Source organism: Protopterus annectens, chromosome 8.part0 (genome assembly GCF_019279795.1).
Source record: "Protopterus annectens isolate FY-2018-M chromosome 8.part0, PAN1.0, whole genome shotgun sequence".
Lineage (NCBI taxonomy): Eukaryota > Metazoa > Chordata > Ceratodontiformes > Protopteridae > Protopterus > Protopterus annectens.
Genome location: NC_056741.1, coordinates 1,158,084,459 through 1,158,228,637, shown reverse-complemented (window position 1 = coordinate 1,158,228,637; position 144,179 = coordinate 1,158,084,459).

The window sequence follows — 144,179 nt, the reverse complement described above, 5'->3', positions numbered from 1 at the left end:
TTGTCAGACACACTCTAATGGAACTCCTACATATCTGAAAGCAAACAACACCAGAATTACCTGTTGTAAAGACTTAAACCTTTCCTTTGATATATATATAGGACCTGCTGGAGAGACAAGTATGTATCCCAGAGATTACGCAGTGTCTGGAACAGACTCCCCATCCATGGGAAACAGAGTTCCTCTCTAACCCAATTCAAGTGTTACTTGGACAAATGGATGTGGAACAGGAAATTCATCCCTAATTTGGCACCTATATCTCTAATTGACACAGGCAGCCTGTACATGGTTAATCTCCTAGGCCCCTGCTTGTAAATGTTTCATCTCCCAAGCCCCTGCTTATACTTATCAAGGGTACCAGAAATTGTCAGAGATTTGGGATGCATGGCTAGGCTTAAAAAGGTCCATGTGGTCATTTAGACTAGTAAACACCTATGAGCCTATGAACTTGTGAAGAGGGATAAAAAGCCTTTCCTTCTTAATGCTGAATGGAATTAAGGGTGTTTCCCATCCAAGCCCCCCCCCCCCAAAAAAAAGCATCCTTTGCCAATGATTATTACATTTTGTTCAGTCCACCATAAATGACATAACAATAGTTTTCCTACCTAGTTTCAATCCACATGGACACAGGATGACCCATCCTTACTTTGTACCCTCTAGCCTTATATGCATCAGCCTTTCACTTTTCCCACCTTAGAGTCAGTTAGACTAAATCTTTACTACTTAAACTTAGCAATACAAGTACCAAATTCTCCAAACATAATCTTTCTATCTCAAAGACTGCAGCTGAAAAAAATGCAAACCCCTGACTCATATCTTTCACCTTTTACTTATATCAGCATCTGTCTCATCAATATGTAAACCTGTATGCATAATACCTCTTGCAAAAATATCAACATTCACAGTTCTGAAGGATTACAGGCCCATAATCTGTGCTCTTTAACAAAAAACATGTGAAAAGCTCTATACAAACAGCTGCAAAATCAAAATAACAGTTATGGCCTTGTTGTGAGATGCTCAGCATGGCTTTCCTAATGCTTTTAGCACCTTTAGAGTCCATTTAAAGGTACAGATACTATTTAGTGCAATATGAATAAAGGCTATATCGCAGCAGGGCTCTCTCTAGACACAACTAGAACTTACAAAAATAAACTTTGGGGAAATTAGTGGCTTCAGTAGTTTAGAGAGATGAAGCCTTGACAACAGCCCAGTCGACCCAGGTTTGATTAGCAGTTCGGCCGCAGATATAGTGGCAGGGAAAATGGATGTGCCTACCCTGGGGTGGTGGACTCAAGGATGTCCTCTGTTATCAGCCCTGGTGGAGGCTTGTAGATGGGATCTAAAGGGGAAAAGGATGGTGGGCATACCTGAGCATGCCTGAGCCTCCACAGTGGTGGGGTGATACACTGCACACCTTCATTTCCCACCTGCCCTGACCCAGACCATGAAGCTGTGTATGAAAGGGGGATAGGAAATGGGGTAGAACATAAAGGAAACCCCTCACAGATCAATGCAGGAGGGAGCACCCCCTTCAGGATGTCCTTACGATCGTCTCCGTCCCAGCAAAAATTGTCCGCATTGGACAATGAGTGTTTGGAGAGCCAGTAGCCGCACTGAAACATGTGGAGCACTGGGACATCAGTTAAGTACAGCAGAAGAGGAGAAAAAAAGATACACAAAAAAAAATCCTGGGGAAAACACCATAAGCTAATTCCAGAATTATCTTTAAAAGAGATTTCTCTGAGTCTATTACAACAAATCCCTCTCCTCTGTGGACTTATTTAATGCAGGAGTGCCACAAGTACTAAGTCCTCCACTATTCTTCTTTGTCAATGACCTGTCCATAGAATATCCAAATCTCAAATTGGTTATGGATGCAAATGATATATTTCTCTGACAAGACAGGAGAAACCACTAAATTATGCAGCTGATCATCCTCAAAGATACATAGATCAGAGCACATGTATGTAACTTTAAGAAGCATTTCCAGATGTAGCACGTGCATATAAATAGTTAGCATGTGCAGGCAGCAGTGCCATTTTGAGAGAACAGCCAGAGTGTTAACATGTATGAGTGCAGTAGTCAGTCTGTTTATAAGATTATTTAAGTTTAAGTTATAAAGCCTCATTTCTGATGTGCTTGTGTGTAATAAAGCTACTTAAAAAGAACCCACAAATTTTCGTCTGTTTTATCCTGACCAGACAAGTGACACATACCATGCAAACATGCCAAGAAAACTGATACGGTCTTCACTGTCACAAGGAAACTATTCACTACTTCCCCCATCAACATAAAGGATCTCAAAGATAATACTGCCCCCAGTGTCATTGACCAGAGATGCCTAGGCCTAATTCTTGATCCAGCTCTTTCCTCTGCAACACATACTATCAGCAAATAAAGTCCTAGCTCAACTGAAACTTTGCTGTAAACGTATCATCTTCTGTCTCCAAAAGGTTGCTTAGCCATTGCCAAAAATGTATTACTACCTAAAATAAAATATCAGCTCCATTTTCTCATAATTCACACTGCAAATAATACCTATATGATTAATATGGCAGAGAAAAAAGATGAGCAGATTTATTCTTATAATAGACTTCTTACTCCATCACTGTAAATTGCTGGAAAACACGTGTTTTATATCTGTGACTAAAAGGACCACCTTTCCTCTAAGCACTCTAACGTTCACGGTTTTGAAACAATGCCACTGCTCCCCAATAAAAGTTAAGTTACCTATTCAAGACAACCCATATGGCCTTTGTAGCTCATAAGACAACTACTTCTTTATCACCCATGACTCAAAAATGCATGAGAAAAAAACGCTTCCTCAAGAATGGCTCGTGTAACTTAGAACCATCTGCTTGCTGAAATCAAAAAACATAAAACTACTAAAGACTTTAAAGACAAGTTTAAGACACACCTCATTTCAGAATCTATTTGCAGCTGCTACAGTGACAATGGTTAATGCCTGTTGTCATTGCCTATTTTCAAATACTATATATTATTGTTGGGATCCAGCATCAAGTCTCCGAGACATTTCCTTGTAAGAAACACCACCAAAACAAGGAGGTCCCAGCACTAGTTTGCTGTGGATAAGCACAGTCTTAAAATTTATTCATGGTGGTCACAAATGCTTCCTAGAAAGGTGTCATATAGCTCTGCTATGCTCCAAAAGGAAGCTGTCTGGCTGCACGTTAAAAGCATAGTCATTCCTGTCTGACAAAGTACAATAACTGCAAGTAAAGAACAGCACAGTACAGAGAAACATTTGTCATGGAGCTGCAGCTGTGAATGACTGGGTATAATGCATAACAATGAATAAATAATGCAGGGGACATTTTGCGGATTGAGTGCTCCATGTAAAAGTTGTATTAGTATTATTATTGCCATTAGGAAGCACATTATATATGTGCAGTTATAAAAAACTAATATTAATGTGCAGTAATGTATAACTTTGCAAGAGAAGACTTCTTTTAAATATGAAGTAAACATATGGATGTTTTGTGAAATCGAGGACAGATAACAGGTGTGAGATACTGAACCGCAACCACAGAAAGTCGAAGTAAGCAACATTTATACAAGTAAGCATTAACAGCAGCATGCCATTATAGCAATATGCATGTTCTACCCAATTTACAGTATCAATCTAAAGGTTCAAGTTAAAATACATAATTAAATAAATCTGTCTGCTTCCCTGTACCTAAAGAAGCACTGTACTGTGTCTCACAAGAAAATGTGATATAAGCTGTTCCAACAAAGGCAAAAAAGACAAAAATAGTATTGGATACAAAGATATGCCAAAGGGAGCATAACAGGGAGGTTTAACTAAGTAAAGCATACAGGACAAGTAAATGTGATAAGTCATGCATTTAAAGGGTAAATGTATTCTAAGGGTACACTCCATGGAAAACAACATCAATTGCATAGCACATCAAAAGCCATCTCAAGCACATTGAATGACTGTCCTAAAACAGTACCTCACTGCAAATAAACCAGTACTGACAAGGCAACTATTAGAAACACATCACCAGTCAGGAGTACACAGACCAACAGAGTCCACCATTAAGGATAATGTCTGAAGTTCACTGTACATAACAGGGTATTACAGTTCCTCAGTGCCTCAGAGTGGCCCTCCTGGGCACCATTACATAGTTTCCACGGGCACACAAAGGACCACAGGCAGCCAGTTGCCCTGAATGCATAACAGTAAGATCATAGATGATGAGCAACCCAGCCCAAGTAAAGTAGCCATGCTGAATATTGTATATCAGTGCAGACCAGGACAATGTAGCAGGAAGTATTTCACAGTAGCCAGCCAATGTGGAAAGCCAGTACTAGTGCATATAATTCAGGGGACTCCTACTTTGGTATCATCAGCATAGTTAGTCTAAATGCTCTTAATAGATGGAAAGATTTATTGTTTATTATTTATTTATTTATTTTACATTTGGTTACCGGGAAAGTCCAACTGGACATGAATTCTTTTTCATCGGAGACCCAGGGAGAAACGCTCTACAAATCACATTTACATAAACAATAATGGTTTACAATTTTGTTCACACAGTCAAATAAATACAAATGATGAGTAGCATTATTTATCATGTAACAAAATGTATATAACAGGAGCAACAATTAGCAATCTTAGTTTCACTATAAAGTATCTTTTACATTTTAGCAGCTGCCAAAGGGTAAGCAAGGATAAGACATGGATAGATGTAATTATATAAGAAATGTAAGGAGAGAAGTGGGATGAAAGTGTAATTGATGGTCACATGAAAGGAGATAGAGAGTAGGAAGACAGAGTCTTAGTTTTAGCCTGTACTTTCACATTTGCATTTTTAAATTCAAGTATAGAAGCTGTGGCTGTGATGGGGGGGGGGGGGAGATTGTTCCAGGGTATTGTTATAGTGCTGGAGCAGAGGGATGAACTGCTGTATTATTATCTTTAGTTACTGTGAGGAGAAATTTCTTATTGGAGCGTAGTTGTCTGGTACAAGATTATGGAAGTATCAGGTCTTGTAGTGAGGGGGTTTTCTCGGGATGATATAGAATTTTGTGTGTCAGGGTAAGTTGATTATATAGCAGTAGATGGGGAAGTTCAAGCCATTTGAGCTTTTTGAGAGCTAGACACTGTTGTGATCTGTAGGAACTGTTGGTAGCGAATTTGGCAATTTTGTTGTAGCAGGCTTTTAGCTTGGTTAGGTCAGATTTTCAAAGGTTGGTTAGGATTGGAGAAGCATATAATAATGTGGAGGTAAGATGTGTGCATGCAATAGTGGCCCTAGTAGTGTCTGTTAAAAACACTTTATTTCTATATAGAGTACCTATTTTTTGTGGACTTTCTTTATGGTAAGAGAGATATGGATATCAAATTTCATGTTCAAGTCAATCGCAACACCGAGAAGCTTTGTGTGGGTAACAGGAGATATGATAGTCTTGTTATTGGATATGATGTTGAATAAGAGGTCAGGATTGGCATGTTGCATGGGTTGGAAGATGATAAGCTGTGTTTTGTTTGGGTTCAGTGGTGGTCAGTAAGCCAAGATTCAACACAGAGAAAGGAGGCTTAGTTTGTTGGTGTAATTCCTGGAGTGAAGAGGAGGCACAGACTAATGTAGAATCATCTGCATACTGGATGACTGAGGAGTGGAGAATATAGGTGTAGAGGTTATTGGTAAATATAGTAAACAATAGAGGTCCAAGGATGGAGCCTTGTGGAACCCCTATTGTTACTGGAAGCAGAGGAGATAGTTCCTAGTGCCATTTAACTGCCTGCTGTCTACCTGTTAGGTAACTGTGAAACCATGCTATAGTGTTTTGGCTAAGACTGAGTTCTGATAGAGCTTTTAAAAGTTTGTTATGATTAACCACATCAAAGGCCTTGGAAAAGTCCAGGAAGATGGCTGATACATATTTACCATCCTTTCTGTGTTCATTAACTGAGTGAATGACATGAGTGCAGTGGCAGTGCTATGGGAAGGCCTGAAACCATGTTGAGTGTTAGTGAGCAGTTTCTTGTGCTGAGGTGTTCCACAATGTGTATGTGAACACACCTTTCTAGTATTTTAGAAAGGGGAGACAGTATGGCTATGGGGCTAATTAGTTCTTTTGAGTTGCCCCTTTATGAAGGGGGATAATATGGGAGATTTTCCAGAGATCAGGAACTAGCTTTTTGGAGATAGAGTGGTTGATAAGGATGCCTACTGGATATGCTATTAAATCAGCAGCTATTTTTAGGAATTCAGCTGGGAATCCATCTGTAGCATGTGTAGTTGCTTTTAGCTTTTTGAGTAGTTTTTTAATCAGGTTTATAGGGACGAGTTGAAAGGTAAAGCTATTTTCATTATTAAGGTATATGTGTGTCTTATTGTGGTTGCAGGAGTTTTGAGAGTTTGCTAGTGTGAGAATGGATTTAGTAAAAAGTTTGTTAAATTGGGTAGCAATATTATTTGAGGTGTCTATAGTAGTAGGGAGAGGGTTTTAGATATTCCTGGCTGAAGAACCTTATTAATAGCTGTCCAGAATTTTCTTGGATTATGTTGCTATTTCATTTGTATGCTGTGATGGATATTACATGTTGTGAAAGACAGACATAAATATGCCAACTAGAAATGGTCCCAACAGCAACACACATGGAATATCCACAACAACTATCCTTTCTTTCTGATAATCTAATTCTAAGGCAGACTTTACATTTTCTGTGTGACTATGTATTGCTCAACCCATATGATTATATATTTACTAATATTAAGGTTCTCATAAACTGGAGGATCTTATCATGTGGAACTGCATCAAAGCCTCTTGAGAGATGCAAATAAACCACAACCACTAGTACCCCTAGGAGTACATAATGCAGTCATAAAACTTCACCAAATTGATCTGACAGGAATGTCAGAGCTAAAACTATGTTAAGACATCTACCAGCGCATGTATGACTGTTAAATTAAGGAAAGTGTCATTGTTTCTAAGACCTTACTGACATGATTTGTAAGACATATATGTCTACAATTCCTAACATTCCCAGACTCATCACTGTTTGGAACAGGAACGACCAGAGACTCCTTTTATATTTAGCTTGGAGAGCTAGAATCAGGAAGACTGTGTCTCATCTGAAGGAATGCCAAGAGGTGAGCATGAGGTCCTGGATGTGTGGAGTGGGGTAGCTGACTCCGAGCTATTTATGAAGCTGGAATTATGGCTAGAGTACAGCCTACATCCTAGACTTATGTTCAAATTATTAAATGTCTATATGAATGGTAAATATTTATGCTGGTGAGAAATCCTAAAGTACTTTTTTTTTACTTTAAAAGCCAAATGAGCTATACTTTTTCATTTATCTTTGTAAATTGGAAGAATAAAAAAATGTGTATTTATATACGTTGCCCCTAGTGTTTCCTTGGATATACTAATCCTTGCAGTTCATCTGTTGCCATGTGCAAACCATATTGGAGCTACCAGTTCCATGCAGCACTGTACAATTTTATTCTGCCCCTGAAGTATTTATGTTACTGTCCCTGGTATGTTATCCTGGTGACCCCAACAATGGAAGACTCACAACTGACCAGAGGCCAGTGCAACTATAGCAACAGCTAGTTGAGCTGGTGAGTGTAGCTGACAACCCAGTGCTGTGTCTGCTAGGAAGAAACTAATCAAGTAGGGGGACCTGGAATCATGCCTGGTCACATTTGAGTGTTGTGCATCCTTAGAAAACTGGTGCCAAGCAGACTGCTGAAAGAGCTGTCCTATGAGTTAAGAGGAGAGACAATTTATATAGCTTTGGAGGGAAATGGCTACAAACTGAAAAAAAAGAAGCTTTAACTATGGCTGGAGTTACCTCTGAAATAAAAACAAATAAAAACAATAAAATAAGAGCACAGATGCATAACAGAAGACATATTTTAATATCTGGCTAGAACCTGATAGCAATAGTAAACTGAAAATGCTAGATAGTTTAGCAGTAGACAGTTTTAAAATAGATATGTCTAATAAGCTAGTAACTTCAAAATAATGCTTATAATCAGTGGCACAATGTTTAAACTGAGCTGACAGCTTCTAAGTATAAGACTGCAGTAACAAAAGCACCATCTCCTATAAAGCAAACTAATGTCAGTATTGTGTTAATTTGTTTGAAATGTGGGGTGGGGTTCACATTGCTAAGTTCTGTGATACTCATTCTGGAGAGCATGTTAGCAGTGTGAAAACTGAAATGCATGCTACAAGTCAGACCATCTTTATAGCTGGAATAACTGGTTCAGTTTTATGTCAAGGTGTTATAACTAAGCTGGTAGACAGTATTGTACTTCAAATGGAAGTAAAGCTCAAGCCTTGTTAGACTTTGGAAGCATGGCTACCCTTGTCAATTATCCACTGGTATATAAACACTAGATTAGTAACAACCAATGAGTAGCGATAATATGCATTCATGTTCATAGAAAAGAATACTTACAGATTTAGAAATACAAAGAGTTCTAGGAGAACTGTTACTTCATGTGTCTGTAAACTATCATTTCTTTCATGGTGTAATACTAAAAAGAAAAATCTAGCAAAGCTAGACTTTCCACTTGTATCAGAGGCAACACGGGACATATGCAAATTACCCTTTAAGGATATCCAGTGTTTCAGCTAAATGGCAATTCTGAATGTCCATGACTTTTTCTTTTATTTTAAGTCCATTTATGGACAATTTCAGGCCAATAAAGCCAACCCTCTAGCTGTGGACATGCATGTTTCTGCCTTCTTATGGCATCATCAGCACAGCATAAGAGGAATGTTTGACTTTTGGAAACACAGCCCTGTGTGACCTTTTTACTCATTGTTTTAGTTCATGGTGTAATATTGGGAACAGATTTCTCCCTATTAAAGTACTATGGAGAATATGAAAGGAGACATAATTCAGGAGACACAATATGGCAAAGTGTTACACTTATCAAGAAAAAATAGAGCTACCCATTCAGAATAAGAATGAAATAAGGAACAAGGCAATATCACTTCTATAGAGATCCAGAATCATTACCAGGAAAAGGGAGTTAGCATGGAAGCTGCAAAAGTAGCTAGCATTTCGTAGTGGTTATGTATTAAAAAGGATCCTATCTGTTATCAGAAATGTTCCCTATAGATAGAGCAGCTGAAACCAAAAGTGCAAGATATGTCAGAATAGAAACAATGTAAACTCGTAGAGAATCCTGAAATAACAATCAGTACTAGACTTGATTGTGCAGAGTTAAAAGAATCATTGGCACAGAAACAAAATTAAAAACAGAGGAGGAAGAAAAGCACTTCAAAGATGACCCTGAAAACAAAGTGAATACTGAGACTGTGATAGGAATCTGTTATGTTTATGTAAAGCAGAAAATACAAATAGAGGCTGTCTGCAACAAGTATCTATAAGAAAAGGAGAAGCAAACCTGCAAATTAAAATAGTTCTGAAATACCCTTAATGGATGACGTGCAACACAGAGAAGGAAAACAAACTGAGAGGGTAGCATCCACACCCATTATCTCAGTGGGAGTAGGTCACCAAAAAAAATATATCACTCAAGAGGCTTGCACTAACAGCAAAGGCAATAAAGCAGTAGATTATTTTTTTCTAGAATTACCCTTTGCAGGGGAACTCTTTGAAGAAGCTGCAGTGCTAGTGTTTTTTTGTTTTGTTTTTGGGAGGGTGGTAAAGTTATGTTTTTCACCTCAAAGTATGTGGAAGAAAGTAAGCATGAGTTAGTGGACTTTAAAACAGCACAATGGGAAAGAAAGAAGGAATATAACGCAGATTGTAGAACAGGATAGTGAACAGAATGAAACCAACAGAGCCATAAACAGGTTGGGGTAAAAGGGGAAATTGCTCAGGAGCAAACTGCAAGAGGGTGAGACCACCAGGTGCTAAAGGGAAGAAACTGCATTGCCAGAATGTATTTATGAAGCCACAAGAATATCAAGGCTTCATAAACGAATGCCAATACTGCATCCACACTTGCAACAATCTTAGTGTGAGACAATAACTGTAGCAAGTTGCTTCTTATAGTTGTAGCAAGCATCTTGCTACAGTTACAGAAGTACTAAAGTCTTTTTTTTTATCCTCAACTTTAAGTTGAGGGGGTACAGTCTTTGGAACTGCATTTATTTTGTTCTTGATTTGAAGAGCTAAGGGTGTTATGTTACACTGATGATTGACAGCGGGTGTGGAATGAGCCAGCTATGGTTTTATTTTTAACAATTATCATTCACTAACATTATATCATTTATTTACTTCCTGCCTTTCCTTAAACCTCACTCCTCCTGAGCATTACTCTGTATGTATTTTTCCCACAATTTCCATTTATTTGTATGTAATTTGCTCATTCTAAAGATCTCACCACCAGTTCTTGTATCTCATTGTCAACATTCAGTACTTTGCTTACAGTTGAATCTGTCTTGCATCAAAAAGTACAATAATTTGAATCCAGGGAGATGCACTAAGTCTGAAATGAGAATTAGCTTTCATGTGTATTTTTCTGTTAGAAAGGATTTAGAAAAGAAAGCAAGAGCAGATACATTCTCTGGGTTAAGGATTTGCAGACAAATAAAATGAACTGTAAAAATTGTCCTACATTCTACATTAAAAGACAGGTGTGGGCTTTTCATGGACTAGCTGGGTATTACACAAATGTTGTACTTAAATGAGCAATTGTTGCCTGTATTTTGAAAGACCTTGCAACAGAAAGCTCTTGTCAAGGTGCATTGGTCCATTGAGGTAGACTTAACATTTAACAAAACCAAAAAGGATCATATGTGCCCTGTGTTGGTGACTCCTGCGTTTAGTAAAGAATGTACCTTCTATACTTATTTATCAGGGGTAAACTTAGGGCAGTGCTATCCCAACATATTCAAGTAGAGGAACATCCTGTGTGCTGAATCATGAAGAAGTTGAGCAATGCTGAAAGGAGATAATCAGCCACTGAAAGAGCATACCAAACTACAAAATGGGCCTTTTCTGCCTGGAAGTACTATTTGTTAGGTAGGCATTTCAGTTTCATAAGTGATCATACCCCACTGTAATGGCTGAGCTGGCAAACTAAGGGCAATACCACATTACCCCAGTGGGCACTGCCCCTACAACTATTTCTATATATAGTGACCCACAAGCCCAGCCCAGCTGATAAAAAAACCCAATGGATTATTGAGGGCCTACAACTCCTCATTATGTGTCTAAAACATCTGGTTTTGTGCTTGTAACATGTTCTTTGGAAAAATTGTATTGGGCCTTTAAATGTGTTGCAGGATGATATGTGAAAATATTCTCACAAACCAGAGGCTGGGCCATACTGTGTACTATCCAGTTAACAAAGTGGTGATTACCAATTACTGTGATATAAAAGCAAGCATTAAAGGAGAGAGATAAAAATATAACAAGATTAAGGGACTTGAAAGCAGGTAGGCTTCATAATTATCTAGATTCAATACCACAAGCACTTAACTGATTTTTTAAGGAGTTATATATCACACAAAAGAGAGTTAGGGACTGGTACAATACGGCAGAGAGATTCTTGCATAGCTTGGAGCTGCTAAAAATAAGGGTGGAAGAAGGAGACTATTTAATGAAGCCACTAACAAGAGAAGGAATGGAAGAGCAGTTAAAAATTCAAGCAACTGGCAAGTCTCCAGGGAAAGAATGGCAACCACTAGACTTATGGAGAGAAGTTAGAAACAAAAAATCCTAATAATATGACAGACTATTCAGCAAGACTAAGAAGCATAGAAAGATACAAAAGTTTTAAAGAAAGGCAGTTACTGTGATACTGAAGGAGGGGAAAGACCTAATTAACCTAGCATCATATTGCACTGCCTCAGTGTTAAACAGCAACTATAAAACTTTTACAGCCATTCTTGTTAAACAAGTGGCAAGAATTTTAATAAAAATAATAAATTTCCTCCTTTGCAGATCAATCCATAACAGAGACATTTGACAATGTATTAAAGACTCATTTGATAGCTCAAGATGTAGAAAATGGGTGAATCACTGTTGTTAGTAAGCCCAGCTGTAGAAAAGGTATTTGATAGTTTACAGTGGGATTATATATATGGATGGCAGTTGGGCGGCTGGGATTCCCCCCAAAATATTCAATTACTACAGGAGATTTGTACTGATTCAGTAGCAATAATTAAAGTAAATGGTCAGACAATAATAGAGTTCAAGATTGGGAGATGAGCTAGAAAGAGGTGCTCTCCTTCTCCCCTACTATATGCAATTTATTTAGAACTCTTAGCCCAAAAATAGGACAAGGCGACATTCATCTATTGAACTCATATAGTACAGAGAAAAGACTAGAAATGCTTGAGCCTTGGAAAAATTAATTATTAAAACTCAAAAGACTTCAGTGAGACAATTTGTTTTCTTTGACCATAGCCTTAAAATGAAAAGTATTCCCCGTGTGCCCCTCATCATGAACCTTCACACTTACACTAATGATCTAGCTAATTTTGTTGAAGGATGGAAGGCTATAAACCTGAAAACCTGCTCAGTCTATATCAAAATGTTGATGAATTATACCAAAGGAAAAATATAAAGATATTTGCACACCCTCAGAAATTATTACTTAACCCAGAAACTTCAGAATGTTTGCAAGGAAGTATCCTCACATATATCTATACTCCAGACAGATGAAACAAAATGTTCCTAGAAGCTAGTCAAATATAGGTTCATAGGTGGTTACTGGGCTATTGACCTGAAGGTCTTTATAAGCCTAGCCGTGTGTGCACAATATAAAACTAGAGAAACCCAATATAAAGGATCTTGCCTAAACTCAAGATCTTTGTTAGCAATGACTGCCCATATCTAGGAGGGTCATAGGTGAAATCTCCAGCAGGAATTTATGGTTTCCCATCTAGCCTTCAGGCTATGCTTAAAAAGGTTCATAGAGGGGCTCTGTTTAATGTGAATTGGTAGCCTATTCCAGAGGAGCATCAACCTCTGAGAGACATATCTGTCTCTCCAGCAGGTCCTATTTATGTCACAGGCCAGGTTAAGGTCCCTGGAGTGGGTGACCCTTGTCCCATTTGACTTGCGGATGTGCAGCATTTCCATTATGTTTGGATTCGATAAGGCTCTGTAGGCCAGGCACAAGTCTCCTCTCAGTAGTCTGTACACTACTGAGTTCAGTGACAGTGACTTCCGTCTGTCAATGTATGATATGTGTTGGAGAACCTGAATTTTCTTAGTTAGAAATCTCTGAGGTCTCTCAAGTTGCTGCAGGTGCCTGGTAAGGTACATACCAAAGGGAGCATTGTACTCAATTGCTGGCCTGATGAGAGTCAAGTACAGGGGTGTTATGACCTCTTCCACTCTTGAGGCAATGCCTTTGCTAATGAGGTGTGCGATGAAGAATTCCTTCGATAGCACAGCAGACACATGGCGGTCAAAGTTTATACTACAGTCAACTTGCATTCCCAAGTCTCTCATTTCTGAGCTGTTACTTAGGGTATTATTATTTATACAATAGTCTGCAGGGATATCATTTTTACCATAGGAGATGACAATGTATTTTTTTACATTGAGTTCGAGTTCAGGCCTTTGGCACCAATCATCGGTTTGTGTAAGTCCATCTTAAAGTATATTGACATTGTTTGTGGATTCAGTTATTGCACCTAATTTGCAGTCATCAGCAAACTTAGTCAGCCACATCCCCTCTGTCTTTGCTTGAACTTCTGAGAAGTATGTTCCAAACAACAGGGAGCCCAGCACTTAACCCTGTAGAACCCCACTGGTGACAGGTCTGCTGGTTGAGGTAAAGTCCCCAACTTTGACTGAGTGTGATCTGCCAGTGAGCCAGTTAGCAACTCACCTGATGACATAAGAGTTGATATTCAACTGTGAGAGTTTATCAGTGATGCCCGAGTGTGGCTAAGTCAAGGTAAGCTGTATGCACAGATTTGTCTTCATCTATGCCTCTGGTGACATTTTTGAAGAAGTCCACCAGGTTTAACAGGCATGACCTGCTTTGGCAAAACCAAACTTTGTCAGATCAAGGGTTTGGAGATCACTTATATCCTTATTTATAAGGTCCATGATGATTCATTCCATGGTATTACAGATAAGGCGGGTTAAACTGGTCTGTAGTTCCTAGGGTCTGTTGCTGTACCCTATTTATGAAGGGGGATGATGGTTGCTGTTTTCCATTCAGCAGGGACAAAACCAGTACTCAGGCTGTGGTTGAAGAGAGTACCTAATGGAGTTGCTAACTCATGTTTTAGACTGGTTTACTATCAAAATGTTGATTGCAGTTTGGCTTTCTGTCATATTATCAAACAAACACCATGAAAAATGGAATGCTGAGTTTTCATATCTCCAAAAAATACCAAACTTTGACATTCACTTCTGGTTTTGGACCTAGCAAAATTTAGCATTTCGAAATATTGGTGTTCAGAGTTCAGACATTCCACATTGTTGCTTCAGCAATCTGCAATCAATGTTTTGATTGTAAATCTTTTAAACCATTTAAAATGTAAACTGGGATGCCATCCAGTCCCATAGAGGCTGTGTTTTTGGCCTTGGAGATGACGTTAATGACTTGCTCTTTTGGAGATGTAATGTGGGGGAGATATAGAGGGAATGCCTTGTGGAATGTTTGGAGGGGACAGGGTGGTGAAATTTTGGCCAAACCTGTCAGCTAGGCTATTTTTGCAGGATCAGTGTCTGTGATGCCATCCACAGCTAGTTTGGCACATGTGTGGGTCCTACCTTTTATGTTACAGATATAGCTGAAGAATTTATTTATTTTACATTTGTTTACCAGGGATGTCCGACTGGACCGAGCTGTCAGTTTTCAGTGGAGGTCTGGGGAGAAAAGCTCCAGAACAATTGCTAATGTACTCTACATAAGATATTTATATGAGCATTGTGGTTTACACATATAGTTATAAAATATAGCAGATAATAACATATGATTACATAAGATATTTAAATAAGCATAGTAATTTAGACATACAATTAAAGGTATAGCAGGTAGTAACATATGAGTGTTGTCCATACAGTATGTTTAGTAGAGATAATCTTGAAGATGTACTGAAGATAAAGCAAGAAAGGAAAAACTAAAAAAAATACCGGTCAGATAATTTTGAAGATGTAATGAAGATAAGAGAAGAAAGGAAAAATTAAAAATACTAGCCAGTTTGTAAGAATGCCTTATGGTTATCGTTAGATATAGTTGCTAATTTTTTTTTTCAAAGTTGTCCTTAGAGGATTTTACAAGTTGTATTATTTGTTTGTTCAAGCATTGGACGGTGTTCTTCCAGTGCTGGGACCTCTCTTTTTCATTCTTAGACAACAACTTCTTCTTCTTCCAAGAACAACAAACGTCTAGGTATAAGCCAGAATTTAATAAAACAGCAAAAATCTTACAGTTACACAAAAAAAGCACTCTAGCGCCTTGGCTTCACATAAACCTTCAAGGAGTACTCAATTACAAAAAACACTGTCTTAAAAACTCACAGTTGCCACTTCCATCACTCATCAATCAATTAGTATACACTTATTAAAACTTTTAAAGATACATTTCCACATAATTAAATAACACATTTCCAACAGCAGTCTGTATTCAGACCCTGTGGGATTAAAGTGCCATATTTTAAAATAAATAGTGTTTCTTTATATAATAACATATTCTTAACTTGTTCACTATCTCTATTTCCTTTTATCTGTTCTAATGCAAATTTAATTTTCTATGCAAATTTATTTATGGGGAGGTTTGAGACAGAATATATATATACACAAACCCATTCTATAAAAAGTATGTAAAATCCTACTTTAGATACACAGGTTTAGGAGGGTGGCCTAATGGGTAGGTGTTTACCTTACAAACACAAAGTGCAGGGTTTGAGTCTCACAAGGGATAAGTGGCTAGGCTTAAAATGGCTTGCAACTGCAGTTAGCCTAATACTAATCTATAAATCTATAGATGATTTGATATTCCTTTGCGATGGTGGTGTAGAAATGGTTCAAGGATTTGTAGCACAATTACAAAGAAAAAGATTTTCTATGCAGTTTGATGGGTTTAGTTATGGAAATAAAATTTCATTTCTTGATATCTTTTTAGAAGGTGTAGTTGGTGAAGAAATAAGCACGAGTTTACATGGAAAATTTGGGTTGTTAATCAAGTTATGATGGGCAATAGTTGCCATCCAAAACATACCCTGAATTCCTTGCCATATGGAGAATTTTTAAGGATTTCGAGAATTTGTAATAATAATAATTATAATTTTGAAGAAGAGCTACAATGTACTGTGAACATATTTGTAGAAAGGAAATATGATAGACTAATAATTGAGAATAGTGTGAAGAGAATTAAAAAGGTAAGATATGGCAGAAGGGATGTAAACCATGGGGTTTTACCCCATGGGGAGAAGAGAGATGTAATAGATTTAACTGATAATAATAGTTTTTATATTCATGACCTATAATATTTTGAGTGAGAATGTTAGAGAGGTAATTAGACATTACTGGACATTTTTGTCCAGATTTTATTATCTTAATGGACTAGTACAACAAAATTTAGTTTTTTCATATCAGAAAGGAGAGAACTTGAGAGATATGCTAGTACACAGTAAATTTAAAAAATCTGAAGATAGTTTGTCATTGCAAATTTATTTGAAAGGGATGAGATCATGTAGGAGTTGAACAGGATGTGAATTCATTGTGCATACATTCCCTAGAATTAATAATATTAATTTTCAAACAATAGGAGAATATCAGTGCACTACTGAGAAGGTGGTTTATGCCATCAAGTGCAACTGTGAAAAATATTATATAGGTCAGATGAAATGGATGTTTAAAAATAGACAATCAGAACATTTGAGAGACATAAGGCAAGGTAAAATGGAAAGTCCTTTGGCACAACATTTTAAATAGTACCATAACAGTAGTCCTGTAGGCTTAAAGGCCACTATTTTAGAACAGATAAAAAGTGATAGAGATAGTGAACAAGTTAGGAATATGTTATTATATAAAGAAACACTATTTATTTTAAAATATGGCACTTTAATCCCACAGGGTCTGAATACAGACTGCTGTTGGAAATGTGTTATTTAATTATGTGGAAATGTATCATTAAAAGTTTTAATAAGTGTATACTAATTGATTGATGAGTGATGGAAGTGGCAACTGTGAGTATTTAAGACAGTGTTTTTTGTAATTGAGTACTCCTTGAAGGCTTATGTAAAGCTGAGGCACTAGAGTGCTTTTTTATGTTGCTGTAAGATTTTTGCTGTTTTATTAAATTCTGGCTTATACCTAGACATTTGTTATTCTTGGAAAATTGGTTCAAAGTGTTGTCTAGAGAACTTCTCCTTCTTGTTGTATAACTTATTAGTAATAGATGTCAACCAGGGAGGTTTGTGTTTTCTTGAGGATCTTGTTTTGATCCTATCAGGTACAGCTGTGTTAATACATTTGTATAAGTGTTTGTACAGGGCATTTGTGTATACCTTAGTATAGCTGTCAATGCCATCTGTGGGAACAGGAGCTTGGAAACTATTTTTGCCATCCCTTAGGAGGGTATAATTAGCTTTGGTGAAATTTTTTAGCCTGAGTTCGTCTAAGAGGGGTTCAGGTATTATAGCTACTTCAAATGTGATTTGTAATCAGATTTAACCAGTGAGGGTCCTATACTTGTGGTGGTGCAGTGGTGACCCATTTTGGTGAGGACCATTTTCAGAATAGTTGAGCCCCTTGCGGAGTTGCATACTATTTGTTCCAGGGCATTAGTGTTAATAAAGTCCAGGAACCTTTATGCAAGCATACTGGTACTCTTAAAAGTTTCCCAGTCAATGGAGGGATAGTTAAAATTGCCCATGACTAGAATGTTTGGTTGTAATTTGGTTGACTCAAGTAGGTCGACATAAGCAGTGTGGGTATCTTGGCTCATTGAAGGGGACATATAGCTAATGATGACTTGAAGGGAGTCTTACCCACAGTTAGTTGAACTTGGAGTAACTCCATGGACTTTTCCTGTCTAACCAGTCTACAGGTGTATTTATTTTTGATGAAGGTAAATACTCCTCCTCCCCCTTTGGTTCTCACCATACCTTTCAACTGTCCAGATTTTCACAAAATGTCCAGATTTTAGCCTCATATTTTCAGTCTGTTTCTCATAAAATTTTGTTTTTTTCTGGCCAATCCGTGGCAAGTTGGTGAGGATTAAATTCAGAAACATACATTTGACATACATTTGAGCTTCAGATTTCATATTCTTCTAAAATTTAATTTAATGCAAAACCTGTTATTCTATCAACTTTCTACAATAGTAAAAGCAATAATTAAAAATTGTCCCTATTTTTGGGCCTTTGTCACCCCATTATTTACGTCTTTGTCCAAATTTGTTGTGCTAAGAGGTTGAGAGGTATGGTTCTCACATATTCATTTTGCATCTGAAAGTATGGAAGGCATTGTAGCCTTGCAAGGCAGGGGTACCCTCTGCAGTCCTGAACCAAGTTTCTGTGACTGTACAGATGTCAGTATCCTTCAGGGAGCCCAGTGCTTCCAGAGAATGCAGTTCCTGATTTAAACTCCTAGCATTTCGCTGCATGACCTTTAATTTATTTGTGAGTAATATTTTCACATTGGAAATTTTGTTCTTGAGACCTTGCCTAAAAAAGCCTCTATTAGGGGAGGCAAGTGCCTTAGCCAGTAACAGAAAGCCTAGAGTTGACAGGTGAAGACCATCTCTGGCTAATCAGCTTGGTCTATCAACCATGTCATCCCAGGCTAACAGGAACTGGAGTCCCCTAGAAAGACATGAGATAACTAAGCCAATTGTTGAAGTCAATCATTTTTTGTTTATATTATGGCATCATCCTAGGTGAGGTTAGAATGCTGCTCATAGCTATGGACATACCTGCCTGGGACACATATTCATAGAACTCAATCATGTATCTCTTCATATAGTCCAATGACGTAAGTCTCAAGTCATTCACACCAACATGAACTATGATGTTGTCATAATGGTACTTCTTGTTGAGAGACTTCAGTGCATGTGTGATCTGATGGATCCTGGCACCCCAATAGACAGCTGACCATAACCTTCTCCTTGTCCAGCCTGGTGATTGTGACATCTGTGTGTCACACAATGGAGACACCTGTGGCTAAAACATTTGGTTTATATATGCTTTGCTTTAGGGGCTTATTTGGTGAGACACTGGTGCTTGTGTTTTTATGTGTCTTGAGTCCTGTAGGTACTGTATTAGGTGTAGCATGTTTAGGTTTGGAAAGTCTCTGGTGTTTAGGTAGGTTTCTGGTGAGTACCTCCATGTATGATGGTTTATGTGTTGAGTGCATGATTTACGTAGGAGGTGTAGTATGTGAGATGACAACCTGTTCAGTGTTACTGTTCTCTGCATGAGAGAGCAAGGATTTCAGATTATTAGAGTAGATGCATCAATTACAAATTGTACTTGGACGATTTAGGAGTAGAGAGTTGTCAGTGTACATGAAGCAGTTGCTACACTGCCTCAGGATACCCATGTCAGTCAGGCTGGTAGGAGAAATGGAGGGGAACTGACCATCCTTAATGCTAGGTTCAATCCTGTTTTCATAGTGGGGAGAGAAAATGGAGGTGTGTGGTATAACTGGTGCTCTAAACAGGGTCTATACTAATGGGGTGCTCTATAAAGGGTCTATACTAGGGAGGTTCTATGAATGGTATGAGACTATTGTAGATTTGGTGGCTTTGGGACTGTTTAAGGGACAGAAGTGCAACTCTTGTGCTCTCTGAGCAGCTAAGTGCAATTTAAGGACTTCTCAGCTGGATCACGGGCAGCTACTAAGGGAAAATGTATCTGCTGAAGTTTTTCCATCTATAACTGCCAATGGTTTCTCCCACTGCATAGAAGTGCACAAGGGTGCATGGAGGTGCACTATGCATGAACAGATGAATACAGCAGAGCAGTGGCTGGTCATCTAACTCTGTGGAGCGGTGTTAAAACAAGCACAAGCCTGTGGAAATGAGAGGCTTATGTAGCAACAGTGAGCAAACTAAATTACACAATTTAACCAATAAAAAAGCTGAAACATAAGCCCTGTGCTAGCAACCTTCAGACAGATGAGTCATAACAGTAGTCTCCTGCCACATGGGTGCTGGGGGCCGTCTCGAACTAAAGCTAACCTATTTTAGTGCTCAGTTTAACAAATATTTTTTTTATTTTTTTATTTTTTATTTTACATTTGTTGAACGGGCTAGTCTAGCTGGATACATGTCCATTTTCAGTAGAGGCCCGGGGAGAAAAGCTCCACAAACACAAAAATATAGAACAAAACTAGTTATACAAAAAATAAATATTTTACAAATGGAAAGTAGTACATAAACAATGCCAGAAGCATTTACTTCAAAACGAAAACTGGCAAAAAACAAAAAGTAGTAACTCCCACGGCAGAATAAACAGACACGGACCTTTATTGTTGTAAGCGCTTTCGGTCAAGGTATTACCTCAACCTTCATCAGACATAGACAATTATAACAACCACACAACTTCCCTTAAATACCCCATACTTAATTAATAAATTACTCTCATAATTAATGCATTAAATGTCTTAATCTTTTAAAGCAACATGAAGCTTATATTATTCAGTATAGCTACACATTAATTAAATTGGAAGTAAAAATAAAAATAAAAATAATAACATAATAAAAGAAATAAATTCATATGTGTATACAAAATGTATGTGCATATGATATGTAAACTTACTTAAATCTTGACAATTACACTTTCTTTTGAAAAAATATTAACCTAAAGTAATTCTGACCCATTGTCACAGTGCAACACACTCAAATTCTATCACATTTGAGTGTGTTGTGCATAACATTGTGACAATTGGGTCAGTTAATTTACTTTAGGTTAATATTTTTTCAAAAGAAAGTGTAATTGTCAAGATTTAAGTAAGTTTACATATCATATGCACATACATTTTGTATACACATATGAATTTATTTCTTTTATTATGTTATTATTTTTATTTTTACTTCCAATTTAATTAATGTGTAGCTATACTGAATAATATAAGCTTCATGTTGCTTTAAAAGATTAAGACATTTAATGCATTAATTATGAGAGTAATTTATTAATTAAGTATGGGGTATTTAAGGGAAGTTGTGTGGTTGTTATAATTGTCTATGTCTGATGAAGGTTGAGGTAATACCTTGACCGAAAGCGCTTACAACAATAAAGGTCCGTGTCTGTTTATTCTGCCGTGGGAGTTACTACTTTTTGTTTAATGCCAGAAGCATAGCCAACAAAATACATCAGGTGATAAAATTGCTAATGCAAGAAGGGATAGAAATCTTATGTATTACATGACAGACCATGTTGATTGACCTGCATAGAGGAATTACATTGCAGGTTTTTTTTTTTTTTTTTTTTTGTAGTTCAGTGGAAATGGTAAAGTGAAAGTAGAAAAATAGTACTGTAGAAGCCTAGTAAAGTATTTGAAGTGACCAAGAACAGGTAGAGGCAATAAAAGGTTCAGTCAGGGTTAGTACAAGGACAGAGCCACTGGGAATTAAGCAAAGTTTTTAGATGCTTCTTGAAAGTGGGTAAAGAAGTAAGTGCAGTAAGTTCACTTGGAAGCTTGTTCCAGATAGGTCCAGTAGAGTTGGAGAACAAACAGTCCCCAGCTTTGTTGTAGGATTTATGGGAGGCTGCTAGGAGCTTGGTGGCAGAGCACAAGAAAGAGAGATTTCTATAAGGAGTAATTAGAGTACAAAGGATCATAGTATCTGAAGGATGATAGATTTTGTGGGTGATAGTTAGTTGCTGTAGTCGTATTTGATTTTGTAATTCCAGCCAGCCCAGTTGTTTAAGATTTGAGCAATGATGGGTACAAAAAGGGGCTCCTGTCGCAAATCTGGCGATGTTGTTGTATGAAGTTGCTAGTTTATTGAAATTAGATTTAGGTAAGTTTGTAAAAATCGGTGAGGCATAGAGAAGGGTAGAGAGCAGGTGGGTTTGTGCGATGGTACTTCTGGCTGAAGCAGTAAGGAAGGGTTTCAGCCTAAATAGAGATCCAAGTTTTCTATTGACTGACTTGATGGTTAAGTTAATATGCAAATCAAAGTTGAGATTATGGTCTATTGCGACACCTAGAAGTTTGGTAGTAGGGTCAGGGGTTATTATTGTGCCATTGTTAGATGTTATATTAAAGGTAAAAGTAGATGACTTCTGTGTAGGCGTGAACAGTAATAATTTAGTTTTTTTGGGCTTCAGTAAGAGACAATATTGATAGAACCAGTTTTCAGCTGCTGTGAAAACTTTTTGTGTAGTAGTCTGAAGCTCAACCGGGGAGGATGCTGAACATATCAGTGTTGAGTCATCGGCATATTGAATACAGATGGATTTTGGAAGGGACTTATTTAGATCATTAATAAAAATAGAAAAGAGGAGAGGTCCCAGTATGGAGCCTTGTGGCACTCCTATTTTGATGGGAAGCAGAGATGATATGTGATTGTCCCAAAGAACTGCTTGCTGTCTATTTTCTAAGTAGGAATTAAACCACTGGATAGCCTGAGTGTCCAAAGCAAGAGATTTAAGGATGTTTAGTAAGAGAACAGGGCTGACCATATCAAAGGCCTTAGAGAGGTCTAAAAAGAGAGCTGAGGACAGCAAGTTGTTATTCCAATTTTTATTAATATGGTCTGTGAATGACAAGAGTGCAGTAGTAGTGCTGTGATAAGGTCTAAAACCATGTTGGCAGTCTGCTAGAAGATTGTTTTGGAGAAGATGGTCGAGTAATTGCCGATGTACACATCTTTCCATGATTTTAGCTAACGGTGAAAGTAAAGCTATGGGACGGAAGTTGGAGAGTTCGTTAGAGTTACCACCCTTATGAAGAGGAATGATATGAGAGACTTTCCAAAGGGATGGGATAAAGCCTTCAGTTATGGTTCGATTTATTAAAATGGAGACAGGAAAGGCAAGTACTTTGGCTACAATTTGAAGGCACTCAGCTGGGAGGAGGTCAGCTGAGGGAGTACAAGGTTTAAGTTTCATAAGTAGGGTGTGGATGAAATCTGTCGAGACTGGTTGCAGTTTGAAAGTGGGGGGATTATTGTTAAGGGAGTAAGGTGCTTGTGTGGAATGAGGTGACAAGGTTGAGGCTAGGGAAGTAACAGTGTCAGAGAAAAATTTGTTGAAAGTATCAGCAATTTGGTTAGGTGTACTCTGAGTGAGGTTAGAAGGAGTGGGTGTTTTAGAATTACCTGGATGTAGTAGTTTGTTGATACCTGACCAGAATTTCTGAGGGTTTTGGCGTTGTGTGTGTTGGAATTTCCAGTGATAATTTTTTTTATCAAGGAGTATTAATTTCTTTGTTTCGTTTCTAAGTTGATTAAAGGTTTGGTGGTCAGATGGGTTTTTAGTACTACGCCATTTGGCCCAAGTTCTATTTCTATGTAACATTTTTTGTTTGGTCTCTTTGGTTAGCCAAGGAGCAGGCTTTGCTTTGGTTTTAATTAATCTAGTGGGGGCATGGTGGTTGAGAATTTAAAGGAATTTGTTGTTAAAGTAGGAAACTGCCTCATCAAGAGGTAAGTATTTTAGAGGAGACCAATTGCAAGCTTTGAGCTCTATTTGGAAGTTTGTTTGGTTGAACTTTGTTTTGTTCCTGGTTGTTCTGAATTGTGTATGGTTGGAGATAGGGCTTTTTTGTCTGGTAATAAAAGTGGTTAAATGGTCACTGATATTATCAGGTAGTGTGCCCGTGGTATAAGCCATACGGTTACTATTGACTAGAATCCAGTCAAGGGTGCCCTGTTTGGAGCTGGTTTTGTTTATTCTAGTGGGGACGGTAATGGTTTGATTAAAGCCATAGAGGTTTATGTGAAAAGTTGTTTTTTGGGAAATGCAACAATTCCAATCAATATTAAAGTCTCATAGTAGTATAGTTTCCTGAGGGAAGGAGGTGGAGAGCCAGCTCAGTATATTTTCAAGGGTATTAATATTATTGCCTGGGGGGATGTAACAGCAAATGATATAAATGGATTTGGTTGTATTCATTTGTAGTTTGGTGATTAAGATTTCACTATTACTTTGTGAGGGTGGTTTGGCATCTAGTAGGGTAACCAGTAATTCAGTTTTATAGAGTATTGCTACACCTACACCCTTTTTGAAATGATGGTCAAGTCTGATGATGTTATATCCTGGTGGTATTATGTCATTATCCTTAGTTTCTGACTTAAGCCAGGTTTCAATTAGGCATAAGATATCAAAGGAATATAGATCAAGAAGGGCATGCAGTTGGGTTATTTTATTGTTTAGGCTACAAATATTTAGGTGGGCTATCTGGAGAGAACTGGGATTGGTGGTAGGATTTATAGAATTTGCTTTGTTTAGTGAGGGGATAGTAGGGTGGTAGTTGTTTGGGCCTGGGTTAGGATGAATGTCACCATAAAGGAGTAGTAGCTGCTGGTGACTATGTAAATATTTGGAAAGTTTGGAAGAAATTGGAAAAGGTTTCTTGTTTTGGAAAAAACTTGATATGTGTAGTTCTATGGTAATGAGGTAGGAGGTAGGAAGATGATGAAGTTATATTGCTGTGTGTTTGTGGGGTGTAATCATAGTGAGGAGTAGTTTGTTTTACTGTTAGTTGAGATTCAGTTAACTTTTTGTTTTCATAGAAAGTGAGGGAGTAAGAAATGAGAAGAGTGTTAAGGAGTAAGAAGCAGGAGAGTAGGAGGTTATATTTAGTAATGTTTGGGTTATGCATAGCAAACGGAGGTGTGTTCTAAGAGGTAGGTAATAGTTAGATATGAAGATAGGGGGTTAACAAGGTGGAGTTGTTTTTATAGAGGAACAGATTGAAATATTAACAAGTGGGTGGGACATGTTAAATGTGTTAATAGAAGGAGAGGGTTATTGGTGGATGAAGTAGGGGGTTGGGTTATTGTGCTATAAGTTTAGGATCACTGGAGGTGGGTGAAATTTGGGGGTAGTGTAGGGGAGCGGAGTGAGCCCGCAGGGTGAATGGAGTGGGTAGAGCAAAGGAGAAGGAAAGCCAGAATAAAAAACAATCAGTCAGCTCATTTGGGATCACTCCCAGGGTCAGGTAAGCTATGGTTCATAGGTTCATAGGTTGGTACTAGGCTATCAGCCGTAAGGCCTATACAAGCCTAGCCATAACAATTCCCTGGCTATTTCTTCCCACATTATTTACTTTCCTGGACCCCTGTCTAGCAGGGCGACTGACGTGATCCCTGGGGTGAATTTCCTTTCTCCCATCCAATCGTCAAGGTTCCTCTTGAAGAGGTCCAAAGAGGCACTCTGCTTGACATGTATGGGCAATCTATTCCAGAGTCTGGGGAGTCTCTGGGTCAGGAACCTATCCCTCCAGCATGTTTTGTTTATTGTGATGACAAGGTTTAGATCCCTGGAGCATGTAGCTCTGAGGGATTGGGATTTCTTTAAGTGTAGCATGTCCAACAGCTCTGGGTTTGACATGGCCTTGTATGTTAAGCAGAGATCGCCTCTGAGTAGACGATATGCAACAGATTATAGCTGGAGTTTTTTAAGGTGGTCAGCGTAGGGCATCTGCTTTAGGCCTGTGATTCTTTTAGTGAGGTATTTCTGAGGCTTTTCCAGTTGTTGCAGATGTCTTGAGAGGTACATACCAAATGGGGCGTTGTATTCTATAATGGGTCTAATGAGGGATGAGTACAGTGGGACAATGACCTCCTTTTTTCTGGATGAAAAGCCCTTCGTGATGAGGTGTGCCACATAGAAGGATTTCCTGACTGTTGTGGCGATGTGGTTATCGATGGTGAGACCACTGTCCACCTGTGTCCCTAAGTCTCTTATCACACTTTCTGTGTTTAGTGTACTGCCACCTATATGGTAATTCATGGATACATGTTTTTCCCAAAGGGATAACAATACATTTCTTGGCATTGAGCTTGAGCCCATGGCTCTGGCACCAAGCATCTGTTTCTGTAAGGCCCTTTTGTAGAGTATCCACATCATTTTGGATTCAATAATGGCTCCCAGTTTGCAGTCATCTGCAAACTTTGTTAGCCAGAGTCCCTTAGTGTTGACCTGTACTTCAGAGAAGTAGATGCCAAACAAGAGCGGCCCCAGGACTGAACCCTAAGGTACTCCACTTGTCACTTGTCTGGAGCTGGATTTGGAGTCGGCTACTTTTACAGTGTGGGTTCTATCAGTAAGCCATTTAGCAACCCATTGGGTGACATAGGGATTAATGCCCAACTTAGTAAGTTTATCTATGATTCCAGAGTGGGGGATGGTGTCAAAGGCCTTGGCAAGGTCTAGATAGGCTGTGTGGACCACCTTACCCTTATCCATGGCTCTGGAGACTGATTTAAAGAAGTCAATCAGGTTCAGGAGACAAGATCGGCCCTTCACAAACCCAAACTGGGTGGGGCCAGTGTTTGAAGGTTGCCAATGTCTTTGTTTATAAGTTCCATGATAATACGCTCCATGGCCTTGCAGATAAGGCTTGTCAGACTGATGGGACGGTAGTTTCCGGGATCCAAGGTGGATCCCCCCTTGTGGATTGGGATAACTGTAGCTCTGCGCCACTCAGTGGGCATGAAACCTGAGGTGAGGCTATGATTAAACATGACACTTAGGTGAGGTGCCAGTTCATATTGTAGTTCATGTAGTACACAGCCCGGGATGTCATCTGGTCCCATGGATGCTGTATTCTTGGCTTTAGAGAGTGTGTTTTGTACCTGTGTGGCCGTTATTACTGGAATTTGGCAATCTTCCGGTATTGAGGGCCATTTAGGGGGTGAGAGGGGGGTGAAGTTGGCACTGAATTGATCTGCCAGGATATTGGCAATATCCTTCGGATCAGTATATTTAATGCCATTCTGTTTTAGCTCAGAGCAGATCTGAGCATTGCCATTTAGATTCTTGACATAGTTATAGAATGCTTTGTGGTTGTCTTTGGAATCTTTGGCAATTTTATTTTCCTAACTAGCTTTGGAGGATTTTATGAGGCATCTCAGTTTCTTACTGAGGCTAGTAAGGGAGTTTTTTGCATCCTGGGATTTTCCTCTCTTCTGCAAAAGTTTCTTCCTTTTGTTGTAAAGTTTGTTTATGGCAGGGGACCACCAGATTGGCTTCCTTTTTTGGATGAGAGCATTTTGGTTCTATTTGGGATGGCACGATTCATGCATGAGTGGATGTGCTCGACGGTGCCTTAGTGTAGGATTCAGCAGTTGAACTTTCAGTTCCGTCTGCATGGGTGTCATGAAGTTTGTCACTTCTGACTTGAGTAGCATGAAGTTGGCTTTGGAGAAGTTTTTATGGTGGTTTCTTTACTGGGGGTGGGGTGGGATGTGGATGTTAAGGGTGATTATCTTATGGTCAGACCTGACTAACGAGGGGTGACCATAGGTATGGAGCATTGATTTCCCATGTTGGTAATGACCAGGTCTAGGATATTGGAGCCCTGGTGGGACTATGGATTAGTTGATCCAGGGCATTGGAATTTATGAATTCCAAGAACCGTTGCAAAGGTGTTGGGACATGAGTAGTTTTCCCAGTTAATGGCAGGGTAGTTAAAATCACCCAGTATTAGGGTGTTTGGTTCTATCTTAATATTTTCCAGTATGTTTAGAAAGGTGTAGTGAGAATCTTGGGGTATGGTGGGGGATCTGTAGCAAGCTACAATTTGGATTGCAGTCTTACCTAGTGTTAGTTGCACTTGGAGAATTTCAGACACATTGTGTTGGCCAACTAGCCTGGTGATGTGAATATCCTTGGTGAATATTGACACTCCTCCACCTTTAGTGTTTCGTTCCTAGTTTGGTGGCCGAAAAGTGTGGTAAGAGTTGTAGCCTGGTATTGCAGGGGTGCTCTCTGGAGCCTTGAACCAGGTCTCAGTTACTGCACATATATCGATGTTCTCCATTTTTAGGAGTGCCTCGAGAGAGTGCATGTTGAGGTTTAGACTTCTAGAATTGTTAGAGAGAGATGGAAATAGTAGGATGTATATGAGGTAGAACAGAGAGACTTGGAGGGAATTTAAACAGTACAGACAGGGCTAAACTATTGGGGAATCCTAAGAATTACCAGAAATACAAGGGACAAGGTTGGGAGGGCAGGAGGGTCTAAACATATATTTTACGTTAAACTATTTGTTGGATATGAGAACTAAGTTGGGATAAAGGTTCCTTTATATGTTTTGTTTTAATAGGTGTGGGAATGCAGAGGTAAGGTGAAAGCCCTCAGGGAGGGAAAGGTAGCAGGTCTGAATCTATTCTAGGTTACAGTAAACAAAAAGTGTAACAAATCAGCAAAAACAGTTTTTAAAAATCAGCAATACAGCAAAAATACAGTTTAAAAGTGCAAACTACAGTATAAAATTGTAGTTATGGTTAGCAGAATGCAACAGATTCCTTGGATTGAAAAGATGAATACAGAAGAGCAGTGGCTAGTTGCCTAACTTTGTGGGGCTGTGTTACAACAGTAAGCAAACTGAATTAAACAATTTAACCAATAAAAGCACAAAACTGAGCCCTATGCCAACAACCTTCAATCAAATGAGTGCATTCTCTTGCAACAAGGGTGCAGCAGGGCCCTCTCCAACAAAAGATAGCCTGGTTTAGTGCTCAGTTTATCAAACAGAACCAGATTCAGCAGGTCTGAATCTAGTCTATGTTACAGCAGGCAAAAAGTGCAACAAATCAGCAAGAACAGTTTAAAATCAGCAATATACCAAAATCACACTTTAAAACTGCAAAACATAGTATAAAATTGTACTTATGGTTAGCAGACTGCAACAGATTCCTGGGATTGCACGGATTAATACAGCAGAACAGTGGCTGGTCACCTAACTCTGTGGAGCTGTGTTAAATCAGCAAGATGTAATCAGGAACAAAAAGAGAACTTGGCAGCATATATTTTGGAGTTGCCATAGAGTAGTCATATTTTGATGACACCTAGAGAACTTACTTTCAAAACCTTTGGGATACCAGTGGCGTTTGCATGAAATGAACTTTTATTTATGTTGGATGAGAACCCTAAAAGAATGACGCCATGTTAAGGCAATGGTCGCACTGCTTTTATTAGTTGCAAAAGAGATCATATCCAGGATATGGAAAACTTCAGAGGAGCCAAGAGTAAATGAGTTCTCAGGCCTTTTGAAGGAAATAAAGGCGTTAGAACTGAACACACAGGTCAAAAAAGAAAATAATTTAGATAAAAACAAATGAAGGACGTGAGGCCAAAAATATTGGAGATCTAAGAGCAATATTCTTAAAAGCTCATTCAACTAATAAGCGTATTATAGAAAAGGTGGGTATGGAAAATGCATATATTTTTGAGATATGAGTGTTTGCTTATCCCTAAAAGAGTACAGAAAGTGATAACATTTGTGACAGAAGTCACAATTTTTAATTGTGAGCTTTGTTTCTGATTGGGAAAGATACATAATCAGTAAAGGTATTGACTTAGTTATAAAAAAAGAAAGAAAGAAAAAAAGGTATCTTGTCACTGAGGAACAGAACTAGTGCAGCATTCATGTGGATTGCACTTTGTATGGTTGTTATATTAGATAAATAAAGCAGTCAAATTGTTAAAAAATTACAAAGAACTGAAATGATTTATGATATTAGTGTTCCTTCTGTTGTTCTTTAACATTTTATATCCTATCTGTTCTAGTTCATAAACAGAACCAGCCTGGCTGAATTGTTTATGTAGAAAATGTTTCTTTTTTTCTATCAGAAAAGGTTACTAGTACAGAAAAACGGAGTGATTAGGACTGCCATGTTATCTCTAAGGGAACTGTTATGTTAGTGCTTGTGTTAACCTATAGGGAGGAAAATTTTAATTTTCTACTAAAAACTTAATCATTTATTGAAAGTGAGTGTATTTTGGGACAGTATATTGTGCTTGTAGGGGAGTTTCAGCGGCTTACTTATGTCAGGACCACTTGTTTACTGTTGTTCACCTTACTGACTCTTCAACTCAGCAACCCACATTTCAGACCTCCTTCCTGGCTTACTAATGGAGCAGCAGCAAGTCTCTGAAGTTGTACGTTCCTTGGTATACCAAAAGAGAAAACCCCAAGAGTAAAACTGGCTCCTCTTTACATCAGTCTCTGGTAGGTGACTCTGCTCTGGCCATTAGCTGTTCATCAGACCACCCATCTTTTCCCCCTGATCCTCTTGTTGCTGTCTTCCAGGACAAAAAAGACCAAAGGGTTACCATATCCTCTCCAGCTATATGGGTGCCCTTGGTGGGAAGGAGAGCCACAATTGTTAGTGGCTGGTGAAGTGGCAAGTGAAGGGTATTCCAGAAGCATAGCTGGCTCAAATAAGACAATTCATTCTATTGATACTCCTACCAGGTGACCAGATACATAGATACATGACATCACATCCCCCGCCCTCCTGCCCTAGCTGTTCAAGTCCGCTTTCTGTCCCCTGCCCCCTACTCTCCTCCCTCACATTTTAATAAAGAAAAGTAAAAAAAAGAGAAAGAAGAAAGAATCAATTTTTCTTTTAAACTGTAGCAAACTTCTTGCTACAAATGTAGCAAATAGTGCTACAGTTTATACCCTGCACAAACTCAGAGTACTACAGTGCTCGGATTTTAGTAAAACAAATGTCTCTTTAAACTGTAACAAACAGTTGCTACAGTTTACACCCTTCATGGAGCACTATGGCACTTACGTTTTAGATAAAGAAAATAGGGGTTTTTTTTACTTTTAAAGTGAAGCAAACTGCTTGCTGCAATGTTGCAAGCAGTTTGCAACAGTTTAGACCACACATGGAGTGCTACAGCATTCAGGTTTGACTGCAAATGCAGCACCAGCTTTTAAAAGCTGGTATTGCACTAAAGAGCAATCTGAATGCTGGATGGCCAATTATCCCCCCAAATTTTTGCACCCAGGGTAGTTGCCCCTTTTTGCCCCACCCTAGTCACTGTGTTTCACTTGGTTAGGAGAGGTTTGCAGAACAAAGGTCAAGTCTGCATAAGGGTCAGGCTTTTCTTCAGAGTCAGTGAATTTGTGAAAAAAAACTTCTAGTCTCCTGTTTTTATTTCCATGAACAAGGCAGATTTACTGGGATTTGCAATCAACTGATTACTTCTTTTTTGCCTTCAGAATCTTCAGACTAGAAAAGAAAAATATTTGCTCTTCATTCCAACAGGATTTTTCAGAAAAAAAGAGTAGCCATTGCATGTCTTACATACTCATCCACCTAACAAAATCAGTTGACTTCTCTTTAGGAACTTACTTCGTCTCCACTTGAAAAATCTCATGAGAAAAATTTGAGGTTCTTAACATAAAATACTCTTCTACTCAGTGCTCTGACATCTGCGAGGAGATAGTCTGAATTACAAGATATTATGGTGAGTAAACCCTACCTCATTTTTCACAAGGGTAGGGTTCCTTTGAGAAGAAATTCTACCTTTATGTCTAAGTGCTCTCAGAGTTTACTTTAAGGCAGACTATTGATCACCCAGTGTTCTTTCCTGAACCAAAGAACAAGGGAAAAAAGCTTCTTCAGTGCTCTGAATGTACACAAGCAGCTTTGATATTGCCTGGACAAAACTTGACCTTTCTGGAAAACTGACCATCTGTTTGTCCGCTCGTAAGGTAAGAGGATTGAACAATCAGTGATATAGCTGAATATTTCTAGTTGGTTGTCTCATGCTATTACTTTTTGTTATAATCACCATAATAAGCCACGTCTAGGCAGAGTTGCAGCTCATTCAACAAGGGCATTAGCTACTTTAGTGGATTTCTGGAAAGGAGTAGACTCTAGAAGTATTCTAAAGGCTGCAACTTGGTCCTGTGTGCCCACTTTTACAAATCACTACAAACTGGATTCCTTTTCAGGTGCAGACCAGGCTTTGCCAGGACCATTCTGCAGGTGTTTCTGGACTTCTGGTTATTGGCCTCCACCCATTTTTCTGCTCATGACTAAGCTATGGTAATCTACACATGTAGCTTAAGCTACTGCAGTAGTGCTCCATGAAATGAACATAATACAGTTGTGTAAGTAAACTTATCATAACAGTAGACCTTCTAATGGATCACCGTTGAAGTAGCCATCCTTCCCTCTAGCCCCCCTTTTTGCTACTGCTGCTCCTTTTGGGTTGCCAGTGTATGCCTGTTTTCACTGTTTTTGCATATAGTTACAGTTCATAAGCATTCAGGGCTCTTGCCCTTTTCCTGGGCAAATAATGCTGTGAAATGTTTTGGCAGTCGAACTGTCTTTTATATGGAGTGTTTCATTCCCTCCTGGTGGGCGCCCAATGCAACGGGAATATAGCTGGTGTAGGGAGTAAGACCCATATAGCTTAGGCTACTGCAACAGTAATCCATTAGAACATCTAGTGTTATGGGAAGTTTACTTAGACAACTGTACTTTCCTATACATTGTTAATTAAGATGGCAGACAATGGCAGATTAACTTCTACTACTTTATGTGGGTTTTTGAAATAAATTCAATATTTTGTTGGCAGAGTGATATAGCAGTAGTGTTTCTGCTTCACATTGCTTGGTTCCCTAGTACTGTTCATGGCCATACCTTTCAGCTGTCCAGATTTTCACAGAATGTCCAGATTTTCTAATTAAATTGTGTTTTCTCTGGCAAATCATTGAGGACTGAAGTCATAAAATAAGGGTAGGTGTTTTAGTTTCAGACTTCATCTCATTCAGAAATTCTTGTTAATGCAAAACCTGTTAGTCTATCCACTTTCCAAGTTTGTAACAGCAATATTTAAAAAGTGTCCCTATTTTTAGGCCTTCATCCCACCCATTATTTGTGGCTTTGTTCAAATTTCTTTGCTCTAAGAGGTTGAGAGGTATGTTCTTGCCTTGGGTGTCTTCTGTTTAGTCTGCATATCTTCCACGTGTCTGCGCTGGTTTTGCCAGGTGCTTTAGATTCCTTATATATCACAGAGTTGTGCTGTAGGTGAATGGTGATCTTCCAAATTGTTCACACCTGTGCATGCCATGTGCGAATGAGTATGAGCATCCTTCAATGGGCTGGTATCCCATACAGAATTAGTTTCTTTGCCTCGACCTAACTGAATGACCAAATAAGCTCTGACTCCCTCATGACCCTGAAATGAGTTAAGCATGAAATCAGAAACTGAAGGAATAGGTCCAATATTATTTCTATTTTAGTAAATATTACATATAAAAATGAAACTGCAGTGTTATAACTTGCATACTCAAATCCAATGCTTGGATTCATCTGTTCCAGAAATTACAACGTACAATCTGTACTGTAATAATAAATCATCAGTAAAACATTTATACACAATCAGAATGAGTACAAAGAATATTAATTTGAAAATACGTTTCCGTTTTCTAACCATTTTATAAACAAACTAGCCTAGTTCGCAGCAACATCAGTGATCATTTCTGTGTCATTTATTTGTGCAAGTTTCTTGACCAAGCATAAACAAACCCCCATCTAGAATTCACTCTATAAATAAAAGACTGACCTTTAAAAGACAATTAGTTACATTTGATTTTCTGCTCAAGAACAGTTTTAAAAATTCCTTTATCATTTATAATTGAGGCAAATAATTATTGACCACCCACTGTGTGTGTGTGTGTGTGTGTGTGTGTGTGTGTGTGTGTGTGTGTGTGTGTGTGTGTGTGTGTGTGTGTGTGTGTTGTGACATGTTATGTGTGAGAAAAGTGGAATGTTCCATTAACTGTATCTTGTGTTATATTTGCATGAAAACTAGCCAGGTAATTATTTCATTATATAGAATAATGATTGCAAGTTAAGCTTATATAAAAGGATGCTACGTGGAAACATTCAGAAAGGACATTGCTGAAAAACATGGAAAGTGGCTTTAAATGCATCTTGAATTGTTACATCCATCATGAAAATTATCTGGGCAGTTATTGTATTAGCTAGAGTAATGACTGCCAATTAAATCTGAACAATTAGTTTAAAAATTATGTAACCCGAAAACAGACAGACAAAAAGCTGATTCCTCTGTCAAAGGATCATCATGGTTCCATGCAAGGGCTAGGATGAAAGATTCAGGTTTTCCTGGAGATGGGTGTACCAGTCAGGACCTCTTGTAGGTGTGGCTGGAGAAGTTCCATACAGGATTTTATTTTCAGGTGATACTGAAAGGAAAACCTGACAAGGCCTGCAGGTGTGATCACTGTTCCACAGCCTGTTGCTGGAGGGACTGTGTGGTCCTGACTCCATATGGTGGAAATCATACCTCTCAACCTCTTAGAGCAAATAATTTGTACCAAGCCATAAGTAATGGGGGACAAAGACTTCAAAACAGGGACAATTTTTAAATATTGCTCTTATCAGCAGATAGCAGGTTTCCCATTAGCATGAATTTTCTGAAGAGAATGAAGTCTGAAACTCAAATGCCTGTCATTATTTTCTGACTTCCATTCTCAATAATTGGCCAGAAAACCAAACATTTATGAGAAGCAGACCAAAATTTTGAGGCAGAAATCTGGGCATTCTGCGAAAATCTGCAGTTGATAGGTATAGTGGAAATGCCTGTAAGGACTGTTACCTTGCATAAAAGGGACTGCATATAAATGGAAAATAACTTACAGGGATTAACACAGAAGAGCAAAGTAATATGCATTTTCACTTTCTTTTTCATTTCATTCTTCAAATAAGCTTTGTTTTGACATATTTTTGTATGTCATAGACATGTACATTTCTGCATGTCTGTGAGTTGTGTGTGTGTGTGTGTGTGTGTGTGTGTGTGTGCGTGTGTGTGTGTGTGTGTAGGTGAGTGTTGTGCGAAATGCAGTAAACTATATTTTTAGTGTTAGTTACACAGCTGCAGCATCGCATCACACTGAACAGAGTTGGTATACACGTTATCTACAGTTTATGTCTGTTTTATACAGACAGTTTGAAATTACATTTATAGCCAGTGACACATAGGATCATAGTATCATAGAAAGTTACTAGGCTATTGGCCCTGATATAACCCTAGCCAAGAGTTTAGCCCATGTTTAGACAAGTCAGCACCCAAAGCCCATATCCAGCAGGGACACAGGTGAAATCCCAGGGCTGTATTTTCTGTTTCCCATCCAGTTTCCAGGTTGCACTTAAAAAGGGATAATGAGGTTCTCTGCTTGACATGGAGAGGGAGTCTATTCCACAGATGGGGGAGTCTCTGGGACACACATTTGTCTCACCAACAAGTCCTATTGATGTCACAAACCAGGTTGCAGTCACGTGTGCAGGTTACTCGAGTGGAACTTGACTTATGGATATGCAGCAGTACCATCAAGGCAGGGTCTGAGATTGTATGCCAGACAGAAGTCACATCTGAGGTGTCTGTATGAAACTGAGTAGAGGGACAGGGCTTTTAGCCTATCTGTGTATGGTAGATGTTTGAGACCCTGGGTTCTCCTGGTGAGGAATCTCTGTGGTCTCTCCAGCTGCTGCATGTGCTTTGCGAGGTACATGTCGAAGGGGGTGTTGTACTCAGGAATTGGCCTTATAAGGGAAGAGTACAGGGATGCTATGACCTCCTTGTCCCTGGATGAGATACCCTTACTTATGACGTGGGCCATGTAGAAAGCTTTCTGTACAATTGGAGCAACACGGTGGTCAAAAGTCAGGTTGCTATCAACCTGGGTACCCAAATCCCTTAAGCCTGATTGTGTGTTTAGGACATTGTTATTAATGTGATAATATGTGGTGATGTTACTCTTCCCAAAGGGGATGATGATGCATTATTTGGCATTCAGCTTGAGGCTATGTTTCTGGCACCAGTCATTTGTTTGGGTGAGACCCTCTTGGAGGATGTCCACATCACTTGGGGAATTGATAACTACGCCCACCTTGCAGTCATCTGCAAACTTGATCAGCCATAGCCCACTTGTTTCGGCCTGCACCTCAGAGAAGTATATCCTGAATAACAGAGGGCCCCAAGACTGATCTTTAGGGTATGCCGCTCATTACAGGTCTACTGCTTGAGGTGGCTTCCTCTATTTTGATTAGGTGGGTTCTATCAGTGTATCAGTTTGCAACCCATATGGTAACATAAGGATTAATGCCTAGTTGAGAGAGTTTATATATTATACCTGAGTGCAGAATACTGTTGAAGGCTTTGACCAGGTCAAGGTAGGTGGTGTGCACCATCTTCCCCTTGTCCATGGTTTTGGTGACTGTCTCAAAGAAGCCGAACAGATATAACAGACATGATTTCCCCTTGTCAAAGCCAAACTGTGTGGGGTCGAGTGTTTGGAGGTTGCTAATGTCCCTGTTAATGAGGTCCATGATAATCTATTCCATGGCCTTGTCTATAATTTCCCAGATCGGTGGACGTTCCATCTTTGTGTAAAGGAATGACAGTGGCTGTCCTCCACTCAGCTGGGACAAAGATGGTACTCAAGCTTTGGTTGAATAGGTTGCCTAATGGTGCTGCAGGTTCCTGCCCGAGTTCATGTAGGATGCAGCCTGTGATGTTATCCAGTCTCATAGAGGCTGTATTTTTTGCCTTTGAGAGGGCAGTGATGACCTGTTTGCTAGAGATAAGGGGATGGGGGACATGTACTGGGGATGCCCTGATTTACTGATGGGGGGACAGAGGGGTTAAGTTTTTGCTGAATCTATCACCCAATAGGTTGGCTATATCTACAGCATTTGTGTATGTGTTGTCCTTGACCACCAGTTCTGAACAGATCTGGGTGCTTCTTTTGAGATTGCAGACATATTTGAAGAAGGCCTTATGATTGTCTCTAGTAGGCCAATTTGGACTCAAAGTTGGCTTTAGAGGATTTCATTAGTGCTCTTATTTGCTTGTTCAGACTAAGGAGAGATTGCTTCCAATTGGGCACCTGCTTCTTCTTGGTCCTGGACAGCAGTTTTTTTTCCTTTTGTTATATAGTTTATTTATTGCAAATATCCACCAGACAGGTTTACTCTTCCTTGCGGGGGATGATTGTGTCCTGTTTATATAGATGCTGAATCCATGCATCTATATAAATGCTCATATAGTACTTTGATGTAGATTTACCAGGCAGGTAATATTTATGTTTTAAATCAAGTTAGCCCACATCCTGCTTAATGAGATTTAGAAGAAACAAAGGAAATCAATTACTCTGAATGGGCTAAATATGGCTAGAATACCGAAAATACTGCATTTATTTTCATTCGGTAAATGATATTGGATATACATGTGAAACAGCCAGGTCAGCAGGCCTAGCTATTCTGTTGTATAGTATTCAACTCTGAATGAATGAAAACAATAAGCTGTACAGCTGGTAGAATTTTTGTGTTGACTTGCATGGTTAGCATATATCACTATATTGTTCTGACTACAGATAGAATACAGATGCAGAAGGATGCTCCTTAGTAACTCCCCTTTATTCCCTCCTTTAATCTAGCATTTCTACAGTTCTTGAATCTGTTAAAATTATTGCTGTAGTAACTGATGGATAGTATAGTAAATTGTAACACATAATTCACGGAAAATCAAATAAAAGTCAAAATGTTCTTTAGTTTACATTAAGAAGAAGCTAAGGCTTATTCAGAAGTGGCTACATCATATACTGTTACATTAATTTCTATTTACCGCTGGCATTAAAGGTCTGGTTGAGTGTTAGAACTTTATTGACTCAGGATTGATGACTTGAATATGTAAAAAATGCAAAATGTATTAGCAAAATTTGATTTTATCAGTCCTTTGAAAAATGAAAATATTTTTAAATTAAGTTTTGTATTACTTCCGTAAGAGATTTTATCGTACAAAGAATAAAACAAGCCATCCAAAAATATCTGGGTTCAATGCATATTTTCACAAAAACATTACAAACATTTTTTATATTCAACATATCTCTAAGAATAATGGATATAACCATTGTATTCAACTAAAATAGGGAATAACCAGAAGAAAGGTAGTTGTTTTGGTATCCTCTGTTTTTTTTTTTAATTTTAACCAGGCAAGCTCACTAGATATGTGTCCCTTTTCAAAGGCAGCCCAGGAGCTCTGTCTGGTTAAGTGACATGCTCACAGTCATCCAGTATGCAAATGGAGGATGAGGGAAACAAACCTTTAACTGCAGGAAGTAACTCAATAACAGCTAATAGCCTAAATCCTCTGTGCTAACTGCCACATAAGAAACTCAACCAGAACAAGTCCAAAAGTTGAACACCAATGTTTATAATACCAAATGTCTGAGTTTTTCCCACCCCCCATAGAATCATTTTTGCACTTTTTCCTGGGTCTGGAGTGGTAGGGTGTTTCAGTTTTGAGGTTGTATTTGGTTGTGTGTATTTTGATATTCTGTGTTTTGGAGATGTGATTCTGTGATTGTGGTAGTCATGCTTCTGGGTCTCGACTTTGTAATAGTAAACTCAGTCATCATTATTAAAGTCAGCCTGATGTGAAGTGGGCTACAATCATCTTTGGCCAAATATTTACAAAAGGCACACAAAAAGGCGTGGAAGACAGACATAGTTTATTTCCTGCTTCATATAAAAACTCAGCTATATAACCAGATAAAGTGTGACTGAAGAGGATGGCCTATACTAATGGAATGACAATTTTGCATTTTTTACATATTCAAGTCTTTATCAATCCTGAGTCAATAAAGTTCTAAAATTGGTGGTAGACAGTTTAGTACTCTATGCAATTTGTGAGCTCCAAGTGTAGAAACAGAGAGGAATGTGGGAACAAAACACTGTTTCAGCTACTTCAGCAAATGCAGACAAAGAGCACACTGTCATAATGCAAAAACCAACACATTCGTAGTGGTTAGCATACCTCACATACAGCTTTCATGAGATAAAGATGAGGTTCCAAACTTTGATGGGAGCAATGCTCATTGTTTAATTACTTTACTGCAAATTTATCATGGGGACATTTATGTCATAACAGATGAATCCATTAAGATCACATTCCTTTTGCTATCTCCCTTCTGTTTTTGAGTTCCATAGGAAGTGATAAAGTTATCAAGATCATGTACAAAGAGTCTACAATGTTCAGTTTCAAAACATCGGAAGACTACTAAGAACTTCAAAACTCCTCCTAGTTTTTGTAGTCCCTTTAAAGTCAACATATCCTTTATGTTTTGTTAACCCTTTCTTTACCAGTCGCCTTAGCTCTATATAACCCTGCCATAAGCAGTTCTTATTCCTAATCATGTTAGTGATTCCATCCATGCTTAGGACTTTTAAGGAGCTTAGTACAAGTAAATCACCAATAGCACTATGGCCACACTGTTCAAAGTCATTTCAGTTCAGCATGTGGCCTTCTGTTTCCAAACATTGATTGTTCTATAAACTAAAGCAGTGGAAAGATTTAATCTTTAATGACCTCATATAACATTACCTGACACACCTGAACTTGATGGGAATGTTTTCCAACTTTCAGACGATTTTAACCTGGATCTACGTGCTGAACCACCAAAACTTCATTGTAGTCTTTCCTTGCTTCAGGGTTGTAAATTTTAAATATACCCAGTTGAAAGACTTGATTGACAAAGTTGGACTAAGATCCTCTCTTATGAGTAAGGATGAGTGATGTCATCTCTTCTTACATTATTAGCCAAACTTGTACCATGTCTGCCTCTTGTATGCTCCCCTGAAGCTTTCTAAATCTCCCAAACACCTGAATCAAATCCTAATCTCACAACTTAAATACCTTACTTTTCCCTTGTTGCCCAGCATGTACTGCTTCTTTTATCATGTCTCATTCTTGGATTCTTCAGTCATTTTCTTTTCCCTTTCTTTGTGAGGTATTATCACCAAGGTTGACTTATCCCCATTTAATATCTTCAGTATCTCATTCACTCCTTCCCTGTTGTCAAACCTGTACTGCTTTTTTATCTTGCTCCATTCTAGGACTCTTTAATCTATTTATTTCCCTTTCTTTTTAATTAATTTATCAACATCATAGTCATACTGTTTGTCTCAGTACCTTCCAGTGATTTGCTTATCAAGTAATTAGACTGTGAATGCTGTTTCAGCATGTTAGTTTGGAAATTTGATCTAAGAATGCAGATAAGACTAGGGTAGTCAATAAATACACTAACAGAATGGAACTGATGGAACTTTATAAAGTACAGACATTTGATTTAGCCCCATGCTACTAGCAGCATGCACCCCAGCCTAGTCAACATCTATTGAAAACAGTCTAGATAAGCTTACTATCTGTTTCTTCCCTCAAGCAAATTTGATGGAGTATACAAAATATTTAGATTTAATGGTAGTGATGATAGGGAAGCTTGGGATCTCTGGATAAAAATAAATATTGTCTGATACAGTCTTATATGGAACTATATTGCATGTAATTTCTAATCTGTATATTTTGCCTGTGTTATTTCAACAGTTAATGCAGTAGAGGTCACCTGTTCTATAAGTGCCGAGAAATACATAGACATTTAGGTTTATACCCCCCTGCTACAACAGTAGGCAAGGTTGCAGAGACAAAAACTGGGTTTGTTATGTAGGAATCATAACTGAATAGTCCAGGCCATGCCTTATACAACAGGAATACAGAGAATTAAGGTGTTCCATACAATAATAAAGAACTTAATACCAGTATACAGTGAGTCTCAGTTGATCTTCAAAATTTACCAGCACTTTGAAAAGAGATGTGCGTATTTCTAATGAAAACAGGCAGGAGAAATAGAAATGAAATAAAGCAATCTTCTTAAAGACTGTGCAATACCTTTTCATGGCAAAGTGATGTAGGAAACTCATGAAGCTGTGAATTATCCCTTTTCCCATATGCATTATACTTTACTCTTTCTAGTACAGAAAATGAATGTTTTATGTTTTATTTTGGTTAGGGGTGACTCCTTCCAATACTCATTGTCCTTTAGTCTACCTACGTGACATCAGGTAGGTGAAGTCTAGAACTAGAACAAGCCTATATTTATTTTTATCCAGAGATCCCAGCATCTATAGTAACACTTAGGGTATTACATTTCTGTTTTAATTTCAGCTGCAAGAGACCCAAACACTCTCTCTATAGAGATATATCGCAAACTAGATATGGCCAGTAAACTTCCATAATTTGATACTAACTGTATATGGTATTAGAGTAATAACATAAAATAATTATTCATGTCTGAAAACATAATTTGATTTTAATCCAGAATATATTCTTTTAATGGGCAAAAACCTGTCTGATAACCCACATGACATATTTCTGAGGGATAGGCAGAGTGACAACTTAGCTGAATGAGAGATAATAAAACATCTAAAAATACAATATACAATATAGGCTTCTTTTTTCACTTGGTTAAATGGAGTCATTTTTACTTTTTTACTTAAATTACTTAAGTGGAGTCCTTACTGCCACTTCTTTTCCTCCATTATTCCTCCCCACATAGTCCAATAATTTGTGGAAGAAAACAGAACTTTGGAAGGTGAAGAACAGGCATATTTGCAGGCGGATCAATATTTACAGATAATCCTTGTACATCCCAACATACTCGTCTGTCCACTTCTCCCATTATCTGCAATGTATCTTTCGACAGAAATCATGTCCGTTTCTGCTAGGCAGTGTTCCAGTACTGGCAAAACCTCATACTGTCAACAAGGGCCAAGACCTGGCATCAGCCTTCATTTAGTCCTCTCCTCCAACTGGCTATTGATTCCAGTGATGCATTTATTAACAGGAACCTCTGCTCAAGTCCTGATCAAGTTCATATTTTACAGAATAATGATCCCTTCTTCATCTACAGTACAGCTGTTAAAGAAATATAATGTTAAATAGAGTTGTCTGGAAAGGTGTCACAAGCTTTTTAATGCAAAACTTCAGCCAATAGGATTTATCTTGATGCATTCAGTAGCTGCTGCACTGAGAAAAAAAAATAATTCTAAACAGGTTATTAATTCACAAGTTAATATTCAAAAGTACACCCAAGGGGAGGATCATAGTAGACCTATCTTTATTAAAAGTGACAGGTTCTCAAAAAGTAAGTGTTCCCCTGAGATGCACTGTCCAGCACCTACGACTTAATAATATGCCACTACTAAAGCACTAAATAACACAAATACATACACAAACATAATTACAATAGTGCACAGTAATGCCCTAGCCAGTGATTTAAAACATCATAACTAAAATGTGCAATCTGAAAAACTCGTTAATACATAAGGTCACCAAAGGATCACTCAGGCCATTGTCTTTGATTAAAATTAAACATTTGCCTAGATCTTAAATATACTCTCCTAAACAGATGGTATTGCAACAACCTTCAAAAAGAAGCCTCTAAGTCACACATCTGAATCTGTGAAGCTAATGAGCTTCACACTATGAGAGCAGACCAAGGTATGAAACAGAGGAAGAATTTTGCTCAGCCCAGAAATACAAATACAGACTTGCAGATCTTATTGTTGTATACTAATTCCAGATTTGCAGCATCTTAAAGATTAGATTCCCCACTACTCTGAGGTGCAACATAAATAACTAGGTTATGCATTGCACAGAACCCTTTCCATGCCACTGAGGTATGCAAGGGTCAAAGACTACTGTAAACAATATATTTATGTTGCTGTCAGCTTCAGCCTTTGCCTCTCTAGGAGTTGCATAGCTGTATTCACATTTTAGTATATAACAGAACCCAACAATAAAATCTTCATGTCTCTTTTTGCCTTTCTTTGTTGAGCACAAGTGTTGCAAACGTTAGTCATGCAGTCATACAACAATTAGTATACAACAATAAATTCTGCAAGTCTGTTTGCCTTTCTGTGTTGAGCTCAAGTTTCACAAATGTTAGTCGTGTAGTCAGATGAAATACTGCCTACCAGATGTTTAAGGATGCATCCTGGGAAACATAGCCAAGCCTTCTCTGCAAGATTAAATATCCTGAACTGGAGTGTAGATCACTGGCAGCTGTGAGTTATGAAGGGCAAGACCTTTAAGATGGACATCACTGGAGTGGATAATCCATGCATCCTGTAGTGGACCAGGGTCAATGATCAAACCACAACTAACAATTCATTACCATGATAATTAAGTTCCACTAGGTTCTGGTCTCACAGCAAAGTTCATAGTCTGAATGTGAGAGTCACAGATGAAGTACATTACATTTTTTTATTTATTCTATATATTTATTTAAATTATTTTTTAAGGCAAAGCTTTCATCCAAATGGGCCATTTTCAGGCTATCCCCAGTAAGAACGAACCTATTATATACTATTGAATGAACTGGTTGAAGAAGTTAAAAACAGGTCATGCAAACAGATATCAAATTTATCAATCAGTTTTGCAGACAAAAGTCTGTACAAAAAAAAAAATTAAAAAAATAATAAAAATAAATATAGCCTTATTACTAATGAAAAACATGTAGAATATATATATATATATATATATATATATATATATATAAATGTATATATAATACAGATTTTATGAATGGAGACAAAGTTATAAAAGAAACAAAAAATATGTACAGTATATAAAACAAAGACGCTGGAAGGACTAAAAGTTGAAGGGCTTCTAAGTGATATGTGGCTCTTGTCTAGTTATAAGTTAAAGGAAAATAAAGATTAGAAAATGGGTGGAACTTATCTACAGTACCTGTCTCCAACAGGTTATTAATGTACAAGTGCAGCCTGGTAACAAGCTTGCACATAAAACTGCAGTGAAGCACAAAAAGAAAAAAAAGCAACCATATTAGTTTTGCTTGATAAACAGGGCTGCTTAGTGAGCATCGGCTCACAAAAGTAACTGCAATAGCAGTTAGAGGGAGCTGCCATTGCAGCTGTACCCCCCACACACACTTTCCATGATACTTATAAAGCCACATTTAGTGAGCATGGGAAAATAGGTAAACCAAAACGAAACTCGTGCATTAGAAGGATGTGTGTGTGTGTGTGTGTGTGTGTGTGTGTGTGTGTGTGTGTGTGTGTGTTTTCCTGTGTGTATGGGTGTGTGCCAATACTTCCTTGCTCAAGAATTCTGGGCAAAACATACACCAAAAATCAGGGAAATGTTTAAATATTACCCTAATTCACTTAAAAAAAAACAAGAGAGCAATAGGTTTTGCCTCAACATGCTTTTCTGAGCCATAAGAAGTATAAAAATTAAATATTTTTCAAAGGAGAGAGCAAAAATATCAGGCAAAATCAGAGATATTCTTCAAAATCAGTGATAGTCAAGTGGTATGTGGGGTTTAGGGAACAAATGCATTTCTTTACTCTGTACATATTTTTTATTCAGTTGATCACAATGAAAGTCATCTGAGGTGTTGGCAGTTAAAAAAGTGGTTGTAACTTGCTGGTGTGTGCATGTCTGTGTGTGCATGCCTGCACATGCATGTGTGTTTAGGCTTGTGTGTGAGTGTATGTTTCTGTGCATGTATGAGTCTTGTCTGTCAGTGTCTCTGCAAGTGTGTAAGCTGATGTGTATGAGTTTCTGCATATGAGTGTGAAAGACTATCACTCTTCCACTGAAACTGTTAGTGTGCGTGCATTTGTCTGTATATGTGCACACATATATATTATATATATATATATATATATATATATATATATATATATATATATATATATATATATATATATATATATATGTATATATATATATATATATATATATATATAAAATACAAAACTTACTCTGTGCATTTATTTGTGTGTGTGTGTGTGTGTGTGTGTGTGTGTGTGTGTGTGTGTGTGTGTGTGTGTGTGTTTGCATCTGATAGCAATTACATATCCTACAGCAATTATGTAACAGACAGAGGATTGGTTTTATACAAAAATTATAAGAAATGTATATAAAAATGTATAAACTAATAGTAAAATAAATACAAACAATTTAACAGCATTAGGCCTCACAACACCCTTGAGCAGTCTGTTATTTCCCCAGTAACACCCACTATAGCAGGCATTATTGCTTGCTTAACAATTGAATTATGTGCATTTTGGAATTAATTGAGTTAGGTCACAAAATGATGTTGTAAAAGTTGGGTAATTTTGGGAGGTAAAGAAGTATGTAAACGTCACTTCAGGTTATAGAAGTTTTTTTTTCTTCTAATCTGAATTGTGCATGACTGCATTTCTTTTGACGTAACTCCCTGACTGACAAGATAGGGGAAGGATTTTTCTTTTAGAAGCTTAATTAAAACTGACCCTAGAAATTATTAATATCTTTGCTTTATTTAAAGCAATTTAGGCTTTGCAAGTGTAATGCACTGGTGTTGTCTTTTGGATAAAAAGGTAATCTGCAAATATGAATACTCTGCTACTACATTGTAGGGTGCATGTTTTTCTTATCTTATCTTAGATGTTATGGCATAGTAATAAAATGGTCATCATAAACATCATGAAGGAAGGGTTCCAATGCCAAAAGTTAAGTCGGCATGGGCTCACATAATGTGACATGTGTTACACGCCTTCGAAGAATTCAAAGTAACTTGTCTGAGACTTTAAATTGTTTTCTCGGATCTGTAATGTCATGGAGTACATCACCCTTGAAGAGTTCTAATCTTCAACTGTAAGACTGTTTCATAGGCCTCTGTAGTTCTTTGTTATTATGAGCATCCCTGTTTCTCATTATATATGACCTGGCTTTGTCTGTGGTTCTCACAACTATAACTGAAAATTCACTGATCTCACAAAATGGTGTTTCTGTCCACATTGCACCACTTTTCTCTCAAAGTGTGTTGTACATCCTTTCATAAACTGTTTAGTTTTTTACAATTTAGGTATTACTGGAAATTTTGTCTTAAGATATTTGCCCATCAGCAGTTCTGCTTGCGGCATTCTTACACAGGTCCATAGGTTGCTACTAGGCAATTGATCAGATATTTATCTATGGCCTAGCCAGTGCAGTTCCCACTACTTGCTATCTCTTTCTATGGGGGGGGGGGGTGACACCAAGGTCTTATTTGTGGTTACCCATCCAGTTGTAAAGGCTACACTTGAAGACAGTGAAGTAACTGCTTTGTTTAATATGAAGGAGAAAGCCTGTTCCATAGGATAGGAATTTTTTGGCTGGAATATCTAAACAGGTTCAGTTTGTTACAGTGAAGGTTAACATCTTTAGAATTGGTGTTCATTTCAAATACCTAACAGGAGTGATCTCAATACCAAGCCCTAGGGACAAAACTGGTAATGATCTTTTTTTTGAGGAGAGTGTACCATCAAGTATAATTTACTGGGTTCTGTCTGTGAGCCCATTTGCTATCCATTTGGTAAATAAGGGTTTACATTTAGTTTGATGCATTTATATATAATGCCTGAGGGAGGAATGTCAAAAGCTAGGTTAAGGTAAGCTATGTGAACTGACCTGCTCTTATTCATGGGCTCAGTGCCTTTTTCGAAAGAAACAACCCTGTTCATAGGTGTGTACTAGGCTAATGGCCCTGGATCCTTTACAAGCCTAGCCCATAGAAGGGCCCTGGCATCGTGCTGCCCGACGTTTGTTCCCAGTCCCTCTATCAAGTAGAGCCACTGGAGTGATCCCTGGGGTGAACTTTCAATTTCCCATCCACTCATCAAGATTTCTCTTGAAGAGAGCCAGTGCGGTGCTCTGCTTGACATGTATGGGAAGTCTATTCCAGAGCATAGGTAGTCTCTGGGTTATGAACCTGTCCCTCCAGCATGTTCTGTTGATTGTGGTAATGAGGCTGAGGTCTCTGAAGTGTGTGGTGCGAAGGGATTGGGATTTCTTTAGATGTAGCATTTCTAACAGAGCTGGGGCAGACAAGGCTTTATAAGTCAAGCAGAGATCGCCTCTTAGTAGACGATATGAGACAGAAAATAGCTGGAGTTTTTTTGAGTCTGTCTGAGTAGGACATGTGTTTAATGCCTGGGGATCCTCTTAGTGAGGTACTTTTGTGGCTTTTCCAGCTGTTTCGTGTGATTAGTGAGGTACATGCCAAGTGGGGCATTATATTCGATGATTGCCTAATGAGGGAATTGTAGAGGCAGATGATGACCTCTTTCTTCCTGGATGAAAAACCCTTGGCAATGAGATATGCCACATAGAAGGACTTTCTGACCACAGAGGCAATGTGGTGGTCGAAGGAGAGGTTGCTGTCTACCTATGTTCCAGTTCTCTTATAGCGCCTTTAATGTTCAGTGGGCTCCCAGTGATGTGGTAATTAGTGGGAAGTGAGTTTTTCCCAAAGGACTGATCAGACATCTACCCTTCACACAACCAAACTGACTTGGGTCAGGGGACTTTAGGCTGCCAATATCCATGTTTATGATGTCTGTAATCATGTGTTCCCTTGCCATACTGGTAAAATTTGTGAGGCTTATGGGTGTTTAGTTACCAGGATCAGTGGTAGAACCTCATTTGTATAGTGGAGTGACTACCATTCTCCGAGCCTCAGGCACAATGGTAGATGTGATCCCGAGTTTGTACAGATCATGAAATGGGTCCGTAAGACCTTGTATCAAACTATAAAGAAGACACTCTTCAACACATTGCTGGGCTCCTTTGGGCTCGATTTTTTACTTCTGAGAGAGCCTTCCCAACTAAGTCAGAGGTAAAGCTCAGACAGAAGAATGACAAAGAGAAAAGTATTATGTAGCCTAGGTACTGATACAGGGGAGATGTCTGGACTGAATTTGTCGACTAATATGTCAGTTATGTCTTCGGGGCAGAGTAGTTTGAGGTATTATATATCAGCTCAGGTCGCTGCTGGGTGTTGCCTATAAGCTTCCTATTATAGTTGAAGAAGGGCATCTGATTGCCTTTGACAGTGATGGTAATTCAAAATTCATGTTTGGCTTTAGAAGATTTGAATTTATTTCTAAGATCTTTGTTTAATTTTCTGAAGTCAATTTAAGGTGTAGGTTTTAAGTTTGTTTCTAAGCAAGAGTATTTTTTTTTTCTCTAGCTAATGTTAGGGAGGAAGACAGAGATGAGGAAAGAGTCCAACTAGGCATTACTAGACTTGGAGAAACCATATGACAAGGTCCCAAGAAAGTGTATTTGGGCAATCCTGCATTGATACAGGAATATGATTATTTAAGTATAAATAATGCAAGGGCTCCCACAATATTCAGAATTCTGAAAATATATAAAGATGTGTAAGATCCACCATACTGCCTATAGTGGATGCAAAAGCCTCAAAATGAGTTTTGTGGCATAGTTCATTGATTTTAAACTTAAAAAAAGAATAGTGTTACATACCTTCTTAATGATTTGTGGGATTTTTTAACCAAAGTTTCAGAGGCTATGTTCAATGAAAGTTTTATATTTGTAACTATCGACATACAGAATTTGTTTTCAGTGATGCCACATGCATTAGGTATTGAATGGTTTTATGAATACTTATGCCAGTACAGTGATTTGCAATATAATCAGATTAATTTATTTAGAAATGATGGAGATTATTTTAAGTAACAATTATATATTTTTTGAAGGACAATTTTTCCGTCAGCAAACTGGAGTGCCAATGGGGGCAGCTTGTGCCCCCTTGTTTGCAAACTTAGTAACAGCATATTAGAAAGCCAAGTTTGTTTTTGATTCAAGCTTTAACAAGTCATGGAACATGTATGATCACTTTTTAGATGATAATATAATGTTTTGGATTGACAATGAAGAGAAACTTAATGTTTTTTTTTTAGTTACATCAACTCCACTTATGAATTTTTAATATTTACAACGTATTATCTAAAAATAAGATCCACTATTTGGATGTATTGTTAACTAAAAATGAAGAAAGAAAAACTTTTGACACTAATATTTTTAGAAAGCCTACATAATCAAAAATCACTGTTACATTACACAAACTGGCATCCACATTTTCTAAAGAAAGCTTTAATTAAAGGGCAAATGGTGAGACTGGCAAGAATGGTATCACAGGACCAGACATTAATGAAGATTGTTGTAAGTGGAGTTCAATGTTACTGAAGAGAGGGTGCCCCATAAAATATATATCATTAGAGATGAAGTTACCTACAAGAGACAACAGAAAAATATTTTCCACTATTAGGATTTTTTTTTATTTAATAAAAACAATAATCCAGTTGATTCTCCCCTTTAATACAGATTTTTATGATATTAAAGAGGTTCTGTACAAGAACTGAAATATTTTTATTTGTAATGATGAACACTCTAAAACACTTTGTTCTTTTCCCAATGTGGTGTATAAAAAGGATGTATTTTTTTTAAAAATTTGTTGGAAAGATACTTAAAATACTTGGTTCTTTTCCCAAGGTGGTGTATAAAAAATTTTTAAAAATTTGTTGGAAAGATATTATGTTCCTTGCCATCGTCCAGGTATTAGAATATGTGGACATTGTAAGGAATACAAATACATATTAGAAGGAGATATATTCTATATCAAAAGCTCTGGTGACATCCTCATAAGACAAAGGTACAGTTGTTATAGTAGTAGAGTCGTGTGTTGATAGTATTGAACGAGATATAAGGGGGGACCACGGAATGATTATTTAAAAATGAGGGAGCTTAAATGCTAGTTAAAAAACAATTCTTTGGTTATTTTTGCCTTAAATGAAGCAACTTCTATTAATAGTGTATTGAAAGTAAACTCATGACAGAAATGCATGGCTTATGACATGTAATGCTACATTTTGTACGCATAAGATTTTTAACATTTAAATATAATAACTTACATTTTTATTACCTATAAATATATTAATTGTATTTTAAACATTTTAATTTTTTGTGAGGGTTGTCTGTTTTAACATTGATTCAGTACATTGCAACGAAGGGGTTAAAACCTTTATGTATTAGTCATTAGTACCAGTCATGTTTTAACTGTTTGGGAGGGGTTCAAACTATTTAAGGGAAGATGTTACATGGTAGTGTATTCCAAAGAAGTCCCACTGTACCTGGGATGAAAGCGCTTAATTTGTTATATTGTGAACTTTATTCTTTAATTAGCTTCATTTTTTTACACGTGTAACTATGCCAGTGATTTGTATTATATTATATCTGCACTATACATTTTAAAGGAAAGCACTTACCTTTGTATTTCAGTGCAGTTAATTTTGTACAAAATATGTATCTTTTGACCTCTTAAATCAGATGGTTGATCTCAGCCCTTTGCAATTCACTATTTGCTGTAGCATTTTGAAAAAAAAGCTGTAAAGAATCTCATTTTGCTGAAGGGTTTATTTAAATTAATTTGCTAAACCATTAGCCTATGCTTAGTGCAACCATAATTTAGTGTAACATGCTAAAACCCATTCACAACTCTAATAAACAAGTTTTGCTTGCTTTTGTTGGCTTACGTCTGTGCAGCAGCACATACCTCTCCTCATTTCTTGTGCTTGTATAACTGCCAAAATTCATGATATACATAGTTTAGAAAAAAACTATTTACTACTGTTGCAGTGACACTTCCCATAAACTAAAACTATTTTGCTTTCTGGACTGTGTCACACCTAGTATTTGTGGTTTCCCATCTTACACTAAACGGTTCATGACTGCCAGCTTGTCTGATTCATATTTTTTTTTTTTTTTTGCAGAGGTTACAAAGACACAAGTTAAACATATCTTACTAGGAAGTGTATGGAGTACTGAGTATGTATTCAGTACTCCATACACTTCCTAGTAAGATATGTTTAACTTGTGTCTTTGTAACCTCTGTTGTACAAATCAAAAGTCAAAGCTTTGTCTCTCAAGAATCTTAAGATTCCTATGGACACTATGTTATTCATAGCACCAATGATTCTTCTCAATTACTAAATTCCAAAGACAAAGTCCAAAAAATAATGAGGGTCAAAGTCCCAAATTCAGGAACAGTTTTACATATTCCTCTGCTTCACTTAGAAAGTTACTAGAACGGATTTTGCATCAATTTAATTTTCCAAAGAATAACAAAGTATGAAACTTTTATATCTGTCATTATTAACTAACAGTAATATTCAATGCTTTACCAGAAAATCAACAATTTTACAAGGGACAGGACAAAAATATGAGGCCAAATTGAGATGATCTGCCAAATCACGGACAGGTGAAAAATCTGCACATTTCATAAGCAGAGCTTTCTTTTCATTGAACTTAGGCCATGAGTCAGAAAGAGCGCAATGCAAAAAGCAGAACTGTGCAATGAGCAATTGCACACAAGACAGGGGAGATTAAAAGACACTGTTAGTGTGCTCACACAATGCTGCATAATAATGTGGCTGAGTTATGCAAATGACCATCAACCGAGAGAAATGAGCAACATTATGACACTGAAGCTACAATGGAATGCAAATGAGCAAGAAGAACATGGCAGAATGATTCAGATACATATAAAAACCATGTGATGAGCCATGCCTGTCAGTGTAGCTGTATGCCATAAAATGTTGGTGAAAAGAGACTGAGACCAAGCAGCAGTATTAGCCAGAATGTGCATATTTGAGTATGCCCTCTCAGATAGAGCTTCATTGCTCTCTCTCTCTCTGCTGACAAAGGATGAGACCGCATATAGCATTCAGTCACATCCATGGCACAGAAATAGTGAACTGCTGCTGTGTGGACAGAGACACCACACAAGAACTGGTACACTTGCCACCCTCATATGTAGGGTCATGAGATATGAGGAATATGGATTCTGTAGACAGCAAGGTATGACTGGCACTGACAACCCTTGGTACAGGGACCTTCCATTCATGAACTAGGGACATGGTAGGTGTGTCCCAGACATCTGCCCCATAGATACTACCCATTTTCTCAATGACATACTGCAGTATATGTTTTCCATATACTGTAAAGGGGAGAAACTCCATACTGCAGCCATTTTAGGGCATAGCATGCTTTCCTGAGTAACTGGCACCATCACCTGCACCGACATTGCCATCAAGCCCCCCCTGGATCACAAGGACAACAATATCTCATCTGCAATGGATTCCACTCCAAGTGCAAGGTGTGTCACTTAGGCAGAGCCAATGATTTCAACATTTGCAAATTATGAGACTTATATAAGCAATTTGTACAGAATGATGTCCACAAGGGGATGCTTGTTATGTCCTGGAGCAGTGGCCCATGACACCAGTAAGGAATCTGCAGTCCATGGTAGAAAATTGCATATAACATCCATACACTATTATCAATATCATAATATATAATATCATATATTGTTATCAAGCATGTCCTCAGAGTGATGAAGGCTCCTGTGCTGCTTAGACTCTGCCAGTGGCACACTGCAGTATTCTCCAGAAACCTGCAATAAGATATTTAACAGGTGCACAGTGTTATACAATATGCAAACACACAGACAAATACAGCAAGGCATTGCCATCAGAGCAGAGGATTTGTCATAGCCAGCAGTTGAGGAGGAGCCTGTTCACTGTGTAGAGGACCTGGCTGCTGGGGATGACCATGTGAGGTGGACGTGGGAGCATTATACTATGACACTGGTTAAGTGGCAACATCTGGTTCACAGCTAAAGGCCGGATTAGACATAAGAAACAGTGACAACAATGCATACAATACTACAACCAGACTATGCTATGTTTTACAGTGCAGAGACTGGCCACATTGTGCACCAGACACAAGTGCTGAGGCATGGCATATTTCTCATCATATATATATATATATATATATATATATATATATATATATATATATATATATATAGGTGTAGAGGGTACAGTGACAGGGCTTACAAACAGGCATTGTTTAGGCAGGGTTAATGATGTGGGTGTGCATGTATGTCATGTCCTGGTGTAGGGATTGAGTGGTGTGTGTCCACAGTATGGAGAAAGTGTTCAGAGGTGGGGAGTGGGTCAATTAGATTGTGTATGGATGGACACAGCCCCTACTGATGTTTTTGCACTGTGCATGTGTCTCTGGGCAGGTTCAAGGCTCCCTGAATAGGTATGTGCACCGACCATGCACACCCCATCCATACAGGAATTCCCTCTAAAGAATATAATTGGCACTATCAGTGGTTGTCACAAGGGATGGTGTGTTTTGGGACTATAAATTACAGGCTATAGCACAGGGATGTCCAGCACACACACTTCCTATATGTGTGCATCCATGCCAGGCCATAATCCCATCGACACTGGTTTAGGTGTGGAAGACATGATTTTACAGGACCTTCACTATGCCATAGCCATCCCACTATGAATTTCCAACTCTAGGTAGAAGAGGAATGGCCATGTAAACAGAGATGTTCCTAGTGTATGGTAGCAGACAGGCCACTAAAAGATATAGCCTCCTCTTGATGTGATTCCAAAATATTACCAATATAGTCAAAGCCCTCTCTGATGTCTCCTTGCAAATCATGCACTACAACCTTTTATTCTGTTGTCTTGCCCACACAATACACCAATAAAATTTTGCAGGGAGCATGGTTGCTTGTAAGACTGCCCTACACATACATTGAGTAATGACCATGGAAACTCTTAGTTTTGGAATGGGATAGGAAATAAGGCAGCATTGACCACTGGCATGCAACCCCCCAGTGCTGCTCCCACACTAATTGGAGCCACCAGCACCCACTGTTGCCTCAAGGGCAAAAGATGAGAGTGCACTGCTGTGTCCACCAATTCCTATCCAGTAGTGGTTAACTCAAACTGAGAAGTGGGTTGCATATGTGATGGAACTATGTTACTGGAAGGGAAAGGAAATTTGCCCAACATGATACCTGTGACAATGGACATTGAATGTGTTATGCTTTAGCTGCCATCAGATTCAGATATTTCCTGGACATCAGGCATGCCAACATTCATGGTGGAGTTCCCATACACCAAATCATCTATGAAAGCAGAGAGAAACACTCTGATATATCAGTGCTACTTAGTCACAATACCAGAGCTCAGTGTTGCCACAGTTGTACAACAGTGCACCATGCAATTAATTAAAGCCCACATACCTTGTGCAGACCCTTGTAGCACCTGAAGCCCTGAACTGTCTGTAGGGATAATATGACCATATTCAACATGTAAGAGGTAATGGCTGTGACATGTCACACTACAATATACATATGTAAGGGTATTCCAACCTGGGGCATCAACCACAGAAACCCTTGGTTGTGGTGATTTAAGTTCTGCTTCAACATCCAGTCCTCCAGTGGGTACTTTGGAGCAATCCATCACAAAGATATAAATGCCAGGAACTCCTTTGTGTCCATGAGTGCTGTCTGTGTAGGTGGAGCCCCTCTTGTAGCCATCCTCTCCTGTGTAAGAGAAGTTGCATTGTTGAGGGCATGGTAGATTGCCAATAACCCTGTGGCAGTCTTATGCTGATCTATTATTGCCATTTACAGCATTTACAGCAACAATAAGATTTCATCATATACATTCTTGGAAGACCTGGTCAGTTTTGTCAGTTAGGAGGATCCACCAGCCACGTTGACAGACGGCCTACAGCAGGATGCCTGCCTAGGTCTGAAAGAACTCCTCCAGCCCTTTCCACTTCTCAGAAGCCATATCATTCATAAATGTGAACATGTACATATTCATAGGTTCATAGGTTCATACTAGGCTATCTGCCCGAGGGCATTTACAAGCCTAGCCCATAGTTTTGTGGCTTACGCCACCCCCTTTAGTATGGGGAACTATACCCATTATTTTGCTGTGCCTCTGTCGAGCAGTGACACTGAGGTAATCCCTGGGGTATATCTGCGATCTCCCATCCATTGGTCAAGATTTCTCTTGAACAAGGCCAGCGAGGTGCTCTGCCTCACATATACCGGGATTTTATTCCACAGCATAGGGAGTCTTTGGGTGATGAATCTATCCCTCCAGCACGTCCTATTAATAGCCGTGTCGAGGTTTAAGTCTCCCACCCTTGTGGCTCTGACGGATCTAGATTTTTTGAGGTGAAGCATATTCATCAAATCTGGGTTTGACATGGCCTTGTATGTTAGGCAAAGGTCACCTCTGAGCAAGCGGTAAGCGACTGAATAGAGCTGGAGTTCTTTCAGTCGGGCAGCATAGGACAGATGTTTGAGACCCTTTATCCTTTTGGTGAGGAACTTTTGTGGCCTCTCCAGCTGCTGCAAGTGTCGGGTCAGATACATTCCGAATGGGGCATTGTACTCAATCATTGGTCTGATGAGTGATGAGTATAGGGAGACTATGACCTCCCTTGATCTAGATGAGAATCCCTTCATGATAAGGTGGGCAATGTAGAAGGTCTTCCTAACTACTTTAGCGACATGGGTGTCGAATGACAGACTACTATCAACCTGGGTCCCCAGGTCCCTGATAACTTCTTCTGTGCTCAGTGGATTGCCACCTATTTGGTAGCTAGGGGTTGGCCACTAATATTTGTGCAAATTGAGCACAGACTGTACAACATCTGACCCCAACAGAGGCACAGGCACAGTACTGATCTGCATGTTGCTGCCCCCCCCCCCCCACCTAAAGAAAAAAAAAAGTTCAATCAAACTTCAGGTATAGTAACTTCATGATTACTGTCCACTAATATGCGCACCTGACTGTTTTTAGGTGTTCAGCACAACAGGCTATGGGGCTCAAGCAACACATTTCTGATTATATCCATGTGCAGCTCCTGAAGTGGCCCCCCAGAAGCTCTGTTGAAATAGACATACCTTTCAACCTCTTAGCAGAAAAAAATCTGAACAAACCTTAAAATAATGGGGGGAGCATAGGCTCAAAAAAACAGGACACATTTTAAATATTACTGTTATAAACTTAGAAAGTTGCAAGAATAACAGGGTTTATGTTAGCATACATTTTCTGAAGAATGTGAAGTCTGAAACTCAAATGTTATTGTTCTTCTTTCGGCTTTTCCCAGTTAGGGGTCACCACAGTGGAACTCCGATCTGCTAATGCTTGGCAGTAGATTTTTACTGTGCTGAGGTGCCAGCACGATGCCCAACCTTCAACGAAGGCACTCCCATTCTACGCATGTCTTTTGAACGCCAATCAATCACTGGGAGGACATGCAGACTCCACACAGAAGGTGTTCCAGCCAAGAATCAAATGGGAGAACCTCTTGCTGTGAGGCAACAACACTACCGCTGCAACAAATGAATGTCATTATTTAGTGATGTCAGACCTCATTGATTTGCCACAGAAAAACACAAATTTATGAGGAGCAGACTACAAATATGCTGCAAAAATCTGGGCATTTTGCAAAAATCTGAACAGCTGAGAGGTATTTCTGTACCCAACAATTCCTGGTCAAGTTGAAACCATCAGAAGAATATGCTGTGTCACAACCTGATGTATAACTAAGAAGGGATGCGAAGAAAAGTTTTATTTATATGGGACAGCAGCAGAGGTTAATGAAACATAGTGCAAAAAACAAGCATAACTTTTTTTTTCAGTTAATAAAGAAAGAAGCACTAGAAATATATAATACATTTCAGTTGGTCAGTGATGAGTAATGTTGTCATATAAACAATATTGCTAGAGTAAGAGCTTAGGCTGGAATTCAGAAATATCACTTAAGCAGGCATGTAACTGCAAAATAGCATGATCAAAGCAGTACAATGTATCTCATAGGTTGAGTACCAATGCAATAGGAGCCAGTTAGCATTATGGAGATTAGTTAGGGAATGGTCTAGCAAAATCCCCACTGGTAATGTAAAGCCTGGCATTGTATGATGATGGTCACATAACCTAATGATCCTAGTTTGGATGTAGCAAGCTTGTGACAATGTGCATTCATACATGCAATAGTGCACCGCTACAAGCACCTACAGGCACAGCTGGGAAAGAATCAGTGTATAGGACAGTCAGAAAGGGAGAAGATCAAGCAGGAGAACACACAGAAGGGCAAGAGGAAGGGAAGACTGGGAGGGGTGTGAGAAAGTAGGGGGTAAATGTATTGTGGGACACATACTCATTTTCCTTTTTTCCAAAAAGGGTAGAGGAGGATGTTAGTAAGGAAAAGCTGTAAGCAGGAAAGAGGGTATAGGCAAGGTAGCAAGAGTAGACAAACTAACTCAAAACACAGACAAAAGCCAACAGGGGAGGTGCTGACACATTGTGTGTAGGGGGATCACAAAGGAGAGACATAAACACACAGATGGAAGACAATTGGTTTAGGGGAAGACTGGATCACATACTGGGGAGGGAACGGAAACGTAAGAAAAGGGAACGTAATGACTGGGGATAGTGTGAGGTGACAGGTGACTGTCGAGCTGCCGAGAACCACATCTAGCCTTAGGTCAGTCACCTCCATGACTGTAAATCTGCCTGGGCCCAGCTACTGGAGGCCTAATGGGCAGGGCCAAGCAGCAGTCCAAGTCTGCCAGTCAATGAAGTACATGTTGCAGGTGTCCAATGCGGGCATCAAGGTAACCTTGTACCAATACTAGTTTCTAAAGCATTTATGCCCCTTTAGAAATAATTAATACACTTTCATATTACAAAAATAATGTTGCAAGCTACATGACTTATTCAAATGTTGATAATGTCTGTGAGTCACCTGTGCATTTTCAAATATTTTTTCAAAAATCTGGACAATTCCCAGATCACTAGGAAATATTTCTTAATATGACTTGTTTTAATGTTTGTGTGGTATACTGAGAAAAATGAGCACTTAAAATATTAAACTGAACCTTCTGCTTATTTTGAAATGCACTAAGGAGAAATAAGTTGCATAACTGCTGGCTGATGCTCGATGATTACTGGCTTGTTGATAAAGCCACATCTTATTGTCTGGAAGATTTTTAGACTGCAGTGGCAGAAACGTTTCTGCACCACTGAAGACATCCTAACACTACTGCATGCATAGCCTCTTCACATACAACATGCTGTCAGTGTTAGTAGATGTAAACTACAACTGCAAAGCTGTTAGCTAGTGGAAGTGAAACAAAAGATTCCTGGTAACTTAAGTGGCAAAGCAGTAAATTAAGAAGTACAAGATGGTTTGGGAAAATATTAAAGATTCTAAAGACAGGGATGCAAATGATCCTAATGGTCAAGGTAAAGTGTTACGTCTGGCTAATGTAGAAATTAAAGGAAGAAAACTTTGCTGGTGCAACTGAATAAAGCAGAAAACTTAACTTACGATGTTTATTTATTTATTTTAACCATTTTGAATTATGAATGTTTTTTGAACATCTTAACACCTTCAGCTGTGTGCATGTGTGTTTGCATGAGCAGGAAAGTGAGTAGAGAGAGTGAGTATGTGCATGACTATGAATGTATTTGGCAGCTTATGTGTGGATTAGGTATGTGTATTTGTGTCTGGGTTTTTTGTGTGTGTGTGCATTTGTGTGTCAATGTGAGCATGTGTTTGTGTGTGTGTGTGTGTGTGTGTGTGTGCGCACACGAGCATGCATGTGCACTTACATACAAGTGTACGTGTGCATGCGTGCATGCATTTGTGTGTGAGAATAGGCACTTGTATATCTTCCTGTGCTTGTGCATGTGCATGTGCATATGCACAAGTATATATTCTTGTGCTTGTGCTGTTGTGAGCTACAAATACTAGTATATTATATATAGCCCAATGGAACAAGTAATATATATACTTTTGCGATATGTTTCAAAAGCCCAGACTCAAAGATAATCTTTCCAACAAGGATTTTTGCCATAAAACAAAAGCTATGTGAAGAATATCTACAAGCTGATAATGCAAATCCTGTTATGAAACAGTTCTTTTGACTTCATCGACTTTTTGTAATTTATATAAGCATCTGTGTTTGTCTCTGAGGCTGTGTATATATATATATATATATATATATATATATATATATATATATATATATATATATATATATATATGTATATATATATATATATATATGTATGTGTGTGTGTGTATGTGTATATATATATATATATATATATATATATATATGTGTGTGTGTGTGTGTGTATATGCAAAGCTTATCTAACAGAAGAGTGCTAACAGGAAGAATAGGTCTTGAATATATTACTCCTTTAGTAAAGGAAGTTCATGGGAGAATAGTCTTGAGTACCGTTAACTTATTTGGCAAACAACATTAAATGCCTCTCAAGCTTTCAGTTTAAAGGATGTTATTTTAATAGTAAGCATGTTAAAAATGATGAACTGCTAAGCTTGAACAATTCATTTATGCTTATATTTATGCTTATTTGTGTTTTTATAAAATGTTCTTGTAAAAGTGTATTTAAATAAGGATGTTTGTAAGTTTATCAACTAATCTGTTACTTGATTTTGTGAGGGTTTACACACATATGGGTTGGTCAATGAAAATAGATGATCTGAAGAAGTCCATGATTTTGTAAACTTTTTTGTATCCTGAGAGTACAAGTAGATTTGTTTGTGGTTTTGATTTATTCTGAAACCTCCTACAAAACCACTTGTATCCAATAATGAGCGACATTTCATATATTTTTTAAACCTCTCCCTCCCTCACTCCCTCATACTCTCTCATGCTATATTAACCCATTCCTTTCTGAATCATTCAGTAACATCCTCATAGCTCTTCTCACTCCCTACCGTTCCTTATCCATAACACAACCCCATCAACCTCTATCCAATATCAGTGCTCTATATCCTGTGTATTCAACACTCAAATGGTTTCAGATTTCATATCCTTCAGAAAATACATGGTAGCTCAAAACCTTTTATTCTGGCATCTTTCAAAGTTTATAAGAGCAATATTTAAAATTTGTCGCTATTTTTAGGGCTTTGTCACCCCATTACTTTTGCCTTTCTCCAGATTTTTTTATGTTAAGAGGTTGAGAACTATGTAATGTATCCCTTATTCATCAATACAAGTATAAGATTCTTACTTCTTCACCAATCCCTCAGAAAGCAAGACTAAAAAATGAGGATGCATAATAAACTACTTTCAATGTCATTACGCTACTCATGAAAAATACATTATGCAATGACATACTGGGCCGTCATCCAACCTTCCAAAAAGGTTTACCCCACCCGCCTACACTCAAAACCTCAGCAATCATTCTGCGCAGTGAAAAAAAAAATCAGCCTAGTCACTATTAATCTTTGTAGTGTTCATAATGAAATAACTGAACTCCATACCTGGATCTCTCATAATACCTCAGATGTCCTAGCCTTCACTAAAAAAAAAAAAAAAAAAAAAAAAATGGCTTAAACCCAACTTAAAGTATATAGAAATAACAGTAGTGCCAGGCTATAATATTATCAGGGCAGAAAGAAAACATAAAAAAGGAGGAGGCACAGTAATTTTGTAACTAAATTCATACAAAGTCTCCCCTTGCCAGCAAAGTATACCAAACATCCTAAATGCCAAGCTTCTAATATCTTAATATCCTTTCTTAAATTTAACAACCACAACCATTTGTGGATAATAATTCTATACATCCCCAAGAAAAAAAAATGAACTTACTATAAGATAATCCCTCCTGGCTTTTAATACTATCTCAAATGAGAAAATAAACTATACTGATAAACTTTTAGCTCAGACTTTCACTCTACAAGCATGAATCTGTATGGTCTCATACAACCCGTAACTACTCCAAATAGCTATCATAATGGCACAGTGTTATAGTCCATAATGGTATATGACCTTACCAAATATATTTCTTCTGGTACTCTTCCTGATATCCACAACCTAAACAACATTCTTACAAAGTAATTTGTAACCTATCAAAATTTAGCGCTGACAGATTCACTTCCACCTAAAATCTTATGGTTCATTCTTAAAGCACTACCTTTAGATGAGACTGTTCAGGAAGTTAATACAGTATTTCTAAATATCCTCTATTGTAATGCATTATTAAGAAGGAAAACAATAAAAGCTAAGCATGATCCTTAGCTAAGGAATAGTACTAAAAACACTACTATAAGGCACTTATAAAAACTGAGTTGTTTTACATAGAAAAGCAAAATATAATAAATGCAAGTAGAATTGCAGTTTTTATAAGTGTCTTATAGTAGTGTTTTTAGTTTATTTATGTTATTTGTATAAAATGCATTAATTGGTTAATTGAATAGTAATTTCTTATTTACCTTTGAACCTTCATTTGTACAGAGGCATATTTTCAGTTTGTTTTTTCATTGGAACTACTTAAGCTTACCAAAAATACAGGTTGAATGCCAATAAAAAATTCTCTACCCATCTTAAAAAATACAGAAACATCTCAAGGAAATTCTTCTGTCCAAGAAAATTACGTATTAGAACTAAGTCAGCCAAAACCTTCTCCCATCTCTTCTATAATAAACTATTATACATACTAACCTTATCAAGATGACTACATCATCATATCCTTCTCACCCTAATAACTCATCGACTTTCACCTTACAGCCTATCTCAACTTCCTCTATTAAAAAAAAAAACCTCTCCAAAAACTAAAACCCAGCTCACTGTCAGCTGACATACTCCCAACAAAATACCTCAAAATTGTAGCTGATGCTATAGCCTACCTAATATCTATCTTAGAGGTAAGGCAATATGCAAATCCTGTGTCCCATCCCTTTGGAAAAAGTCATACATTATTCCACTCCACAAAGGTGGTAACTCAATTGAATTATCAAATTTTAGACCTATAGCTATCTTAGGTCTAAAATTTGATAATTCATTTGAGTTACCAACTTTGTGGTGTGGAAATTTTAGACATATAGCTATCTTCTGCGGTGGTGGTGCTGCGGTAGCATTGTCGCCTCACAGTAAGACGTCCTGTTCGATTTTCAGTTAGAGCGTCTTCTGTGTGGAGACATGCGTGAATGGGTGTACCTTCGTTGAAGGTTGTGTGTCAGGGCCGGCAACTCGGCACGTAAAAATCTACTGCCAATCATTAGTGGACCGGAGTTCCACTGTGGTGACCCCTAACCAGGAAAAGCTGAAAGACACAACAACAGACCAATAGCTATCTTGTCCTCGCTGTCTAGAATTCTAGAAAAAATTGTATTCATAATCAACTGCTCTGTTGTCTCCTCCATGAACACTTACGCACTCCCACACAACATGGCTCTCATCCTGTCTACTGCACCTTCACAAATACAATCAGCCAAACCAGGGACAGTGGAAAAATTGTGTCCTCTTTATTTCTTGACTTGTTGAAAGCACTTGACACTGTCTCACATATCGACAAATGTGTTCTCTAGGCCTATTCCAGACTACTCTCCAATGGTTCAGTAGCTACTTATCCAATAGACATTAATCTTTAAAATTGTATAACACACACACACACACACACACACACACACACACACACACACACACACACACACACACACACACTGTCGCTCTCCCTCTCTGTCTTTCTCACTTTTCTTGCCAGTTACTGTCGGGGTATGCCAAGGCTCTATTCTTGGCCCTTTCTTTTTTAAAATTTCAACAGTCTGTATGTCTTCTAATAGCAAGTCTTCTTAATCTCAGCTGTTACTTGTTCTATAGACGGCCTAAGTCATCTTCAACAAAGCATGCAAAAAGGCTTTTACCTCCATCAAAAATTGGCTCTGCGGTGAACAACTATTGTTAAATTCCACCCCCCAAAAAAAAACTTAGTTACTCCTTTTCTTCTCTAAACGCCTCACACAAGAATAAACCAAATTACTTCCTTCAACAATACAGTAATAGAAATGGTTCCATACACTAAACTATTAGGGATGTTAATAGATAAGAACCTTAAATTTGATCTGCTTATTTAACACACAATTAAAAAACTCCAAAAACTAGGAATGTCATACTGAAGGAAAAACGTTCTTACTAATACGACAAAAACATCGCACAAATACTAAGAAATAAACTAGAATAATGTTACAACAAAATTGCAAAATTCACTACTAACAAACCTTATAGCTCTCACCTCTGCTCTGCCCTGAAACAATTAATAATGATTTGATTTAAATTACCCCTCCATCTCACATATATTCAGCTATTTGTGCTTAATGATATAATATGTAAACCTTCAAAAACCAGCACTAAACAGCATCCTCCATCTACTATCCCAGCAGACCACTATGCTCATATGATGAAAAAAAAAACTTCTCTCGACCTACAAACCTGAGAGATCTGCAGGAAATCTCAGGTACTCTAGCTGAATTGCTAGATCCTGTAACTCAGTCCCACTTGCCTTGAGGTCCATATCTAACCTCCACACATTTAAATCCACACTAAAAGAATTTCTAGCTGCAAAACTGTCAATGTTCCTCCTCTGAATCTGGCTAAACACTTTATACTCTTCCAGCTTCACCAGCTAATCCCATAAACAAAAACTCTAAGCCGTCCACTTAACGTGATGAAGAGACATTCTGTATCCTCTTGTACATATATTGTAAACATTTACCCCTTTTTATACTACTCATCATTACTGGAGTACCATCTGCTCATAATATGTGCACATTGATAGTCTCAACTCATTCCAAGCATTTTTACTTTTGAGTTTATTTAATTGAATCTATTTCCTTATCACTTCCTTGAGTACACACTTATATCAGTTTTGTGTTACATATTCTATAACTTCCTGCCCAGATTCCATAATCTTCTATTTTCTCTAAGCCAAATTCATTTGTATTTTCCTTTCCACCACTTCAGCAATAATATTCAGTATTCCCAATAATGTATCTTGCTATTTTAATGTTATAATGTCTTTGTGGGTTAATCATTCTCTTTATTTATTTTTTTACCTTTAGCAACTATGATATTCTGTTTGTATGATTTGCCAATAAATCATTGCCTTTAATTTCATATAGCAACCATAGTACATTTATTGTATTACTTATTAATCTTGAATGTTACCCATTTCCGTGATTGTCTTAATATTATCTTTTCTGAAGCTTTTCTCCCCAGGACTCTGCTGAAAATGGGAACCATTGCCTAGTCAGACTTTCCCAGTAAACAAATATCAATAAATAAATATGGGATGCTTTGTAACCCTGGGGAGTTGGGATCTGAGAAACTGAATTCCAACAGTTTACTCATTCATAGGTTCATAGGTTCATAGGTTCATAGGTTTATACTAGGCTATCTGCCCTAAGGCATTTATAAGCCTGGCCCAAAGTTTTGTGGCTTACACCACCCCTTATGTTAAAAAATACTGTGCCCATTAGTTTGTTGTGCCTCTTTCCAGCAGTGACACAGAGATGATTCCCGGGGTAAACCTATGATATCCCATCCACCGGTCAAGATTTCTCTTGAACAGAGCCAGCGAGGTGCTCTGCATCACATGGACCGGGATTTTATTCCACAGCATAGGGAGTCTCTGGGTGACAAATCTATCCCTCCAGCATGTCCTATTTATATCCGTGCTAAGGTTTAAGTCGCTTGCTCTAGTGGATCTGGTAGATTTGAATTTTTTGAGGTGGAGCATGTCCATTAATTCCGGGTTGGATATGGCCTTGTATGTCAGGCACAGGTCACCTCTGAGCAGGCGGTATGCGACTGAATAGAGCTGGAGTTTCTTCAGTCTGGCAGCATATGACAGATTTTGGAGTCCCTTTATCCTTTTGGTGAGGAACTTTTGGGGTCTCTCCAATTGCTGCAGGTGTCGGGTGAGATACATCCCGAATGGGGCATTGTACTCGATCATTGGTCTGATAAGTGAAGAGTACAGGGGAACAAAAACCTCACTTGATCTGGATGTGAATCCCTTCATGATCAGGTGGGCAATGTAGAAGGTCTTTCTAACCACTTTAGCAATGTGAGTGTCAAAAAAAGGCCACTGTCAACCTGGGTCCCCAGGTCCCTGATAACCTCTTCTGTGCTTAATGGATTGCCACCTATATGGTAGCTTGGGGTTACCTTGTTTTTCCCGAAGGGTATGACTATACATTTTTTGGCATTTAACTTCAGGCCATGGCTCTGGCACCAGCTATCAGTTTCCGTGAGACCCCTCTGAAGGATATCTGTGTCCGATGTACTTTCCACTATGGTGCCCAGTTTGCAGTCATCTGCAAACTTTGTCAGCCATAGTCCTCCTATGTTTGCCTGTACTTCTGAGAAGTAGATGCCGAACAACAGGGGGCCCAGGACTGAGCCCTGTGGGACACCACTTGTGATCGGCTTGGAGTCTGACATGGCGCCAGCAACTCTAACCCTGTGGGTTCTGTCCTTTAGCCAGTTTGCAACCCATCTTGTGACATATGGGTTTACATTTAAGCTGGTAAGTTTCTCTATAATACTCGAGTGGGGTATTGTGTCGAAAGCTTTTGCAAGGTCAAGGTAGGCTGCATGGACTGCCTTTCCCTCATCAATGGCCTTGGTGACTGTTTCGAAGAAGTTCACCAAGTTCAAAAGGCATGATCTGCCCTTGACAAAGCCAAACTGGGTTGGGTCCAATGTCTGCAAGTCCCCTATGTCTTTGTTTATGAGTTCCATTATGATCCTCTCCATAGCTTTGCAGACCAGGCTTGTTAAGCTTATGGGGCGGTAATTACCAGTGTCCGTAGAGGCACCGCATTTGTGGAGTGGGACCACAGTTGCCGTACGCTACTCCTTGGGCATGTATCCTGTGGTAAGGCTAAGATTAAACAACTGCCTTATATACGGGTTTAGTTTCTCATTGAGTTTGTGTAGCACACAGCCGGGGACACCATCCGGTCCCATTGATGCTGTGTTTTTAGCTTTAGAGAGAGCAGCTTTCACCTGCGCATTTGAGATGTCTGGGAGGCTACACTCCGCTGGGATAGTTATCTCTCCTTTTGGGGGGGAGAGGGGGGTGAAGTTTGCACTGAACCTGTCTGCCAGTATGTTGGCAATGTCTGTGGGTTCAGTGATTTTTGTATAATTTTGGACTAATTCTGAGCATATCTGGGAGTTTCCACCCAGGTTTCTAACATAGCTGAAGAAGGCCTTATGATTGTCTTTTGAATCTATGGCAATCCTTCTCTCAAAGTTGGCCTTGGATGATTTTATGAGTGCTCGTATTTTTTTACTAAAAATGATCAAGTGTGTCTTCTCTTTTATGGATTTTGCTCTATCATGTAACAGCTTTCTCCTCTTATTGTAAAGTTTGTTTATGGCTGGGGTCCACCAGACTGGACGTTTGCCCTTGGTGGAAAGAGTCTTGGTTTTATTAGGGATTGCCTGATCCATGCAGTCCTGGAGGTGTTTGTAGAAGGCATTTGTAAGGGCTTCCGCAGCTTGGGTTGTGGTTTCCACTGGCTCGGGGGCCTTGAAGGATACCACACCAGTCTTGAGTAGTGTGAAGTTTGCTTTAGAGAAGTTCTTCACTGTGGTCTTTTTGTTTGGGGTGGGGCGGGATGTGGATTTCCAGTGATATTAGTTTGTGATCTGATCTCACCAATGAGGGATATACTTCGGTGTGGAGCATTTTGTCCCCATGTTTGTGATGATGAGATCTAGTATATTTTCCCTCTTGTGGGAACGGTGACTAGTTGTTCCATGGCATTTGAATTTATGAACTCCAGGAACCTTTGGGCTAGAAAGTTGGGGCTTGAGTAATGTTCCCAGTCTATATTCAGGTAGTTGAAGTCACCCAATATAATGGTGTTTGGAGATACATTTATACCCTCCAGTGTCTTCAGGAAGGCTGTGTGGGGTTCCTGAGTTTGAGAGGGTGGCCTGTAGCATGCTACAAATTGTAGAGCAGTTTTGCCTATGGTTAATTGCACCTGGATGGTTTCCGATGCTTCGTGCGTTGCCACCAACCTGGAGGTGTGGGTATCCTTGATGAATATGGATACACCCCCTCCTTTTGTGGTGTGGTCCGGGTTTTGGGGCCGGAACGCATGATATGAGGTAAAACCTGATAGTGCCGGGGTGCTCTCAGGAGCCTTGAACCAGGTTTCAGTCACAGCACAGACATCGATGTTCTCCATACTGAGAAGGGCCTAAAATTCAAGCCTAAAATACCTATTTTGTATATTTTAATTCACATCCATACCTCCTTATAATATCCATGCATTTTGGGGATTTGGCTTCTTTAACTAAGTGACTTACCAGCTACTAATAGGAAGTATTAGAAAAGGCAAGGAGTTTTTATCAAAATAACACTAATTTTGTTAGTCTAGGGTGTCATGCAGGGGATGAATTAATCTTTGCCACTTATTACTTATATTTTAATATTTTTGTTCATATTTTCATAATTGACAGATCTACATTTTATTAAGGTGTATGGTGTGAAAGACCAACGTGGGACACAAAGCAACTCAATGAAAAATCTGCCTTACATCACAATATACTGGAAATATTGCTAGTAGCTTGTTAGTAATTATGAAATGATGGAAATATTACTTATACACTTAATACTTCAAAAAAAAAAAAAAGTGACTTACAAACTGTTGCATGACAACAGGTGAAACCTTAGATGTTGTTGAAGAAAACTGTCTTTAATATTTGCACTGTAAATTGCACATCTTGAGAGCTATCCAGCATTATTTGTATTGCTAATTATACAATTAAATTTATTTTCATACTTCTGTAGATATCTCTTGTTGTCATGTGAAAGCTTATGCCTGGTTAACAAATATAATCTTAACAATAGATGTCTAAGTGTAATAATTTCCACATATGGAAATGTTTGTGAAAGTTTAGAAAAAATATAATTCGGGATTTGTTTGCATTATAATATATAATAGTATTTATGAAAAAAAGTATGAATGCACAGACTATTATCACTGTAAAGAACACTTCTTACTGATAACATTATTTGTACAGCTTTAATAGCTTTTATTGTTCACCAGATATTTACATTTATCTTATGCTTTTAAATTTATTTTCAAAAAAATTCTCTGAAATGCATGATGTGGATAGGCAGCTAGTGGTGTGACATTCCACACCACATAAGTGTTAATGAGGTATGATTTATAAAATGGTGGATGTTCTACATTAGCATTATATCAGTCTATCTAGCTCCAAATTTTACTCCCTAAAACTCTGATAATAAATTATTTTTTTACTTTATTCTTTAATAGTTCATGGTATACTGCACAGTTCTGGAGCTAGCATTGTAAAAAACTTATTTTTCAATTCAGCTGTGCAAATCTTGACAACTTGCCAAATGTGTCGTCTGAGCAAAGATAAGTCCTTAAACTATATTATTGCACTAGTTTTTCATTGTTTGAGTGATCACTGCTTGTTATTTTGTAATTTTCTCAGCATTTAAAATGCATTTTTGCTACAAATTGCCTTTTCTCCTTATTGTTTGGTACTTGAACTGTTTTGTCTTGTATTATCCTTATAGAGGGATGATTTATCTAGACAATATGTTTGTTGTTGCATTGCACTTGAGAGTCCTTTTTGCTGTGCTTCTGCATTAACAGGACTGATGTCAGCCATCTTGTGGCATATGGTCTTTGCCTTGGTCTATCTGACCTGGGAAGCAATGCACAGGGGCTCAAAGTATAGACCTTGTACTGGCCAGTGGGGTCAGGAGTTAGATTTCACTTTCAATTCTGCTTCTATAAACCAGGCTCATTTGCAGGGAGCTGCTCACCTCACAGTGGCAATGCCCTGGACAGACGCAAACACCTGGACAGTTAAGTTTACCCATAAAACTAGTACTAGGTCTGTAACCTGTAATTTAATGAAGCATTGCATGGAGTTAAGCTTAGAGCAACTAGCTAGTGTCATATAGTGCTAATACCTGATCATAGCACTATCTAGTACCAACTTCTAGGTATACAGCTCTACTCCCTAACTCTAGAGACCACCTTATTAGAACTTTGTAAAGCCTAGTCCTCAAATGCTAATAGCCCATCATAATACAGCCCTGGACAATATGGATATGCAATTTCCAAATGTCTCCGTAGGCAGCTTGCTTGATATGGGCATCTTGAGACAATGTAGCAATTGTTTTATGTTCACAGACGACATTTTGATCCTTAAAGAAATTAACACAGTATGTGAGAGGTGTACATACACAACTTCCTTGGAAGAAAAAATCTGGCGTATAAACAGGCTTGTCAAGAGCACACACACTACATTAACTACACACAGACACTATCTAATGCTGAGGCACTAAAACACAAACTCTCCAAACCTCAAAAACCTTCTATGCCTGCAAACATCAATGCCTATCCTAAGCAATCTCTAAAGTACACACCAAATGTAACACCAAACACCACACATAAGCCTACACTCAATGGACCCCCAAACACAAATCCCATAAGACAAACAAACAATTTACCAAGGACTCTTGTCATATGGGACTCCATTGTATGACACACAGATGCCCCCCACCTTACCAAGCTGGACAAGGAGAAGATTATGGTTAGTTGCTTTTCTGAAACCAGGATCTGCCACATTACACACTCACTCAAGTCTCTGCACCACAGGTGCCAGTATAAATCTATCATACTACATGTGGGCATAAATGACCTGAGACATACCTTTCTGAACTATATGAAGAGAGACATTATAAACCTGATTGAATATGTGTCTCACACCAGTGTGTGTCTTGCATTGGGCAGCAATTTACCTTCACCAAGGATGATGCTATATTATCAACAAGAACTTATTGACCTTAACAATGGTCTTAGTTTCTGGTGTCAGTCCAGGGGGGTTCAAGATCTGTCAGCCTGGGAGGACATTGTCAACAGACCACATTGCTTTCCTAAAGATTCCCTACAGCTATCCCCCCCCCCCCAACTTCAGGATTTTGGTTAAAACTTTATCCACCCCCTTTTTTAGGCAATGCTAAAGTGTCAAACCTATGACATAGCAAATAAAACCTAAAGGTGTTAATGTTAAATGTTAGGACCCTTAACAAGGAACTCCACACCTTGCACGTTCTCCCCACTCTGGAGAATATAGACATCTGTGCCATTACTTAGACAGGGCTTAAAGCTACAACAAGTACTCTGGCAGTGTAAGGCTACAGTACCTTTCACACATTTAGACCATCAGCCACTCAGACAAGTGCTAAAGGTGGAGTTGTCTCAATCTATATTAGCAACAAGGTTAAACAGGATGATACTCTGGAGTTTATCCATGTACAAATCACCATAGAGTCACTTACCAATCTTAGCAAGCTATAGGTCACCATCTATGTCGCAAGAATCCCATAACTCTTATCTAGACCTACTGAAGGCAGTCTCCATCCAACCAAACACTTTGTTCATGGGAGACTTTAATTACCCCTCTACAGACTGGGAAGCATACACTGCCTCCAACCTGCAGGCTCAACATTTCCTGGACTTTATTAACACAAAAGCCCTTGATCTGTTAGTCCTCACCAACATGAGAGAATGTTGCACCTCCACCACCCCCACCTGTGTCACAGGTGAGGTTGGATTGCAAAGCTGTCTCCTTCAAAATAAAAATAAACTTGGAAAACACAGAAAATCCTATTACAGTTAGTAACTATTTTAAAGCAAACTACACCCTATTAAGCAACAGTTTGCCAAAATGTAATGCCCTGACTAACCCCAAGTTCACTACAGCCTACGCAGAATAGTTCACAGAAACTGCACAAACGTAAATGGCTGCATAGAGATGCTGTACCGACCAGAAGTAAGTCCAAAACAAACCTCAGTGGTGGTGTCCTGATCTTAACATGGTATATAACAAAAGGAAAAAAAGTCATGGCTAAATTCAGAAACAGAAATTCTCATGATAATAAGTGCTCACTAATTAACCTAAACATAAAACTAAGATGGCTAGTTAAATCCAATAAGGCTAATTATGAGGTCAAGATAGCCTCTCATTCTAAAGACAACCACAAGGACTTCTATAGTTACGTCCAAATTTACTGGCCGACAGATTAATCTCAAAATTCAACCCAAATTCCCACCCCCCTTTACCTAATCGCCAAAAACTCCATACCAGCATAACCCTTCCAACTATCAGCAGGGAGCAGGTCATAGCAGCACTCACCAAGGCCATAATCACAGTTTTAATAGGGCAAAAACAATATCCCAGGTTGCCTCCTAAATAGCCTGAAACATATTGTAGGTTGCCTCCTAAACAGCTTGAAACATGACCTATCAGGACCACTTGAGTCACTTTTCAGCTATAGCCTCAAAACGGTCTACATACCAAGCAAATGGAGGACAGCAATGGTTATCCCTCCCTTCACTCTTTTTTAATTTCTCCATGTCTTTTGGGTTAATAATACCATGGCGGGAATGGACTCCATTCCTAAGTCAAAGTATGATTAAAGTTCATGAAATTAGTATTGTCTCAGTCTTTGATGTTAGCCAGAAGTGCTCTTCTCAGCACCTGCACTGTGCTCAGTATTGACGCCTTCTGCTATTTGTATGGAGTTACATGTATCGGTAACATGTATGATTGTAAATTCTTTTTTATAAGACCTGTTGCTCCTACTATTGGAACTGTCTGGGAATCCTTCTTCCACATTGCCCTCATTTCTGCCTGCAAATCCTGGTATTTTATGACTTTGTGTCTCTCTGTACGTAAAACACTGTAGTCACTGGGTGTAGAAATTTCAATGATCAATGCTATTTTTGTCTTCTTTTCATAGACTAGCATATCTAGTTTTCTCACATCTATTTTTTGAACTGTTTTTAATAGGTGATTCCACGTGATATAAACTTCATCATTTTCTACAATGCTTTGTGGCTCCTATTTCCAGTGTTTTTCAACTACTTCAGTATTATAATGTTTGCACAGTCCCCAATGCAACAGTCTTGCCACATTATTATGCCCTTCAGTACACAGTCCTTCTGCCATTAGAATATCACAACCAGCAACAAGATGTGCGACTGTTTCCAATTCTGTTTTACAAAACCTACATTTGTCTGTTTCTTCTACATGTTCAATGGATGTGTACACAGTCTACTATCTTTGGCTACCAATATTAACCAGTCATCCTTTATTTTAAATTCACCTCTCCTTATAAGCACTCCTGCATTCAGTCCTGTTCAACACGAGGTTGTTCCAAATGTTTTCTATACTTGCAACTGTATTTATGCATTTCCCACATTTCTTGCCTTCTCATCTGATCCTTCACTTTTAAACCTTTCTTTTGTTTTTTGGCACATTCAGTTACTGCCTGATTCTTACCAACTTCTGGTTTGATTTCCATTCTTCATTGACACTAATACACTTCTCCTAAACTAAGCAGGGAAGTAATCTTAGACTTATCTCGTCATGTTTCAAAACTTTCACTACATTTAGGTCTTGTGAGGTCAGCAGATAAGTATGCGGTCCTATGATTGCAGATCTATACATGTAAGCAATTTCAAGGAGGCCCATACCTCCTTCAGAACTGAGACTATATAGTCTTGGTATGCACTGATTTTTATAATCATTTGATGAGAATGAAGAAACATCCTTCTTGTTTTCCTGTCCAGCCAGTCCAACACCTTTTGGGGTCAGTCAGTCGCTCCAAAACTGTAAGTTAGGATGGGGAGAGCAAATTGGTTTATAGACTGGGCTTTGTTCCTAGATGTCAATGCTGTTTTCAGTATTACTTTTAGTCTTCTAAAATCTTCCTTAGTAAGTTTTATTTGCATTTGTTCATGTTGTATTGTTAATTCTTCATCGGTTCCCAAATATTTATACACTTCCTCTTGCTCACTTTCTTTTATATCACATTCTTGTCCCAAAATGATGTTTCCTTGGTCCTGCAGCTTTCATGCTTTAAAGGTTGCTTTTGCACATTCATCAAGACCAAATGACATTCTTATATCATCTGAAAAAGTTTTGATCACTTGCAATTGTGTTTCATGATCACTGTAATGTAATCGATCAATGCGGGGTGTATTGTATACGTTTCAAGCACTCTTTTATCCATGAGTGTGGAATACTGTCAAATGCTCATGATCACTGTAATGTAATCGATCAATGTGGGGTGTATCGTATACGTTTCAAGCACTCTTTTATCCATGAGTGTGGAATACTGTCAAATGCTTTTTTGTAGTCTATCCATGCCACACAGAGATGCTTCCCCTTTTTTACAGTTCTCCATTCTGGCTTTATTTAACTGATCCTTTGTTCCATATCACTTTCTTTTGTTACCCGTTTGTTCTACTGCCATGATTGAGCTTTCTTCTAAAAAAGCTGCTGATCACTAATCATCTATAAACTATTTCGGCATCAATTCCAATCTATAGTTTATACGACATTGGAAGACAAGTTATTCATCTATACTTTTTTAGGATAGTTCACTCAAATACGAATATTGTTTTTCTTGTTGTTAACCAGGCTGGTGTCTATTTGGGGTGCATATATAAATAGTTGTTACTCATGGCTAAATCTTCATGTAAAGATATTAATACTTTTAGCCAGAAGTTACGTACTGCATCGGGGCATGGGGTTTTTAAATTAGGAGTTTTTCTTAACTTTGTTTCAATCTCCGAACAAAACTTCATCCCATTTCATATCCTGGAAATTTGAACTTCTTATTCTCTCTTTTACTTCTTCTATCCATTTAGCATCTTTGTTATGTTCCACGGGATCTTCATAGACATTTCTCCAAAATGTTTCTATTTTTTTTTTTTGTTTGGTGGTGTTTTCAGTTCTTTTTGCCTTGTTTCCCAATTCTCTATAAAAAGTTTTGGGTTATCAATAAAGTGCTTATTTTCTACTTTTCCTTTACATTTATTTGCATATCTTCTGCGTTTTTCTGCCTGTGCTGATATTTTTAGTTTATTATTTAAGATAGTGCATGATAGATCCTGATCTGTTCTGATACTGCGCATTTCTTTTATCACATCTATTTTTCTGAGTCTTCTTCTTCTCTTTTGGTTGTTCCCGTTAGGGGCTGCCACAGCAGATCATCTGTTTCCATTTCTTCCTGTCCTCTGCATATTGCTGTGCCACATCATCCGCCTGCATGTCCTCTCTCACCACATCCATAAACCTTATCTTAGGCCTTCCTCTTTTCCTCTTACCTGGCAGCTCCATCCTTAGCATCCTTTTCCCAATATACCCAGCATCCCTCTTCTCAGCATATGTGCAAACCAATGCAATCTCTCCTCTCTGACTTTGTCTCCAAACCGTCCAACCTGAGCTGATCCTCTAATATTCTTATTCCTAATCCTGTCCATCCTTGTCACACCCAGTGCAAATCTTAACATCTTTAACTCTGCCACTTCCAGCTCTGATTCCAGCTTTTTTGTCAATGCCACCGTCTCCAACCCATACAACATAGCTGGTCTCACTACCCTCTTGTAGACCTTCCCTTTCACTCTTACTGGTACACGTCTGTCACAAATCACTCCTGACACTCTTCTCAACCCATTCCACCCTGCCTGTACTCTCTTCTTCAACTCTCTTCCACACTCACCATTACTCTGAACTGTTGATCCCAAGTACTTAAACTTATCCACCTTTGCCAACTCTACTCCCTGCATCCTCACCATTCCTCTTTCCTCCCTCTCATTCACACACACACATTTTGTCTTAGTCCTGCTAACCTTCATTCCTCTCCTCTCTAGAGCATACGTCCACCTCTCCAAGGTCTTCTCAACCTGATCCCTACTCTCACTACAGATCACAATGTCATCTGCAAACATCATAGTCCATGGGGCCTCCTGTCTGATCTCGTCTGTCAACCTGTCCATCACCATTACAAATAAGAAAGGGTTCAGAGCTGATCCTTGATGTAATCCCACATCCACCTTAAATGCATCTGTCACTCCCACTGCAGACTCCACCACTGTCACACTACCCTTGCACATATCCTGTACCACTCTTACATACTTCTATGCCACTCCTGACTTCCTCATACAATACCACAACTCCTCTCTAGGCACCCTATCATATGCTTTCTCCAAATCCACAAAGACACTATGCAACTCCTCGTGACCTTCTCTGTATTTCTCCATCAACACTATTAGAGCAAACATTGCATCTGTAGTGCCCCTTTCCAGCATGAAAGCATACTGCTGATCACTAATCATCACCTCCCTTCTTAACCTAGCTTCTACCACTCTTTCCCATAACTTCAAGCTATGACTGATCAGTTTTATCCCTCTGTAATTACTACAGTTCTGCACATAACCCTTATTTTTAAAAAATAGGTACCAAAACACTTTTTCTCCACTCCTCAGACATCGTCTGACTTTCCAAGATTTTATTAAACAATCTGGTTAAAATCACTGCCATTTCTCCTAAGCACTTCCATGCTTCCACTGGTATGTCATCTGGTCCAAAAGCCTTTCCATTCTTCATCCTCTTCATAGCTGTCTGTACTTCCTCCCTGCTAATCTGTTTCACTTCCTGATTCACTATCCCCACATCATCCAACCTTCTCTCTCTCTCTCATTCTCTTCATTCATCAGCCTCTCAAAGTACTCTTTCCATCTGCTCAATACACTCTCCTTGTTTATGAGTATGTTTCCCTCACTATCCTTTATCACCCTTACCTGCTGCACATCTTTCCCAGCTCTGTCCATCTGTCCAGCCAATCGGTACAGGTCCTTTTCTCCCTCTTTAGTGTCCAAACTTTCATACAATTACATCATTACACCATCAATTTCCAGCTTCATAAACTTTACTCTGTCCGACACTCTTTTCACCTCCAAAACACTCTTGGCATACTGTTCCTTCAGAATAACCCCTACCCCATTTCTCCTCCCATTCTCACCATAATAGAACAATTTCAACCCACCTCCTATACACCTGGCCTTACTCCCCTTCCATCTGGTATATTGCACACACAATATAGCAACCTCTCTTCTCAGCTTCCTATCAGCTAGCTCTCTCCCTATACCAGTCATACTGCCAACAACTATTCTTCTGAGTATTTTTATGATCTGTTCATTCTTCTAAACTCTTCTAACAGTGACACTTCTTGTCTTAATTGCTTTATAGTTTTTTTCTAGTTGCTACTTCCATGATGGCATTCGATTTCTCCCCTTCCTTTCCATAACTGCCCTCTGTTTTTGTAGTAAGACTTTATCTGTTATTAATTTAGCTGCACAGTAATATATACTATCCACTTCTGTTATATCACATGAATCTCTATGAATAGTCCTAATATTCATTTTTTTATCAAAGTCTAACTTTTTGTGTTTTATTGACTTTCTGTAGTCTATTTCTTTCACTGATCTTAGTCTGTCTGTCCACCTGTATTAAATCAAGCAATCAAGCAATTCTTCTCTTAGATCATTTTCTTCTAAACTGAGGGCATATTACTTGTTCTCCCTTTCCTGTGGGTATTCTATAGAAAGTTCCAGAGCATCTTCCTGTGCCACATTCTCTTCAGTGTCATCCTGTGTCATTCATTGCTCTTTCATACCGGAACTCACTAGCCTATCCCTCCACAACACTGACTGCGTCAGAGTCGCCAAAGTTTCCTTTTCCTTCCTTTGCTGTGCAACTCCGACTGAATGCACTGCTGTTCTGTGGAAAACTCCAAAGTATCTTCATATGGCAACTGATCAGATGTTTCCTACTCTACTAGTTTCTCTTTAATTTGGGGATCCATTGCTCTATCCTGCTGTAATGTTATCAGAGTTAGATTTCCTGCACTAAATTGTTTAATTCACAGGTAATCCATAGCCCCAGTTTCTATTTCTTTAACTTCTCCATTACTAGTCCTTTTTTTTACTTTTCCTCTGTTCTTTCTCTTTTTTTTTTTTTTTTTTGCATTGTAAAAATTTCCATGTCCGGATGTTTTTGTCTATATTTCTCTTCAAATATCTTTGGTGCTGCTGTTTTTGTATTGATTAGTTTTGCTTTCTCCTTTGCATAAATATCGCACCATATTAAATCTCTTTTTCTTTTCCATATCCATAGTTATTCTTCAGATGTCTCCAGCTCCTCCTCTTTCTCCTTACGTGGGTGACTCGTTGTTCCATCATGCTATAATATAACTTGTGTTAGACGTTCTACACTAAATCCTTCACTTCACAGGTATTTCATAACTTCAGCTTCTATTTTTTAGCTTCTATTTTACTAATCTTATGTTCTGTGTTCCCTGTTTGTGATCTTATCTTTTGTATTGTGACATTTTCTGTATTTGTATGCCTTTGCCTATATTTCTCTTCAAATATCTTTGGAGCTGCCTTTTTTGTATTGATTAATTTGGCTTTCTCCTTTGCATAAATATTGCACCAGATCAGATCACTCTTTCTTTCTAGTTTACATATTTCCTTTTTTATATACCTTTCAAAAGTGTCCAGATTTTGTTCTTTATATTTTCGCACTTCCTCGGTTGCTTCTTTTTCCAAATGGCCCCAAGGTTTCTTGGTCTATAGAATGTTTTTCATAAGTCTGTTGTATTTATGAACACAAACTTTTATTTAAAGCTTCTGACAGTTTTTCTTATAGAAGTATTTTTCTTTCCTCCAGTTTCTCTCATAATCTTATTGTATATCTTCTGTCTGGAAATTCTGGGCTTCCTGTTTCTTTCTTATCCTCAATAGTCCACTCTATCATCTTTATGTCTCTTTTTTGTGATTTTTGTGGCTTACTACTTCCTTCTACAACAGAGAGGGACATCCTCCCCCGGGCCTGGCCTAGCCCTATTGTAGGAATGTTTCCATGTCTTGAGGAGTCTACAATGTCATTTTTTCCAGTCCTTGCACCAGTGTGCCAATCAGGATTGTACACTTTTTTATACTGGGTCTTGTGCACCCAGCTATCCTTCTTATTTTATAACCTACTTCTGTTAATGATATATGCTATATAAAATGCAGTCTATATATCAGTGTCATCTTGGTGAGATTTTGTGAAAAACAGGGTCCACCTTGTAAACTTATCACAAAGACTTGAGGATGAATTAAATTCCAGCAATACTAGTCTTCTTTGCTCGCTGATTTATCATCTCTCCATTCAGACCCCTCATCTCATCATTTGGACCACATTCACATGGTAGATCATCAACTGTCCTCTGAAATTACAGACCCATTAGTCTGACTAGTCTAACATGCAAAACCATGGAATGAATTATCATGGAAATGCTCAACAAAGGCATTGACAACAATCAACAAAGGCACTGACAACCTAAAGACACTGGACCCATCCCAGTTTGGTTTGGTCAAGGAAAGTTATGCCTACTTAACCTGGTAGACTTTATTGAGAAGGTAACCAAAGCAAAGGATCTTGAAATATGAAAATGGTGCATACCACCTACCTAGATGTGGCTAAGGCATTTGATGCAATACCCCACTCAGGTATTTTGGACAAACTCACTAAACTAGGCATAAATACATACATAATTCACTGGATTCCAAGCTGGCTCACAGATATGACCCAAGAAATCAGAATCTATGTGATCAAATCCACCAAGAGGCAGGTCACCAGTGGAGTACCACAGAGCTCCTTGCTGGACCCATTCCCTTTTGGCATCTACTTCTTGGAGGTCAAGGCAGTTGTCAGGAACAGATGACTGCACATTGGGAGCTATCAAAAATTAACTCAATGACACTAACATCCTGCAAGACTGTCTAATGCAGGCAAATGATTGGTGCCAAAGCAACAGATTAAATCTCAATGCAAAGAGGTGCATTATAGTGCCTTTTGGGAAAACATCCACTCGGACAAATTACTCCATTGATAAGATACCCCTAAGAGTTGATCCAGTAGTTAGAGATCTGGTAACATATGTAGAGACTAATCTGCCATTTGACCAACGCATAACCAAGGTAGTAAGAAAATTATTCTACATCGCCCAGCTTATAAGTAAGAGTATGGCATCCAGGTCCAATGAAGTTATAGCATCACTACTTTCAGCCCTTTATCAGACCAACAACTGAATACAAAATCCCCTTTGGCATGTACCTGACTAGGCAAATGTAACAATTACAATGCCCACAGGATTTTCTCATCAAGACAATTCAGGTTATTAACACACTGTTCTATATAGATCAACCCAGAGACCTCTGTCTAGACACGGTCACCTATAAGTTACTGAGAGGCAATCTTGTGCTTGGCATATAAGGCATCCTTAGTTCCAGCCCTGACTGAGCTTTTGCATATCCACAAAGCATACAGCACCAGAAATACAAGATCCGAGGATTGCTTGCAACACAAACGGAACATGCTGGTGAGGAAGGTATGTGGCTCAAAGGATCCTCATGCTCTGTAATGTGCTCCCCATCCATCTAAAGCAGAGTCCATCCCTAACCCTTTTCAAATGTAATTTTGACCACTGAATAGGAAATTCATCCCTAGGCTGGGTCCCTGTCTCTTGCAGACAGAGGCCAACAATAAACATTCCCAAACTAATACTGGATGAGAAATCATAAATTCATTATGGAGCTAGCCCCCATGTCTCCTAAGACGTTGACAGTAAGCATTCCCTAACTAACATACTTCCTCTACATAACTTTTTAGCAGTCCCCTAGCATACCCTTCCTAACCATCATAACCCACCAATTTACATGCAGATGCTACAAGGAGATGCAATTGAGTTGCTTTGCATAGCTAGGCTTATAAAGGCCATGGTGGTCGACAGTTTTATCAGTTTATAGCTATATACTAGGCTATCAGTTAGAAAAACTGTTATTTAGAAAAACATTGTGACTTCTCTCCATGCTGCTACCATGATCCTTTACTGCAATAATGCTGTTTTGCACTATTATGTGCCTACATCTGGTATTTGGTGACCTCTTATTCTAGTCTGCCTACCTTCCACTAATTTCTGCCATAACTTCTGTCACTGTCATGACCTAATCATGACAAATCAATTTTCTGGATGGATCTTCTCCCATAAGGAAAGGTTAGACTTACTGATACAGGGATTAAGAGCTGAATGAAACGATCAACCATCTGTCATTCTGCAAGATGCTTGAATAGCCCCCCAACATATACACACACACACACACACACACACACACACACACACACACACACACACACACACACACACACACACACACACACACACACACACGTATGTCCATTACAGCCAGAGAGACACAGCATATAAAAGACTATTTATAGATTATGCCAGCATCTTTGCATTAACACTTCACATGTGTAATTTCACCATATTGCTAAGGCCTTTCTAGGGTACATTCAAAAAGAGAGATAACCCTGCTACTCATGCCAGCCACCCACAAATACCACTGATGGGGAAACAAGTGCAATTGTAATGTATTTCACATTACGCTGAATAACTCTGAAACATTCCAGGGTAGACCAGACTGCAAATGGCATATGTGAATGCCTTAGCTCTGTGCCAGGAAGACAGCTGATACAACAATCGTTTAATATGAAGCCTACACATTCCACTAATGTAAATCTGTTTTGGCACAACACATAATGGCAACATTTTTTGGCACAGAATATTTTAGAATCAGCATCAGATCCTTTTTTCCTGTTTTGTACATGGGGCAGATGTGTCACATCAACACCAACAGTCACTTAGATTCAATATATATCTTAATTTCCAGTTTCGAAAGTTAATGTATTCTCAATGTTTGCTGTGTTATTTCAAGACATTTATTTTTTTAAGATGATTACCTGTATTTGTATAACTACCACAAAATTTCATCTCCCAGAAGCTACCTCAATATGTTTTGTATTACAGATAAATATATGATGTTTTCGCAATGCAGAGTAAAATTCATAGCATCTTAAGTACAGAAGAGTTTCCCAGCACAGTCTAGTTGAAAACAGATTGCTTCCTTATCACTGAAAATAAATGTGGGGTCTAAAATAGAAGCAGATTTGCTACCATCCATTAGAGATGTACTGTTTGAAGACTGTCTCACCACAAAAACATTTAGTGAGTAAAAAAAAAATTCAAATTTTCTGGAAAGTTCTCCAGACCTGCATGACTCACAGCAGCCAGACAAAGAAAATTAATTTGACTGTCCACAGAAAGCCTCAGAATAATTAATTTAATCTGGCCTTTGGGAAAAAATTTAGGTATTCCTGTTGGACTAAGGGAAAGCTTTATAATATAAACACTTCTTATTTTTGACACACATAAAAAAGCAACGATTTTCTAGCCTTCCACTGTCAGCTGTATCACTTTTGAATAAAGCAGTAGAAACTGTATATCATGAAGTACAATAATGGATCTCAAATCACTATATCCAAAGAACCTTGACTGGCTTAGGAATTGTGTAAAAATGAAAACTGCCAGATGCCACTCATCTTTATATCTGACGCAATAATGGATAATAGTCAGGTCATACAGCAAAAGAAAAACATCAGCTAAAAATCTTGTTAAAAAATGAGGCTGTATTTCATTCAGCATATTGAAGTCTTCATCAACACAAAATTGTTACCAGAATGACTTGCTAAAACCATGATAAAGAGACTTGCTTCAGTGGTAGAAACAAATGTGAGGGACACAGTTGTGTGCAGATCACTTCATGGGAAGGACATGTATGTTGTATTCCTATAACTTATTGTTCAAATTACTACAATGTGATATTTCAGAAACTATGCAAACCTATAAATGCAAAAAATAATATAATTCATTTGAAATTAATAAAGTCGCTGTTTATTAATTTAGTCTTACTGAATTCAGATAATCTATGAGATAAAGTTCATAGGTTGATACTAGGCTATCTGCCCTAGGGCATTTATAAGCCTAGCCAGAGTGTGTTAGGCTTTTGCCACCCTTTTAGATTAGTTGACTGTGCCTCTGTATAGTAGGTCACAGAAGGTAGCTCTATTAAGGTTAGTTTACTGTACCTCTGTCTAGCAGGGACACAGAAGAGATCCCAGGGGCAAACTTACGATCTCCCATCCACTCGTCAAGATTTCTCTTGAAGAGGGTCAGTGAGGGGCTCTGCCTAACATGGATTGGGACCTTGTTCCAGAGTGAGGGGAGCCTCTGGGATATGAATCTGTACCTCCAGCATGTCCTATTTATTTCTGTGCTGAGGTTCAAGTCCCTGGAGCGTGTAGCTCTAAGGGATTTGGATTTCCTGAGGTGGAGCATGTCCATTAATTCTGTGTTGGACATGGCTTTATATGTCAGGCATAGATCGCCTCTGAGTAGGCGGTAAGCAACTGAGTAGAGCTGGAGTTTCTTTAGCCGAACTGCATAGGGCATCTGTTTGAGTCCATTGATCCTCTTGGTGAGGTACTTTTGGGGTCTTTCCAGTTGCTGCAGGTGTCGGGTAAGGTACATCCCAAATGGGGCATTGTATTCAATTATGGGCCTGATAAGTGATGAGTAGAGGGGCACAATGACCTCTCTTGATCTAAATGTGAACCCTTTCATGATAAGGTGGGCTATATAGAAGGTCTTTCTAACCACTTTGGCAATGTGATTGTCAAAGGAGAGGTTACTATCTACTTGGGTCCCCAAGTCCCTAATTACTTCTTCCATACTTAATGGATTACCCCCTATGTGGTAATTTGTGGGCACTTTGTTTTTCCCAAAGGGGATGACTATGCACTTTTTGGCATTTAGCTTTAGGCCATGGCTCTGGCACCAGTTATCCATCTCTGTGAGACCCTTTTGGAGGATGCTTGTGTCAGCTGGAGAGTCGATTATGGCACCCAGTTTTCAGTCATCTGCGAACTTGGTCAGCGTAGTCCACCCGTGTTAGCCTGTACCTCAGAGAAATATATACCGAACAAGAGAGGTCCCAGGACTGAGCCTTGTGGGACGCCACTTGTAACTTATTTAGAGTCTGACATGGCACCTGCAATTCTGACCATGTGGGTTCTATCCCTGAGCCAGTTTGCAACCCATCTTGTGACACAGGGGTTGATTTTTAAGCTGGTGAGCTTATTTATGATGCCCGAGTGGGGTATTGTGTCGAAGGCTTTTGCGAGGTCCAGGTAGGCTGTGTGGACTACCTTTCCTTCATCTATGGCTTTGGTAACTGTTTCAAAGAAGTTGACCAGGTTCAAGAGGCAAGATCTGCCCTTAAAGCCGAATTGGGTACGATCCAGTGTCTGGAGGTTCCCAATGTCTTTATTTATGATTTCCATGATGATACACTCCATAGCCTTGCAGACCAGGCTAGTCAGGCTTATAGGGCGATAGTTTCTGGGGTCCGTTGTGGCACCACCTTTGTGGAGCGCGACCACTGTTGCTGTACGCCATTCCTTGGGTACATATCCTGTAGTAAGACTGAGACTGAACAGTGACTTTATGTGAGGGTTTAGTTCTTCTTGTAGCTCGTGTAAGATGCAGCCCGGGACACCGTCTGGTCCCACTGATGCTGTGTTTTTTGCTTTGGAGAGGGCAGCTCTCACCTGTGCATCTGTGATCTCAGGGAGGCTACACTCTGTTGGGATAGACATTTGCTTTTTTGGGGGGGGGAAGGGGGGGAGAAGTTTGCACTGAACCTTTCTGCCAGGATCTTGGCAATGTCTGTGGGTTCAGTGTATTTTTTGTCATTTTGCAGTAACTCAGAGCATATCTGGGAGTTGCCTCCCAGGTTCCTGACATAACTAAAGAAGGCCTTGTGATTATCCTTAGTGTCTTGTGCAATTTTTCTTTCGAAGCTGGCGTTATATGATTTTATGAGGGATCGTAGTTTCTTGCTAGTACTGATCAGAGATGCCTTCCCTTTTTGGGATTTTGCTCTATCATGTAGTAGCTTCCTCCTTCTGTTGTATAGCTTATTTATGGCCGGGGTCCACCAGACAGGTCTCCTGCCTTTGGAGGAGTGAGTCTTGGTTTTATTTGGGATAGCATGATCCATGCATTCCTGTAGGTGTTCATAGAATGCTTTTGTAAAGGATTCTGCATTTTAGGCCGTATTTTCCACTGAACCGGGGGCTTTGAAGGATTCCACCTCAGTTTTGAGAAGTGTGAAGTTTGCTTTTGAGAAGTTCTTCACCGTGGTTTCCTTGGCTGGGGTGGGGATGGAATATGGATGTCCAGTGAGATTAATTTATGGTCTAATCTTACCAATGAGGGGTATACCTGTGGTGTAGAACATAGAGACCCCATGTTGGTGATGACCAGGTCCAATATGTTTTCCCCTCTTGTGGGAGTGATGACCAGTTGTTCCATAGCATTTCGGTTTATAAATTCTAGGAACCATTGGGCGAGGATGTTGGGGCTTGAGTAGTTTTCATAATCAATGTTTGGGTAGTTGACGTCACCCAATATAATGGTGTTTGGAGAGACCTTCATATTCTCTAGTGTTCACAGGAAAGCCGAGTGGGGTTTCTGTGTTTGGGACAGTGGTCTGTAGCAGGCTACAAACTGAAAGGCAGTTTTGCCCACTGTTAGTTGCACATGGATGGTCTCTGATGCTTCATGCAGTGCCACTAACCTGGAGTTGTGGGTATCTTTGATTAATATGGATACTCCCCCTCCTTTTTATGGTTCGGTCTGAGTTTTGGGGCCGAAAAGCATGGTATGAAGTATAACCTGGTAGTGCTGGGGTGCTTTCGGGAGACTTGAACCAGGTTTCTGTTACTGCACAGATATCGATATTCTCCATACTGAGGAGAGTCTCGAGTGCGTGCATCTTGAAGTATAGACTTCTAGCGTTGAGCAGCATTACCCTTAGTATTTTTTTCTTTGTGTTGTCTATGGAGGTGGGTTTGTCTTTTGAGCCTTGCCTAAAAAAGTCACTATGGGGGAGGCAAGAGCCTTTGCCAGTATTCAAAAACCCAGGGGTGACAGGGGCAAGCCGTCCCTAGTGAAGCAATGTAGCTTGTCGGGCATGTCATCCCAGGCTGACAGACACTGAATCCCCTTTGAATGACACCAGTACTTTAGCCAATTGTTAAAATTGATCATTTTGTCTTTATACTGTGGCATCATTCTTGGTGAGGGCAAGATGCTACTCAAGGTCAGGGTCATACCGGCCTGGGCTACATGATCAGAGAGCTCCTCTATGTCTCTTTTTATGTAGTCCAGGGAGGTACGTCTCAGGTCATTCACACCAGCATGGACAATGATGGAGTCATATTTGTACTTGCTTTGGAGTGACCTGAGTGCATGTGTTATGTGGCGGATCCTGGCACCCGACAGGCAGCTTACAGTGACCTTCTCCTTGTTCAGTCTGGTGAGTGGGACGTCAGTGTGTCTGACAATAGAGTCACCTATTACAAGTGTATTAGGTGTGTTATTTAGCCTTAAGGGCTGTGACTGTGTGGCACACTGACTTTGTGAATTATGTGCTACGTGGGTATTGTTGCATGGTAGGGGTTATGTCTGCTTTGGAGGTCTTTGCTGCTTAGGCAGACTTTTGTTTAGCGCCGCCGAGTATGTTTTTGTGTGTTTATGTGTTTGGTTAGCTGATGCGATAGGTCTATGTGAGACTGGATTTCTGGTGTGTGTGGTTACCTTTTCCTCCTCACCGGCTGTGCCAGCACTGGGTTGAGAGAGCTCAGCCTCCAGTTTGGCTATATAGTTGCATCTCTCACATATATTTGAGCTTGTTGGGAGGAGGAGAGGGTGGTCTGTGTACATAAGGCAGTTGTAACATTGCCTCAAGATTCCCAGATTCACCAGCTGGACTGGGGAGTAAACCCGAAACTGACCTTTGGACATGCCTGAATAGTATGGGGAACTACTTATTGACTGATCAGAAAGGACCAATTGGGAGCAAGTACTTAAAAGGAGTATAAGAGGGTGTAGTGCTTATGTTTATTAGTGTTTACCTGTAAGATTACTTATACGAGCAAGTGCAGGGATTTAAAATGAAAATAGAGTGCTTATTTTAAGATTTAGAGCAGTTCTAAGGGAAAAAGTGAAGAGCAGACTTTGTGGAGCCGGGAATAGTTTAAACCTGTTTAAGCAGCGCTGCACTATGTGCAAAATCACACAAAACCACGCAAATGCGGGTTTTAAAGCAGGGAAACTGAAAGAGATAGGAATTGACCCAAAACAGCCAATAAGCTACTAGTTTCAGGGCTGAGACCACTCCTCCAGGGACAGATAGGCTGCTCAAAGCTCCCCACTCTCACTATTGAACAGAGAAGCTTCCTCCTATCCAAGTAAGGATATGGGCAACTCAGGAAACTATACCACAGTGCGGAATTCAGCAAAGCCTGAAATCTGGACTAATCTAGTTCAGCAAAGGCGGGAAAAGAGAATTTTTTGGGGGTTTTTTTTTTTTTTTTTCAGGAAACAGCAGAAAACACTCAGAAAACACTGTAAATGCTATAAACAGGCTAGCACACTTTAATGTGTAGCCTACAACAGTTATACAATACAAAAACAACTTAAAATGATAGAAAAACAAGTGCAAAACTGTAAAATGCAGAAAGTGTAAGATTTTTTTGCGGAATTTAATACTTGGTTTCTGAAATCCAACCAATGATACACCAAAGAACATATAATCTCCCCATTTTGAAAAAAGCCTGTTTTAGTTAGTTGAAAGAAAAACAACTTAACTGTAAAAAAAGAGGGATCAAGACAAAATGGCCAAAATCTGTAATAATTTCTGAGACTGCTTCATTCAAGGGCTTTATTTCAGCAGTGTTTTTTGGTCAGTACCACAGTTTAGATATTTTTTCATCTAAACATATAACCTAATGAAGAATTGCCTTCAGATACATCATTTGAGTCTTTGATTTTATGTTAGAACCTTCTTTAGTCAGTTACAAGGTCCACAAATGTAAGTGGATGATCTACACATTTACATTTTGACAAGAAAATTTGTAGTTTTGCTACCACCAAGGCCCTTTTACTGGATTACTGCTATGTGAAAATCCATCATTTCAAAGGTTTATATTATGCAGTTGATCAGATAGATCATTTCTAGGGTGCAGTCAATATCCCACTGAGTCAGTATCCTTCTATATGAAAAACTGTCAACTAATTTCTTTCCCTTTCAGTGAGGGTTTGAGAGGCCATGCCTAGAGTGAGTTTATGGTTTCCCATGTAAACTTCAAGGCTATATTTGATGATGATCCAGGAGCTATATTTTGAACAACTAAGAAAAGCCTACTCTATCAGAGACACATCCTTTGACACATGTATTTATCTGCCCAGTAGGTTCTGTTTATGCTATGTTGAAAGCTTAGTTTTTTAAAGCAGGTGTTTTATTGTGTTTATTTTATGACTATAAAGAACATTATTTAGTAATGGGTCATCTGAGGTTTTGTAGACAAGGCAAAGGTCTGTAAGTAAAAAAGAAGGTTGACTGTGACTTAAGGCAGTCTGTATAGCACATGGAAGTCATGCCCTTCAGTTTCCTTTTGAGGAAGCACTGAAGTTTTTCAAGATGTCTGGATAGGTGCATACTGAAATGGGCATTCTATTCTATTATGGATCTCATAAGGGAAGAGAAGAGGGATAATTCCTTTGACAGCTAGATAGAAGGACTTTTTAACAACAGTAGATACATGGTGGTCAAAGGGTAGTGCATTGTCTATGAAAGTGCCTGTGGGCATAATTATTGTATCAATTTTCTGGGGGATGTCATCTGTATGATAACTGCAAATGGCACAATACTTAACATATATCTTTAGTCTATGGTTCTGGCACCATTTATTTGTATGTGTTAGACCCTTCTGGAAAATCTGGAGGTCAGTTGAAGAGTTAATGCCAGAGCCAAGTTTGCAGGAGAGGCCTCAGAACCAGTACATGAGAGATCATAGTAGTAATGACAATTTTAGCATGGAGAATGCCCTCTACACTAATAGCTTGGCTTTTGTCAGTGAGCCTGTTAGCTATCCAGTGGGTTACATAAAGGTTTATATTTTGTTTCAATGGCTTGCTGATATTGCCAGAATGTGGGATGCTGTCAAAGGCCTCTGCTAAGTCAAGGAAAGCAGTATGCACCAATCTGCCTTCATCCAGTACACTAGTGACTTGTTCAAAGAAGTTCATTAAGTTTAAGAGGCAGGGTCTACCTTTAATGAAAACAACATGGGCTGGGTCAAGGGACTGCAGGTCATCAATGTCCTTGTTTACATAAGCCCAATCATGATGTGTTCTGTTGACTTGAAGATAAGGTTAGTTTTTCTGTAGTTCCCAGGATCAGTTATACACCCTCCCTTCTAGAGTGGGATTGAGACAGCTATTCTCCACACCTTGAGTATGGATTCCAGTAGAGAGACTGAAGCTGAACAAACTTAGTAGCATGTCAGTAAGGCTGTTGTTGGTGCTTACAAGAATGCTTCCTGGCATATTGTCTAGACCCAAAGAACTAGTGATCTTGTCCTTGAAGAGTGCTCTCAGGACTTGCTGAAAGGTAATGGAGGGGGTGCAAGCATACTAATATATAACAGAAAGTTAGTAAAAAATAGGGGTGTAAAGTCTGAGCTAAATTTATTGACTAATACGCTGGATAGGCCCTCCGGGCTGAGTATGTGTTATTGTTGTGTATTAGCTCAGTGCAATGTCGGGTACTGCCTCCATGATTTCTAATGTGGTTGAAGAAGGCTTTATGGTTAGCCTTTAAAGGAGTGGCAATTTTCAGTTCTTACTTATTCTTGAATGATTTGATTTTGTTTCTAAGGTTTTTATTTATCCCTCTGAGTTCACTTTTGTTGATTAAGGCATTTAGCTTATTCCTATGAGCAGTAAGTATCTTCCTTTTGTTGTAGAGTTTGTTTATGCTATGATTCCACCACAGCAATTTGCTCCTGAACTTAGCATTGTATTTGTTTCAAACGGGGACTAATGATTCCATGTAAGCACTGAACTGAGAAAGGAGACTGTAGAACATGCGAAGGCAATAGTATGTGTTTAATACGGGGAAGGGAATGCTTAAACTTCATCAGGTCACTTGCTGTTTGCTGTAGATTCATCCTTCAGTAATCTCTATAGATGACATAGTTTGAGAGTTGATCTGGTCTTACCCTCTCAGTGAATACCAATGAGAAGTGGTTGTATTTCACCAGTGTTGGGGCAACTGCAGGGGTAGGGCATATTGCAATCATATTTGTGAGGACTATATCCAATGTTTTTGAACCCCTGCTTGACATCTGAACTAATTGGTGCAAGGAGGATCTATGAAATCTAGAACATAGTGTACATACTTATTTGTATGTTTCCCAGTTTATCAATGGAAAGTAAACTCTCCAAGGAAAGTAGTGTTTCAGTCCAAGTTTTCTAAGAACAGTGATATTCAGCTTTCTACATTGAATATTCAAGGCAAGGCATACATTTACAACATTTACACTAATTAAAGTTACAAGTATACTGTTATTACAGATGTCCTGTATTCATTATTAGTGAAAAACTAAAACTAAATAATATGAACACAGTTTATTTATCTATCTGTCTATCCTTGACCCTCCTAGTCCTACAAGGCTAGTGACCTCTTTTAATACTGATGTTTTGGCTGACAGTGTAGACTGTATATGTGATGCATTAAACATTGCCTTAAAAGCTACAAATGAACTAACTCTGCAAGCTCACTTTTGGTTCATTATTCACAATTTGCATAACATAATTTCCTGAGTGCAACTATTCAGCATGATGTGGTAAGTGAATCAACTGAATAAAAATCTTTTTCATTCTAACTATGCAAATTAAACAAATTAGCTTTGGATTTATAATCACAGATATACAACACAATAGTTACACTAACGGCTGATCTGAAATGGCCAGAAAGATTGTTTCAAATACAATTCATGAGATTATAACTCAGCAAATTAGTCAGTTAAAATAAAGAAATTCCTGCTTTGAGTTTTGTGCATTGAGGAAGGAACTGGAGTTTACCTAGAAAGAAATGGACATTATTGTCACAGATGAAAAATCCTGTACTAATAATGTGTAGGAAAGCCACTCCAGTTACTGTGCTGTTCTAGGACAAAAAGGCTAATGGGGGGGTATATAATGTATTATTAGACCCAAACCCAGAGTTTGGAATATGTTTCTGGAGGACAGATGTGACAACTCATGGACAGTTGAAGATAATGACTTATAGTACAGCAAATGATTTTACTTGCAATAATTAAACCAGTCAATGAAGCCAGCTTTCCAGTCTGAAGTTTACATTTACTTACAAGAAACTACAACAAAAAGGAAAAATACAGTATACACAGGAAGATCAGTCTGCAACAGTAGGTCATTTACAAACTCATACTCTTTCTCTGGCACATTTTCACACTTTGCAGCCATTGCCAGTGGCACAACCAGTGTCCTACCTCTTCATGTGAAGAGCCAAAAAAATGCACTTACTTGTAATTAAAATAAAAAATGCACTACAAAAAGTCTTCAAACTTTTGTCTGTTTATTAAACAGACTTCATTAGAAAACTTCATAAATACCAGAAAATCACCTGCATCAGATTAACTGTCCAATCAGCTTAAGACATAATTAATATCCCAAATCCTTAAAACAACATGTTAGAATATTCACAAAATACTGAACTGTAAAAATATAATCAGATTGTTTCATAATGTAATATTTATTTCCATAATGTAATAGACTGATTCTTCCTTCATTTTAGTTCACATTGAATACTTAAATCTTTATTTAAACCCAGATAATTTATTACATTTAAAACAATTTGTCAAAACAGTTCTCTACACTCCACTAAGTTATTGAGATCACCACCTCTAACATGCTGACTCACTTTTTCAATTACTAAAAATTCAAACTTTTTAAAAGAATTACATTTTGTGGAATGTTTAACTAGAGTGTTCTTGGTATCCTTGTTTTTTTATATCCCTTAAATGTTCACCAATACAATCACTTAAACTTCTAATAGTCTTCTCAACATAAAACGCAGAAAAGGAGCAGCATTTTGCCAAATTTACCATACCTTCTGTCTTACAACTGTAAGAATGTCTAATTTTATGAGTCATTGAGTCACCCGGAACATCACAAAAAGTGGTAACCGCAATGGACTTACAAAAACAATTCATACAGCAAAAGATACCTTGCTTTTGAAATTTTGCTGTATCCTGTAGTCTGGCTCTAGTAAAACATGCAAATAAATCCTTAATTTTCTTACCCCTCTTATTAGCAAAGTTAAGCTTTTCCTTTATTAATTACTGAATATCTTTATTCACCGTTAATACTTCCCAATGTCTATAAATTCACTAATACATTTACTATCTAAAGAGTACATAGTAACAAATCTTATAGGATTTGATGTCTTATCACACTTCTGTGTGAAAAAATTACCATGTTCCGAAGTTCATTTGTGACATACTTATCCCGTCACTTTGACATTACTTCATTATTAACACTATTTATTAAATACTCCGAATACCCTGTCTCAATAAAAAAGTGTATTAAAACTACAATCTTCTTTTTAAAAACACTATCTCCTGAAACTGACCTGCTCAATCTAATAAATTGACTTTTCACAACACTACTTTTCTATGCTTAAGATGACAACTTAAAAAACGCAAATAAGAATTAACATAAGTATCTTTTCTATAAATTTCTGAATTCAAAATATTTAGCACATCCTTCTTAATTAATAAATCCAAATATGAAATATTATCATCATATTTATAAGTACTCTTAAGAAATGATGTGCTATTATTAAAATATTCAATAAAAAAAATAATTCATCCTTGTTATCTGTCCACAGAATAAATCATTGATTAAACATGTATAAAAAAATAACATTGGAATAGCCTTCACAATTGTATAACAGTTTCCTCCCAGTGACCCAAAACAATATTAGCAAAAACAGGAGACATAACAGCCCCCATTGCTACTCATGAAATCTGATGATGACATATTCCCAAACATGAAACAAAAATTCTAAATTGAGTTCCATTAAAATGCAAATAAAATTAATATGCTTACTATCAAAGGGAAATTTTCAACTCAAATGAATGCTTTAACCATTTCCACACCTGTATCAATGGGAATACTAGTATAAAGTGACTCAAAATCTAAAGTAACAAAATCAATTGCTAAAAAACTAAATTTAAGTGAATCATTATATCTGTATTCCCCTAATCTTTCCAAAAAAACTCCAAGAGTCAAAAATATAGAAAGTTAAATGCATCAACATAGACTGTAACTTTGCATCCATGTACCTGGATAATGGTTCTGTTTTATAACTATATGCTGTAACAACAGGTTTCATAGGTGGATTACCTATATCTTTATGAATATTAGGAATACCAAAAAGGTATCACAGTCTTGGATGTTTAACATAAAGCAATTCATACAGTTCAATAGAACGCACATTATTAGTTAAACAATCCAATAAAACAAAATCAACATTTTTATAAGCTCAAAATACATCCTGCTTGCTAACTTCTTTATATACTTTGTTGTCAGATAATAATTTTAGCATTAATTCCTTGTAATTTCCAGCACCCATAATAACAATTCTGCTAACCTTATCCTCTTTCATAAATCTGAGATTCTTATCAAATTTCAGTGAGTTTAAAATGATACATTCATTCAACTTAAATTGTGAAATGTCCATTTTATTGGATTCAAAACTAACTTCCTAATATCCCTTTCACAAAATTTTTCAAAAGCCAGAATAATATATCTAAGAGATTACAAATACTTTTCTTTTTGAACTGCTTTAAATCATTATACATCTTTTTATCCTTTAGCAACTACTTCAAATTTAAATCCCTAGTAAACAACTTAAGTTCTAAAATCATCTTACCTAAATTAGTCTGAAATGATGGCAAAAACAACAAACCTTTTTTAGAAGTTCCATTTCTGATAAAGAAATATTATGTTCATTTAAATTAAAAAGAAATGTTTTGTCCACATCAAAGTATTGAACTAAACTCTGTGTCATGTCCAGGTTCTGTTGAACAAACCTGTTTGTCTGCCCCTTCCTCTTTTTCCTTTGTAGTTTTGATGTAAACCCATCTGATAGCTCAATAATTGATGAAATTTTTTCATTGGTGTGTTTACTGCATCCACATAATTCATAGTTACACTCTTGGAAGTCTTGCATTTTAACCTCTCAGAACACTGCACTGTTGTTGAGCATTGCCCAAAAAATTATTATTACTAAGTTGATCTGATGGAGTAACACTAAGTTGTTCTGTACAAAATGGGTCAGTGGTAAGTTCAGATAAAATAACATTGACAGTAAATAATAGTATGCTCACCATGTTGCTGTCTTTCATTATTTATATCAGAATAGCTACTAGCATCATTGGTAACTCTTCCTTTCCCCTTCTTCCAATTTGGCAAAAACTGAGCATATGCTGAATGATTTTGGTATTCAAATGCATCCCTATTAATTTTCTTATTTTTTTTTCTTTTATAGAAAGTTCTTTCCTGCTAGCCTAGTCATAATCCAAGTCAGCCTGAATTTTGTGATGTGAAAATTCTGAATGGGCCAAAATACTTTAGTTTAAAGTTCCAGCTTCATCCAAAAGTTACACCAACAGGAAATCTATAAACCCCTAAGACCTCTTAGAGTTCTTTTATTCTTAATACACTCTCGCAAAAAACAAATTATCCCATATTAAAGATTTATACTTGTATAATTATTTTCTCAAATTCTTTCAACATATCTGAAATTGATTTTAGGTTCTTACTGTATGAACTGTAGTTAACACTAACTTCAGAAATAAGTTCTTAAAAGGGTCAGTCGGAACATAAACACATTTCTCAAACAAATCTTTAACTTCACTATTATTTAGTGCCAATGTTATTTTATCTGAACTCACCACTGACCCATTTTGTACAGAACAACTTAGTGTTACTCCATCAGACGGTTCACAATGCAGTCTACTAACAAGGTTTCAGCATGTTTAATAGTTAAATCCAATGTAACCTGTAAATTAATTTTCTTTATTCAAATTATCCAGCAAAAATTGTATTTTATCAGGAAAAAATTCTCATCTTGGTGCTCTCATTGTTCACATCATCTTCATCTGGAATGGCATTCAAAGATATCCCAGTCAGTGAAGGAGACGCCACATCAGAAATGCCAGTAAACCTCACATTGTGGAAATCAGCTTATTACAGTTAGATCCATGCCACCCCCCCATCTTCCAATGAATTAAAAAAATACAGTCATTCCTTCTATTTTTGTGTCCTCCCTCCCTCCTTCCTTCCCCAGTGATTCATGTCCTGTTTCTCTATGCTGCCTCTGACCCTCCTTCCACATTTTTTATTAAAAAAATCTTTTAAACTGTAGCAAACTGCTTGCTACAAATGTAGCAGATAGTTGCTGCAGTTTATACCCTTCCTTAGTGGAGTGCTATGGCACTCATGCTTACATTAATAAATAAATAAATAAATTATTTTAAACTCTAGCAAACAGCTAAATACAAATGAAGCAAACAAGTGCTACAGTTTATACCCTACATGCACACAGCATTACAGTGCTCATGTTTTCTTTTTTTTTTTAATTGTAGCAAACTGTTTGCTACAATGTAGCAAGCAGTTGCTACAGTTTAGACCATACATGGAGTGCTACAGTGCTCAGGTTTGAGTTTTGACTGCAAATTGCATTAAGCAGAGATCCACATCAAGTGATCGCATCCCCCAACACTTTGCATCTAAGACAGTTGCCCCTCTCACCCTGCCATAGGTATGCTACTGAGCTGTAGTTTTCTCTTCACATATGGGTCTGACACAGTAGCTGGCTAAAATCACTAAACAAAACTAGGCTCCAGAAGGCTTGTCTTTAGATTTTCTCATGGGCAAGGGCAACCAGAAATATCTTCACCTTGCAGTTCATCACAGACTAGAAAAAATCCAGATGGCTTCTCCACTAAGGAGGATCATCTCCTTCCCCTCACAGGAACACCCTCCTGATGGCCTTATGGTAAATATACTCTGAGAGCTTACAGTTTTAAGCAATAGCCATGCATACTTACAACACCAATGATTGACTCTTTCCAAAACATAAAAACTACTTACTTACTCTCTATACAGAAACTGGATGATATAAAACCAAACTAGGTGGGAGCTATGCTTCCCACGCCCCCCACACACTCCAAGTATATTTACTAACTCCAGAATCGCACTACAGTGGGGAAAAGGGTATATACCTTTTACTTACCTTACAGTACTGTACACACTGCCACTACTTCTGGAAACACATAATTCATCCGCCATATTACTTTACATACTTCCCATAAAAATGTAAAGAGACATACCCACATTTAGAAACACTACAATAATACTTTCTACTCTATCAGTATTTTGACAGTCGGCACCTTAAGTTACAGTAATGTTTTTCATCACAAGCAAGTCACAGGTGAAGGCAAACACACATCACGTCTATAGCTTAAAATTCAGTATTTGAAATTCAGCATTGTAAGCTTTCAGTATAATGAGACTCAGTCAAATGAGTTTTCAGTATTTTGAAAACTAGGTATTGTGGACTCAGTCAAATGAAATTCAGGATTTTGAGTTTTCAGTCATGTGAAGTAGACCCATCGGTAAACCAGGGTGATCACTTGAATTTTTTTATAAGTGTAAGAGAAGATAAAATACAAAATATACTCTTACCGACAACAACATTGCTATAACTCTGGAATAAAATTACAGTAGAAGACTGAAGATCAATGGAATGGAAATGTCTCAACAGAATGAAAACAACCAAGGAAAGTCAATAATCTTTATGGGTGTCAGGAATATCAGGAGGTCACCTTGTGGAAGGTGTTTCTGGGTAAAGAAGTTATAGGGTAATCACAAAGTCATATACTGGGATTCCAGCAACACAGAACAAAAGCAGTGGAAGTTAAATACAGACATGCACCAGTTTCAAGCTGAGATATTTGTTTTGGTTGCTGTTTTGTTTGTTTTTTTTTTCTTCCTAGTACACAATGTATGGTGCTTACCATCAGAGTCACATATTTTGCTAAATCCCCAGTAAACATTAAAAATGAATCATACCACAGTATTTCAACAAAATTTTCTTTGAAAAGCCTAAATGTGGGCCAGCTATTTGTTATACAGAAAAATGCTACAGGTGTTGATGCATGTATTAATAAAAGAACGCCTGATGGATTGGCAGAATTGGTTTTCTTAGATAAGAGGTTTTACAAAATCAATTTTCCAGATATTAGGAATAACATATATTTATGATTCTGGAAAAATTTTACTTGCAACTAACTCAATACATCAACTAATACCATCTTCTATCTCAAAAGCTACATGGGTTATGTTCTGGTCATAGTACATCCACAACTGTCTGGACACTCAACATTCTTTTTGGAATAGACAAAGGCCTAATTATTGAAGCCATTTTGTATTTATTTTTAAGAGAATTACGGGATACATTTTATTGACCTCACCAGAGCCTTTGATCTTGACTATCACTCGATTCTCCTAGACCATCTCACTGAAATATGCATTAGCAATGGCACACTGCCCTGGTTCAAAAACTACCTCTTCCACTGCTACCTCTCAGTGAATTTCAGTTTATCAACCTCTCCATCAGTCCTTCTGCAGAAAACTTCCCCAAAGGGTCTATTGTGAAACCTCTCCTCTTTTCTATTGACATTAACAAACTTTCTTTTGACTTACCCCATCTCCATCTCCTGCGTTATGCTGATGACATGGTTCTATTCTGCTGCAATCGCTGAGTGACTTCTCTTGAACTCAAACTATAGGCTGATTTTCAGGATCTCATTCAATAGGTTAGCAATAAACAATTGCTGCTTAACACCTCGAAAGCAAAAACAATGTTTTTGGCACCAGGTAAAAACTCATTTCTATCTCCAGACCTCTAAAATTCCTTGATCATCTAAATAACACTATCAAAAAGGTCATTCATTCAAATACCTAAGGATTTATTTGGTCCACTTCCAAAACTTTCAACTCCACTAGGACTACACTATTGAAAAATCAGCTGTCTCCTCCTATGAACTAATAGGATCTCCCATTTTCTATACAAACCTTTTAGGAAGGACATGTAAAGGTATCTTTCTGGATCATCATAAATATGATCAAACTCTGACTGCTGCAAGCTCTAAAAAAAATGCATTCACAATTCAATCAATCTCAAATGTAATTTTCAGATTCATCACACTTTCCTTAAGAAATGAGCACCACTGAAAAAACCATTGAAACCTGTCAAACAATTTTATTTATTTATTTATTTATTTATTTTACATTTGTTAACCGGGCTAGTCTAGCTGGATATATGTCCATTTTCAGTAGAGGCCCGGGGAGAAAAGCTCCACAGATACTAAATTACAAGGAGACAAATTATAAAATAAATTCAGTACAAAAAGAATATACGTTTAGTAACACAAAAAAACAAAATTCCTAAGGAACACACTCAAAATATAATTATTCAGTAAAACATTACAAAACATCAAGATTAGCAATGTGCTGACTTTTTACTCACCTCTCAACTATTTAAAGTTATCAAGAATGAGATCTCACCACTGGCCTCCAGATTATTCAGAGAAGTACCAACATACAACCTTTGAAATCTTAACCATTCAGGTCCGCTCCTCTAAAGTCCATAAACTAGACTTCAATGCACAGACCATGCTTACTCGGTTCTTTATCCCACACTGTGGCAATTTCTCCCTTATTATCTTAAAGTTCATTCTTTTTACCCCATTTTCCAATCTGAAATAAAAGCACATTTCAAGACTCTAGAAAAACACAACTGCTATCTCTCTCATCATATAATTTAACCTCTTCCTGCCCTTCTTTCTCCTGCATACCTTGCCTGGACTCTGCTTTTGACTGCGATTCTTTCAGTGTACCAGCTCTTATTTCCACTCTAGATATAATTCATGCATAAATTGTTTAGTCAATCACTCTGTATAGGATGTCATTTATCTATCGATTTTATACCCTCAAGCCAACTCTATTATTCACTTTGTATATGTATTTGAACTGCCTGCTCACACCCTTGTTCTCCCCTACCCCTTCCCTGTTTATTACCTTAAGACAATCCCAAAGTTAATAAATATTACCTGTGGCAGGCACCATTTTTACAACTACAACCACCCTTGTCACTATCATATGTTCATTTATCAGTTAACTCTGTTAACTGATTGTTTCCAGTCCCCTCATAAGAGCAATTAACAGGGTCTCTACGCACTACGCTCCCCACCCTGCCCCCCATTCCCTCCCGCCCCCAGTGGTCCCACCTTCATTACACTCACAAACCCCTCCCATCTTTCCAGTAGCCAACCACAGCACTAACCCAGCACTACCTCCTCCATCTTCCCACTACTATCACACCTCCTCAACTAACATGTACAAGCATACCTTACCTATGCTCACGGCATGCACTCTCCTTGCATATCTTACATCCTACCAAAGCTCCATCATTCCCCCACTCAACCACTACCACTGTACTACTACTCACACCACCACTCATGTCTCACCCTCACTCAGCTCCCTCCCCCAACTCAAGAAACATCCCTTTGCACCCCCCACATATTCTACCAACTATATTACTCAAACATAAAGCATCCCTACAACTTAACACAGTAACCCTCCCACCATACCTATTACCCAAAGAGCACAATCATAAAGTTTCCCTTATAATCAAACACATTCAAAAACTGAGAAAACTAATAACCTCACGCATATCTAAACTAACCCTAAGTGGAGATACCCACCCCAACCCTGGCCCTACCATTTCCAACCCCAACCCTCATAATCAGACTAGAAACCACAACTTCGCCCATATTACAGCCAATAGAAAGCCAAGTGACTTCCTTCTACTAAGCCTAAATATTAGAAGTATATCCAACAAAGTCCATGAACTCCATGCCACCATAGACTTGTACTCCCCAGATATAGTCATCCTGACAGAAACCTGGCTAAAACCTCACATTACCAGTGAGCAAATACTCCCTACAGGTTATGGCATACTAAGAGTAGACCGGCTAAACAAGAAAGGAGGTGGTGTAGCTATAATATTTAAACAGCATCTAAACATCCAGATCTTAAAATCAACAGCTCCACAAATAGGCAATGAAGAAATAATATATACCAACCTCAAAATAAACCAAAACAAAACCATCAACATAATTGGATGCTACTTCCCACCTGGCCAAAACATCCATCCACTGGAAAACCTCCTCAGCTAGTCTACCCACCATCTCCCCCAAGAAACTATCATTTTAGGTGATTTCAATATTGACTGGCAATCCTGTTCTGGCAACCATCCAACCCATCATGTAAGCCTTCATGGCTTCACCCAACTAGTCCAGTCGCCAACCAGGATAAATAAAAATTCCAGCAAGCATACTACCCTGGACTGGATACTAGTCAGTAAGAACCCCCAGTCATATATAACAGGCTGCTTATCAGATAGCCTCAGTGATCACTTCCCAACATTCCTGCTCAAAAAATGCCTATACCAAGCTAAACCTGTCATCTACTGTCAAATACATAAAAAACTAAACTTTAACCCACTCACATTCATCTCATCCCTCAAAGAATGTAACTGGCATCCTCTGAAGTACCTCAGTCTTGATGACGGAGTTGAATTTTTTAATATTACCTTCCTGAGCATCCTTAATTACCATGCCCCCATAAAACTTTCCAGAATCAAAGCACAACCCTCCCCATGGCTACAGAAAACCACTAAGTCAGAAATGAAAAACAGGGATAAAGCCTGGGAGCACTGGTGCAAAACCAAAACCCCCTCAACTAGACAGAAGTTCATAGAACTACGCAATAGAGTCAAAAAGCTAATAAAACAGGACAAATTCCAATACTACCAGTTTGCCCTAGACTCCTCTTAAAACAGCCCCAAACAATTCTGGTCCTCCATAAACTCCATCCTCCACCCAGGTAAAGTCAGTACCCCTCCTCCTAACATCCCTCACTCCTCAGAAAATATTGCTACCTCATTCAACACACACTTCACACAAACCATACTATCAATAGCTAAACAACACAACCCCCCTCCCCTCCAACCCACACCTTCAACTAGTAATCTCCCCACTGCCTTCTCTTTTTCTCCTGTACCTACCTCCAACATAAAAAAAACTTTTAACGAAACTTAAGCCCACCAGATTAGCAGCAGACAACCTCCCAAGTGAATACCTACAAATCGCAGCTGATGCTCTGGCCTACCCAGTATCCATCTTGATTAACCTATCTCTGTCAGAAAGTTACATTCCCACACTGTGGAAAGTATCACATATAATTCCCCTCCACAAAGGTGGACCCTCCACAGAACTAACCAATTACCGCCCCATAGCTATTCTTTCTCCACTCTCCAAAATACTAAAGAGATGCATACACTCTCAGGTCTCAGACTACCTCCTTACTAACAACCTCCTTTCCAATACTCAGCATGGTTTCCGACCAAACCATAGCACCACCACTGCCTTACTCTCCTTTACTAACACTATCCTTCAGCATAAAAACAATGGTTATCTCTCATCTGCTACTTTCCTAGACCTATCTAAAGCATTTGACATGGTCCCACACAAACAACTTATCTCTGTCCTCAATAACCTATCCTTCTCACAATCAGTCACCAACTGGTTTCAGAGTTACCTGTCTGACCACCAACAATCCATTGTATGGCAGAATGACATATCTCCCCAACTACCTGTCTCCATAGGGGTTCCTCAAGGATCCATATTTGGACCCCTACTCTTCTCTGTTTTCACCAATAATCTAGCCTCTGCCACCAAACATGGCACACTCATACAATACGCAGATGACTCAACCATCGTCTGCTCAGCCCAGTCCCTACCCAAACTGCAAAAAGTCACACAGGAAGCCTTTTCCTCTGTTGAAACTTGGTTATCCGATGCCCAATTAATACTCAACCCAAACAAAACTAAACTACTCATCTTCCAACCCTCCAAACATAGTCAAAACAACTCTCACTTTAACATCACAGCAAAAGACAACACCACTATATACCCAACTGAACACACCAAATTGCTAGGAGTGGAAATAGACAATAAACTAAAATTTGACATTTACATATCCTTGACCATAAAAAAAGTCCACAAAAAACTAGGAGCACTATACAGAAATAAGCAACTTCTCACCAAAGCAGCAAAGATTTCAATAGCAAATTACCACCTTATCTCCACCCTACTTTATGCCTGTCCAATATATACCAACCTAAGGCAATGCGATCTAAACAAGCTAGAGACCTGCTACAACAAAATTGCCAAATTCTCCACAGGGGCATCCTACCGTAGTCACCACTGTCTCTCACTTGTTGAACTGGGCTGGCTTGAACTCCCTCACCTCTCACTTGCCCACAAACTAGTAAATCACCCAATAAATGTCCCATTCCTCCAGAATCTACTCCAACCCTATTGCACCACCAGACCACTAAGATCCAGCAAAAAAATCACTTGCAGATCACTAAAGCCAATAACTCTGCTGATGAAGCACTATTCTCTTGCACCATAGTCAAATTATGGAACTCCCTCCCACCCGCAATTACCTCCGTACCATCATGCACCCACTTCAAAACTTTACTAAAAGCGCACCTAAAAACATGCTGGCTATGCCCTTGCAACTCCCACCCTAATATCACCCTCCCAATCCAACCACTACCTTTCTTTCCACTCCACTAACAACTTTGATTATAGCAAGCTCAGATGCTCATAAGCCAGTATTTATTATACAGCAGGAACTTCTTCTTGTAACATTTGTTAATGTTTGTTATGTACTTCACAGATAAAGATTCTAGTTGTCTACTGATGTACTATGTTCTTCATCTGTAAATATGTTGTAAGTAATTGCTATGTAAATTGTTAATCGCTATGTAATCCAATGTAACTACTGTCTGTTTATTTTAACTGTGGAGCTTTTCTCCTCGGGCCTCTGCTGAAAATGGACCTACGTCCAGTTGGACACTCCCGGTCAACAAATATAAATAAATAAATAAAATAAATAATAAATAAAATATACTATATGTATATATATATATATATATATATATATATATATATATATATATATATATATCACATTTTGTCATTCACTCTGTATATAATGTCATGTATCTGTTGTTTTCCCCAAGCAATGACTATGAAATAGGTCCAGTGGGATCAGTGTTCTGACCCGATTAATAAATTCAAAATAAAATAAAAATAAAATAAATAAAAATATCAGGGTTTCGCAGGCTATGAAAGCCAAGTACGTTTGGGAAAAAAATACAATGATATAAAAATATCTGTGGATAATCAAAGTTATGACTCTAAAAGGAAGTGACAATGGATCATAGCACCCATGTCTTATATCACATTTCTGTACTTGTGTGCTTTGGTTTTCTTTTTTCTTATTTTAAAACAGAGCAGAAACAATCATCCATCAATGCCTGCTGCAAGTATTTGGTAGTAGATTTATCTTTTCTCATTTTTTTGCAACCTTGGAGGAGGTATATATAGGTTTGGGGTGCTAGGCGGGTCTCCGCCACATGGAGATGAAGGGTGGCTTGCCCTCCTGCAAAAAAAAGTAAATTTGTGAGATTTTTTTTTGGAGGAATTGGATTTGAATTATTTGATGTTGGTCAATCAACATGAATCCATTATAAAGCTGTTGAATGTTTATTTAGAAAGAGATGTAGATCCCTGTCAGCATACTCCACTGTTTTGCAGAATGAGAAACAAATACTTAAATATCTTACTCCCGGTGACTGTGTTTTCCCTTCTGTTACTTTCATGCCACAGATGCCTAGTCCTCATTGTTACATCCTTGCCTTTCTTTCAATACTGGGTATTCAGTCCACCAGTGTTTTGTATCTGAAATAAAGAAAACCATCCTGCCCGAATTACCACAGCTAACTAAAGTGCACTCCAACTCCTTCCTAGATAATGCTGTATACAGAGACTGGGGGATCCTAATCCTTTAGCAACAACTGCTACAGCATTTACACCGAAGGATATGCAGTCATATCTGATATAAAGAAAATATCTTCACAAAGGCACAGCTGGGATTGTATGATATTCCACATTCAGAATGATACCAGAGGGGGCGTGGCTAGGATGCTGAACTGATAGCTGCACTTCATTTCAGCTCTCTTACCTCAATACAATTCCTGACAAGAATTTTACAAAATAATATTTAATTTGAAGACATTTTTATTACTAACTTATTTCTAATAACTCTGAGCATCTATAAGAAAAATGTTATTGTCAGAACTTGAATAATTCCTGTCAAATTAATTAGTGGAAAATCAACACCAGCATCAGCTTTACAGCATGAGTCATCTAAGGAATACAGCACAAGATTCTTCTCTCAAAAAAGACCTGCAATCTCTCATTACAAATATACAGGAACCTACAATAAAAATCGACAAGATGAACAATAAAATAGATACTTTTAAAGAAAAGTGCTCACAACAACTGGAACAGCTTCAAGAAATGTTTACACAGCAGAAAGGACAGATATCACTTATTGAACAGTCATTAAGTGACATTGACACTAGAGTCCAAATGGAAGAACAACAAACTGAATTCTTACTTCAACAGAACACATATTTACTAGAAAAGCTTGATGATATGGAAAATCGGACAAGAAGAAATAATATTAGAATATATGGTCTACCAGAAAAATCTGAAGGGGACAATATGATAAACTTTCTTACCACCTGGATACCAGATGTAACAAAAATAACTGAAGCTCTTTCATATGGTATAGAATGAGCGCATAGATCACTAGCAGCTTCTGGAAATGCTTCTTCTCCAGGTAAGAACAAGCCGAGATCTATAATTGTGAGACTTTTTTCTACACAAGATAAAGATCTTATATTAAGAAATGCTTGGGCAAATTCTCCCATCAAATACAAGGATTCATTAGTAAGATTTGACAATGATTATTCTACAAAGGTGGTTTCAAAAAGAAAAGAATTTTTACCAATAATAAAAACCTTGAAGAAAAAGCAACTGAAAGTCCATCTTTTATTCCCAGCAAGACTGAGAGTTTTTCTACCAAATGGAATAAAAATCTTTGAAACAGTAGATTCAGCAATAAAATACCTTACCAACAACAACATCCTAACATATGAAGAATCTATGGACTGGACAATAAGTACACTGAAAAGAAATGCTGAAGTAAATAATTGGAAAACTGTTGAGCAAAAGAAAAAAAACTAAAGGACAAATAATCTTACATATGTTATATTCTGTAAAAATCTAAATAATAATACTAACAACAAAAGAAAAGTTCTTACTGTCTTCAAGTTACACCGAAACAGGTACTGTTTTCAATTATACTTTAAATGTCAAAATTAGCATAAATGTAAATACATTTATCTCAAATCACATCAATATACTAAGCATAATTTAAACGTTACTCTATTTTTTATTATTATCCATCTATTATTTTCATATTCTTAATCAGAGTAATCAATGCATTAAAATGTTCCCAAATAGTTATTTATTTATTTATTTATATATTTATTTATTTATTTTCTCTCTTTGTGTTTTGTAGTTTTTATTTTTCTCTTCTTTTTATAAAATCTTCCTTAACTTATAATACTTTAATCAGTATATGGTTATATTGCTTAATAGGTGTAGTAATGGCTGCTATATAACTTATTATCAGTTACATCCCTGACAGCATTACTTTTTATAAGTTAAAAATATCCCTGTTTGGATAAATGCTAATGCTGGGTGGAAATGTGTTGCTTTTGAAATGAAGTATTTCAGTTTAGATGTATTATAAGACTACTTTAAATAATCTTAAAAGATGTTCTGCCTTTGATCCATATGCACATACTGATATAGTCCAGTGAAAAAATATGTTTTAAGTGATATTTTAAGGCTATAAGTCAGGTGTGTTGTGGCTCCGGACATCCGGAGTTGAAAGATGATTGTGACTAGCTTAGATATCCTGTTGTCTTTTCTTTTGTAGAGAAATAAGGCATAGCATGTTTAAAATGCAAAGTTTAATAGTTGTGAACACTACTCCGCAAACTAGAGTGCTCGCGTGCACACTACATGAGTTTGTCACGAAGTAAGAGAAGGGAAAAGAAAAAACACATACCTTTTCCCGCTTGGTTCTCGAGACAATTTAACAGCCACAAACATCACTAGAAACTCGAGTTACTTATTGCTTGTCGCATTTACTTGTGTACGCCATCCCCTGACTCTTTCTAATTGGCGTCTAGTCAGGAAATAAGCTAAGTTCACATTTAGAGATACAGAAACCTAAATTCCTTCTAAGGAAACATAAATAATATAAAAGGTTCATCTAAATATACACAATATATATATATATTTTTGAAGCACTTTCAGCTTATGGCTACTGATGTTTTCTAGCACCTTGATAGATAAGGACATATATCTGCTTGTCTTTCTGTCAGTTTAGTTTTCCAGACATTTTAGCTATCCCTTACTATGTTTTATACAGCAGAGTTTAAAGAGCAGAGATTAATCATCAGCAAATAAAATCACTGCTGTTTTACAAATTCTCTAAAGAAACTAGTAAATGTCAAGCAACTGACAGGTTTATTTTAAGGAAAATTGCCATTTCCCACACTGGTGCTCCTACAAAATACTACTAATGTCCTGCTACAAAAATATGCCCTCAAGAGGACAAATGGGATGCAACAAGAAGGTTAAATGTACATTTAGCAAATCAAACATTTAAATAACAGTATAATATAGTAGATAGAGTAAGTAAAAGCAATAATCATATAAACAACTATAATAAGTAACATAACAACAATGGATTTAACCCAATGTGTCAATTATACAATATTTATATCCCATATAGCTTTGAACTTTGTCGAAGCATCTGTGTTCTACACACATATTGTATTAAATCTAATTTGAGTAGAAAAGGGAGAGGCTTAGCCCACACCCTAATTTATTACTAAGTTACCATGCATTATGAACATACATTGTGGCAGGTACTCAACGAGATATCCATCCTTAGATGGCTCATGCTGTTCCCATTTGCTCATCTGAATAATGACTGTGGCTGTACTCTTCTTATTATATTACCTGGCTGTGGCTTCACCCTTCTTATAATATCACCTGGCTTTTTACATTATCAAGAATGACACAATACTAGTGTATGCGGGTATATCATGTTACTGTTAGTGTAAACAAAAATGCTTGACAATGCAACCGTAATTCTTAAACCTTTCTGCAGACAAATGTATAGCATTGTCTAGCAGTTGAGAGCCTGATTGTTCCTGATCAGCAGACCTGTATTTTCATGTTCCAATATGACTACATGAAAAGACGCCAATATTAGTCTGCAAGTTTAGTAAGCAGTAAATTCATCAGGGATTAATTCGAGGGGACACATAGCTAAAGCACTTGACATTTGATAAATGTATCCTCTCAATGATGCGTTCTATCTAGTCATTAACTGTAAAACAACTTTTCTGAGAAATATTGTTGTAATGCCAGTTAATTATTTGAATTAAATATTTCTATATACAGCCATAAATCAATTACCAGGATAAATAATACTCTTGCAGTGCATGGATCACCATAGCTATCCTCTGATGTTAGAGGAAAAACAAGCTTCTTAAACACCTTCTTGACGTAATAAAGGTATTACCCCATAGTTTAAATACATTTTGTCTATTTACTGCAAAATGGGTTAGGAATTTTAACCTGTGACATTTTCATACATAATAGTTTAAATCTTAGCAGCTTCCATTATTTCGATATGTTTTCCAGTATACTTTTCAAATACTATAATGAGAAGCTCCGGATGTTTAATTCTAAACTTTTATTCAGTCATAAGATTAAATTATTGGTGTTAAGTAAGCCAAAATTATATCTTCAGCACTTATTGTCAGCAGATAAACTCACTGGTTAAGTGTCAATTTAAGCTGTAAGAGTTAATATGTGATATACATAGATGTTTGCTTTGAAAATGTGGTCAAGTGTACTGTAGTTTTACCTCTGTACTGTGTCATATTGATTATACAAAGTCCCTCTGAAAGTTGATAGAAGTGTTAACAAAAAAACACTCAATCAAGTAACAACATTATAAGTAGTCTCTTGGATAAGGGAGATGTCTAAATTTTGATCTTGTTGTCTCCAGCCATGGGAATTGTCTTTGAAAAGCTGAAAAATGCAATCAGAGGAACATATTTAATGACTACTAAAGAAATGTTAATATACTTGTACATTGTATTGCATTTCAGTTTATGTTAAACATGAAATATGATGTGGTTTCAGAACTATTCATGTTTTTATTCCAATATGACTTTGCAAATACTAATTTAAACACTGGTTTCAGACTTGAGTAGTCTAAAACATTTGCACAACAATGGTATTGTATTATACAGTAATGTCAGTAAACAGTTTTCAACAGATGTATGAAATATACAGTTATAGATTTTAACATGATGTTTATTAATACCCTAAATTATTTTGAAATGATGCTACCTTAATCTAAATATTTGTACCTTTTTGAAACCTGAATATAAATAAGTATTATTGAATTACAATAAGATGAATAAAGAACATATGTATATATTTTAGCTGATTAGATTATCTTAATATATTATTCAATTATCTTTATTTAAAAACTAAGCAGATAAGAGAAACTGATCCAAATATTATTTGTGAGGGTAGAAAGTTTGTTTGGTTAGATTCACTAACCAAACAAAGAGGTATATTACCTCATAGCAATAGGGAATGTTTTTTAAGGTTAAGAATTACAAGTTTGGACGTTTTTTTTTTTTTTTTATTCTATCACTTTGGTGTCAGAAACATGCAAAAATCATGCAAGAAAAACTTTTTGAATTCTGTATACAAGATGGAACTAAGAATAAACAATATTTACATAAACTCACACATAAAACAAACTCAAAACTAGGAAATGAAATGTTTATCCATAAATGTTAATGGTCTAAATAATAGTAATAAAAGGAGACGCCTATTCAAGTACATAAACTTACATAAACCACAAATAGTCTTTTTACAAGAGACACACTTACTAGATAGAGATATAAACAACTTAAATATTAATAATTACACAGTACTAATAAACTCTCAATACAAAACAAAAAAAGAGGAGTAGCTATACTACTTCGCAACTCAACTATATCACCTAAAATAGTTACTACTCATCAAGATACATCAGGTATGTTTTGTCTAGCTTCAATAGAATTAAATAAGAGAATCTATATGTTAGTAAATCTATATTGGATCCCAGGACTAGGATTAAAAACAGTTAAACAGCATTTTGAAGAGATAATTCATTTAACTAAGGGTAGCCTGATATTGGCAGGAGACTTCAACTGTATAATGAATTAAAAAGATACAGATTCTAAATCTAAAAAAAGAAAACAACCTATCTCTAAAGCACTATCAAAATTTATAGATACATTGTATTTAAAAGATATAAATGAATTTGCAGAACCAGACTCATTAATCTTCACATTTTATTCTCATAGATATAAAACTAACTCTAGAATTGATAGAATATATGTTGCCAATGACCTAATAACAAAAATTGATAAAGTCAAAATTATAAATTGTCCCTTATCTGATCATAATGCCATAGTCTTTGAGATAGAGCTTACACCATTTTATTCAAATCCCATTACTAGGATACCTTCCTATATCACAAAATTGACAGATTTCAAAGAATTTTATGAAGAAACAATCAAAAACTTTCTAGAAATAAATTACACAGAAGATATTTCAGAAATATGTGTCTGGGATTCATTAAAAGCAGTTACATATGGGAAGATATTATCCTGGTACATAAATAAAAGGAAGTTATGGAATAAAGATATGCTAGACTTACAAAACAAAGCAGATAAATTGAAACTGGAAATACAAAAGGGTAATGCTACTCAAGTTCAAGAACTTGCACAAATCAATAAGAAGTATACAGAATTGCTACATCATAAGATTATGATTAACTTAGAAAAGATAAAAATAAACTCATACTCTACTAATTCAGCACACCTGAGACACTTAACTAATAGAACAAAAAAAATTAAATCTAAGCAAATAAAAGAAATGTTTATTCCTAATACTAACAAAAGAGTTACGGAACTAAATGATATTTTAGAAGCATTCATACTCCAATTTAACATTGATAATTCCATAAATACTCAAGATACACCTACTAAGGATATAAAAAAATACTTAGAAAATAATATTCATATTAAATTAACACAAGAACAAATAGACATTATAAGCAAACCAATCACAAATTAAAAAGCTCAAGACAAATAAAGCACCTGGCCCAGACAATATGCTACCAGAAATTTATAAATTAATACCCAATCAAGCCATATCCTTATTATTAAAAGTATATGATATAGCCAATAAAGATTTGAATATACCACCCTCTTGGAAATATTCATTCATATCCCCAATTATCAAACCAGATAAAGATGAGAAGCAGTGTTCCTCATATAGGCCAATATCATTACTCAATATAGACTATAAGATGTTTATGGCTCTATAAGCAGATAGGATCAAACACTTTCTTCCTTCCTTAATTCAGAAAGATCAAACAGGTTTTATTAAAGGAAGAAATACTTCAGATAATATTAAAAGAATACTAACATTAATAGATTATAGCAAACATAAAGTCCTAGATTTAAATGTAATCTCATTAGATATTAATAAAGCTTTTGATTTGGTTAACTGGAACTTTCTTTCACTAGTTTTAAAAGAATATAACTTTCCTTCTAATGTTAATAATCTTATCCAAATACTATATGAAAAATCTACTGCATATGTTAAATTGGGATCACATAGATCAGGCCCTATAACAATCAAAAAGGGAACTAAACAAGGTTGCCCTTTATCACCATTGTTATTTGCATTACTCATAGAACCCTTTCCAAATCAAAGATCAAACAATAACATAAAGGGCATTTGTATTAATAAAATGTTAAACCTTAAAATCCAACTCTTTGCTGATGACATACTATTAACTCTTTCAGATGCAAATGAGTCTTTGAATGCTCTATTTAACTCCATGAATAAATTTCAAAAAATTTCAGGCTTAAAATTTAATGAAAACAAAACTAAAATTATGCCCTGTAATTATAAAAAAAATAATAATATAAACAAAAGATTTTCCAAATATATAGTAACAGAAAGTAAATTATTATATCTGGGAATAAATCTACTCAATGAATTAACAGATTCTGATAACCACCAAAACCGACCACAAACTATGAACAAGAAACCAACAGCACAATAACAAGTGTCGGACTACCAACGAATAATATCCAAAGTTTTATTATAACAGATTCTCTAATATTTAACTATAATAAAATACTAGACAAAATAGAACAAACAATTGGTTACTGGAATAAATATATATTTTCAACAGCAGACAGATTATATCTTATTAAAATGATTAAATAATCATATTTCCCAAAATATTATACTTAATACAAAATTTTTCATTGCCACCTCCCAAATATATTATTCAAAGATACAATAAACTAATTTTAAATTTTCTATGGTTTCCAAATAAACCCCGTATAGCCTTAAATAAACATTTTCCAGATTGGGAAGACGGTGGAATTAATTTACCGGATATTGATTTATATATTACCTCATCTGTTATTAAAAACATAACACTATGGTTAAATAATTCATATACACCTATATGGAAACAAGCCCATGAGCAGATTTACATAGAAATCAATTATAATTACATACAAGACAACTTAACAGTAATACCATCACCCCTTATATGGATGTTAAAAGATTATTTTTTAGGGAAAAGGAATAATATTAATAAATTGCCATCAAACTATATAAGCTCTACATTTTCAGTGTTCAAAACATATATAAACAAAATACCAAATATTAATTCTTGGATTTTTCTTATTTTCCCTATAGCTTTTACAACAAATATTCTAGATACATTCCAAATATCTAAAACAAATATACTTAAAGAAGAAACATTACTCTTTTGGCATCAACTTATAGAGAAAGGGAAAATTCTAACAAATGAACAGATAATTTATAATTATAATATAAATAAAGACAATTGGTTGTTTTTACAAAATCTAAGACATTTTCTTATAAATAAAATAGAACAAATGCAACCTTCAGTTAGACATGAAGCTCCAAAACTCATTGAATACCTTATTCTTATCACAAAACAGCCTTATCAGTGTACGGGTTATTTGTCTAATATCTATAAAATTGTTAAAAAAAAAAAAAAAAACTATCATGAAAAATCATACTGGGATTATTATACTTTTATAAACAACCATCCTCCAATTGAAGAAGAAAAAAGTAATATTCTAAAATCTTCCAAATTTTCTACATTATCAAAATACTGGCAATTATTGACTTGGAGATATCTACACAGAAGTTTCTATACACCACATAGATTAGCCAAAATGTATTCTATTGAAGATCAATGTTGGAGATGCCATACCAAGATAAAAGCAGATTGGCAGCATGTTTTTTATGAATGTATATGTCTCAATATGTACTGGAAATCCAATAACTATTTTTTTCAGACTGTTTATAATGATAATTTTCAATTAACAAAGTCTTTAATTGTATTCAACTCTCCTATTCCAAACTGTGTACCAAAAAAAGACACTAAAATCCTATGGTCACTATTGGCAATTTCACGTAAAATCATAACTATACACTGGAAAAATGAGGCTTCTCCTACGTTCAAGGAATTTGAGAATTTAACAACAACAGTTGCTCACATGGAAATATTAACAGTGAAGAACAGAACTAAAAGATCTACCTCTTACTATTACTCTTGGATGAAAGTACTGGAAATACTCGAAAAGATCGAAGAAGATTTATCATCTTATGTTTCTAACTTTATATAATATAGAATTTCAATGTTATTTGCATAGACACCAATGTAAATAGTTATATAATGGTTTGAAGTTAGTAATGTTTTAGAATTGTAAATATGTTATTTATCTTTATTTCATGTAATGTTTAAGGCATCTTATTTGAAATAATAAAAAAATATTTAGTAAAAAAAAGAATGATGCCAGACATCTCCAGTGATACAAACTAATATCTGAGACCTATCAGATATGATAGGTCCCAGAGAGTAGATACAAACTGTATTCCAAAAATACTTAAACAGTCATCATAAACACCCACATAAGGGATTTCTATCTCTTTTGCAAAATATATTGAACATGTTGGAGGGATAAGCATTTATCACAGAAAATACTGCTTCTATGGAACCACATAAAGTACAACTCTTACTCTGTTCAAATGTAATTTGGACAAATGAATAGGTAACTACAAATTCACCCCCCAGTTTAGCATCCCTGCCCCTTGTGAATAGGAAAAACATGTAAATGTCCAACATATTGCAAAATATAAGGGCTGAAAACTACCATGGGAATGTAAGGTTAGGATTCTTAACATCCTCTCAGATCAATACACTAATAAGTACATATAAAGCTATGACATTGGTGACTGCCAAGTCCCTCTGCATTCTCTATGTGAAAAAAACAAAACACGCCAATCATTTATTTACTGAGCTGAAGATGCCTAATGTTTCCTTCACCATCCTTTTTGTCCGCAGCTGTGGGTGGCTCATCCCTGCCAAGCTGCAACACATCTTCACTTTTTGGGGCTGATATGAGCCAAGTCTGTTCAGTACTGTGCTATGAGTATATGAACAAATAATAACAAATAGGCATATTATGTTTTTCTTTTTTAACATGCTATATATGGGATCTTAATACATGAAATGTATCATTGCCATCTTTCAAAGTTGTTCTCCAAAAATACTTAAGGCAGTTGTCAGACAGGGTCATAAAATGGTTATATTTAATAAAAATTGAAAATCATTTGTTGGACATCATCAGAGTTGCATGCTTTGGTTATGTAAATAACTGCATCAAAAATTATATTTATGGTGTTGTCCTATAACTGAGAAAGTTCTATTTTGATTTGAAGCTTAACAGAGACTTTTATTTGGGTGAGTATGATATCTATCAATTCTTAGACCTAAGCTAAGATTATTTTTTTTATTTACTTTAAATTCCATTCTCTTTTCTGTGCAAAAATCATATCTGGAGTAAGATGCAAGAACATTTTACTATTCTTACCCAGAGGGAAGAATTAAAAAAAAAATCTTGTCGAAAATCTGTGCAGAAGTGTTGAAGTCTAACAAAATTATGAGCCTATATCTGACACATCGGGGGCAAATTTGCAGTTTTGTAGGTTCAGCATTTTAAGCATGACTATTTCTGAAGAGTATATCATGAATTCAGCATCTAACATTTCTCAGAACCCATAGAAAACTCACACTAGATTTCCAAATTAAATTGAAGTCACCACTTCTGCAGTAAAAGTACCAATTAAATCAAAACATACCTTTTCATGATGGAAAGTAAATACTGAAAAAAAACAGGCCAAACAAAAAATAAACAAATTTATTTATGTAAGGAAACCTCCTAGCAATGTGAAATTTGAAACACACTGCATGGCCCTTATCTCTAATTTTTGTATTTATTTGTTTAATTTTTTTTTATATGATGGCTATGCTTTTCTTTAAAGACCCCAAATGAGTTTTTATTTTTATGTCTAGACAGAAGCTGAAATTTATCACCTGTGTTTCTGAAGTTAATATTTAAAAACTTTGCATGCTGAAAACATAACAAAAACAATGAAACCCATTAAAGGTAAATGCTGAATGCTTTGAATAGATATTTGGTGACTTTTTCAATACTTGTTTGTATTTTATTTACTTCAAAATCCAGTTGAGAATCTGTTCATCTTCCCTGACAACTCATGAAGAAAACTCCATTAATGTCCAAAGAGTAATTTATATGAATACATAAAGTTTAGCTAACTGATTACATACAACAGTAAATAACAAACAGTTAACAATTTGTGCTATGACACAACAGTGGTCCTTGTACTATAAACTACCAAAGACAAAAATTAAAGCTTATATGGCACCTTCAAGTTATCTTTACTATAAAGTTCCATCCAGCCGAACCAGCAAACAGGCTACTTTTGTAACCAGTCTCTTCTGTACCAGGTCTTCTCCTGACCTTCATCAAAAGCAAAGGAAGATTCACCCAAGTTTATTCTCAGGTAACATCCACAAGAAGCCTCATGTGTCCTTGTTGAAGCCCACATATTGTTGATCTTTGAGTAGTTCAGTCTATACTTCAGAAACTCAGTTCTTGAATTCCTGCTACAGCCTTTTATAGTCACAGATAGACCATGAGTCTACCTAATACTTTCCAAAACCTCTTTAATATTCTATAGAACATGCTGCATTTTACCCACATTTAAAGGCCTGCTCCTCAGTTCTTTGCATTTTACCAACATGTAAAGGCATACCCCATAATTTTATATTCCACACATTGCATCCACCTCCTCCCAGAACAAAAATAAAAAAGAACACTCTTTCTGGACTGACTGTAGTGGGATTTAGGAACTCAACAACCCATTTATATTTGGGTCTATATCACATAGTCAAAGTTTTGTAAGTTTGAACACCATATGAAAGAAACCAATATGTTCGAACTTACAAAACTTCGACTATGTAAAAAAAAATAAAAAGGAAAATGAAATAAAGGGTTGTAAGCAGGTGGACAAGCCCACTGACTCTCCATGTGAGGGGCTGTGCCCACCACACACCCTCGCTCTTTAAATATACCAACTCTGAGACCGCACTACAATGTGGTAAAGAGAATTTTCCCTTTACTGCACTGTAGCGCAGCCTTGGAGTTGGTATATTTAAAAAGCAGGGGGTGTGGGGGGTGCAGGGTGGATTGCCCCCCTGCTTACAAGTGTCAGGTAAGTTATTCCTTTTTTTTTTTTTTTTTTTTTTTTTTTTTGCATTCGAAGTATGACAACTTTGAATATATGGTCTCGACCATATAACGCTCAAAGTTGTCATACTTTGACTGTGAAGATTGGGGAAAGATAGGTGAAGGCTGCCAGCCTAGTCAAATAGAATTTGATAAATGAAAGAAAACACTGTAAAATGCAAACTTCAAGATTGTTGCAACATTGCCATCTGCTGTAAGGAAAACCAAGCCAAGTATTTCAAATGTTCTTTGAAATTACAATTATCTAAAAAAAGTGGTGCCAAAGCGGCTGACTGAACACATTCTTTCTATTGTCTTAACTTAAGGAATAATTATTGGAGTATACATGTGAAATATCTTTTATTGTAGTTTCCTGAGCAGGTGTTAGATTGCTAAATAATGCAGATTGTGGCCTGGGGACTTCATACTAAGTGTCAAAAGGATGTAATGTGAATACTGGGAAAACCTAAGTGTCAAAATGATGTTTTGGGAGGGCCTTAGCAGAGCTGTTTGTTAGTGAGTTTTAAAAACTATGGTTGAGAGAGAGAGACTAAAAGCATTTTGTCTTGGGCCATCAACCCCAGCACTGCTTATGTTCTTTATATATGTAAGTAGGATTGTAGCACTGTGTTTTCTCTTAAGAATAGCTAAATATTAGAAAGTTAGATTAAGTGTTTTTCTTTGACATCAGACCTGTCCTACTGTATTATTTTAAGTTTCTGTGTGATATCTGAACTCTTAGATATCTCTGTGATGTAGTAGCACTGTCTTGTGTTTTAATTATTTATTATTAAATATTTTAAAACCTTTACATGTGGCTGGTTTGTGTAGAGACAAAGTAAGCTCTAGAGTGCATTGCATATTTATAGAGTTCATTGTAATAAGCCACTCTAAAAAGCCTTAGATTGAATAGGCACATTACCAATTGGATAATAATATTGCACAGTAATAATTGGACACCCTTTTAAGGGCCTTTGGGTAGCTGATAATTTTTAGCTGGTGGTGGCAGAAATTACTACCATATAGTCTGGGTAAAGGTGCACAGCTGGAGAATCTGTGTCAGTCTTTCACAGGAGTGTCTGTGAAGTTGTATAAATACTTATCTCAAAGTGTGTGTGGTGTGTCAGCGACCTGGGCAGGGACACGATGCACTGGTGGGACAGAGAGGGTACTGGAGGTTAGCTTACCATCTAGGCTGGGATCTGGACCCTATAGCTGTTCCAGTGGGGAGTCTTATTGGGGACCTGGAGAGCAAGGGAGCAACCAGCCCCAGACTGACTGTGATCTCTGTGTGAACTTAAGGGAAATTGTACTTTACTGTATTTGTTATCCTTTCCTCTTCTATAAGACGACCTCCGTGGTGTTAGTGGTGAGGATTGAGGCTCCTTGATTGCTGGGCCAGGGCACGGTTGCCACATATCTGGTGGCAGTTGTTGAGATAAGATATCCTCACATTTGTGGTTCACAGTGGTTGGGATAAGATATCCTCACTTGTAGTTTGCAGGGTGTGGGTAGAGTGAATTCTGTAGCTTATGTACAGTGATCTCTGAAGGTGTTTTGTACTCTAAATCAGCCATGCAGTGTATACTCAGAGTTCAGCTCACAATTGTTTTATTTCTTTTGTTAGCTTAGTTAGTCAGGGTGAGCAGGCAGCATGTCAGCACAGGAGTATGGAAAGCTGACAAGGAGCCAGCTGGTGGAGATGTGCCAGGCTAGGGGACTGGTGCATGGAAACCTGACTAAGGAAGACCTGATTGCAGCCTTGGGTACAGCTGTATCAGAAAACAGCATCCAGGAGGACAATCAGACTGGCAGTTGAGATACAATATCCTCGGAAAAAGGACAGCTCAATCTTTCTGCGAAGGACAATCAGACTGGCATTGGAGATACAATATCCTCGGAGAATGGACAGCTCAACCTTTCTGCAGTGGACTTAAAAATCCAGCTGGAGCTAAAGAGACTTGAGTTGGAGGCCAGGCATTTGGAGATAAAAGCTGAAGAAAAGGAGCTTCAGAGGGGAAATGCTGACTCTTCGCCAGAGTCATGGAGGTAATGGTAAGGGAGTAACTGGACCCCAGAAGCACAGCAGGTCAGTAAATTTTTTCCGCAATTTAAAGAGGGGGAGAATTTTGATGGTTTCATTCACATGTTTGAAAGGGTGTGCAAACAGTATAGTGTTGCTCAAAGGCTCTGGGTATGGTTCCTGACCCCATTATTCCATGGGAAAGCTGTAACTTGTATATCACAAATGCCTGACTCTGTCTGTTTTAATTATACTGCTGTAAAGAAATGTCTGTTACAATGTTTTAAGCAACACCTGAAATGTATAGGAAAAAGTTTTGTGAGCATAGACGCAAGGCAGATGAAAATGTATGTGAATATGTTGTTGAACTGAGCACTTATTTTCATAGCTGGGTGAGTGGATGTTAGGTCACCACTTTTGAAGGGCTGACAGACCCTTTGGTGAGGGAACAAGCCCTTAGCACTTTGCCTGAGGACATGAAGATCTGGTTAGCTGATAGACAATGTGCTATTTCAAAAGAGTTGGGGAAGAAGGGAGACCTATACCTGGCCAGCACGGCAGCCCTGCACAGTAAGGGGACCCCAGTACTGCTCATGGTTCTAAAGGAACCCATGGTGGGCAGCACAGACTGCCCCAACAGAATCCACCAGTAGCAGGGGAAGCCACTAGTCCAGGTACACATCCAGGACCTAGCGTGAAATGTTTTGAATGCAACCAGTGGGGCCATGTGGCATACAGGTGTCCACGGAGGCAAGGTGGGGAACCAAAGGTGAGGGAGCCAGTAAGTGGGAAAGACAAAATGCCAACAGTAGGTTGTATTGGGACAACAAGGGTACCAAACTACCAGCAGAGGTTATATCCTATTGTAGTGAATGGCAAAGAGGCCATTGCTAAGAGTGACACAGCCTCTGATATAACCATTGTAAAGTCGGCACTGGTTACAGTGGAGCACTACTTGCCTGGGCAGTCTACTCCAGTCAGGGCTTTAGGAGGGATCCCATTCCAAATACCTTTGGCTAGGGTTCACCTTGACTGGGAGGGTGGAAAAGGAAGCCAGCAAGTAGGTGTGTTTGAGGATATATCTGCAGATGTCCTGATAGGGAATGATTTTGATAGTGCAGTACCCTGCGCTTGTGCAGTTACATGCAGTCAGGCTTGGAGACAAGCATGTGGTCTAGTAGAATGGGGGAGAACCAGACAGACTGCATACTTGCAGTCAGGACTTCTGAGTTGGTTACTTCAGGGAGGGAGCTACTCTGTAGCAGTGAGACTGAATGTGAGCCACAGCTGCTTGTGGGTAATGATGTTCCCTTGGACAGGGTAACTGCATAGGTAGTGATGAGTGGTAGTATCCAGGCTGACAGTGAGGCACCACTGTCAGAGGATGCCAGACTTCCTGTGGAAGGGTAGCTGGGAAAGGTTACTAGGAGAGAGTTGAGGCAGGCTCAGCTCTCAGACCCTACATTGCAAGGCCTGAGGCAGGTAGCTAGGGAGTCACCTGATTCTCAAGGGAAGGAGGAATCTGTATACTGGGACAAAGGGTTACTATACAGAGAGTGGACCCCTGAGGGAGGGCTAGAAGGTGAGAGAGTACAGCAGTTGGTAGTGCCTAGAGCTTACCGTCTGGTGCTTCTAGCCATAGCCCATGATATTGCCTTTGCATGTCATATGGGCATAAAACATACAAAGAGGTATATTATGCAAAACTTCTATTGGCCTGGAATTTCCAGAGATGTAACAGGGTACTGCAGGACCTGTGAGCAGTGCCAAAAGGTAGGCAAGGCAGGAGTCAAGGTGAGAGTGCCTTTGATGCCTTTGCTTGTGATTGATGCCTTTGCCTGTGACAGAGGGTAGCTATGGATATTGTGTGTCCCCTGAGTACCCCAAGTTCCACAGGGAAAAAGTATATCCTAGTAGTAGTGGATTATGCTACATGATACCCTGAGGCAGTGGCTTTGTCCTCCATTGAGGCAGAGAAGGTGGCAAATGCTTTGTTAGAGAATTTCAGCAGGGTAGGTTTCCCAAAAGAAATACTGACTGACCGAGGTGCCAATTTCATGTCAGACCTGCTGGCTTGTCTGTGGAAGCCCTATGGGTGAAGCACATGAAGACCACCCTCTACCATCCCCAGACTAATGGTCTTGTTCAGAGGTTAAACTCTACAATCAAGTCTATGCTACGGGCATTTGCATATCAGTTTAAGAGGGAATGGGACAAATATTTGCCCCATCTGTTGTTTGCTTACAGAGAGGTTCCCCAGGAATCCACAGGTTTTTCACCCTTTGAGTTTCTGTATGGGCATAGGGTGAGGGGACCTCTAGATTTAATTCGAGATGAGTGGGAAGGTGAGTGTGAGTCTCACAAGGAGTCTGTTGTGGCATATATCCTAAACCTCAAGGGTAAGGCTCAGGGAACTCATGGGCTTAGCCCAGGGGAACCTGGAAGAAGCCCAACAACACAAAAAGGTGTGGTATGACAGGAATGCTCGAGCTAGAGAATATGCTGTGGGGCAGCAGGTAATGGTTCTCATTCCTGTCAGACACAACAAGCTGCAAGCAGCTTGGGAGGGACTCTACAAGGTGGTAAGAAAGGTAAGTGATGTTAATTACATAGTGGAAGTGCTAGGCAGAAGGCAGGGGCACAAACTGTGCCATGTTAACATGATGAAACCTTACCATGGTAGGGAGGCCCTTGTTCTGATCATTTGCAGTGGATTGCAGGAGGAGTCTGAGGGAGATCTGGGGACTGATTTCCTCAGTGAGGCTTGGCCTGACACCTCAGTGGAAGGGGTAGCAATGTCCCAGCAGCTATCTCCTACACAGGTTTGAAAAATCTGATCAGTGTTGCAGGAATTTGGGGACGTGTTCACTGTGAAACCAAGGAGCACCCACCTGGTGCAGCACCAGGTGGATACAGGGCCCCAAAGGCCTATTAGGCAGGCCCCTTATAGGGTGTCTGAGAGAGTCAAACAGACTCTGAGGGAAGAGGTACAGGAGATGTTGGAACTAGGGGGATTCAAGAGTCCAACAGTCCCTGGGCCTCACCAGTGGTGTTGGTGCCAAAGAAGGATGGCAGCACCAGGTTCTGTGTGGATTGCAGGAAATTAAATAGTCACACAGAGTCAGATGGTTACCCCATGCCTAGGACAGATGAGGTCCTAGAGCAGCTGGGTGGGGCTAAGTATCTTACAACCATTGATCTTACTAAGGGCTACTGGCAGGTGCCCTTGACTCCCAGTGCTAGAGAGGAGTCCGCCTTTGTGACTCCTTTTGGCTTGTACAAGTTCACAAAGATGCCCTTTGGGATGAAGAATGCCATAGCAAGTTTCCAGAGGCTGGTGAATAATATCCTAGCAGGAGCAGCAGGGTTTGCCCTAGATTACCTAGATGATATTGTCATCTACAGCCATTCCTGGCCAGAGCACCTTCAGCATGTTAGGGAGGTGCTGGGCAGACTACAGAGGGCAGGGTTGACTATTAAGCTGAGCAAATGTCAGGTGGATATGGCAGGTGTCTCCTACTTAGGACACAGAGTGGGGAGTGGTAAGATAAGGCCAGAACCTGCCAAAGTGGAAGCTATTCAGGCATGGCCTGCACCTGTTACCAAAAAGCAGGTGAGGGCATTCTTAGGGACAGAAGGGTACTACAGAAAGTTCATCCCCAGTTATAGTACCATAGCTGCTCCCCTCACAGACCTGACAAGGAAGAATAGGCTAGATAAGGTAGTGTGGACCCTAGCATGTGAGCAGGCATTTCAGAAGCTTAAAGAAGCTTTGGGGAGGACCCCCTGTGTTAGCCAGTCCAGATTACAGCAAATAATTTGTTGTGCAAGTGGATGCTTCAAACCATGGGGTGGGGGCTGTACTTAGCCAGGTTTCTTCAGAGGAGGAAGACCACCCAGTGGTTTATCTCAGTCATGGGCTCCAACCTAGGGAGGAATGCTATGCAGCTGTAGAAAAGGAATGTCTAGCTATAATGTGGGCATTGCAGAAACTTCAGCCTTATCTGTATGGAAGAAAATTCACTGTAATGACAGATCACAGCCCTCTAATATGGTTAAACAGAAGCAGGTGGCAAAATGCAAATTGCTAAAATGGAGCCTGGGGTTGCAAGCATATGATATGTCAGTGCAGCACTGCAGGAGTAGCAATTCCAATGCAGATGGGCTCTCAAAACAGGGAATGGAGTGAGGTACACGTAGATAGACCTAACCATCTCAAGCGGTGTTTCTCAAGGGTCACTTGAAAAACTAGCTTGAGTTCTCCAGGGGGAAAGAGATGTGAAGATTGGGGAAAGATGGGCAAAGGCTGCCAACCTAGTCAAATAGAATTTGATACATAATTCTATCATTTGTATAAATAAATGTAAAATACAGGCTTGTGTTCTTAAATGAAAGAAAACACTGTAAAATGGTAACTTCAAGATTGTTGCAACATTGCCATCTGCTGTAAGGAAAACCAAGCCAAGCATTTCAAATGTTCTTTGAAATTACAATTTTCTAAAAAAGTGGTGCTGAAGCGGCTGGCTGAACACATTCTTTCTATTGTCTTAACTTAAGGAATAATTGTTAGAGTATACATGTGAAATGTCTTTTATTGTTGTAGTTTCCTGAGCAGGTGTTAGATTGCTAAATAATGCAGTTTGTGGCCTGGGGACTCCAGACTAAGTGTCAAAAGGATGTAATGTGAATACTGGGAAAACCTAAGTGTCAAAATGATGTAATTTGGGAGGGCCTTAGCGGAGCTGTTTGTTAGTGAGTTTTAAAAACTTTTGTTGAGAAAGAGAGAGACTAAAAGCATTTTGTCTTGGACCATCAACCCCAGCACTGCTTATGTTCTTTATATATGTAAGTAGGATTATAGCACTGTGTTTTCTCTTAAGAATAGCTAAATATTAGAAAGTTAGATTAAGTGTTTTTCTTTGACATCAGACCTGTCCTACTGTATTATTTTAAGTTTCTGTGTGATCTCTGAACTCTTAGATATGTCTGTGATGTAGTAGTATTGACTTGTGTTTTTAATTATTTAATATTAAATATTTTAAACCCTTTACCTGTGGCTGGTTTGTGTAGAGACAAAATAAGCTCTAGAGTACATTGCATATTTATAGAGTTCATTGTAATAAGCCACTCTAAAAAGCCTTAGACTGAATAGGCACATTACCAATTGGATAATAATATTGCACAGTAATAATTGGACACCCTTTTAAGGGCCTTTGGGTAGCTGATAATTTTTAGCTGGTGGTGGCAGAAATTACTACCGTATAGTCTGGGTAAAGGAGCACAGCTGGAGAATCTGTGTCAGCCTTTCCCAGGAGTGTCTGTGAAGTTGTATAAATACTTATCTCAAAGTGTGTGTGGTGTGTCAGCTACCTGGGCAGGGACACGAAGCACTGGTGGATCGAGAAGGTACTGGAGGTTAGCTTGTCAGCTAGGCTGAGATCTGGACCCTATAGCTGTGCCAGTGGAGAGCCATATTGGGGACCTGGAGAGCAAGGGAGCAACCAGCTACAGACTGACTGTGATCTCTGTGTGCACTTAAGGGAAATTTTACTTTACTGTATTTGTTATCCTTTCCTCTTCTATGAGACGACCTCCCTGGTGTTAGTGGTGAGGATTGAGGCTCCTTGATTCCTGGGCCAGGGCACGGTCGTCACATCGACTATGTGATATAGACCCTTTATATTCCTGTTAGCTAGTCCACGCTTTTGGGTTTAGCCGCCAAAGCCTGTCTTTACTTCAGTTTTTTGCTTTACACTAGTCAAATGGCACAAAACTCTTGCATTTTTCTACTTTTTGCATTTTAGTACTTACTAACTTATCTTTGCACTAAAAGTCTTCCCTTTAATTGTCTTTGTCTTTCTCTTTGCATCATTACTGTTTCTTTACTAAAACGTCTTGTATTTGTGCAGACTTCTGTCTTGTACTGATTATTTTAGAGTTTTCCATCAATTCATCTTTGCTTTCTATACTGATATACACTATTGGGTTTCTGTTGCGTCATTGGATGAGGTTTAGGGTGATATAAAAGATTGTTTTTACTGACTAACCAGAACCAGATTCTAGCCCATTTTTGTAACTTTTATTCCAATTCCTTTCTTCTGCTTTTAATCCTGGATCTCTGTATAAGTGCCATTGTCCTGCAGTTTCCCCTGCCCTTTTACTGAATGGGTACATCAAACTGTTGTTTACCTCTGTCTTATTAAGTACATCAGCCTGATACACTGATTATGTGGACTCTCCCTCCATCCACATCTTTTGTAATGCCTTAAAATGGAGAAAATCTTTTCTTAATATAACATCATGAGTTAAATCAGGGCTCACAACCACAGGATGATATTTTTTCCTAGAAATGAATTTTTATATGTGTAAGGGGCTATTCCTTTCTAGTGCAATAAATACATATTACGACTGCTTTTTGTTTGTTTGTAACTAAGCTTAAGCTTACACACCAATGGACTAGACAATAAATCATATTACCGGAGGCTGTTAGGGTGTGAACTTTTCTTATAGCTTCATAGGTAAGGGCTAAGCAATCAGTCTGCAGACCACGTCAAGCCTAGTCAAAATACCCTATTCAGAATTTCACATCTAACCTGAAGGAGGGCTAGACAAGATATACTGGGAGAGAATCTGAGGATGCTCATTGAGTTATCTAGGTTTCATAGGTTCATGTGTTCATAGGAGGTTACTAGCTCAGTGGCCCAAGAGCCTTTACAAGTCTAGCCATGTTAGTCCCAAGTATCCCCATTTGCTCTTTTTGGGTAGTTCTCAGAATGAATTTATGAACAGAGCAGTCTGTGGTCAACACCGGGTACCCCTGTCCATGAGGGACATGGGTGCCACCCCAGGGTAAATTTGCAGTCTCCATCCAGTTATCTAGGTTGCATTCCAATAGGGTCAGTGAGGAGCTCTGTTTTATGTGAATAGGAAGTCTATTCCAGAGAAGTGTCAGTCTCTGGGAGGCATAGCTGTATCTCCAGAATGTTCTCTTAATGCCACAAGCTAGGTTGAGATCCCTAGAGTGAGTGACTCTTGTGTCATTAGACTTGTGGATGTGCAGCATTTCCATTAGGACAGGGTCAGAGATTGCCCTAAAGACCAAGAACAAGTCATCTCTCAGCAGCCTATAAGATATAGAGAAAAGTGACAGGGCTTTCAGCCTGTTCATGTAGGTCATGGTTTGGAGTCCCTGTATTTTCTTATTGAGAAACCTCTGAGGTGTTATCAACTGCTGCAGGTATCGGGTGAGGTACATGCAAAAGGGTGCATTATAATCTATTAATGGTCTGATGAGGGTCGAGTACAGTGGAGTTATAACATCTCTTGACCTGGATACGATGCCCTGGTTTATGAAGTGTGCTACATAGAAGGCGTTCCTTACCACTGTGGAAACTTGGTGGTTGAAGTTCAGATTGCTATCAACCTTTGTTCCCAAGTCTCACACCACTAGGCTGGAACTCAGGGGGGGAGGGGGGGTACTGTCAATATTGTAATTTGTATGGAATTCCATTTTACCAAAGGGAATAATAATGCATTTTTTGAATTTAGTTTTAGACCATTGCTTTGACACCAGTCATTTGTTTGTGTTAGCCCTTCTTGTAATATGTTGGCATTATTGGGGGACTCAATGATTGCTCCCAGTTTGCAATCATCATTGAACTTGGTGAGCCAGAGGCGTGGACTTCTGAAAAATAGATGCCAAACAGTAAGGGACCTAGCACAGACCCCTGTTGTACTCCACTGGAGGCAGGTCTACTGGTAGAGGTGCAGTCACTAATTTTGACAGTGTGTTCTGTTGGTGAGCCAATTGGCTATGCATCTAGTAACATAAGGGTTAATCCCTACCTGGGAGAGTTTCTCAATGATGCCAGAGTGAGGACTTGTGTTGAAAGCCTTGGCAAGTTTGAGATAGGCTATGTGCATTGTCATACCTTCATCCATGGCTTTGATAACATTCTCAAAGAAGTCTACCAGGTTTAATAAGTAGGATCGACCCTTAATGGAGTCAAACTGGGTTGGATCCACCATTTGGAGGTCACCCATGTCTTTTTTGATAAGGTCCATGATAATTCTTTCCATGGCCTTGCAGATGAGGCTGGCTAGACTTATGGGTCTGTAGTTCCCAGGGTCAGTTGATGGCCCCCCTTTGTGTAGGGGGATTACTGTTGTTGTTCTCCATTCTGCAGGAACACAGATAGTTCTCAAGCTATAGTTAAAGAGAACTCCAGGTGGGTCTGCTAGGTCTTGTTTGATTTTATTTTAGTAAACAACCTGGGATATTATCCGGTCCCACTGATGTCATGTTTTTGGCCTTGGTGAGTGCAGAGATGACCATTTCTCTAGAGATACTAGACAGAGGGCTGGTGTCAGGTATGCTTTGGGATATGGTAAGTGGGGATAGGGGAGTGAAGTCTGCCCTGAATATCTCAGCTAGCAAGTTGGTAATATCTTCCAGTGTAGCATGAGTGATCCCATCCACAACCAGTGTGGCACATAGCTGGGCATTCTCTTTTAGACTTCAGACATAGTTAAAGAATGCCTTACAATTATCCTTGGCTAGAGATGTGATTTTAGTTTCGTAATTTGCTTTAGAAGACTTTACAAGATTTCTGATTTTCTTGTATAGGCTTAGAAACGAACTCTTCCTCTGCAGAGTGATATCCCTCTTACTTTTGGACGATAGTTTCTTCTTGTTGTTGTATAATCTTTTTATACTTGAAATCCACCATGGTAGTTTTTTTTTACAGGAAGAACTGTTTTTGATCCAGTCAGGTACTGCAGAATTTATGCAGTTACTTAAGTGTTTGTACAGGGCATTTGCATACACGTCTGCATAGTGATCATTGATGTCTGCTATTTTGGGTGGTATGAAGCTTTTTATACCATTGCTTAGGAGGTTGTAGTTAGCTTTGGGGAAGTTTTTCATAATTTTTGTTCCTGTGAGGGTGTCAGTTCCAGTAATTAACTTCAACAAGACTGATTTGTCGTTGGACCTAACCATGGAGGTCATCATGCATGGGGAAGTACAATGACCCCCCCGTGTTGGTGAGTACTATGTCCAGAACATTAGAGCCCCTAGTGTGGGTGCAGACTATCTGTTCCAGAACATTTGTGTTAACAAAGTACAGGAATCTCTGGGTGAGTGTGTTTTTGCTCATGTATGTCCCCCAGTCTATGGAAGGATAGTTGACATCTCCCATAACTAAGGTGATGGGTTGTATGGTGAGTGATTCCAGTAAATCAAGGTAGGTGGTGTGTTTATCCTGGTTCATGGTGGGAGATGTGTAGCTAGCAATGATGTGGTATGGTACTTTCCCAATAATTAATTGGACATAGAGTAGTTCAAGAGAGTCATGCTGTTTGACCAGTCTCAAAGTGTATTTGCTTTTAATGAAGTTGGATACACCTCCACTTTTGGTTCCTTCATGCTCATTTTGAGGTCTAAACATGTGTAAGGGATTATAGCCTTGCTCTCAGTGGCCTTAAACCACATCTCAGTAACTGCACAGATGTCAGTATCCTCCAAGTAGAGGAGTATTCCCAGGGAGTACAGTTTTGTGTCATTACAGCCGAGTGCTCCTCCAGGCATTTCTGCAGTTACCTCCTACTGCACCTCTAGGCATCAAATATTATTTTTTCATATTTGCATTAATAATACCAAAACCGTGCTACATACAATGTATCATAATATTTTATCTTGAAGCATACATGATGATAAACACAATTGTATTGATATTTGACCCCTATCAATGACTATTTGTTAGAACTGTAAGGTAATCATTTCATTTTTTAAAGGCTCAAGCCACACCCACATGGAGTTAAAGGTAGACACTCAAAAGAGCTGTACTGGAGGGAATGAGTTAAACTCCTAGCATTAAGCAGCAGCAGCATGACCCTGAGTTTGTCTCAATTAGATTTTGTCACATTGTAAAATTTGCTGTTTTGACATTGCCTAAAAAAGGCACTATGGAGAGGCAAGGGCCTTTGCCAATATCTGAAAGCCTATGGGGGACAGGTGCAGATCATCGCTAGCAAAACAGCGAGGTCTGTCTACCATATCCTCCCAGGCTGACAGATACTGGATCCCCCTGGACTGACACCAGAAGCTGAGACAATTGTTGAAGTCAATCATTTTTTGTTTTATTGTGGCATCATCCTGGGTGAGGGTAGGATACTGCTTAGGGCTAGGGGCATACCAGTCTGGGATACATAATCAGAAAGTTCCATCATGTATCTGTTCATATAGTCCAGAGAGGTATGTCTCAGGTCATTCACACCAACATGGACTATGACAGAATCATAATGGTACTTTTTGTTGAGTGACTTGAGTGCATGTGTGATTTGTCAGATCCTGGCACCTGATAGTCAGCTGACCATGACCTTCTTCTTGTCCAGTCTGGTGAGGGAAACATCTGTGTGTTTCACTATGGAGTCACCTATGACTAAGACAATTGATGTGTTTTGCCTTAGAGGCTTATTTGTTGAGACAAGTGTGTGTGAGGATATGTGTTTCTTTTTGCTTAGTGGTGGGTGTGGATGGTGTGCATTTGGGAGGTCTCTGTTCTTTTGGTAGACTTTTAGTGATTACCTCCACATATGTGGGTTTGTGTGTCATGTTGTTATTTTGTGTGAGAGGTGACGTTTGCATGAATGGTGAAGCATGTGTGCTGACAACCTGTTTAATGTCCAGTATTTTACGTGACAGAATTGACTCCAATTCCACAGTGTATTTGCATCTCTTACATAGGGTGTTAGATTGCTTTAGCAGTAAATAGTTATCAGTATACATGAAGCAATTGTTACATTGCCTCAAGATGCCTATATCAATTAAGCTGGCAGGAGAAATGATGGGAAACTCCCTGTCCATTATGGCAGGATTATTCTGAATGTGGTATTTGGGAAGGAAGTGGATTTTTCTAAATGTGGTATTTGGGAAGGCAGTGGGCTAGCTGGACTTAAGATTTTGGCTTAACTAGTGGGCTAGTTTGACTTGCAGTAGCAATGGCAGTAGGTGTATAGTAAGTTATGGATAAGTATGAGAATGCTGCTTAGAGCACAACTGAGTTGGCTTTGCATACTGGAAGGTCTGTAGGGGAAAAATAATGTCCCCAGGTGTTTGCTTCTATACATTGCAATGCTAAACCCTGTTGCATGGTGAGCAGCAACAGGCAAATGCGAGGCTTATATACAGGTGAATTTAAGCAGTTTTTAACACAACTACCAATGGAAACCCCCCAAACTGTGCCTTTCTTCAGCAATCCCCAACTCAGATGAGTCCTGAGCTATACACTTCTGCCACAAGGGTGCAGGTAGACCCTCTTAATATAAGATAGATGGTTTAAGAGCACAATGATACCAAGCAGTCTAGATTCATCAGGTCTGAATCTAGCCTATGCTATATAAGGCAATGAAACACAATTTCAAAGTGCAGAGTAAAAAGGGTCTATATTAGAACACCGAAGTTTCAAAACTTCGAGTGTTCTAATATTGATCTGTTTTCAGCGAACGCTGAAAATATCGAAGAAACAGAAAACCAATTTTTCCTAGGGAAAGAATTTGGTTGTCAGTTTCTGTTGCTTCGGTATTTTCAGCGCTGTGGTGGAAAGTTACGGGTCAGGTTCAGGTAAGTGTGCGATTGTGTGGACATGAGGGTTAGGGCAGGTTAGGTGAGTCAGGGTTAGGGCGCGGGTCAGGTAAGTGTGCGATTGTGTGGATGTGAGGGTTAGGGCGGGGTAGGTGAGTTAGGGTTAGGGTGCGGGTGAGGTGACTCTGTGATAGTGACGGACCTTAGGGTTAGGGTTAAGGTAAGTAGATAGTGGTGTATGTATAGTTTAGTGTAGGGTTAGGTGTAAGAATTTAGTTGCATGCGTGTGGATTGCTGTTTGTTTGGTGTACTTGTGTTGTGTGTATGTGTTTTGGAACAGCAAATTTTTTCCCTAGGAAAAAATTTGCTGTTCCGTATGTTCGATTTTTTCAACTTTCGTTGAACAGGGTTCAATATTAGAACACTCGAAGTTTTGAAACTTCGGTGTTCTAATATAGATCCAAGTAAAAAGTAGTCACAAACAGCAAAAATGAAGCAGTACTTCAATTAAATTCAGTTAACAAAATGCAATGCTGGTTTAAAATATACTTATTTTTCAGTGAGTGCCTTGGATTTCAGTGCAATGCACTCTAGACCTCTTGCTAAAGTTGTCAAACATTGAGCAGCTCAAATAAACTGAGCACAAACCCGAGCAAACACAAGACTTATATACAGATGGGTGCCAGGATCCGCCACATAACACAAGCACTCAGGTCACTTCAGAACAAGTACAAATATGACTGTCATTTTCCATGTTGGTGTGAATGACCTGAGCCATACCTCCCTGGACTACATGAAAAGAGACATGGAGGAGCTCTCTGATCACGTAGCCCAGGCCAGTATGACCCTGACCCTGAGTAGCATTCTGCCCTCACCAAGAATGATAACACGGTATAAAGAAAAAATTATCAATTTCAACAATTGGCTTAGCTTCTGGTGTCATTCAAAGGGGATCCAGTTTTTGTCAGCCTGAGATGACATGCTTGATAAGCCACGCTGCTTTGCTAGAGATGGCTTGTACCTGTCACCCCCATGGTTTTGAATACTGGCCAAGGCTCTTGCCACCCCCATAATGCCTTTTTTAGGCAAGGCTCAAAAGACAAACCCATCACCATAAATAGCACAAGTAACAAAAAACTGAGGGTAATGCTACTCAATGCCAGAAGTCTAAACCTCAAAATGCACGCACTTGAGGCACTCCTCAGTATGGAGAAAATTGATATATGTGCAGTAACAGAAACCTGGTTTAAGGCTCCAGAGAGCACCCCAGCACTACCAGGCTACAACTCATACCATACATTTCATCCACAAAACCCAGACAGAAATACAAAAGGCAGGGGCGTATCCATATTCATCAAGGATACCCACACCTCCAGGTTAGTGGCACAGCATGATGCTTCAGAGATCATCCACGTGCAACTAACAACGGGCAAAACTACAATTCAAATTGTAGCTTGCTACGGATCACCCACCATGTCCCAGGACCCCCATTCCACATTTCTGGAAACACTGGAAAGCATAAAAGTCCTACCAAACACCCTGATATTGGGTGATTTCAATTACCCAAACGTTAACTGGGAGAACTACTCAAGTACAAACTCCCTTGCCCAACATTTCCTAGAATGTATAAACTCAAATGCCCTGGATGAACTGGTAAACACCCCCACCAGTGGTGACAACATATTGGACCTGGTCATCACCAACATGGGCGTCCGGTGTTCCATACTGGAGGTCAACCCCTCGCTGGTTAGATCTGACCATAAACTAATCACTCTGGATATCCACATTCCACCCCCACCCCTGGTCAAAGAAACCACCTTGAAAAACTTTTCGAAAGCAAACTTTACGTTACTTAAGACCAAGGTGGAAAGTTTCTAAGCCCCTATGCTAAAGGGTAATGCTGTCCAAGCAGCAAAATCCTTTACTAACGCACTCTACGGGCACCTACAAGAATGCATGGATCATGCTATCCCAAGCAAAACCAAGACTCACTCCTCCAATAAAAGGAAACCAGTCTGGTAGACCCCTGCCATAAACAAGCTATACAATAGAAGGAGGAAACTAGTACAGAAAAGAGTAAAATCCCAAGAAGGGAAGACATCCCTAATCAGTATCAGTAAGAAACTACAATCCCTCATAAAATCATCCAAGGCTAGCTTCGAAAGAAAAATTGCCAAGGACTCCAGAGATAAGAACAAGGCATTCTTTACCTATGTTAAGAATCTAAGTGGCAATTCTCAGATCTACTCGGAGTTAGTGCAGAATGGCACGAAATACACTGAACCTACCGACTTCGCCAACATCCTGGCAGACAGGTTCAGTGCAAACTTCACCCCCCACCCCCGAAAGGGCCCATAACCATACCATAAGAATGTAATGCCCCTGAAATCACAGACACTCAGGTTAAAACAGCATTCTCCAAAGCCAAAAACACAGCATCAATGGGACCAGACGGTGTCCCAGGCTGTGTCCTACACAAGCTACAAGATAAACTAATCCCTCATCTAAACACACTGTTCAAACTCAGCCTCTCCACAGGCTACATGCCCATAGAGTGGCGCACAGCAACGGTTATTCCACTCCTCAAAGGTGGAGCCACAACAGACCCTGGGAACTATCGCCCTATATGCCTGACTAGCTCGGTCTGCAAGGCTATGTAGCACATCATCATGGATCTCATTAACAGAGACATTGGGAATCTCCATACACTGGACCCTACCCAGTTCAGCTTTGTTAAGGCCAGATCATGCCTCCTAAACCTGGTGGACTTCTTTGAGACAGTTACCAAGGCTATAGATGAGGGAATGGTAGTCCACACAGCCTATCTAGATCTTGCAAAAGCCTTCGACACCATTCCCCAAGCAGGTATTATAAACAAGCTTACTAGCCTGAACATAAACTCCTATGTCACGAGATGGGTTGCCAACTGGCTCACGGACAGAACCCACATGGTAAGAGTAGCAGGAGCTAGGTCTGGCTCTAAACTGGTTAACTCTAAACCAGTTACAAGTGGCGTTCCCCAGGGCTAAGTCCTAGGACCCCTCCTGTTCAGAATATACTTCTCAGAGGTACAGGCAAGCACAGGAGGAATATGGCTGCCCAAGTTCGCTGACGACTGCAAACTAGGGGCTATAACTGACTCTCCGGCTGACACAGACATCCTCCAAAAGGGTCTCACTGAGACAGATACCTGGTGTCAAAACCATGGCTTCAGGTTAAATGCCAAAAAGTGCATAGTCACCCCCTTTGGAAAAAACAAAATACCCACAAACTACCACATAGGTGGTAGCCCCCTAAATACGGAAGACGTAATAAAGGATCTGGGTACCCAAGTAGATAGTAACCTCGCCTTTGATAATTACATTGCCAAAGTGGTTAGAAAATCCTTCTATGTGGCCCACCTAATCACAAAAGGGTTTGCATCCAGATCAAAAGAGGTTGTCAAAGGAAAAATATACTTTAAAAATTATCAAAACACGGTAGGTTCAGGTTAAGGCACTTTAATCTTGCAGCAAGGAGACAAAAACATGCTAATACAGAGTTTGTCTAACCAGAAACAGGAAATACATTCATTTTTATAGGTTATCAAATTAATCCTGTCCTATCATACTGACATAACAGATTACCACCTTTTCATCATCATCTGCTGACCATCTTTCCCATGATTTTCTGCTGATTTAAACAATTTTTATGTGAAACTTCATGAGGAAAACAACATGGCCTTGGTTACTTTCAGTTAGATACTTGTTATGTTACATTCAAGATACTATAGCTAAATCAAGCACAATGCTAGCAGTTCATTTCTCTAATAATCCTTTGTCTACCTTATCTCTAAATTACTGCAGCTGCAGAGGTTCCCATCCTCTGAACAAGGCCGCTTGTCTAAAATCATTACATTTACATTGTTCATTCATATGCTTCTGACCTAGCAGATAAACACCTGCTTCTCAAGTACATTTCCACAAGGCATAAACAAGAATATTGCTGTGCTAGCAGTTACTAGGTCAGAGGGCAACTTGCAAGTTTCAGTAAGCATGCTGCAGTTTTAGAAAAGCATATTTTCAGTCTCATATGAAACTCCATTTATATAAACCATGGTACATGAAAAATAGAATGAAAAGCATATTAAAAACACTTGATTATTAATTTGGCATTAAGCATACACATATTAATACATATTTTTCTAACAGAGGTCATTGTGCCCCTCTGCTCATCACTTATCAGACCCATCATAGAATACAATGCCCCATTTGGGATGTACCTTACAAGACACCTGCAACAGCTGGAGAGACCACAGAAGTACCTCACTAAGAGGATCACTGGCCTCAAACAGATGCGCTATGCAGCTTGACTGAAGAAACTCCAGCTGTACTCGGTTGCATACCGCCTACTCAGAGGAGATCTCTGCCTGACATACAAGGCCATGTCCAACCCAGAATTGATGGACATGCTCCAACTAAATAAAACCATATCCCCTCGAGTCACACGCTCTAGGGATCTAAACTTCACCACAACAATAAATAGGATGTGCTGGAGGGATAGATTCCTGTCCCAGAGACTTACCATCCCCTGGAACAAGATTCCAATCTACATTAGGCAGAGCTCCTCGCTAACCCTCTTCAATAGAAACCTTGACGAGTGGATGGGAAACAGAAAGTTTACCCCAGGGATCACTTCAATGGCTCTGCTGGATAGAGGCACAGGGTACTAATCTAAGGGGGCAGCGAAAGCCAACACATTCTGGCTAGGCTTACAAATGCCTTCGGGCAGATAGCCTAGTACCTACCTATGAACCTATGAACACAACTACCAATGGGAAAGCTCCAAACTGAGCCTTTCTCTAGCAATTCCCAACTCAGACTGGTCCTGAGCTACACATTTCTGCCACAAGGGTGCAGGGATGCCCTCTTAACGCAGGATGGCTGGTTTAAGAGCACAGTGATTCCAAACAGTTTAGATTCAGCAGGTCTGAATCTAGCCTATGATATGTAAGGCAAGGAAACACAGTTTCTAGATGAGGAGTAGGCGAGAGTCACTTAAAGGTCAAAGTGAGAGTGTTTAGTAGTATACAATTAGATGCCCTGCAGTGGTACCACCCTCTATACAAACTGGCAGCTCTTTGAGCAGCTGTGAACAGTGAGAGACTATGGAGAGCACTTCTTATAGAGGATTTTAAACTGGAGAGGTTTGTTTATATGCAAGGACGGGGAACTGCATTTGCACAATGCATGAATGGATGAAAGACTTTTATAAAATTAAACCCTCAGGCCAATTAGATAAAAACACAATAAGTCAAATTTAGCTCTCTGCTCTCACCAGAGTGCAAAAGACCTCTTTTAATGTAAAACAAACTGGTTTTGAGCTCAAGTGCAGCAACAAATGCTTTACAACAGAAGTCAAAATGCCTGCAATATCAGGAATCCTTGGAAATAAGTTCACTAACCCTGAGAAATGTTCATAACACACAAAAGCTCTGCAAAACGTAAAAATATTTTAGCAGACTCAGGAGAACTTTGTCAAACTCAGCATAACTTTTGCATTATCAGAGGAGGTTAGGAAATATAAGAATACTGTTGAAACAACCTAAGAGAAGGACAGTAACAAACAGATGCTTATCACTGAAACAGTTAGAGCAATTGTGAGGCAGTTAAAGATCGAGTAATACCCAATTTACAGTCATCTGCCTACTTAGATAACCTTAGTCCAGAAGTACAGACCTGAAGGTCTGTGAAATATATGCAAAATAGGAAAGGGCTCAGAACTGAGCCCTGTGGTACATAGCTGGTAAAATGTTTCATTTCAGAAGTGGTACCTGCTACTATAACCACATGGGTTCTGTTAGATAACCAGTTGGCAATCATAGGATTTATATTCAGATTTACAAGTCTACCAATAATTCCTGCATGAGGAATAGTGTCAAACACCTTGACCAGGTCTATATATACTGTATGCACTGTATAACCACTATCCACTGCTTCAGTTAGTTTTTTAAAGGAATTAATAAGGTTAAAGAGGCAGGACCTTCCTTTGATAAAGCCAAATTGTTGAGAGTCCAGGGTGAGATATTTTCAATGTCCAGATGAATGAAATCTGACACAATGTGCTCCACAGCTTCACACATGAGGCTAGTGAGACTAATGAATTTATAGTTATTAGGGTCCATGTTTGAGCCACCTTTGTGAAATGGCATTACAATGTCCACTTTCCAGGCATAAGGAATGAAACCAGTGGAAAAGCTTAGATTAAAGAGGTTAAGTAGGGTTTAGAAAGGTCATATTTGGCACTGATAATCAGTCAAACTGGTATGTTGTCAGCGGCTATGGATGAAGCACATGTATTCTTAGTTTTCAAAAGGACTGAGAGAATGTGTTGCATAGTAACTAAGTTGGGGGGCTGGAATTGTGGAACCTGTGGGATAGCTATAACTGTGGGTGGATTAAAATTTGCACTAAATTTGTTTAGCTAGGATATTAGCTATTTCCCTGGGGCAGAGAGTGTAATACTGTGAACTGGTTATTAACTTGATATAGTTAAAGAAGGATTTGCAGTAATTTTATTAGTGGCTATTTTAAGTTCATACTCAGCTTTGGGCTTCCTAATGGCCCACTTAAGCTCTTTGTTAGTTTGCTTAAGTGTGCTCTTAAGGTAGGATGAATGAAACCTGTTATAAGCATTAAGCAGTTTCTTTTTCTTGTTATATAATTTATTTATATGGATATTTCACCACAGGGGTTTGTTTTCAATCTTCTCATTATAGTTGCTGTGGATTTGGACTGGCTTATCAATAGAACTATTTAAGTGGGAGTAGAAGTCAAAGGCATAGGTAACAACTTTAGCAATAGGATCCTTCAGAGGAGGATTACAGCAGAATTTAAGTCATAAGGTAAAAGAAGGTTTGCTTTTGAGAAGATCCAAAACACAAAGCTATTTACAGAGGAAGAGCCACCAGTTGTAAAGTAAAAGGGCACTAAATTATAGTGTGACAAGACATGATGATACATATGGAGATCTGCAAGAAATGGCCATATTTGTGAGGAGTAGATACAGGATATTGGAAATCCTAGTAGGAACTATTTGCAAAAGTAAGTTAGCATTTACAATATCAAGAATATGTTGGTCATGCTGACCACTGGTAGGTCAGCCAGTTTATTAATGAACAGTTGAAGTCTATGGGTTTAATGGGAATTTCAGCTAATCCATTAAGATAGCCATCAAGCTCAGAAGGGAACATAGAGGGTGCTGTGTAACTAGCTATGAAGTGCTAATTAGTCTTATTTAGGGTGAGCTGGACTTCTTGGAGTTCATATGTGGTATTCCAAGGAATCTTTTGTGAGGTGATCATATCTTTCAGAAATACAGATACTCCCCCACAATTGCCAGTGGGACTGAAGATGAGATTATTATACCAAGGAATACCACTGCTAGAATTTAGAGCATGTTCATTTTACTGTTTATATCAAATCCTTGCCACAGCTTTAAAATATGTCTTGCAAATAAGTCATGCATTTGAACCCTTACTAGATTACAGGTCCACTTGTAGAATTTTATGGTTTGTTCGGCAGAAGTTGCACACATCCCCTAGTGAAGAGGTACTTTTTAAGTTTATCATAGTCCTTGTAATCAGTCCTCTCCATGTCCATATATGTTTCAATGCCTCTTCTGTCAGCTGAGATGACAGGAATTTTGCCCATCACAATCTGTCCCAGATTTCTTTCATATTGTAAGGTTTAAATGCTGCCTAATAGGATTCCAGATCACCTATTTCTGGGGGCAGTTAGTACATTAGTCAGTGTAATCAACTGCTGCTGCAATTGTACCAGCTTTACATCATTCTCCTCTTTTCATTTCACATCTCTTTTTAACAGTTTTTCCATGGTTGTGTATATAAGGAAGTACACCAGGAACAATAGCAAAAATGCCTCAGGGAAACATTAGCAACTTCACAGGGAGATATTAGCTCTAACAGATGTTGTTCTTGATAGAAAAGGCATTATATTGAAAAGTAAATTGGCAACTCCTTGGCCAAACTACCTGTTCATGCTACCAGTCTAAGCAAGAAAAGATACTGGAGCCAGGACTTAAGCACAAGTTAATTGTATAGCTCCACATCTAATATAACAACAACAATAACAACTCACTTGGCTTTCAGCAAACAGATCAAACAGTACAGCAAGGTTATCTCTACTGTAAAGTTAGCTCACCTAGTATCCGAACTCAGGAGGGCTGAATACTGGAACCAAAAACACAAAAGTATTGTGTATAATAACACAAGAAGGAGTTTAATACACAATCAAGACTGAAACACTCCTTTGTGTATTATTATACATGATAGTTTTGTGTTTTTGGTTCCAATATTCAGCCTTCCTGAGTTTGAACATTACATGAGCTTACTTGTATATTTTTTGAGTTGGCTTCACTTTGAGCTGCATGGCCACATGCCCCTTTTTTTTTATTCTCAGTTCATCATAAAGTCCTATACAGCCCCTCAAGCGAGCAGGCTGCACTTATAAAAGTCGATACTACAAGCCTTTCCAGGTCCAGGTCTTCTCAACTTTAACAGCAAGAAACAAAATCTTCACCTGAGTTGTGTCCGAGGCCACAATACTTAAGCTCCAACTAAGGAACTCACATTGTGGAGTCACCGCCTTTTATACAGTCAATGACATGTGATTACTCCAGTACATTAAATTACTTCTGTACTATTCATGAAAATAAGTTGCTTTTACCAATATTTAAAGGCATACTCCACATTACTCTGCATTTTATCTACACTTAAATACAACATTTCCATAGTCAATATGTATGTGTGTGTGTGTGTGTGTGTGTGTGTGTGTGTGTGTGTGTGTGTGTATGTATGTATGTATGTATATCCATCTATCTATCTATTTATATATATATATATATATATATATATATATATATATATATATATGCGTGTGTGTGCGCGCGCATGCACGTGTGTGTGTGCGTGTGTGTATATGTATGTATCTCTATATATCTATATCTATGTATGTTTTTGTGTGTGTGTGTGTGTGTATATATATATATATATATATATATATATATATATATATATTTTTTTTTATATTTATTACTAGGCAAATGATCACTAGGGCCTTTACAAGCCTTGCTGTACACCCCAAACCATTTGGATCCCAAGTTTCATGGGTATCTCTATGGGGGGTGTTAGTAGGGAAGTAACTATGGATTTGTCAGGCATTGTTGACAAACTTAAGAGGTTAGGTACAAACCCGTATGTCACCCGGTGGACCGCCAACTGGCTCACAGGCAGGACCCAGGAAGTTAGAATTGGGGAGTCCACCTCTACAAAGTGGTCAGCGACAACCGGAGTCCCTCAGGGATCAGTCCTTGGAACACTCCTTTTGGCATTTACTTTTCTGAAGTCAAGGCCAATGTCAGTGGTCTCTGGCTGACTAAATTTGCAGATGATTGCAAATTAGGAGCTATTATTGAATCCTACACTGACAGAAATGTTCTCCAGGAAGAGCTGATAGAGACAAACAACTAGTGTCAGAACCATGGACTAAACCTAAATGCCAAGAAATGCATAACAATATCCTTCAGGAAGTCATCCACCCTTGCTAACTATCATATTGAGAACACATCCCTTAGAGTTGACCCAGTAGTCAGGGACATAGGGACTCACATAGTAATCTAGCCTTTGACCATCATATGTCTACAGTAGTGAGGAAATCATTCTATATTGCACAACTTATAAACAAAGGCATAACATCTATGTTGAAGGAAGTCATTGTCCTACTGTATTTGGCATTCATCAGACCTATCATTGAATACAATGCCCCCTTTGGTATGTACCTAACGAGGCATATCCAACAATTGGAATGTCCCCAGAGGTTCCTCACTAAAAGAATACAGTACCTAAGTAAAATGTGCTATGCAGACTGCCTCAAGGCCCTATCCTTTTATTCTTTCTCCTACAGGCTTTTGAGGGGAGATCTATGCCTGGCATACATGGCATTCTCAGACACAGCTCTGATGGACCTCCTGCATATCCACAAAACAAACATCACCAGAATTACCTGTTCTAAAGACTTGGTAACCAAGCAAAATTCAAAAAAAAACTAATAGAAATAAAAAACTGCTTAAAAGCTGAAAACTCAAATGACAAACCAGCACTTTAGTGTAAAAACTGTTTAATCACCACGTTTGGCCAACCAGACTTCATTAGAAATACAAAACTTTGTAAAATTCAAGCCATATAAATACCGAATGCATCAATTATTTAATTACATCTTGTTAAAACAACAATCATTACATCAATTTGTTTAAAAATACAGAAAAATAAAACAGGAGCAGGAATACTCCTGCTTATTTAACAGTCTTGGCATAAAATATCCTGCCATTATTAGGAAGAAGCTTGTTCTTACTAACAATACAGTTTTTAGTAACGAGAGACATTTGAGTTTTGGTATGCTTATGACAGTTGATGGGCCTATCATCAAAAATGTGATTTCTAAAACATTGGAAGATTGTGGAAGGCAACCATGATTTGGTAAAAAGCGTGGGCATAAAACCAAGGTTTGTGTACAGGAAGGAGTTAAATTTGAAAAGTTTATTAGAAAAAGGTAGGGATTCTTTTGTAGTTGAAACCCAAAGTATTAGTGAAGATCATAGCATGCACAAATGTTATGCATGCAGCATGTGTAGATACATCTTGGAAGGACCCTTTATTGATCTACCACTTCTTTCTTATACTATACCAGTTACTGGTTATTTTTCTTGTAAAAGTTTAGGAGTAGTTTATATTGCTGTTTGTAGTACATATTCAAAATTTTATGCAGGGATGACCACCAGGCTCCTATATATTAGAATTAGGGAACATGTAAATAGCAACAAAAACAAAGACAGTAGAAATACCTTGTATAGCTGAAAGAAGAAGACATAGGGCCAGATTCAGGAAGGCTTACACGGAGTTCAAGAGTAGTGTAAGCCTCCGTGTAAGCCTCCCGATTCAGGAACAGCCCAAACCTCCGTGTAAGAGACAGCTAACACGTCTCTTACATCTGGACTGGAAATGCTCAATACCTCATTTGCAGCACCTATATATGCAACTGAGGTATTAGAGCGATCCCCGAAGCAGAAACCAGTCCGTAACGGACGTGTTGCAGAAATGTACTCAGCTGACAACTGAGTACATTTCTGCAAAATCAAAAACGGAGCTATGTCAGCTCCAAATAAAGGGTGCATATGTGTCATTAAGCATGCCAATGGCCAAATATGTGGCCATTGGCATGAAAAAGTGTTGCAAAAATAAGTTATTTAACTTTTTTTTCACGGGATTATTGTGTTTAACTGCAGCACACCCGCGCAAACGGGTGCGCTACCTAAAACTGAAAACCGAAGCTTATAAGCCCACAATTGTGGGATTTATGTATTACATGGAATGTCAATGGAGGGACTTGCAGACTAAAAACAATATGGCCTCCGTTTAGTGGTTGTCAAGGGGAAGCTCCGTGTAAGATATGTAACTAAGCATTACTAGGCAATCCTATGTAAATGAGGGTTACAATACTGAATCACACTGCCACATAGGTAATGAGCACTTTCTGAGTAGTGTAAGAGTTAGAGAAGGGGAGGAACAGAGTAAGAGGTAGGTGACATCACGAGGGGAAGGATAGAAAGAAATGTCCCAGATTGGAGGGCAATGTAAGGTAACAGATGACAGACAGACATCGGAGGGGAGGTGTGTCCAAACAGAACACTAGGAAAGTCAAGAAATTGAGGGTATACGCTATCCCTACACTCCAAGTTTCTTGATATATGTGTATGCGGGCAAGTGCGGGCGTGTAAGGGAGGTTCAACATGTGGGAGCGTGTTGCAAACTGTTTACAACGGTTTGCGCTGGTGTGCACGTGTGTGTAAAGGCAGTGTGCGCGTTTTAGCATGAATCAGCCTAGCTAACACCGTGTAAGGATGTGTGCGCGTGTAACACTGTGTAGGGATGTGCGCGTTTAAGTGACTGTGAGCGTGTTTAAGCTGGTGTGCACATTGCTCCCCTCAGGAAACAGAGAGGAAACAGGAAACAACCAAAATACAGGGAAACTGCCAGGGAATACTGCTGGAGTTAATTGGTGGAAACAATTACAAGCAGGCAATTACACAGGCAGACTAGAAGCCCAGCCCAGCACTTAAAACACAACAAAGAGCAGTGAAGGCTGTTTCTCACAAGAGATACTGCCAGAAGCTAAGCTATCAGAATTGAAAACTGAAATAAAGCTGAACTCAGAGCAGAAATGCTAGGGGCTGCCATGGCTATTATAATCAGGCATAGGCGAATTGCTGAGGGTGGTGACAATGCAGATGCTGACAGACAACCCAGAGTGAGGAGAAGGAGAAGAGTATACAGGCCCAGGGTCACCTACCATGGGTTACATGAGCTGGAGATAGTAGAGCGCTATAGAGTGGACAGAGAGCTCCTGCAGCAGATTGTTGAGCTGTGCAGGCCACACCTCACACACAGAACCAACAGAGGGGAACCCATCCCAGTGGAAACCAAGGTATGTGTTGGCCTAAGAATACTAGCAACAGGTACCTTCCAGAGACCAACTGGTGATATGATGGGGATATCACAGGCATCAGCCTCCAGGGTACTGCACCAGTTCCTGGATGCCATGTCACCACATGTCAGTGATCATATATATGTCCCTAATGACCGTGAAGTTGTGGCCAGCAATATGCGTCTCTTCCAACAAATAGCGGGATACCCTGAGGTGCTGGGTGCAATAGACTGCACGCACATACGCATCAAAGCACTAGCCGGTGAGCGGGGTAGAGTCTACATTAACCGCAAGGGATACCCCTCCATCAACTGCCAGGTCGTGTGTGATGCCCAGGGCATAATAATGAATGTGTGTGCTGGCTGCCCTGGGAGCTACCACGATTCCCACATCTGGTATCTGACGCAGCTGTACCAATCATTTGCCAATGGGGACTTCCCACACGGACACCTAGTGGGGGATGCAGGTTATGCACTTGAGCCGTGGCTGATGACACCCATCAGAAATGCACACACACCTGAACAGGAACGCCATAATGAGGCACACGCACAAACACATAATATCATAGAGCGTGTGTTTGGGCTGCTCAAGTCACAGTTCCGGTGTCTGGACATATCTGGTGGAGCTTTGCAGTACACACCAACTACATGTACCCAAATGATCATGATATGTGCTATGCTACATAATATGATCCTGCAGAAACAGCTGCAGCAGGACCAGCACAGGGCTGGGCCAAACATCCCCCCACCATTGCCAAGGCCACCACAGGCAGGGGGTGACTCGGAGGAGGAACAACCTGACCTTGTCCCAGTAGGCAGAAGGAGGCGTGCCCAGTATGCCCTGGCCTTGGCAAAGAGGCAACGCATAGCACATACGCTTGGTCAGTAGGAACACTGGGACTGATACCGCTGACTCACTCATACAGTAACAGGGATGCCTAACATGACACAACCTGCTTCCAAATGTACAGGGAGTGTAGTATGTGTATCCGACAGAGGTGGCCCTGCAGCACCACCTGAGGCATGAATGCCATGTGTTAAGTAATGTAATATCATGTACAATATGCACACCTGAGGACCCCAACTAACATCCATATCCACGCATATGACCCTGTGGAAACAGCTGCACGTCATACAGTGATGTACATGTGCAAAAACATGGAACAAGATACAAAATGAGGGTGTCTAGCAATAAATAGCATGGATAACCACACACCCATGTTTGTACCACAACAAGAAGCAACATGGAATAGCCATGGTCAAAAACAATGGCTAAAACCGACTACTACTATATAGCCTGCTGCAGACCACTGTCCTAATAGCAGGAACTGCCCCAGGCCTATGTCCATAGGTTCATACTAGGCTATCTGCCCTAGGGCATTAATAAGCCTAGGTCAGAGTTTTGTGGCGTCTGCCACCCCTGCAAGTTGATGGATATGCCCATTATTTTGCTGTGCCTCTGTCAAGCAGTGATACTGAGGTTATCCCTGGGGTATACCTGCAATCTCCCATCCATTGGTCAAGATCTCACTTGAACAAAGCCAGTGAGGTGCTCAGCCCCACATGTACCAGGATGTTGTTCCACAGCATATGGACTCTCTGGGTGATGAATCTGTCCCTCCAGCACATCCTATTAATATCTGTGTTGAGGTTTAGGTCTCCTGCCCTTGTAGTTCTGATGGATGTAGAGGTCTTGAGGTGAAGCATATTCATAAAGTCTGGGTTGGACATAGCCTTGTATGTCAGGCACAGATCACCTCTGAGCAGTCAGTAAGTGACTGAATACAGCTGGAATTCCTTCAGTCGGGCAGCATAAGAAATATGTTTGAGACCCTTTCACCTCCTGTCGAGGAATTTGTGGGCCCATCCAATCTGAATGGGGCAGTGTATGCAATCATTGGTGTGATGAGTACAGGGAACGATGACCTCCCTTGATCTAGATGTGAATCACTGCATGATGAGGTGGCCAATGTAGAAGGCCTTCCAAACTACCCTGGCAATGTGAGTGTCAAGCAAAAGGTCACTGTCAACCTGGGTGCCCAGGTCCCTGATAACCTACGTTGTGCTTAGAGGATTGCCACCTAGATGGGAAGTAGTGGTAACCTTGTTCTTCCTGAAGGGTATGGCTATGCATTGTTTAGTGTTTAATGTAAGGCCATGGCCGTGGCACCAGTTATCTGTGTCTATGAGACCCTTCTGAAGGATGTCTGTGTCAGATGGGTTTCCAGCTATGCTTCCCAGTTTGCAGTCATCTTCAAACTTTGTCAGCCATAATCCTCCTGTGTTTGCTCGTACTTCTGAAAAGTAGATCCTGAACAAATGTGGGCCCAGGACTGAGCCCTGTGGGACACCACTTGTGACAGCTCTGGAGTGTGAACTGGCACCAGCAACTTTGACCCTGTGTGTTCCGTCACTTAGCCAATTTGCAACCTATGCTGTATGTATGGGTTCACAATTAAGCTGGTGATGTTTTCAATGATACCTGAGTGGGGTATTGTGTCGAAAGCCTTTGCCAGGTCAAGGTAGGCTGTGTGGACTGCCTTGCCCACGTCAATGGCCTGGGTGAGTGTTTTGAAAAAGTCAACCAAGTTTAAAAGGCATGATCTGCCCTTGACAAAGCCAAACTGGATTGGATCCAATGTCTGCAAGTCCCCTATGTCTTCATTTAGAATTCCCATTATGATCCTCTCCATAGCTTAGCAGAACAGGCTTGTTAAGCTGATGGGATGGTAGTTTCTGGGGTTGGTGGAGGCACCTCCTTTGTGAAGTGGGTCCACCATTGCTGTATGCCACTCCTTGGGAACATATCCTGAGGTGAGGCTAAGATTAAACAGCTGCCCTAACTGCGGGTGTAATTACTCATTGAGTTCATGGAGCACACAACTGGGGACACCATCTGGTCCCATGGATAAAGTGTTTTCTGCCTTGGATTGAGCAGTTCCCACCCCAGCAGTGGAGATGTTTGGGGGCTACAATCCTCTGGTGTACATACCCCAGTTGGGAGAGGGGGAGAAATCTGCACTGAACCTGTCAGTCAGTATGTTGCCAATGTCTGTAGGTGCAGTGATATCAACATTATTCTGAACTAAGTCTGAGCATATCTGGGAGTTTCCTCCCAGGTTTCAAACATAGGTAAAAGGCCTCATGATTGTCCCTGAGTCCTGAGTGGGTTTACTCTCAAAACATGCCTCGGATGATTGTATGAGGGAACCCAGTGTTTTACTCACAATGAGCAGGGGTGCCTTCCCCCTTACGGATTACGCTCTATCTTGTAGTAGCTCCTTCCTTGTGTTGTACAGCTTGTTTATGGCTAGGGTCCACCAGACTGGATGCTTGCCTGTGGTACAAAGAGTCATTATTATTTGGGATTGCCTGAACCATGCAGTCCTGGAGGTGCTGGTAGAAGGCATTTCTAAGTGATACAGTGGCTTGGGTAATGGTGTCTGCTGGCCTGGGGGCCTTGAAAGAGACCACACCAGTCCTCAGAAATGTGAAGTCGGCATTTGAGAAGGTCTTCACCATTTCATTTCCCATCTGGGGTGTGGGTGGGATGTGGACTCCCACTGAGAATAGTCCATGATCTGATCTCACCAATGATGGGTATATGTCTGGTGTTGAACAGTGTGACCCCATGTTCGTGATGATGTGTTCTAGTATGTTGCCTCCACTTGAGGGGATTGGGACCAGTTGTTCCATGGCATTTCAGTGTATGAACTCTTGGAACCTTTGTGTTAGAGTGTTGTGGCATGATTAGTGATCCCAGTCTATATGTGGATAGTTGGAATCACCCAGTAGGATGGTGTTTTGAGATACATTTATCCCCTTCAGTGTTTGCAGGATAGCTGTGTGAGGTACCTGAGTTTGAGCGGGTGGCATGTAACATGCTACAAACTGCAGAGCAGTCTTGCCTACGGTCACTGGCACCTGGATGGTCTCTGATGCATCGTGTGTTGCCACCAACCATGAGGTGAGGGTGTCCTTGATGAATATGGACACCCACCATCCTTCTTGGTGTTGTCAGGATGCTGGTGCCAGAATGCATGATATGAGGTAACACCCGATAGTGCCGG